Consider the following 144,179-nt stretch of genomic DNA (forward strand, 5'->3'; position numbering starts at 1 on the left):
ATAGTCCTTTCGAGAACACTCTCGTAAATAAAATATCATATAATCACAAATTCAAATTTCGAAGTCTGAAATCTGGATGAGCTTGATCGGTAAAGTAGTGCTTGCGCCCGAGGCGGAGTGTCGTGGGCTACCGGTGCGGTCAGCTCACGATCTGTCTACGGCCCCGGGCCGGCGTGCAATTTGCATCGGGCCACGCCCAGCGGCTTCCACACTCCATTATTCTGCATTGTTCCTTCCAGCGCCGCTTATCTTTGTAATTTTTAATACCATTTTGGATGTGGCTTTGAAAATGTTTGATTGTTTTATGAATTGAGTAGGTAATGTAAATGGAGCTAATAGACTAATCTATGTAAGTATTCTAAGGTATTAAATAACTTTTATGTTTACATAAACTTCGTCATGCTAGGTTACCATAGTTAGAAAACATAGAAATGTTAAATGCCTTACGCTGCGCCTCGTTTAAACGAGTTTCTAGGACGAAGTTCGGCGTTGCAAGCCATACCATACTTGCCTTCCCTAACCCGGAGAGGAATAATTGACGGAATCGCTAATGCGCGACGCGGCGAGTACATAGTATAAAACAAAGTCGCTTCCCGCTGTCTGTCTGTCTGTATGTCTGTCTGTATGCTTAGATCTTTAAAACTACGCAACGGATTTTGGTGCGGTTTTTTTTAATAGATAGAGTGATTCAAGAGGAAGGTTTATATATAATTTGTTAACCCGTGCGAGGCCGGGGCGGTCGCTAGTATAATATATAATAATGGATGTGAGAAACCTCCATGTCCATGACTCGTGGTGAGGTTTCGATGCTTAAGCACTGAGTTACCTCTGTTAGTGAGACAAAACAAACATCCATTTTATATATACGAGTATTATCCGGGATAAGTTCTTTCGATTTGATCTTTATAATTAGCTCTATAAATGAGACGAGTGTATCCTCTTGTCCTGACACTACATTTTAAATAATACTTTTGCTCAATTGTTTTCTGTGAATTTCATAGGTAAATAGTAAGGCGTTAATTGCTAAAGAAACGTTACAATTAAGTATGTTCTCATAAATTAGAATTGCATTATCATCTAAGACTATATATTCTCTCTTTGAAGCAATTTATAACAAGAATAGATGACATGAAATTAGCTAATTTATACAGATATTGTCTCACAACGATCTTACCATCATATGTACTCTACAAACACGAAGACTCGAATCTCCTTTTATGCAATGTTCTTGTTCCCGACTTAGGCTGTTGTAAGCTTATATTCAAACACGGCCCGCCACAGTCAAATAACATCAAGGTCGTGCTCAAGCTTCTTCCAACAATTATAACAAACTGGAACAAGAGCATGAGAATCGTAAGCGCAAAGACAAATTACATCGTGAGCCACGCCAACGGTAGCGCACGACGTAACTACATCTTCCAATATCCGCGCACATCTCGGTATATCTCGTTTATAATTCAAGCTTCTGTATCGAAGCTCGGGAGATTTTATTAGGTACAATAAAACCGCAGCCTCGTGCCACTCGCGATCCCCGAGGAAAACCTCTTATTTAGAGCAACTATTTGTTTGTAAGTAAAAGGATAATGTATCGGTGTGGTGCAAGATGTGTTCTAGTCTTAAGAGATCTAGTCTGTGTTTATATAATTATTAATTCTTTATTTTATAAGTTACTTACATACTATGTTACTACAAATAGTTTTGATAAGGCTTGTAAATATGTAATTACTAACAATTTTATGGATATGTATGTCTGAATTAAATAAATAAATTGAATTGAATTGAATATATCGATTTGCGGTTGAAAACAGAAGGTTAGGCTATTTATTACCTACCACATACAGCAGCTTATCATTATATATTACACTTACATACACTACTTAACCACGACTGAATTTAAAAATAATAATACCTAACCGAAGGTCTACGACATTTAAAGAATATTAATTACAAAATGGCAGTGCGTAGTCTGCAACTAACTAAAGGAACTCTGCTCTATAGTTAGATTTCAAGTATGTAGTACAGTCAGCTGCAGAGAAAAGGTACCACCCCGGCATACAAACTTCTATGCATGTACCACACACTTAAGTACCTACATAAACATACATTTGCATTATTTTTGACATAACCAATCAAATTTACGAATGACCGATACAAACGAACCTATGTAATATATTTATGTTTTCGTTTTTTTTGTAATTTGCCTGCCTGCCTCGTTTCATTTTGCAGTTGTATTAAAAACTTTATGCATATCGACATATGTGCTCAATCATATTCTAGTCACGCTTTTAACCACTACTTTATAATACCCTTAGTGCCTAAATAGTACATTAAAAAAAGCGTCAACGAATGCAAATAAAATAAAATTGCTCCAACTATTAGCAAGAAATTATTAAATAAGAAATAAGTTTTTAGATCTCAAATTTCTCATTTCACCGTCAACTGTAAATATGATATTAGAAATCGAACAAAAACTGAGGAAAGTTGCGGAAAAGCTGAACCGTTACAAGTGATTTCTTAGTAACAATGGGATGAGGTGGGAATATGGAGCAAAAACAGCGGTGTTATCTTATTGGAAAGATCGTCACGTAGTATATGAGACATTTGGTTTGGAGATTTGAACTATGAGAAATAACCTACGGATTGCTTACAAACTATAAATAATTACACTTTTGGGGTCGGCACAGCATGTGATTTTCTTTTATAGTTGTCTGCCGCCCATTATAAATATTATAATATCCTTTCGCTCATCTCCATCGATGTACTTGCCATCGTTATTGGGTGATTCTTATTCTTATGCATTTTTTGTGTAACACGTAAGAATAGCATGTATTTTTGTGAAAATAAGTAAACTCGATATCAATATACTTAGCAATTTACTTTTAGTTTTAGGTCAACCTAAATGTATTGTCCTAAGAGGTTTAAAAACATATTAAAAAAAATTACAAGTGCGAAATGTCACGGACCGTGTAGTGTCCCCCAGATTTTGTGATATTTGATTTTTTTTTTGAAAAAATATGAAGTGATTTTGCAATCATTTTTATCAAATATAAAACACTAATTCTTGTTCTACAACACTGTTTAAAAATTGTATGGATTTATAACGATTTTATATCATTTTAAACAACATACAATTTGTGATTAGTTTTCGCGTCACCACCGCGCGTGGTAATATAAACATACAGTACTCGGTAGAAAATTATCTTTACTACTGGCAGCCTTATTAAAGTTTTTTTAGAACAGCAACACTGTGTTGTTGTCAGGTTTACAAATGGCTGAAGAGAGAAGTTTTGTCGAAAATTATTTATTTGTGTTCATTTGAAAAAACGGTCAACCTTAACGCGTCACCGCCGTGTTAGAGTTTTAAAAGTAAGTAGCAGTTTCACGTTATTGTTTGTAACATAAGATATACCTCATACATTGCAGATTAAGCTAATTATTTAACATTTGCAAAATCAAAGGAAATGTTTATGTAATATCGAACATGTTCCAAATTATCACGACCGTGGCCTCAAAAATCTGTCACCGCCACGGACTTTTGAGTCCACGTTCGTGACATATAGACACGTGGTCGTGTCATTCTTAATTCGTTTGATTAATTTAGAGTCATATGCACTTTTCAGAAATGCATTTTTGTTAGCTACAGATCATTTGATATTATTGCCCGACTGCCAAAGCAAAAAAAATGTTTTTCGCTTGTATGTATGTATGATTTGTATCGAATTCTTTGTAACGCTCTACAGCCTTTATAGTTTGACGGATTTCAACGTCTGAGCTATCATTAGGTTTATTGTAGTCATAGGAGTGACTTAGGCTATGTTAAAATAACTATATAAATCAAAATAGCCGAGTTGGCCACCAAAATGCCGAAATGTCACGACTGAGGGACACTTTGTCACAACCGTGTTTATGTACTCATTTTATTTACCTTTTCTGAGGGTATTAAGCTTGACCATATGAATCAAAAAATTGATTTTTGTATGTACTTTTGATATATGTAATAATATGTAAAAAATAAAAACGTTTATGAAAAAATATTTTTTTTTGGACACAATTTAAGAATCACCCTATTACTTACGAAAATTACATAGTTGAAGTATCTCGTACTTACAATAATTTTTTTAAGCGCCAAACTATCAAAACTGTTGGAAACCTTATGAAAACAACTAAACCGGAGTTAACGAAGTGAACCGGGATTAATTTTCTCAGTGTTTGAGTTGGACGGACTAGCCGCGGGTGCTAGCCGATATAACTTGCCATATTCTAACTCAGGGGCTGCTCGTTTTAGGAGAATTCATTACCTCGATAAATTTTACTATATCCGGAATCCGGACCTATAAAGTTGCAGAAACCCCGACTAAGCATATTACGAAATGTTCACTATGTGTTGATAGGGCAAGGGTTAAATAAATTATGTATTCAATTGCAAGAATAATATAGTAAGATTTCATATATTGCATCTCACGCTATCACATACCTACTCGTAAAATTTGTATTAAGTATGTATCGATTTTAGATAAACTCTTGTAAGCAAGGAAGATAATTTAGTGAAAAACACCAAGCAAAAGAAGTTATGCATGTTTCTTGTGTAATAATTATGAATCAAGTTTGTTTCGTCATAGTTTTCTTTTATCCTGAATCAAATCGAAAAATATAGAAATGTAGATTATTATACATTTTCTGAGTAGATACATAGATGCTCTGAAATCACAACCTTAGCATGAGCTCCTATCCAACTTAGGAATATTTTAATTAATGAAATCATACCAATTATCATAGGTCATAACCTTCTGATATCGCTCCAAAAGATTTGCATTTCCTTTGGCGGCTGTCAGGGAATTGGAGCCAGCTAAATTTAGTACTGAAATGTAGGACACTCCAATAGACGTTGGCTGTAATTATAATATACAATCGCAAATATAAATGAACTAGGCATATCTTGGTGGTTTCTTACCTTCACTTTTATTAGGTACTTTTAGTTGGATATGTATTCTAACATGTTTCTAGGAAAAAACCTAATAAAATGCAACTTTTTAAAAAAGGTTGTGTTTTAAAATATGTCTTACGATCTTTCCATTACCATCGATTCCAAATACGAGTAGGTATCAAATGATTGTTCATAAAAAAAAATTTTCGCTTATTTTTCCTAATTCCCACAGAGACTAGCTATTAATTTCAATAAGGGTAATTGACAAGTTCTTTAACATTTAAGTTATTAAGTTTTATCAATATTTTTAGCGTTTGGATTAAAAACTGACAAAAAGTCCATAAAGTTCGTAGAACGTGAGCGTGCAGCGTGCACCGACAATACAACGGATGGACGGACGGACGGCGGCGGAATAACAATGCAGTCGCAATCAGTGCGGTTACGTTCCTCGGATTAATTAGCTTACTGAACAAAATTAAACTGCTTTAAAGAATCACAGAAGAAAATTAAATAAGTCATGCAGAACATGCAGTTAGTTATGCACTGCAATATTTAAATAAGAATATCCTAAATGAATCTAATAGTAATTAAAGGTCGGAATTAAAGCTACATGCTATAGATCAATACTGACAGAACTAAAAAATGGTATGATTTGTTTTTCGGGAACAGAAATAACAAATGTGAAAGGTAATTTCATAAATCTATGTGTAGGTTATTCAAGTATAAAACTTAACTTTTTTTTAATTTATACTTTTTTACTATTTAATTTTAGTTATTAGTGTATAATAAAATTAGGTAGAATAGGTAGGAAACAAAATTGTCACATAAGTAACCATGTGCTTACTTTAAAGTCTTTCAATAATAATTTTGTAACGAAACAAATAACAAAACTAGAAATTTAAGAATTAGAAATGAAAGCTTTGTCTAGTGCAGACATTTTACATTCATATTACTAAAAATACCAACTTGTTCCTACTAGTTAACTCTTACTTTTCGAAATCTGGCAATACTTCGACTTCTACACCTCAGTGCATAACACCATAATCTAAATGAGCGAAAACGGGGAAAGTAAAGACGGACCGCCGTAATTATCTGAATACTTCTCTCAAAATGGAGGATGTTTAAAATGAGGTAATTTGCAAAAACTCTTAGGGATTGGCAAAAAACAAGATTCTGAGTGAGAGAGATAAATTTCCTTGTAGATTGCGATCGGACGCATATGGTAAGCAGTTGGGGCCGGGCCGGTTGTTAAAATTTACAGTAGCATAACGAAAAAATGGGTGGTGTTTTATTATTTCGAAAGGGTTGGGATCAGATTTCATTGGATGTCAAAAATTTGCTAGGTACCTATTTAAACAACAACTTTGAAATTCAAATTTTATAATGCTTGTAATTGAGTAATATAGAATCAAAGTCAGCAACATTAACTTATTTACCTAGATGTTGTTGTGCTATTAATATAATACGAATTTGAAAAAACTTACAGTGCATATCGCGCGTAGGTATAAGTGCATGTGAGATGCTTTGCAAGTCGCGTTAGCTTCGTATAATAAAGAGTACTAGCGTCTGACTGAGTAAAGATTAAGTAAAAAAGAATTCAGCCATGAGACTCGAAAAAACGAAATGTCAAAAGAAGGTTAAGTGTCAAACACTTTTTAAAGATACACTAAGACAACAACCTAGTATTAACACCTGCTTAGCCCGTCATACGTATACTTATCGGCTCACCTACACAATATTTCAAACTTTTTAAAGCACTTTACACATCTTATAGAGCTGCTTCAGTCTGACGCAAACTCCAAGGAAGAGTAATGAACGCGAGTCCATTACTCATTACAGCGCGTGACTTGCTTGTGTGGCGTAGCTTTTATTTTAGTGCACTACTGTTTGAAATGATTTATCTTTTGAAACTTTATAGAAATCACTTGTAAGAATATTAAATGTTATCGTTCTGAAATTATTGTGAAATATAACTGCAATTAGAATTTTCACTGTGAAAGTGACCATAATTTTCACCGTCAAATTGACAATATTTTCACTGTGAAACTGAAAATAATTTTCAGTGTGAAACTCAAAATAATTTTCACTGTGAAAGTGAAAATAGTGAAATGTCTTTCTTTACACACAATGTATTCCATAACGACTGCTTCATTTTGTGAATTCGTGCAACATCACGTCCATCCATACCACACTGAAGACATGTGGCACTATAGTATATTTAATATTTTATCAATTATACTTAATGCACCTTTTATTTATCGCAAGCTGGGGACGACACCGATAGGAGATAAGACGAAAAAGCTGTTAAAAATTAAAACGACGGGAAGTAAAAGTGGCTGTGAAGTGGATATTAACTGTGTAAGTTCCATAACAATCATCTGGCATTCATCGAGTTTCAATAAATGTCTTCGAAATCTGGTCTACAATTTTTTACAGTTACTCTTGTATACTTATTTGGATACCTTTTTATTATATAGAGAGAGGCACAATAACATTTAGAGTTGTCGCCAAAGTGACACTTTTTATTATACAGTGTGGAAAGATAAGTCGGGCCCTGGAGGGAAACTACCTTAAATCCTTAAGCTGGCTCATTTTACTTAAAGGATACATTCCTTTATTTTTAAAAAGAAACATTCAAAGATTTTCTAAAACTCGCTTGCCTCGCTTGGGACTCGAACCGACTAAAAATTCCAAAAAATAAAAACTAGCAATTTTATTCTACTAGTCGATACAGTTAATGTTAATGATAACATTTCTCCAAGAAACATTAGGTCTTAAACTCGTCTGTCGTACAAAAAATCCATAAAATGTCATATTTAGTACTCAAGATTTTTTTAGACAAGCCAAATTGAAGAAAAAAAGAATAAATACTTTGAATGCAGTTTAGTTTCTTTTTAAAAATAAAGGAATGTCTCCTTTAAGTAAAATGAGCCAGCTTAAGCATTTAAGGTAGTTTCCCTCCAGGGCCCGACTTATCTTTCCACACTGTATACCCTATATTAATGGACTCACTCCGATAGAAACGCTGATTGGAGTTATATTCAATGAAAATATGTATAACAGCAACATTTAAAGAGATAATTATTACCAGCTAACTCAGTGAATGGAATCCCGATACGCCTATTGTCAAAATCTGTAACAAGACACCCTTTTAACGTTAAGTAGGTATCTTCGATGCATTATACAGATTGGAGCATTTCCCAAGAATACTTGAGAATCACAATAAGGTTATTTGTATGCTTGTTAACGGTACGCCTCCCAAACAGCTGTATAGGGCAGATCAGGGTTTCACATAAAAACGATATCCACCATAATGTTTCTCGTATTACCCCAGAGTGAGAGAAATCTTCAGCTCAGATAAACGATAAGGTAATAACAGAAGCTGATCCGATCTTTTGTGCTCTTTTGTTAAACGCGCAACACAATGCAGTTGTAAATTTTTGGGTTCTTAACTCCACAATTCCCGCCATTAATCTATGAGTCCGTTGGAAGTCGAGGCGGGTCGGCTTTTGTGTACCTGCCCTTGCAGCCCCTGACATGTGCGACGGGACAAAAACCCAGTCTTGTGCAATATTGTCCGCCCCGAGATCCCGAGATGATGTGGAAATAATGCGGAAGAATATAAAACGCAATATTCCGCTCGCGGAACGAAGCTCGCATTTCATCCAATTTCAAACGTCTCAGACGAGATTTTAATCTAAAAATCTTTTTCCAAGTTAGTTCCATCAATCCGGCCTGTCTTTAACTTTATTGTGGTTATTTTTAAAGATGTCACCCGCAATCTTGGTTTCAGTTTTTTCTGGCACGTCGTTTTGGCCCTTGACATGCTTTAACACTTAACGTGCGCTTTTTCTGTGCTTCGTTCATGTAGCCATATGCGTCATTAAAATCTTCTATGACTCCAAAAAGATCAAAAGTTATCTCGGTCCGAAGTGGTTCTCCCTGCGCCCCGGTGTCCTGTCTCCCCTCCCGCTCCGTTCCCTGTTCCCCTTTGGTTGGAGGCGGTTGCCGATTCAGTCGTGCCGCGACTTTGGTGCGCGTCGGGCGTCGAGCTTATTAGCACGTTCCTGACGTAACCGCAAATTTGTGAAAATAGTTTTCGTTAGTGTCATTTGCATACGTGAAGTGAAAACTTGTTTTTTCAATTTCGTAGCCGTGCGGTGTGGATACTATTCTAGTATTCGCGTATTATATTACTGGACTGTATTTAGTGGAAGTGACAGATTAATTTGTTTTGATAATTGTGTTGTGAACTCTGGATTTTGACTCTATGTTTTGAGTGGACCTGGGTTAATTTTTACCATTAATTTTGGTACGTATTAATTACATGCGCGGAAATAATTTACTTACCTACTCTAAAGTTGTATTTTATATTATGGAGAGAATATAGTTACATAAGCTAAAAAACACATTTATTAATAATTTAGGAGTAGTAATCTGTTATACACAGTAATAACCAAAAGCTTATCATTTTGGTTTAATTAGGTATATTCTAGAGAACTGACATTAATTAATAACATTAATTAAACAACTACTTTAACTTATTAACGGTAAATTGTTGTAGGTACGAGGAACCGAGTTTGTAACATTGTATTTTAATATACCTATACCGTAACTTATGACACATGTAATAACTTGTGACAAGTTCCTTCGTAGAGCAATTTTATTCTTATTTTAGTTTTTACATTTTAGTCCTGCCTATTTTGGTAGCCCAAGACGACGGGTACGGTTACGGGTTTTAAAAAATGTGTAAAAAATTTAAAATTTAATACTCAAATAATTTAACTAAAACAAAATGAGTTGTCTGAAAATGATTATCCTTAATATTTCATGCACACAGACAAAGTGTGTTAAAATTAAAAAAAAAACGGCCAAGTGCGAGTCGGACTCGCGTTCCAAGGGTTCCGTACATTAAGTCCGACTCACGCTTGACTGCACATTTCTAATAGGTTTTCGTATCATCTATAGGTAAAGAACTATTTTGTGTATTTTTTTCAAAATTTCAGACCCTGTAGTTTCGGAGATAAGGGGGGGTAGTCATTTTTTTGCCTATTTTCTTGAATAACTGCTAAACTATTTATCCTAAAATTATTAAAAAAAAAAATTTCAGATTCTTACAATGAGCTCTTTCATTTGATATATAACACGATATAGTTTGAAAAACTTTATTTTTTAATTTTCTCATTTACCCCCCAAAAATGGCCTCTATATTTAGGTACGGGACCCTAAAAATTGTCAACGTATTATTTTTTTGCTATTTTGTAAATACCAAGTAAATACACGGTGTTTTTTTTTTCAAAGTCCGTTAATTTCAAGGGTGCATTCGTGAGCATTAAAAAACACAACGTGTATAGTTTTACACTACCTATTCTTGATTTTGAAATGTCTCGGAAATATTTTGTTTATTTTGCCTGTAGCTATTTAATTGAAAATATTCGGTTTTGAAAATCCGACGATGTCCCTGAATAGTTAGACTGCAATAGGTAAGGGTGTAATCTACAAAACTAGCATAATATTATTTATTTTATTTTATTTTATTTTAGTCGTATGGCACAAGTACATAAAATATAGAAGATTATTATATTTATAGTATGTATTTTATAAATATGTGGTAGTTTATTTATATATTTTATTTATTTATGTAGTTTATAAGTATAATTTGCTTTTTTAATTCACTCAATTATTGATATATTTTCTCTATCTGCACCAATTGTATTAGGTAGGTATCTCTGTTTGGCCCTATTGTTGACTGGTAGAGAATGCCATTTGGCATTAAGTCCGCCATTTGTACATTGTTGTATATATTTTGTGCAATTAAGTTTAAATAAATAAATAATCTAGATGAAAAAGTAGGTACCTACTAGGCAATGAGGACTGAAGTTTTCAATTATTCAAAAACATATTAGAAAAACTAACCGGAGAAACATAATTACCTACTACCACGATAGCACCTACCAGATGCAATGTTTTCGTACGTATCTATTGGCTTTACTATCATTGAAAAATATACGAACAGTGTCAAGATATTTAGGAGCAAGTTGGTAGTTACCACAAATATCATGTCAATCACCTACAGGTAGATAGTTAGGCACCGATTGTTTAACTTGCTTGTAATAAAATATATTGATCATTCCTTTCAGTTATTTTTATCAGGATGCACATAAACTCAGTTATCTACTTATAAGTTTTGGGTGTTCTTTCTTTGCTTGTAACCGCGATGCATTTCTTCCGATAAAAGAGATTTATGACTCGTTACAGCTGTCACTGTGATATCATGGAGTCACGGAGTTATCATGTTTGGAGACAATACGTTTCTGGCCGGGTTCTGTACTTGTAGGTACCTACCTACATTTATGAAAATGTCTAAGTACACGAAACAATAGTCAAGTTTTATATTCCAATAGTTTTGTAATGACTAAATATAATATGTTTTATCAGATAGGCGTTTGGATTTTGTAAGTTTAAACGATGCTATTAGATGCTGTTAACCGATGTTTAATTCGAATTACATACTTATTTAGGTAGGTTAGATAGGTACAGTAAAACGGGGTGAAAAGAGACAAAACTGACATTAAACCTCGATAACGACGATAACATTTTATGCGAACTTAATGTTCCGGCCGTTTGTATTTTAGTTTTTTATGATTTTAGGTACTTCCATTTCATAACTTTAAAGATAAACACAGAAAATTAAGACATCCCACCTCACCCCGTAGTTGGGGTGAGGTGGGATTTCATACAAAGGTGATTTTGGAAAATTGTTGGATCGATTTTTTTTATTATGAATATTACTATAGCTCCATTTTAAATTGGAATACATTATTTTTGTAGCAGTAGCCTTAAAATCCCTTCTCACCCCCCTCTCAAACCTTCTCTCCCCATATAACCCACCTCTCCCCGCGAAACCTACTCACCCCGTTTTACGGTACACGAAACAATAGTCAGGTTTTATATTCCAATAGTTTTGTAATGACTGAATATAATATGCTTTATCAGATAGGCAATTGGATTTTGTAAGTTTAAACGATGCTATGCTGTGAACCGATGCTTAATTCGAATTACTTATTTAGATAGGTACCTAGAGATTATGGCTATGTCTCTTTGTTCGTTTTCTTTCAGCTACTGCTTAAAATAACGATGAGTTACACAATACAGGGTTAATTTAAAAATTATTATTATAGGTATATATCTCATACGTACAAAAAGTAACTTGAATGTAGTAAACCTTTAAAACATCGTTATAACCTGTCCGATTTTCTAAAATTGAGTTCGCCATAGTCTTAGTTAGGTACCTACTTCTACTTTGCTAGCAATGCTCCAGCAACGTCGGCACCCTGATTGCAGCAAATGCCGCATAAAGCAGTCGTTTCAATTGAATTTTTGAAAATACTGGTAATATTGTTGCAATAGTGGACAAATAAGTACATATTACAGTATTTTAGTTTTTCGGTAAATTATTTCATGTATGTAACATATTACATAATCGTTCAAACAAAAAACAAGGAAAAACGACACTCAAACTATGAATGGAACCCTTTTATATGTAGCCTTAAAAAGTTTTACGACTGGCGCAATGGTCTAGGCGGCACCAATTGTTATGGCGGAGACGAAATCTGATAAAAACACAACGACACAAAAGAGCCAAAACGTCTTAAGCGCTACACTTAATTCTGGTGACACGAAACCTGCCCCAAACGGTAAAGATGAACGGTGATCATAATGATGTAGATTATTCAGATTAACCTAAATGGTCGATTGCGTCATTTTTCTTTTCTAACATCAACAATTACTGTTCCCTCCGAAATAGGTTAATGTCATCTCCTATTACAGTATTTTGTCACGTGTCGATGACTAGAGAGATAAGGATTGTAACCAATTTAACTTTTGTAACCTCTGTCTCGACTGTCTCTTTGACGTGAGATCATAGATAAGTTTTCTGTCAAAGTTAATTGGTGTCCTTACCATCCTATAGGTTTTCAAAAACCTATTAATTATTTTACGTGTTTCGTTACTTTTTTCCACGTCACGTCAACCCATACAATATTGTAAGTATCTTCTTATTATATTTTCTTATGATCACTATCATTATTAGTTGTACATCAACCTGACCTTCAAATAAATAACTTATTACTTTCGAGTCGTGAATAGACAACTCAAAGAATATTTTTGAAATCCTTTTCCAATATCGCCTTGAGCATAATGATCAATAATAATTCTTTCATTAGTTATTAATGTTACACCTTTATTAAACAAACTACAAAAACCAACATGACCGGGCAAAAAAATAACTTACAAAGTTTCTTAATTAGTGTGCTATTATGTCCAATTTAGGATTTCTATGGGAAATGAAATGTCAGTCTGTCTGTTAAGCTTCTGCGCGTCATCGTCACGGTTGATGCGATATTGTTTTTTTGCGGTTCAGCCTTTCCTTTTAGATCTGTTAGCATTTCTTGTATCTAGTTTTTTTGTGAACAAATTCCCGGATTAAACATTTTTATTAAACCGTTAATGGTCTCATGGTAAAATTGTTATTTGTTTAGCGAAGAATAATTTAATTTCAACCGTCATTATGTTTCCAATATAGATCTCCTTTTAAAAAATCTCTTATACATATTACCCGCGATATCGTCACGAGCGCGCGTGAAAGACGTTAGGAAAATAGTATATATGTCGGCGGCCGATCGTAAGATCAGGCAGATCGTAATGTTCCTGTGTAATAATGTTTTGACGATAGTGACATTAAACCAATATATAGGTAGGATAGGTTCGTTAGGTTGCTTTAGATGCCCGAAGGGCAAACTGCCCAGAAATAGGAGCCCCGCGTAGCGGGGCTCCGTCGACTAAGGGAACGGGTCAAACATTTTCACATTTCACGATATGCCTAGGAATTTCACGATATGCCTGATCTTACGATCGGCCACCGACATATACAATTCGTCACTTATTCAGAAACCTGAAAGGCTTGTAAAGGTTGCAAGTTTGGCGACCGCACCCCCGGAATGCCGTAAATATTAGTTGATAAGCTTGTTTCACATAAATTATTGGTCCCTGAGGTATTTAACACAATTCATTTATCGCTATAAATTGCCCAATACCTGGCTTAATTACTTGAACAGTCGGTCAAGGTTATACCGAGCCCTAACCTATTAACTAGCAGATCGCTATAGGCCAGATAAAACGGTTTTCATGACATATACGACCTTAACTATAATTGGAATGCAGTAGAGAGCTCCACATTACCACAGGTAGTAAACCTTGGAAATAAAGCTCCTTTTTTAGTTTTAATACGTGTAAGTGTGGATCACGCGCGGAAAAAGTTACAATAGCCCTTTGCTAGTTGGCCAAGGTTTAGTATTAATCAATATGTGTATTAAGTACCTACATTGAATTGATATTACCTTACCATTGAATTGATATAACAGATTGCTTAAAAATCTAAGAAGATGAAGGGCAGAAGAGCAATTAAAATGCCATTATACGGAAAGAAAACAGTATATAAATATGTATGCATTGGTAAATTACGTTTATTACTACGAGTAGGATATGCAAAAGTACATTTTTATTTGTATAATAAAGGTCCAATCTAACTGTTTGATAGGAGGTGAGAATTTTCACTCTACATAAATTAGAAAAGCAAACTAGTTGGCATAGGTTCAGTTATATCTGACGAAGCTAGCAGAAAGCAGACTGCTGGACGAGGCGCATGCGTATTCGATTACAAGTCTTAAGATGTTACTGTCAACTGTCAAGGAGTGGCAGAATGCAAGATACAACGAGTTTGCATTTATGTTTAATCTGCATAAGCTTATAGATAAATACTTGTACCAATACGTACTTACTAACGGGTCTGTTTTTTATTTACACTGGCATGGGCTATTCTTGATTGCGATTAATTTTATCTCAAGCAAAAATTTAACCCAAACAATCTCAAATTTATTAATTCTGATAACACAATAAACCGTAAATGCACAATCGCAAAAATGATTAGGTATATTATTATTAATAAGTATATTGTACTAAGAGTGTGAAGCGCTGGTGGCCTAGCGGAAAGAGCGTGCGACTTCAATCCGGAGGTCGCGGGTTCGAACCCCGGCTCGTACCAATGAGTTTTTAGGAACTTATGTACGAAATATGATTTGATATTTACCAGTCGCTTTTCGGTGAAGGAAGACATCGTGAGGAAACCGGACTAATCCCAATACGGGCCTAGTTTACCCTCTGGGTTGGAAGGTCAGATGGCAGTCGCTTTCGTAAAAACTAGTGCCCACGCCAATTACTGGGATTAGTTGCCAAGCGGACCCCAGGCTCCCATGAGCCGTGGCAAAATGCCGGGACAACGCGAGGAAGATGATGATATTGTACTATGAGTCTATTCTGTTCCACTGCTGGGCAAATACCTGTCACTCTTCCAATTTATAAAAATGAATTTCCTTGCAAATACATATATGATATAACCGTTTATGCTTAAGGTGACAGTCCATTACCAACGACAGCTGCACTACTGTCAATTTTATTATGGAAATTGACAGTAACAGCGACGCGTTCAGTACCAGTAGTGCAGCTGCGGTCAGAAATGGAATGTTACCCTTATGAGTCACGAAAAGTCAATCTCTCAATATGCATAATCTCAAATTACGTTAATCGCCAAAGTTTAAGAACAAAACAAACTCTGAAGCCTAACAATGAAGTCAAACAGTATATTCGATCGAAGAGAAAACAGCCGAGTTTGCAAAACGAATTACTGTTTGTTTAACTATCATTACGTCATAAATTCAGTGTAAACGGAAAACATATGGAGTTATTTTATAATTAGGATTGCAAACAAGGGGTTTAACTCAATGTTTTGGTATGTGACATATATCTAGGTACTAGAACCAGTCTTAAAACTGAGGTATATGTAGGAAGTGTACATGGAAGCGTTCCTACTAAAAATCAATGAAAATGGCTGTAGGTCATTGGGCACTTAAAGTACTAAGTTTTGTTTGAGAAATTGTTGTCCATTGTCTACGCCTTGACAAACACTGAGTCCCAAGTCTTAAATACCTTGAACTTGTAGTGCCGTGAATATACAATGTATACATGTGAATAGGCAATGAAGAAAAGTCAGGGGGAGTTTGAAAGCATGAGAAATAATAATTATTAAATTTATCGATTAAATTTGTTCTACGGAGTCAAAGCTTCGATTTATAGATGATAGAGGTAACTAAAATACAACTATGATTACGTGTAATTCAAATACCTATTTATTTAAAAAACCAACACTCATTAATAATAATAAAAATCTCGTATTTACATGACCTGGTATTATAAATATAGGCTATATTCCATCAGCTTTTGAGTGTAATCGTCCCTTCGTTGCTCAAGTTTTTTTTTAGTTTCACAGCAACTTAATATGTTTTTTGAAGTTAAAAAGCCGTCTCAGACGACTCCAGCTGCAATCTAGATGCGTTGCATCAGGCGAAGACAAAAGCGGCTGGAATTTATCTGCTTGCTATCGCGCCGTCGCCGATCGTAAGTCTGCGGGACGCCTTATTGTGCCTTACGGGACTTTGGAAATAGAGGGAGCAGCCTTAGTCAAATTTAAAGAATTGACACGATACTCGCATTTTCCATAAAAGTGCAGTTGAGAGTGAGTGTAAAGGCTTCGTCACACAGGCGCGTTTTCCGGGCGGCGCGTGTGCGGGGCGCGAGCGTTTTATATGTAAAAGCGGCGCACCCCACTCACGCGCCGCCCGGAAAACGCGCCTGTGTGACAAAGCCTTAAATGTTACAAAGTTTTTTCGGTATTTGGCAAGTTTTCATCCAGAAATCAGCATGATGATGACGTGTACCTACAATGGGTATTATAAATTATAATTATTATGAAACGTAGAACTTCAGGAAATGCTCCAAGACCTGAGCAACGCAAGCCTTCAAGTTGGACTTCAAATGAATCGAACCAAGACTCAAGTGATGACCAACAGCAAGAACCGTACGGTTATGGTTGCGGTAGACGGGCAGACTAAACACTATGTTGACGAGTATATTTACTTGGGCCAGTTAGTCTCTTTCAGCAACAGGCAAGACAAAGAAATCGAGCGCCGTGTCGAAAACGCCTGGAAGAGCTACTGGTCCATGAAAGAGCTGATGAAGGGTAGCCTTCCATTGTCACTGAAGCGAAAACTCGTCGACATGTGTATCCTGCCCATCCTTACCTACGGTGCTCAAACATAGTCACTCACAGAAAGTCAGAAGTCCAAGTTGAAGGTTTGCCAACGGGCTATAGAGCGCAGCATTTTAGGCGTGAAGAGGACCGATCGTATCCGGAATACCACGCTGCGCGCAAAAACCCGTATTGCCGATGTCGGCGAGAAGACTGCTAGGCTCAAATGGGACTGGGCTGGTCACGTCTGCCGCATGCATCCAGACAGATGGGTTAGTGTAGCTACCAAGTGGATGCCAGAAGAAGAGCGCGGACGCGGCAGGCCCAGACGGAGATGGCGGGACGACCTAGACACCTTCCTCAGTAACTGGCCAGAGCAGGCGCTATGTCGAGAGTCGTGGAAGATAAGGGGAGAGGCCTTTGCCCAGCAGTGGGACACTATTATAGGCTAGCAAAAAAAAATTATGAAACGTCCCTGTCATCGTAAGGAATATGCTTTTAAATAGGAACGATTATATGCATCGCTGTACTTAATAACGGTTGCATGAACAACATGAGAGAGACCTTTTTTTTTTTACCAAAACCCTCATTTCAAGTGGAAGAAATTAAAATGGGAATATCTGAGAAAGGGGGTTAAAGTTTTTGTATGTTTCACTTATCATTTCATGAATGATGATTTATCACTCTGCATTATTTGAAATTATTTAGCATTTAAAACGTTAAAATTGTTGCTCAGTCAACAGTATAGCTTATACGGTAAAAGAAACCCCAATTCTTTTTGATGTATACTACTCTAAACTTTAACTAGGCATCGTAAGAACATTTTATTAACCTTTATACGTATGACTAGCGACCCGCCCCGGCTTCGTACGGGTTAACAAATAATACATAAACCTTCCTTCAAAATCCGTTGCGTAGTTTTAAAGATCTAAGCATACATACAGCTAGACAGATAGCGGGAAGCGACTTTGTTTTATACTATGTAGTGATGTGCCTAGTTCCACTTTAGTTCTCCCTTAACGTGTGTATATTTTAATCAATAAATCTCCACTGCTCCTGTATGCCGTGGCTGGTTACTTACAGCCACGAAGCTTTGTTTTATCTGAGATAAGGCAGCTTCCGCTCTTATCGGGGTGCTTACAAAGCTTCGTTGTTTAATGATCACTCATGTTACATCGACGTAAGTGATTGCATCGCTTTTGCGAGCTTTTACACGTTATTTCACGGTAATTGGAAAATATGTTTTAAAAGATGACTAAAAAACCATTGATTTAAAATATAACGGTATTAATCGTGCCAACAAGAGACTAATAATATATAATATGCTAAGTAGCGAGCGAGATACTAAAATAATAGGACGATATGTAACACTTACAAAGAATATGACCGGATTATTAATACAGCCATGTGATAAATAATAGTTTATTGGTGATAAAAACTAAATCTAACGAATGTGTTATTCCATCTTAAAAGAAATTGTCTTTAACCTAAAACAGACGTAATATCATACCTATTTCGAAACTAATACCACCGAAATTCGAAAATAACAAATCTTGAAATGCGCTTAAAGTTCGTAAACTAATTAAAGGAGATATCCTTTCAGAATTCCCACTAAAACTTATGCCACGTCCTACAAATAACCTTGAACAAACCCATTTCGAATGCATTAAAACGCGTTTAAAACGACCGTCCTATTTTGTTTATTTTTTGTTCAAACCCATTTATAACCCGTACCCTAAAGACGTATTAGTTACGGTCCCATGCCATACAAGCTCCATATGAAATGCCGTTAAAAGTCCCAACACCGTTTGACAAAAGAACAGACGAGGTGAACTCTTAGAGATAATTTCGTAGTTTTCTCATACATTGCTCGTTCGAGAAATCGTTTATGAAAATCAATGTGAGCATTCAGTAATGTAAATTCAAAATGGTTTTGGGTTTAGCTCATTGAAAGCTTAATAATAATATTATATCCGATGATATAAAGAAGAGGTCAGAATGTATAGACAAGTCAGAATACAACTACTTCGTACTATGAAAATGATTTATATACATTTTTATAACATAAACAAATAATTTATTTCAAATAGTTAGTAATTATAAAACATCATAATTCAATTAAAAAACAGAAACTTAACTAAAACTAAAATAATCTAAACTAAGCACTACAAAGTATGTGCAGAGCTATATATGTGCTTGGTCCGACTTTAGCATAACACCTGTAAAAAATATACGCAGTGCCATAGTTTATACAAAACTAAAGGTATTCCATATTTAAAATCCAGTAACAAAATAATGGAGGCATTCGTGCGGGCATGCTATCTCTCCATTCATTCGAGAACCATTTCCGAACTGGCGAATTGGAATAAAAAAAATACGGAATAAGACTGAGTAGTGGTGTGTAAAGTGGTGATAAATTTTCTTTGGATTGACGTAAAGGTGGTAAAAAAGCCACAAATATATTGCACTTCGCAAATTAGATTCTTAGGTAACTCAAAAACACAGTAACTTATACCTATACCTACAGCCTTTGTTAGGTAGTTGTTCATCGGTTTCTATTATAAGAAGACAGCCTTGGTCAACCATAAAACCTTTCGGAAACGTCTGTATAAAGCGGTAGAGGTACCGACATTTATTTCAAGAGTTATTAATTAGTTATCCAATCACTATCTAGGTACGTATTATCGGCGAAATCGTGCAATACGTTGTTTTTCAATAAAACAAACCCTACTAGTGCTTTATTAATCTTAGGACGACATTCCGAAACTAATCTACACTTGCTTCAACAAAACCTAACGGCCACTTCCACACATTAAACACACAAATATCAAATATTGGTCGTCCAACCCTTGATCAAATATTGGTCAGCTTTCCCGTGCTCAAACAGCGTTATTGTTTTAGGTGATGCGCGCGCGGTGAGATGGCGTGGAGGGGGATACTCCTCGTGCTATGGGTGGTCGGTGTCGCGGCTGACGGGAAACATGGTAAGTTTTTTTTTTCTTCTATATATTGCAACTCTATTAAGCAAAGCGGCTTAGGCCAGCAGGGAAAACATAGCGCGTTTGGACAAGCTAAAAAAAGAAAAATCTTGAACCGCTAGCGTGCTTTGTGAAGTTCGGAAATGTTTGGTTTTCCGCTACATACTCGAGTATTCGTTTCGCAATTTTCACTGTTAGTATTAGTTCACGTGGCCTGCCTACTATTCAATTGACAACTCTGAAATTGTGAACTGATTACTGATTAGTGACGTAAAATGTTTTATATAGAATACATCAAGAGTAGTACAAGCACGCTTGAGGAACGTACCTCATATTCATAACATAACTACCTATAGTTAATCCGTATTTGAATGTGCTAACTTTTAATTTACGTCTAATTATATAATTAATATGTATTCGTATTGAAGTACGTTAAAATTAGAAAGTTATAATTAATTTGTAATTTTAAGTTATATTAAATAATATTTCATTCAATCGTAGTAATTTCCTAATATCACTTAGTAAACGTCTGGTATTTTTGGAGTCAACTAAACCTGTGCTAGTTTAACGATGGTTCCTATGTGTTTTTCTAAGTCAAAACGACCTAAAGTGTAGTTAAATGTTAAAAATAACTTAAGTGGTCTTAAGCTCGATAAAAAAAGTTTTTAGAGCGTGCGAAAAAAAACCTTAAAGAATATAGACTTGGCACCTAATCTTGAATCAGATATCAACAAAAAGCTGTCGTCGGCTTTCAAACTGTTAGGGGGCTCCGATAAAAAGGTTAAGTAGGCATTGAGTAGGTAGCTCAGGTTCCGTCAGTGGATATGTTTGTTCCGTTATGTCACTCGTATGAAGTGGATAGGTACCTAAGGGTCATTAGAGATGCTCATAAGTTTGATTACTTGGATATATCGGTAGGTTTTAAACGATTACTTTTAGTTTCTCTCCGTTGCGCCATCAACAGCAGACATTTTCATTGGTTTATTGAACGCGTTTTCTTACTGATATGTTGCTATTTGTTGTGTTGCTAAAACGATAAAAATGAAAGTAATTTTTTCGGGTATCATACTAACACATTAAGATGCTAACTTTTCGGAGCGTACTTGTTTGATATTCAGTAGTCGATTTTGAGATGGTTGTTTTGTGGAACCCTAACGACATTGGAAAGGGCGATACAAGCACGAAGCAAAAAACCTTTCGTCACGAAAAGGGCTTCAACACGACGCCATCGCAATCAGAACGCCGCGGTAAAAAAATCTATTAACGTAACTGTTTAGTACGTGTACGGGCGAGAGAAATATACGGACGTTTGTACTAAGGCACCTCTTTATCGTTTATATAATGAGTTGTAATGGTACCTTTACGTTTACTAGGTATGTGTTGGTCAGTTGGTCATTACATGACGCTTTCTTGAGAATTTTAGACTGTTATAAGCATGGACCTAGAATATTACGGACGGACTGTCACCTAAGCCAGACTGGGACACTGCAATGGCGGACGGTTTGAATGTGTGCGTGTAGACAAGTGTTACCATGTAACACAAATTCTCCCCTAATGGTGAAACAATTATTTTTAATATCGTCCTTGTTTTCAAATAAAAAAATTAGGACAGTTTTACGTTAGACAATAAAAAAGGTGTGTACGTATCTGATTTTATAGGTCTTGAAAATGCGCAATATTGCACAATTACTTTGTGCAAACATTATTTTCAATACCTAATGATATTTAGCATCGTAATGAAATCAGTTCGTCATGTTTTTTTAATTTATACATTTAACTTGAAACATATCTGGTTTTCAACATTAAAATAATAATACATAACAAACAAACGTTAACTATCAAACATGCATGTAAGCGTCTAATCTCCTTAGTATCGGGAAATTACCATACCGATCTAGTTTGAAATGCACAATCAATAATTTAACCATTTACCTAAATGATCTCTTAATACATAATGATTTAATAAGAAGGGTATCAATTACCCTACTTTCGGGAAATTACCCTATTCATGTTACTGGTCACACTCCTGTTTTGCAGTTTGATAATTTATAAACAACAAATTATCGTGATTTTACGTACTAATTGATAAACTTAAGTATGAAAAGTTATTCCGTGACTTTTTTTCTTTCGATCGGTACAATTCTAGCAGGATTTAACTACGCATGCCGGCATATTTTATATTTTTAACCGACTTCTAAATCTAAAAGGAGGAGGTTATCAATTCGGTTGTATGTTTTTTTTTATTTTTTTTATTTTTTTTTTTATGTTTGTTACTCCATATCTCCGTCATTACTGGACCGATTTTGAAAATTCTTTTTTTGATTGTATGTATATGCATACAGATTGGTCCCGTTTTTGTCAAAACCCAGTTCTGATGATGGGATCCATGAGGAATCGAGGGAACTCCTCAAATCTTAAAGGCATACATATAGTGATTTTTGTGTTTTTATCAACAAATCAAGCATATACATTCAGAAACGTGACATTTGATGAAGTGGAACTGCTGATGATGATCAGAACAGAACTCTTCAACGACGCATAGTTCACGGTTGGCGATTTGTCCTCTTCGTTATGTTTGTTAAGCAAGTTAAGTTTTTAAGTCACATTTTTGTCAAGCTCGAGTTCTGATGATGGGATCCATGAGGAATCGAGGGAACTCCTCAAATCTTAAAGGTGTGCGTATAGAGATTTTTGTATTTTCATCAGAAAATCAAGCATTTTTATTAAAAACTGTCGCATTTGATGAAGTGGAACTGCTGATGATATCAGAACAGAACTCTTCAACGACCCATAGTTCACGTTTGGCGATTTGTCCTCTTCGTTATGTTTGTTAAGCAAGTTTAGTTTTTAAGCCACATTTCTGTCAAGCTCGAGTTCTGATGATGAGATCCATAAGGAATCGAGGGAACTCCTCAAATCTTAAAGGCATACATATAGTGATTGTTGTGTTTTAATCAACAAATCAAGCATATACATTTAAAATGTAACATTTGAGGAAGTGTAACTGCTGATGATGACCAGAACGAAACTCTTTAACGACGCATAGCTCGCGTTTGGCGATTTTTTCTTTTCGTTATGTTTGTTAAGCAAGTTAGGTTTTTAAGCCATATTTATGTCAAGCTCAAGTTCTGAACATGGGATCCATGAGAAATCGAGGGAACTCCTCAAATCTTAAAGGCACACGTATAGAATTTTCTGTATTTTCATCATAAAATAATACATTAACATTAAAAACTGTCGCATTTGATGAACTGGAACTGCTGATGATGATCAGAACAGAACTCTTCAACGACGCATAGTTACATGTTTGGTGATTTCGAATTTCGACTTTGACTTGGACTGCGACCCGGACTCGGATCCAGATCCGGACTCGTACCCGGATCCGGTTCGGACCCGGACCCGGACCTGGACTCGGATTCGGACTCGGACCTGGACTAGACCCGGACTCGGACCCGGACTCGGACACAGACCCGGACCTTGACCCGGAAAACCACTATGATACCTAAACTAAATAAACCACTATGATTACCTACCATAAAATGTAGGTATAAAGTATGATGAGGCCAAACCCCTCCCGCTCAAACCCCCGTACACCGCACCGCATGCGCCGTTAAGTGGGTTAGGTTAGGTTTGAACTGCTATCCTCACAGAACCGAACAAAAGTGGGTTAGGTTAGGTTAGAACTGCGAGCCTTACAGAAACGAAATGCTTCCTTTTCTACATAGCGCACCATCTACAAAAATCTTTCACCGGGCCGCATAGAAGTCGGTTTTTTTTTCTTAAAAATTATTCTTCGACATGTTTACTTCAATGACGTTTCGATTCGTCTGACGGCAAACTGGTGGATGTGGGCTGTCAATGTGTGTGTGTCACGCGTAAATACTATGAAACTGGTGGATGTTGGAATCACAGTTGTGTTGTAAGCGAAACTCTGTCCGTAATATTATAGGTTCATGGTTATAAGTTGCATTCCAAGTAACTAGCTATTCGAAAAAAGATTATTGGGTGCGTTTCTAATACGGCCATCCGTCGTATACGATTTGACTAGTACAGTTTTAAATATGCACAGCGTCCTGAAGGCCTAGCCAATACGACAATCGTTGATAGAAAACGCCAATCGATACTTAAATAATGTATGGAAATATTTATGTGATTTTTCGTGGCATCTGTCATCCTGATACATTTTTTTTCTTTTCGTTCGGCGTTTGTCATCTTGGCTAGTTGGTCTATTTGCAGAAAGCTTTAACTACTAGAGTTAGAACAAGAAAAATCTGCAGCGATTTTGATAGCCCACGCAGTGCAAGTGTTATTAATACGTCATAATTTCATAGAAGTTTGACGTTTAAAAAATGGTCTAATTCTAATTGAATTCATAAACTTCAGATATGTTACCTATGTGTGTGTGTCGTTGGGCCTCATCAGCTTATCGTCAGCGGACACATTCCATCATCTTGCTTGCTTGCTTGCTCGCTTGTTATAAATCTTATATTAGGTATATGACATTAAGTAGATTAAAACCTAATGGAGTATATTTTTGAGCAAGAAGTTTTAATGATGCACTACCTAAAAAATTCAACCATTCGTTGCACAAATTAACATTAAATTTATTAAACATTTCGCACAGTATTCTCATACTGACCGCAAAAAGAGGTAACATTATAAATTCATAATAAACAACGACGTCGTAAAGGGACTTTACCTTAACAAAAATGTCCTGCTGTTTATACATTACATTAACAAGGTGCAAAAAGCCCAGTTCTAAAATTACTGCCTTTGAGTTCCCGACAAATTCTCACCCCAGGAAAAACACAAAGACGGACTCGCCTACAAAAACACGTAACTCGATATAACCACGTTACCTTTGCAGTTGGAACACATCACAAGAATCCTATACGGTGCTTTATCTGAACAGATCCTCAGAGTCTGATATTGACTGAACATCAAATGATACTTAGATCGTTTCACAAATTAGTCACAACAGAGGATTCTGGTAACAGACAACGACGAGTCTGAATTTGAAGAATGAATAACGTTCACTGTAGAATAGCTTTTGTAGGGCATATGAGTCCTTATAGTCACGTACGGAATTTGCCCACCTGAATATTTAAGTTGGTGGTCGTACAAAGCATCGAGTGCCAGTCAAGAGGTTCCCAAACAAGATAATCCCTTTGTTGGGTTATAATGGCGTCTCGCGGGAGTCCTTTGCCATTATTTCTGTTTCATTCACGCGGGCAGCTGCCAAGTTTCCTATTTCTCCAATGGCAGTTCGATTTGTGCATTAGAAAAGATTTTGCACTTGTCGTTTTTTTAGTCTCGTGGTTGCTTAACGTCTATTAAATGTATTCCGCTATTTCTTTATAAGTATTTATCGAACGAATATCCAGAACAGAATAACTAGATATCCAGTTTTTGGTTTTTTAAACTTAACAAATGTGCATTACCAAGTATACCAACTCATTTTATGAATTAAGTCCATTCATAAATAGGGTATGCTGTTTTACAGCTGGGTGTACATATACCATAGATAAGATTTTAAAACATCTCTATTATTACTAATTACTAAACTATATAACATATACCTAAGCTATCAAATACAGTTCACAGTGCAATAAATGTAATCTATCTTATTGATGTAATTAAATTACATACTTAATTTATTCATACTTAAAAATTGCGCTAATGAGTTACACCTATCGTTTACGTTTCATAACATAGGTATTTGGTATTGTGAATTAAGAATTAAAAATAAAGGAAAGTTTATCTACTAAGATTTTCCTAAATGAGCAACCTGAGAGGCACAGCTCACACAGCATGATACTATTTTATTTATTTAACATTATAATTAAAAACTAGTTATTATGATTTAACTGTCCGTAGATTATTAAAAGTACCTTAATCTACATTCGTCAGACTGTTTCGATCGCAGTCTCGAGCACTGGTTCAATTTTTTTTATTTATATTTATATATGAACATTATCCTCATATTTCAAAATCTGTACTGCATTTGAAAGTCTTTCGCCAGAACCCACCACACCAATTTAATTAGAGCTCATCTTATTCATTTTTTGCTTCTCAAACTCAAGTTTTACTGGTAGCTTCAATCTTTTAAAGTGGCTAGTTACTTCATTAGCCGGGTATTCGTCGACCGCACGGGCTAACATGATAACAATTGCCGTTTCCTGGATTTACGCAGGGTAGTATTTACGATAATCCGATTTAAAACTTTTCTGTGGTAATATATCTAATAAGGGAGCTTTTTAAGTGAGGATATATTTTCTCTCCTCACCTCTTGCCACCTATAATTTTTCCGAAGTCTAAGCATAAATACATTTTCATGGGTTGAAAAGCTTTTTAGCTTACATAAAATTCATAGGCGTGGTCATAGTAAAACTTTGACACTATCTTTAATTTAGGACTCGTGGGTAAATGTTTTAAAAATTAATATGCCAGAATAAACCTTAGAATCTTAGATATTTTTAAAATCAAACATTTGAGAAATACACGAACCGCCTAACTACAGTTATGTGCCCAAGAACCTTAAAGTACAGGAAGCTGCAGAGTTAAGTGACCCCCCTGCAAACTATTTTCTATGCAGGGGGGTCACTTAACTCTGCAGCTTACTGTTATGTACATCTACCATGAATTCCGCCGTTCGGTTGGTGTCAATCCGAACATTGCTGCACGTTTTTGCTGACCACTTCAATCTGAAGACCGCGGGTACTTCTTTTCATACTTCATTAGCTTTCTTTTTGACGGTATCCTAACAGAGACGTTCGTAGATATAGAGTTACTCTTTGTTACAATGAAAGCTAGAAGTTTTTTTTTATTTACGAGGATCTACTAATACAGCTGGATGTTATTTTTTTATTTGCCTACCGAGGTAAAACCAGACAATGGACAAACAACACGAATAGTTGGCCTTAATGCCTGGCATAAGTCCGCCTTTTGTACTATAAGGTTTTTCTTTTTTGCAATAAAGATTAAATTAATTAATTAATATATAATTGGCCTTAAAAGCGTACGAGTTTTTCCCATCAAGTACCTACGCAACTCTAAACCAAATTATCCAACAACTAAATCAGCTTATGTCTAAATATAAACAAGAACAACTATTAAGCCCATCTAATCCACCAAATCGACATGTTTGAGAGCAACATTCAAAACTGACATAAAATATCCTTAAATAAACACCTTAATGTGCCATAAACTGCCTTAAGAGCGTTTAATCGTCCACCCACTAATGCAGTGGCGGGTCTAAGCGCGTATGCCCTTACATATCACGCACCATGTTGGTAACATAAAACTCAAATAAAGGTAGATAGTGAAAATAATGTAGACGTTAGAATAATTTCCATATAAATAAGTACTAAAACACAGGTATCTTTCCTTTCTTTTCCATAATAAATAAACTGTATGTTTATACGGTGTGTAAATATTTTAGATTTTCCGTCGCAATAAGGTATGATACACTGAAAATATTAATCATATTTTTTTCCCAATATCCTTGGGTCGCGTCGAACATTATGAACCGTGATTACCTTTTGTGTTGTTTTCGTGCTCCCTATATTTCGACGCAGTTACATGCATCTATCATGCAACAACACAAAAGGTATCCCGGTCGATATAAGTCTAGTGAAACTAACCGTGAAGCATTCAAAACTGTTATCCTTGGGTCGCTATTTTAAGTTAGATGAAAAAGAGGATGTTCGAATAGAGAATTCAAAATATAAATAGATAAAGTTATTAAAAACAACAACAACTTTAAATTATTACGACACAAGATTGATACATCAAATGAGATTAATGACCTTTTGTCTACCTCAATTTGGCCCGCACTATAGTTCAAGCTTTTAACTCCCCAAGTTAAGTGCATTTACGAGTAAGTGCATCAAGCAGTCTGAATGCACAGAACGTTTTATTGCATCTTCGTTGAACAGATTTATCAGAAATGTGTTTGTGATTTATTTATAACTCATTTCGAAAGGTATGAAAGTGCAAATTTTTAGATAAGTAACACTTTTTTTTGTTTTAAGACACATTAATAATATATTGTAATAGGATCAGCATAATGTGTATATAAAATAATGTAATTTAAAAAAATGGCATTGCTTATCGAACATTTCATGGTATACCTCTCGTGCTCGTCCATTACTAATTCGAAGTATCATTAAGTCTCCTAAAAAGCAATAAGAACACAGTTTGTACCATTTAATTTAAACCTATAAATTAGAATTTTGAAGACAAACATATCAACTTGGCATACTATAAAATTATCAACTTTCGAAACCAAACTTCAAGAGGAAATGGGTTTTCACACTTCCTCCAATCGGAAATCAAAATACATACTAACAACATGAACCACTTTACGAGCCCGTCGGTCGACTTCCAAACTTACCAATTTACGAAGCACATCCGATGAATCATCCTAAAAACTTGGCCTGCGCCCTGCCGTGCAAAACCTCTTATAAACTTCGAGTTTCAAACAGATGCGTCGATGCTCAATATCTGGTCAGTCAGTTCGGTTAGTAGAGACTTCGAAACTGTAATCGACTTAAATAGAAACGATCTTATGCTATTACAGATAGAGTTGTATTTTCTATAATGTTTAAATGCAATTGAACTCGACTGTACTTTTTATCATTGAACGGTTAAGGGTCACTTAGTGGGTGCATATGTTTTAGTGCACTGATAAGGAAGTGATGTAAGCGTATTAGATGTGTTTGAATAAGTGTGTTTTTATTATGACTACATATTATTACCGATGTTCCCCATTGTGCTGTTATATGTTTATCATATTCATTAATCAGATCGAATTCGAACTCATATACAGTAAAACCCGCTTAATACGATCACGTTTAATACGATTTCTCGCATAATACGCCATTTTACGACGGTCCCTGCAACTTTAGGCCTGTTTTCATACATTATTTCACGGTTAATACGACTCGCGTCCCGTTTAATACGCCATCTAAAATTATATATTACTTATCCGTCCCGTTACGCACCATCTGCACGTTTGTGTTTTTGACATAACCGTCGTATTGTTATGCAATACGCCGTTAGCCAACATTTTTTATGTGTTTATTACCTACAGTTTTTGGTTTTGTCTAATAAATTTTGTCGGGTCCTTATCGGCGTAAGAATGCGATGCCATCTGCTTGACCGTTATGGACCACGGAGTGCAAGCTATCGCTCTCAGATTTATTTGCAGGCAGTTATTAGTTACTTTACTCCACGACTTTCTACTTGAGCCTAATATCGTTAGTGTTCTTAGATTACCTGCCTAAACTTAGATTTCATTCGCTCATTATCACCGTTATTATAGTTTTTTTGTTCACGCTTAATACGATTTCTCATTTAAGACGCTCTTTTTGCTAGGTCCCCTCAGAATCGTCTTAAGCGGGTTCTACTGTAGTTTATTACTGTTATTAATGTTATTATGTAATGGTATTCCATTACATAATAACATTAATAACAGTACAATAATATAAGTCACTTACATATTGATTCTCATAATGCTACATGAGTAGTACGTACCTATTAATATTCTCACATTTGTGGCAAACTATGCATTATACAGTAACATGCTTAATCAATACGGAAGTCTAAAGAACATCGATGTTTTAATGGGTTAATCAACTGCTTGTCATTTGTTCCTATACGGTAAATTTTACTGGGTCACCATTTCTAATCATGCATTTACAGGAAAATTCATCAACCGTGCATCTTTCTAATTATAGACATAGTCGACTTAGTAGATGGCTTACATTCCTTAAACTATTTTTTATTTGTACTCTGTACACATTAAACCTGAGCGAGTCTAATAATGTGTCCTTTAAAAAGCGTTTAACATTACTTTGTACGCCAATGGCTCGTAACTTCTCCAGCAAAAACGACTACAATCCTAGCCCCGTCGTAAAGGACATTGATTAAGCACTATCTAGTACAAATGCACTAAATAGAATCGATTGGATTAATTATTCCAATGGCCGCCAGAATGACAGCGGTCCCTTTTAAAGCTAAGTACGGGATGTCACCAATTCAAGTTTGTTTTTAGAAGTAGTGATGTTACGTTTTAAAGTATTGACGGACGTGAATTTATAATAGCGTAACTTTTTTTTCTTTTAGAGTTAAAACACAGCCTATCCAAATAAAGAAGCCAGGCACTATTTCCGAAAAAAATCCCTCTCAGTTACAACTAATTAACTTATTATTTTGTCGCACAAAAATATAGTCACATCGTCACTCATGACTACTTGTCATATGTCAGTCATGACTACTAAGTCAAAGTACTTTTAAATTCTGTTTTGTTTTCATTCCTTACCTTCTTTTAATTAAGCACAGCAATTAATAGAAAAAATAGACCTATTATAATAAATAATGTTGAATAAAATATATTATTAATGGTAATTAATAATAAATTAATATGCTCTTCCTTCTCTACATAACTCGTTAAAGTATCGATATTAATCACAGCACTACTCATTAGTAGAATTCGGCCATTCATCAGACGAAACATACTTCACCTCTGTCGTGGCGATAAGGAATTTCTCCATTTACATTAATTTTGTTTAGCGCGTGGTATTTTAAACTAAGAAAATATTTTAGTTTAGAATTATTCAACTGTTTTTGTCGACTAAAATACCGATGTTTTCATTGGACGAAATATAGCCTGATGAGTTTTTAGCTGCTGTGATTGTTTGGACAAATGATGTAAGTGATTTGTTATGATTAGTTAATATTGTTATATTACGCTCAATGGCTGTAAAAATGATTAATTTGATATTAACAACAGAAAATAGTGTTTAAATAAGAGTAAGGCTTTTGTTTCAATTATCATTGTTCTATTGTGTCAAAATTCAAAATGACACAACAACTACGTAGGTACCTAATAATAAAGGGACTTAGCCTGCATACGGAAATACATATTATGTAAGTACCTCCTATATATGTTTGTCTGGGAATGCAATTTCTGTCTCTCTTACTCCGCGATGCCTCTTAGAAATGGATGGAGAATAAATTTGCCAAGTAGGCAACTTGGAATTTCATTAAGTTAAATCATGATTATTTTTTGATAAACCATCAAGTCGACTTTCTATTGAGATAAAGTGAGAGTAAAGTGCGATGCATGGGTACTGTACATGTAGGTGGTACCTGTAAGGTTACATGTAACTATTCTATTCCATACCTGTATACTGTCCCCATACATTTAAACCCATCCTGCACAATTCTATTAGCACTATAAATGCACAACATTCAACTACTTACAATTTACAAAAGAGTCGTGACATCGGTAGACACGTTTTGGCGTACAATACGTAACTATTTAACCAAAGAACGTATAGTAGCTAATACGTAAGAAATCTCTGCACTTACTGCATTTTAAATCTAACCACATAACAGTTTAATGAACGTTTTCTTTATTTAATGGCTGTTTGTTAAATTACGCAAAAGCTCCTTGGTCTCAGCTGGTGGTCTAATCTGTGGTCTATCCTCAACGTAGAATGAAGCGGTTAGAGGCAATTAGCGGTTTTATCGATTCAGTACGAAATCCCAAATTTAGCGTCGTCTCGATGTGATTTAAACCTCATTTTAGTATATGGTACCATCTTGTCATGTCAGCGGTTTTAAAAATAAGAAATAGCTAAAACAAATAAAGATTTGTTCTTACCACATTTTAGTATTAAGGGTATCATTGTCAATAACTTAGTTCATATATATTCAAATTCAGATAGACGAAATAAAACCAAATAATTGCGGCTTGGCAAGTTTAACGCGCGAACGCAACCGCATTTTAATTCAATTACAGCTGCAGGTAGTGGTATTTATTATTGTCATTATGTGGCGTCCAATTCAATATAGTATTTTATGCAACCGTTGTTTAAGAGAGGTGAAAAAAGGCGAGTGGCGTCTTTATTAACAATTTGAGGCAAAGCCGAAAATTGTTAATAAAGACGCCACGAGTATTTTTTGACTCGGTTAAACAACGTTGCATACAATACTTTTTCTACGACCAAGCACTTACTTTGAAATAGAATTTTAATTTTAACAAAATATTTTTCATGTCATCTAGTGGTCTTCTACCTACGGTATCTACCTATTTTAGTGAGTTCATGCTTCATCCATTTTAACTTGAAAGACACACTGTTTTTTAACACAAATGTTAAGTTTTTTTTCGACATCCACAATAACCACATTCAAGAAATAGCAAAGAATGGGGGTATTGATGAATGAAATGAATGAGAGAATTTATTAAATTAAAAAAAAAACATATCTATGGTTCATTTATTTGTCACAGATAACATTTAAAATAAGATTGGCAACAATATATTTCATACAATATTTTTAAGTGGTCATTACACGAAGTATCGAAAAAGAGACAAAAAGATACTGCGTGTATGCACAAATGCTTTTTTGAGGAATAGACTAAAGACTTATCTTGAAAACTATAAGGTAGGGTTTTAAAGATGTGTGCACGACCCTTTAAATGACAAATAAAAGTACGGGGGTAGAAAAAAACATTTATTTATCTCAATTGTGAAACAGTTCACTAAAGGTAGTACATAAATAAAACAAAATAAATACATATACCTAAGTTACTTTATACAAAATTAAATTTCATATATCATAGGATGCTTTACAAACTCTTTTGTTTTTAAGACACTGACCCACGATCTACAGGAAAATATATAAAAAAACTAAAAAGCTTTATTTAATTAAAGATGTATGTATATTTATTATACCTAAATATGTACCTATTTTGTCCATTGCCTACATATTGACGTAGATATCTGTCCAAATATACTAACAACTCTAACCGTGTGACTTTTCAAGCGTACAAAAACAAAAAACTACCTTTGTTTATCGGTCGTGACGACCGAAGCGTGATTGATACCGCGCCGAAAAAGGCCTCTAACGAAGCGTGTGCGCAGGCACTCATTACGGGAACACGACCTGAATTACGAAACAACGATACTGGTGTTAATTGAAGAAACTTTGGTACTCTTGCTCGGAATTCGGTTTGAATGAGCTTTGGAAGATGTTCTAGTTTTTTCAAGAGTAATGTTTAGGAATGTAGGTAGGTACTCATTACCAGTGATCGTTAATTTTCCAGCAATTTTGGTGCAGCATTGTTGGTTAAAAGCATCTGTATGCCCTATTCTAGGTGGAATAGATAATTCGGAATCAGAATCAGAATTTTATTGGTAAAAGTAACAGAATATTACATTATCAATTAGGGTTAATAACAGTAATATTAACCTTAACCAATCCTCTCCCTAGAAAAAGATTGAAGTAAATCCTTTATTTTTACTATGCTACACCAAAATTGCTGGAAAATTAAGGATCACTGCTCATTACTAACCATTGGTTGAAAGTTTCAAACGTAAAGCCGCTTTAGTTATATGTACCTACTGTTGTTGGAAGCAATTACAATCAAATACAAATTCAAGTACATGTGCGTGTACCTTTTATATACTTACTCGTATGTATTTATGTTTTTGCAGCTGGTTCTTTAAATTATTCGTACCTATTCTGTCTAGAAGAATCACAATCGAAAGTCATGTCACAAAAATAGAACTTATAGTTTAAATATTCACCTGTTTTGAATTACATTGAAAAGGCCAGTGCTTGAACCAGGACATTGACATTTCGCTCTTTAAAATTAATGACTTAATATTCAAATTTAATTTAAGTAACACCTCGTAGTAAACCAGTGAATATATCATTACTTACAAAACATGATGCATGATCAATCCTTAGGCGCCAGAATATAGAAGCTGACTGGTACGATTAGGTATCTATTGGCTTCTTCGAACAGGTGAACTTGCTTCCAGTTAGTGTAGCTATTACACTAGTAGCCGAAGGCCCTGCCGGCTACTATTCTCGGTTGCCGATTAAAGTCCCTTTTAAGGGCCCTAAAAAGCCCGAATAGCCTGACAAATTCGCGTCTCAACTAACTTTTCTCGTGAGTTTCTCCCCATCAAGTTTATTATTAGCGAGTTCTATCAAAATATTTCTAATCTCAATATTAAATTCAAAATTAAACTTGTCAGGTTCAAAAATCATTTGGACAGCGTGCTTGAGTCAATCAACAGCTAGCCCTTTATTTTGAATCAGAGTCAGCATTAATTAAAAAAATCTGTGATAACGCCCCGTTAGAATCGGAGGCGAGAAGCGATCAGACCTGTTGGTAATCAAAAGTTAAAACCAATTTAAGTTGACGTGCCGGTTGCACAATCAAGTGATTCTACAAACTTTTTTTAAGTCTTTAAAAACAAATGGATTTGAAAACTTTTAATTACATTTTACAGTTTAATAATGTTTTACGAGTTTTAATGAACCCGTTATGTAATACCGTTTTATGTAACACTAGATACTTGACCGGCCACGAACCTAATAGAGGAAACTTAAAATAAGGAAGGCTTTTAGTACAACAAAAATAAACCGAAATGGTATAATTGAGTACAAGTCAGTAGTTACCTAGGCTGAAAATTGAGAGATAATATCAGAGGTTCCTAATGACTCTGAGTTTATTATCAGCTGTCTTGACAAACAAACGTATTTGTGAAGCGGGCCCGGTCAAAATGCCATTGAATTTTAAAATAGAAAGCTAAAATTTAATTTCATTAAAAATAAAGGAAAATCCGAAAAGGAAACAACCCCACTAAAACGGAATTAGAAATAAGCCGAACGGAAGTGAAACTAATTAAGTTATCCACACTTTGCGTTATTTTCGTCTACAAACAGACGTACAAATGTCAACGGAAAAGTAACATACACTGATGTGCTGATAGCGATTTCTAAGCGAAATGCTCAGGGAAATAACTTCACGTCAATTAAATTGAAGCCCAAGCTTGTAAGGCTTAAGATTCAAATCTAGTTGGTGCGTGACCGCTTTGTAAAGTAGGGTGTATAGTATCCAAATATCTACGTTTCGCATGTAAATAGGAGTGAGCTGTGACACCAGGTGCGTAGAAATCGATGCCACAAGGGAGCGTGTTATTATGACAGTTGCCGTTTATATTGCTGATGTTGATTATAAATTAGGAACTGTAATTAGAACGCTATTAACTATTTGATACGGTTTCCCTGTGATCATTTGTCATCAGTTGGAGTTTAATATTCCTTTATAATCAGATAGGACTCATCATTTCATATGTGAATTGTGTATTTATTTGAACGTTTCTCACGGGAAATCTAATCATCAACAAATAAACATGCAATCAATGGCTTTTTTTAGGTTTAATTTACTATCTTACTCAATACTCAAAACTAAAAAAGGTTTAGACTTATGACGCTAAGGGCTAAAGAGTTTAGTTTAGGTAAAAAGTTGAGTCGCACACAAAAGTATAATCAAGAACTCCCTTGTTCCAGATGCTTCCAGCACGCCGAAGCCAGATGAAACTACAGCCGCGCCAACGCCACCCATTCCTCTACGCCCCGAATACGCCCACCCCGCTGGAGTCGAAGCATTAGACCCATATAACTCAGAAAAGAATCATCCACCTCCTCACCACAGAGACTACTTAGAAGAAGACTACGATGGCGAACCATATAAAGAGGACGATCACGACAAACGTGAAGAAGACGAACTACCTAGTTTGTCAGGAGACCATTTACTACAAAGCTCCACTGATGATCTCCCGATGTTTCTACTGGAACCATCACATTCATTCGTTGTCAGAAATAAACCAGCTACTTTAAGATGTCGGGCAGCGAATGCCCTCCAAGTGTACTTTAAGTGCAATGAAGTTCGGTCGGTTGCTAGCACGCAATTTGAGTTTGTGGATCCGCAAACTGGAGTCAGAATTGTCGAGGCGGAGTGCAATGTAACAAGAGATCAGTTAGAAGAGTATTTCGGAGATGATCGTTTTATTTGTACGTGCTACGCGTGGAGTAGCCGCGGGGATATCAAGAGTCAGCCTGCCGTTGTAGAATTGGCATGTAAGTATTTTTTAATCTGGGGGCACGGTAGTGCCCCCGCCAAGTCGAGCAAAACAAAGAGGCACTACGGCCGTACCATCCTTTTCTCGAAGCGATTCAGGCCATTTTAGACATCCTGTAATTTTGTGCTGGCTGAAGCTAGAACCCTGAATTTTCAGTGACATATAGGGCTTAACCTGCTTTAGATATAAACTCAAAAACATTAAATCTGAACTTGTAGTTTAGGAATTATTGTACGTCAAAGTTTCTTAGTTTCGACACTGATACACTCACTCACTCACTCGCTCACTCACTCACCGATCATCATACTCGATCTCATACTTCTAGCATACCCACAAGCTTCAAATTTTAAACATAAGTAGTTTTCAGCTTATAAAGCCATAGAAAACCTAAAAATATTATAATATCTGTCACGTTTTAAAGATCTAAGAACTGCATAAGTAAGTTTGTAATCCCATATAAATATATACATACTATTACAAAGTTACTATTGCAGTTCCTACAAATAGTAGGTAAAGAAAAGGTACACTACGATGTACGAAGTGAGTATGAAAAAAGATGTGTTTAGTTATGATATGTGTATACATAGTATGGGTATGAGTACCCGAAAAGAAGGACTGCCTACAAAAAGAGATGAGATCTCATCAAAAACATTACATGTAAAAAGGTGCAAGTCTCGCAATGCTTTTACTACAAAAAAGTTTTGAGATATAATGTGAAACCAAGTCGGTTATTTTATTCAGTGCCAGGGGGTGTTAAAACCGTATCAATGAGATATCTTTAATTTGTAATACATAATTATAATGACTTGGCAATCGCACATAATGCTTTACTCGTACCGTACTCGTAAATATGTGTAATGCTCAAACTGCAATTAGCGCTAGCGTTATGTTCAATTAGAATTATTTTTAATAGGTGACGATGATCCTTATGTCATTCCGTACGATGGCCAAGTCATTATACGTATTATAAATAAAAAATATCTTATTGATACGGTTTTAACACCCCCTGGCACTGATTAAAATAACCGACTTGGTAGTAAAAGCGTTGCGAGACTTGCACCTTTTTACATGTACGTAATGTTTTTGATGGGATAACATTTACCTAAACATATTCGCCTGCCTGTTCTGCCCTAAGCCTGTTGAACTCATCTACTGACTATGCTACGCTCGCAGCGCTACACTGTAGCCGATAACATAATTTTCCGGTTTGTAGCGAAAATGCTTGGTCGTGATTACCGCTGAATGAGTTACGGCCTGGCCATATGCCATACAGCGATCGGGCCTTTCGTTCCCACTTATGGTTTTCGCCTTAGCTGAAGTCAGTCGCACAATGTAATATCCAGGCCGTTAAGGTACCGGATTTTCGTTTACCTAAAAAAAATCAATCTTGTGAGACCAAACGTGTATTCCTACTTTCCTTCCCGTTATATTAATACTAAATAAAAGATTCGTCAATTAATCCCAAACGATAGTCACATTGATATGTTTACAACGACAATAAACACGTCGATGCAATCATAACGCAGCTTCTATATCCGGCCATGGCGCAACGTTTCATCAAAACTCATAATTTGAGAGTTTCCGCGACGCTTTTAGAACTAACCCGGTCAACGTTTGAACCCCGGTTTAGTAACGAAGTAGAAGATACTTTTTAACTTTCGTATTTATAGGACATGTTTTATTAAAATGACGAGCTGTCCCCATAGTACTTTTAATAAAACACAAATTTTATTTGCATGTAAGGGTAGAAGCAATTATGTATGTACGTTAAGATCAGCACATTCATTTTAATTCATTAATTATCAATTATAACTTTATGATGAAATTACTACCTAACAACATTTTGACTACAAAAACAGAAGGTTTATAATTTCTATGTCTACAAATTTAAATAAAGATAAAGGGCGAAACAGGGTACCTACAGGTGACGCATTTTTAAAATCCTAAGAATATATAATCCTCTTAAAACAAAGGCCCCTCAAAGGCAAACACATTTATTTACCAACCAGCAATAAATCAAAAAGAATTTGGTAAGACCCGTAATAATCAATTTGTATACCAATCATGGCAATCTACATCAAACTGTTGCTACATGACAAATTTCTTTGAGAGAGAATTGGACGTAGTTACAGGTAAAAGATCCAATCCACAAAAAGTTGAACAAAAGTTATGGCAGTTTAAAGTTTGAACCGGTATTCCTCTATACTGGTAGATATTTTTTATACTATGTGTTTGGATGAAAAACGAGCCAATTCGCCTTTTATATATTTATAGATACATTGTTCAGTTTCATGCAACATTTGTCGAGATATTTGACCAAATGTTGGTTGGATCCTTTTCATAAAAATACACTTTTCATAGACTCTCGTTTTTTTTTAAATTATGCAATAAGGATCCATTCAATAAAATTGGATAAAAATCATAAATATATTATTATTAAAAACAATTTAATTAATTATTATGTATTATTTTACCATAAAAAATGAAATTAGGTTTGCTAAACAGTATTAAACCTAATAATGATCACAAAATTTCTTAAAAATTACCTATTACCGTTTTAAATTTAGAGTTTATAATTTAAATAAGTCCGACTCACGCTTGACTGCACATTTCTAATAGGTTTTCCTGTCATCTATAGGTAAAGAACTATTTTGTGTATTTTTTTCAAAATTTTAGACCCAGTAGTTTCGGAGATAAGGGGGGGAATGGTCATTTATTGCCTATATTCTTGAAGAACTGCTAAACTATTAATCCTAAAATTATAAAAAAAATGTATTTGAGATCCTAACAATGAGCTCTTTCATTTGATATATAACACGATATAGTTTGAAAAACTTTATTTTTTAATTTTCTCATTTACCCCCCAAAAATGACCTCCATATTTAAAATTCATTTATTTACGTTACACATCCATCTTTGCGTCACAAACTTACATATGTGTGCCAAATTTAAACTTAATCGGTCCAGTAGTTGCGGAGAAAATAGGCTATGACAGACGGACGGACAGACAAACGAGTGATCCTATTAGGGTTCCGTTTTTTCCTTTTGAGGTACGGAACCCTAAAAAAAACATAATTACTGTCTCACGATTAAATTTATCAATGCGCAGCAACACTTTGACACGAACAGTGTTGCAAGTTACCAAAAAGAGAACAAATTACCAAAGTTTGTGACTTTTATAGCCATTTCCGTTAGTAGAAAAAAGCGGCAAATTTAAAAAACAGGCACGGAGCGTTATCGTCCCATAGAAAATTTGAATTTCGCACCTTTTTTACTGAGAAAGTTGTTTGACATACTATGTATAACTTGCTAAAAACGTAGGAGACGAATTCAAAATATATTTAATTATTTTTGCGTGTTTTATTATTTATAAATTATCAAAAACCTATTTTATTATTTTAGTGATAATTTAACAGTTATAGCTGGTCAAACAAATCTTGTCAATAGAAAAAGTCGCGAAATTCAAATTTTCTATGGGACGATAATCCTTCGCGCCTACATTTTTTTAAATTTGCCGCGTTTTACTACTGACACGATTTGCTTTACCAACTATAATACCGCGTTGGGTCGTTTTTATGTTTACCGTTAAATAAAAATTGTAAGTAGTGTCAATAAAAAAAAATGGTTTGGGTTGTTGCACATTTTTACAATTATTGCATATTGGTCCAAGCCAATACTTACAGTAAACAATTAGCAGTGAGGACTTGATCATAATAGTTAAAAATAATGCCATTAGAATTTAGAAAGGAATCTTAAAAATATAGCTGGTCAAAGTGGTCAAGCAAATCTTGTCAGTAGAAAAAGGCGGCAAATTAAAAAAAATGTAAAGTCAGAAAGTGTCATTTTAAACGTCAAACTTCTATGAAATTATGACGTATAAATAAACTTACACTGTGTGCGCTATCAAACGCGCTGCAGACTTTTCTTGGTGCAACTATAGACGCGAAGGGTTATCGTGCCATAGAAAATTTAAAATTCGCGTCTTTTTCTACTGACAAGATTTGCTTGATCAAGTATACCTACATGGATTGGCTTAAAGGAGTCGTATCCAGGCCATAATTGTTAAAAAAAATACTTGCATGGATCGTTTGTGCTGATCATTATCACACCAAAGTAGAATTGACAACAGCTCTTAACTTAGTGATCCAAGTGAGATGAATTCTTTTTGCTGTTTATATGAAGGATTTTAGTGTAGTAGATTTTATTTCTCAAAAGGATCCAAATGAATTGGATCATTTTCGTTAATAATATTAAGGATAAAAAGTGTGAATTACATTTTCTTAAAAATGATCCAAGCAGGTTGGATTTCTTTCGATAAAATAAATGTGGAGCAGTTCCCTAATTGATCGAATATAACTAAAAGGTTCCAAGAGAAATGGATACTTATTAGCGAATATATATTTTAACCCGTCCTACATGTGGGATGGTATCCCATGTTGATTAAAATATAAAAACGCAGTGTAAACTGGGCCTGTTTTTGCTGAATGAAAATAGACACCATAGAGACCTCTCTGGTATACTTAACTCATGTTTTGGTAATTTTGTGGATTGGATCTTTTACCTGTAACTACGTCCAATTATGACCTACAATATAATATGGGACAAAATGTTCTAACTAAACTAATCAGTATTTTCATGCTTAAAATGTGTACCATTTAAAAAATGCAAAGAATTATTAACTGCCTATCAATCAACTCTATGCAAAGAGGAAATATGCTAGTATTCAATTTTATTAACGTTATAACTAACATAGCTCCGGTAACATGATACGAAGTAGTTAAAGGTAATTCAAGGAAATATGACCTAAGCTTGTAGCGCAAATTAAACGATAAGCACGAAGTTAGCTTCTACTCGGCATCTCTCAACAAACACCATTCGTACTTTGACACCAATTACCCACAAAGATCCTAGGAACTTTTAAAATCTGCTAACTACCAATACTTCGATTGGATATAGATTTATAGAAAAATCGAATGACATGGTATTAATTCCGTTCATAATTTGTCCATGTAATTTTGTAGCTCGCTATACATTGGATATACCTACATTTAATACATACTCCATCAATTTGACCCTCGTGAATGACTATACCTATGCGTAGCTTCTGCCATCGTTTACCTATCTGTGAACACCTTCAAATTTCTGTCCTACAAAGACGTATGGCACCATTTATATTATTGTTCATAACTTCCATTAAGGCAGCCTCGATTTAATTCAATGCCCGGAGGTAAATCTTCTGTGCATATTAAATAAACGTCGGGTGCGCAGTTTGTTGGATTTATTGCTTCTTGGGCAACGCAAGCCACAGATGGAGGTAGAACCATCACTATAATATCAATGTGATGATTGGAGCTCTAAAAAAACATTTAACAATGTAACTTTTAGTTAAAAAGTTATTTTGAACTTTCAAAATTCTATATATAATTGCTGGAATACATACTGGTACAAAAGCTTTGTGTGAATCGTAATCGCGACAGTTAAATATATACACGTAAAAGGCACATATCACTAATGCGTTCTATTAAATAAATAAATATTATAGGACATTATTACACAAATTGACTAACCCCCACGGTAAGCTCAAGAAAGCTTGTGTTGTGGGTACTCAGACAACGACATATTTAATATACAAATACTTAAATACATAGAAAACAACCATGACTCAGGAACAAATATCTGTGCACATCACACAAATAAATGCCCTTACTGGGATTCGAACCCAGGACCGCGGCTTCACAGGCAGGGTCACTACCCACTAGGCCAGACCGGTCGTCGGTATTGGTAGGTAGGTAAGTAAAAGGTAAAAGTTAGTATATACGGATATCGCCTCATTATTTTTGAAGTAACCAAGCTACACCAAAAGAAGCCTTTAAAAGATTGAATAAAGTTTTAATTTACTTCTGACATGATTTTCATACCGAAGTGATGTCGCTGGCTTGATGCCAATGTGTAAAATCTGATTTTATTTGCTCTTTACACGATTAGAGCCATCACTATAATATCAATGTGATGATTGGAGCTCTAAAAAAACATTTAACAATGTAACTTTTAGTTAAAAAGTTATTTTGAACTTTCAAAATTCTATATATAATTGCTGGAATACATACTGGTACAAAAGCTTTGTGTGAATCGTAATCGCGACAGTTAAATATATACACGTAAAAGGCACATATCACTAATGCGTTCTATTAAATAAATAAATATTATAGGACATTATTACACAAATTGACTAACCCCCACGGTAAGCTCAAGAAAGCTTGTGTTGTGGGTACTCAGACAACGACATATTTAATATACAAATACTTAAATACATAGAAAACAACCATGACTCAGGAACAAATATCTGTGCACATCACACAAATAAATGCCCTTACTGGGATTCGAACCCAGGACCGCGGCTTCACAGGCAGGGTCACTACCCACTAGGCCAGACCGGTCGTCGGTATTGGTAGGTAGGTAAGTAAAAGGTAAAAGTTAGTATATACGGATATCGCCTCATTATTTTTGAAGTAACCAAGCTACACCAAAAGAAGCCTTTAAAAGATTGAATAAAGTTTTAATTTACTTCTGACATGATTTTCATACCGAAGTGATGTCGCTGGCTTGATGCCAATGTGTAAAATCTGATTTTATTTGCTCTTTACACGATTAGAGCACGTTATTCGATCAGTTGAACTGCATTTAAGACCCTAATAGGATTGGGCAATAAGCCCAGATCAATACCAATTCTACTGGTAACTTATGCAAAGTAATATCGTCGTAACATTGCTAAAGAGACATGAAACTTATTATGAGAGTATGAAGTTCCACAACTGTGAATTTAACAATCACACGAGTTGTCTGGACCCGGTATTGGACATTGTCAAATAGAAAGTAGGTACTCCAATTGCAAAGCTATAAACCAGCTAAAGAACCAAATATCAAATGTGAGTTGCGAAATATTACTACAAGAATATATATCACAATTGAAATGACAGTAAAGGTAATATAATTGAATTATAGGACAGGACTTATTGAGTATTACAAATACATACTATTGAATTAGTTGTATTTATGGTCAACGTCGGGGGTTACTTTTAAACTGATTTTCACCACAACGTGCCTTTTGATCCAAATTACTCTATTGTAGTATGTGTACCTTTCTGTTAGCTGACATGGTTGACGTTGCTACCGCAGCCACCACAATGCCTTAGAACTTTGCGGTATTAATCCGCAGTTCATAGTAACCTATATATCTGAATTAAGATAGTTGTGCGGTCGTCATTGATAGGTAATATAGGTATGCATTATAGGTAAACTAGCTACTAATTAATATTTGATAAACGAAGCCAAAATGTGTATACCTATATTTTAAATAAAGTTTACGATCTAGATTTTGCCGTTTTAACAGTACAGAGGGTTTTCCAAGTGATAACAGTAGAGACATTTAGTATTCAAAATTTAAAAGAAGCCTTTATTTAGCAAGCAAAACTGTCGAGTTAATAAACATTCCTTTGAAAGGCGTTAAGTTAAACAAAACTGGAAACAAACATCTAGTACAACTCATAAACGCCTAAATATAAACAGAAACGTTCACACTGTTCTAATTGCGAGAGAGTTCAAAACAATACCGCCGGTAAAATTACTTTAAACAATGGCAATTTCTCTTTATTAATTAAGAGCAAACTCGACATAATTAATTGGCAACATACGAGTGTATGTGATATTATAGTCTCAATTAACTTGAAAGCGATATTATTCAATACAGAGAAGTATTTACAACTCCTTGTTGCGTTGTATGTAATAATCTGGTGCTTTAACTGGAAGAAAACCTACTTTAACGGAACTACATAATTTAAAATGTTTGAAAGTAAGTTTTACAGTTCACTTCAGCTCACTTGGCAAGTTGGCAGTAAGGAATATGCTCTTAATAATAATAAAATCAACTAATTCACTCGACCAACAGTTCTAACACCCACAACCAACGCATGTACTGACTTTAATACAGGAGCTCTAAATCCTCAACTTGACAGTTTTAATTGTTCCCCCGCTTAAAATACACTCTCGAGCGACATTGCTATAAATGATAATACAATACGTGTTCCAAGTGACGCTTCTACGTCTCCTGTCTAAGATTTACGGCAATGTACGTAATGCATTACCTTTTTAATGGCTGAGTAAACGTGTTTAAATTTAAATTCGTTTAAGGAGTTAGTTAATAGTGGGCCTAATGTGGAGCTATTTAAGCAACAGCTGTTTGACTACTATTCATTTCTATTTAGTTTTCTAAATGACTGTTGTGATCTCGAAGATTTACCAATCCGGATGTACCTACGTAATTTCCTTTTAGTTCATTTACAGGTATTCTGATTGGAACATTTTAAAATTGAAAGGCAAATTGATTCCGAAATGGACATAACATATCAGAATCCCGACTATCATATATAAAATTTAAAATTAAGTAGGTAGGTACTATCCACACAATAAATCTATTTTATTATAACCTTTTCTAGAGATTTCTGAGTCCTTTGTTCCAGAATTTTGTGGCGGAAATGGAACGTAGTCCGTAATTTACGGCGCATGAACTCACAGGTTCAGACAAACTTATATTTGCTGTTGGGAACAGCGCCAGATCTGACAGTTCTCATGTAATTAGTGTGTGGAAAAGTTTCTTACAATTTTAGAGACCGGTAAATTTAAGTTTGGTTTAACCTTACACCTATCATTTACGGCTATCACCGGATAACTTAAAATTTAAAGGGAGGGAGAATTTATTTTAGAGTTCGTATAATACCTATTATTAAAAAAAAACTAAGGTGTTTTTTTTATAATAGACTAAATATAACACCTTTATTTTGTATTTTAAATAACATTTTTAGATTAAGTAAATGTTGTCGAACAAATGAAAAGATGCTAATAAGAATTTATCATGAATATCATGATCGCGCAACAAAGAACATGCAATATCAACAACAGTTCAGATTTCGTATACATTCCTACGATGGCTTACTATGCATGCAACTCTTTAGTCTTCCATATAAAGTGCCACTTCACACTTTATTGTTAATTTAACAATATAGTTTTAAGCTACCGTACCTCAACACTGTAGCCCAATCCCATGTAAAAGGACTTATAAGGTCAAGAAATGTAACTACACATACGTCTCTTTACACAACAGAAATAAATAGCAGCACAAGCTTAGTACTCGAGCGAGTAATGGAGCGTGTTCGCTCTAGATTTATGGTCCGCTCTACACAGTTCGCAGTATTCGTTTTGCAGCCGGCATTAGTTCTTATGAAACCGAGAGTGTCGTGATTTGTTATTGTAAGTTCCCGTGATATATTGGAGGAGTTTTGATTGAGAGTGTCGACATACCCTTACTGGTGAAAAATTGCTGGATAGAATTATTTACATAGACATTACCAGACATTATCGAAATACAATATTTTTAATACGAGCTTATTCAGAAAATTGCGATATAAACTAATTTTTGCCAACTTACGACATATTTGCAATGACATCAAATTGTAAAAATGTAAAATAGTCGCACGCTTCGGCTTTTATTTCTATTTTAAAGTTTTATAAATTAATTGACTTCTTTGTTGTCATTAAAGCTTGTCTCAAAATTGGTTTGACCAAGATGGTCACATTGTTTTCTTGCCTCAATAGCAACATTGTGACCGCTTTTGAATTGTTGTTGAATTGTTTAATGAAAGACAATTATCACCGACGACGGGAACGAAGTAATCGACCGGCTTGTTACGCTTTTTATTGAGATTGATGTGAGAAGAAATTCGGGGACGGCTCAATTTAGGGGACCAAGCGAAAATAAAATAGGTACCCAAAGTATGCTACCTATCTATATACATAATTATTTAAGAGAATTGATAAATATTTCATGCAATAAAAATAAATAAATTATAGTAAATAATTAAAAACAATTATAGGTACAAGAAAATAATGTTATTGTCAAGCAGTGTTAAGCTAGATTTAGACGAAGCCAGTGCTGGCTGCCAGTTTCACTGGCAATCAGCACTGGCTTGTTATTGGCCTCGTATACAGTTTTTCAAACATAAGCCAGAAGCCAGCGCTGCTGAGTGCTGGCTTGTCTGAGGGCTGGCGCCAGCGTTACTGGCTTTGTCTAACCTAGCTTTAGACTAGTATTGGTAGTCACAACGGCAAACAACTTACCCTAAAAACGTTAACAGAAAACTCAAATGTTGTTGTCAATAAAATTAGAGATCCGTATAGGCACGTTCATTTTGATACTTGCAAGGAGAGATTCCAGAGTATTTTATGTACCTATTAAAGGCCAGTCTATAAAACCCAGCTACAATAGCTCGTACAAACGAGCCATAGAGTTTCCTAGTATCAATATGAAACTGATACGAATTTACTACGGTAACATCATTAAATAGTATACAATTTCCACCTTAATCCATTGACGTGGACATTGGTTTACGACCGTTACTGTGCATAGTAAAGAAACCGGATTAGTGATTACACTATGAACCACCACTGTCGAGAACCTAAATACATATTTGTTTGTACCAAGTTAAGATTCATAGATAGCTCCACTCCGGTCTATTAAATGGTAACCTAACCCAGCCTAACCCAAAGACAGACAGTATCACGGCAATGCAGGTTAGAGTAAAGGAATAAACGTGGAATAATATCTTGATAGTTTAGTCCAAACCCTTATGTTGCATAACAAAACTGTCACTCCTTAAACAATTATCACATTACAGTGGCCAGTCCACGCGTGCGTGATAAATTGTAATTGACATGGGTTTTGTTTGTATGAGCTCATTCATTTTTAGGGTTCCGTACCTCAAAAGGAAAAAACGGAATCCTAATAGGATCACTCGTGCGTCTGTCCGTCCGTCTGTCACAGCCTATTTTCTCCGAAACTACTGGCCAATTAAGTTGAAATTTGGCACACACATGTAAGTTTGTGAACCAAAGATGGTCGTATAAATGATGAATTTTAAATATGGAGGCCATTTTTGGGGGGTAAATGAGAAAATTTAAAAATAAAGTTTTTCAAACTATATCGTGTCACATATCAAATGAAAGGAGATCATTGTAAGAATCTCAATTTTTTTTTTATAATTTTAGGATAAATAGTTTAGCAGTTATTCAAGAAAATAGGTAAAAAATGACCATTCCCCCCTTATCTCCGAAACTACTGGGTCTACAATTTTGAAAAAAATACACAAAATAGTTCTTTACCTATATAATATGACAGGAAAACCTATCAGAAATGTGCAGTCAAGCGTAAATCGGACTTAATGTACGGAACCCTTGGAACGCGAGTCCGACTCGCACTTGGCCGGTTTTTTGTATGAAGTTCGCATGCGGGTGTTACGCAACAATGGAATGTCGAATTAAAGAGAGAGATGGGAATTCGATGCCATTATTGTCCCGTTTAAGCCTTAATTTAACCACAAAAATGTTTAATTGAAATCAATTTCATTCAATGTATTTTTCTCAACTGATTCAGTTGTAACAAACACATATACCTAAATCACGATTAAAACTTATTTATCTGAGAATGCGATATTCATAATTAAATCCTAGTAGGTATCGTGGCATAAATACCTTCTGTAACATACCTGTTCGTGTAACTCATTCTTGTAAATGAAACATTCAAATTAGGTACCTACCTATTTTATTTATATTTATTTAGCTAGTTATTGAAACGAAACAATAACTAATATACCTACATGTTGATTTACACATATGTATAATAAACTCGGCCGAAACTGTTCCCTAAACAAATGTGCGTATGATAATATTTGAGGATGAGAAACATTAAATTTCCAAACATTCACAGTAATATTTATCATTGGCATCTATTATAGTTTGTCTATAGCAAATAAGTACAATAGTTAATAGAGAGTCGACACAAATAAGTAGGATAAACGGCAATTTGTGGACGCAAATAGACGCCATTTTTTCTTTTACAGATCTCAAGAAAGTGTTTACCATGTCACCATCACCAGTTTCGGTTGAAGCAGGTTCCTCGGTGTCCCTCCGCTGCGCCGCTCCGCAGGCCGCGCCCACCCCGCGAGTGTCGTGGCTAAAGCACGGGGCACCTCTTCAGCAGGATCATAACGTACTGATCTCTGCTGAGGGGAATCTGGTGATATCAAGGGCTACATTACAAGTAAGTCAAATACAAATTCAGTTCATTCGATTAACATATTTACTTATACCGATATTGATTTGGTTATAAAGACTGAAACCAAATCGGTGATACAATGTATTGCTGCAGAGATAATTGACCCCCCTGCAAACAAGTTTCTATGCAGGTTATCTCTTCAACTTACTGTTACATGATAAACTCTCAGATTAAGTTACTATTTTTAAGTACCGGCTTCACAATGGCATTAGATATGACTGTAGACAGTCAAGATTATTACGCGTTCAAATTTTTTTACCGGTCCATTAAATGATTGATAAAGCTACTTACTTCTTAATCTTGATAAAACCTTATCTTCCCTCGTAACTGTATAGATAATCCGTTATTTTGACCTTTAGTTTCAATGAGGACTTAAAAATTAATTTACAGTGATTGTATTGGGGACAAGAGCCTAAGGCGGGTATCCCGCCTAAAGCGGGTAGGGCGCTGTTTTGAAGCAGTATTAAGTGCGAATGTAAAAGTATTAGGCTAAAGCGAGAACCTGCTAGATCCACTCAACCTGCTAGAAACAATCTTATCGAATAATAAAAACGATATAATAATAAAAACGGATAGGCAGCCTTGATTGAGACGTTAATATGAATTTCACCCTTAAATTGCTAAAAACTGATAAAATAGGTCTAAAATTATATAATAACTTCAAAATAATTTTCTTACGACAAACAGACTCACAACTATTTAAAGTCTCAACACAAATCAATGAGAAAACAAGTTACATATAATTAAGAATTTTTTTATTTGTAAAATACAAGAATACTCGGTCGAAATGATAAATGTAAGGATAAATAACAATAGTTCCCGCTTGTCAGACATTTCGTGCACAATCCGCATAAAATTCCGCTGACAGACAACCGTGAGTAACATTTTTATTGAATACAAAAGTTTCGAGCGCGCCATTTTTATTGTTCACTAGTTTGGCAAAATTCAAATTGTAGAAATAAAACTGTGCTGTTAACTCGTTCCGTGAAATATTTTCAGAATACGGGTCATTATTGGATTTAAAGTAGAAATTGTTTATTTCGAATGTAAAATCGCTGTGCTGTGTGTGCCTAATTAGTTAACCATGTAATAAATTCTTGTATCGGGCTCAATTAGCCTTATCCGACACCAATTAGGTGGTACTTTTTGAAGTTATTGACGGTATAGTTATTGAGTTTAACTTAATCAATTTCCTGATATAAAACGTAGTACAAATAAGAATTTTACACCTACACGTTTCACCCTTTATCATTAAACACTGATTTGACTATAAAGACTGCAGTTTAACATAGGTCTTTTGTTTAAATTTATTCATAGATTATGACCATTTTAATAATTGAAAAATAATCAAAATGTATGCTGAACCATAGAGAAAAAAATACATAGAGTGCTCACTCCATACATCAGTTTTAGTACCAAAAAGACTATTAGCATCTAGCATCGAGTAGCGGAACTATCAGTACTGCTACTTGACAATAGATGTCGCCACCGACCGGAAAGTCTTATGCTGTTGAGATAAGACTTTCCGGTCAGTGCTACATCTATTGTCAAGTAGCAGTACTGATAGTTCCGCTACTCGATGCTAGATGTAGATACTGAAATTAATAGTCTGAACTGATGTATGGAGTGAGCACTCTATGTATTTTTTTCTCTATGGCTGAACAAAGATAATACGGCAGTATTGTTACTATTTACCATCATACATAGAATAAAAGCAAAAAACTTCGTGTAGATTTTGTAAAGGTTTAAATATTCTAGTTTTTTTTATATATTTTGCCCTCAGCAAAAATCTCTAGTTTGTTTTAAACCTACCTCTTTGATAGCATTGGTCATAGTAGGTATATGAGATCATACACTCTTAAAGTTTTGTTACTACAGTTTTGCTACAGTAATGTAGGTACGATTCAAATTGAGATGACGATGACGCAATTCTGTGTTGTTTTGTAACTATATGTCGGGCAGATTTGGTTCATAGAATGTAATGTTTGTATTCCTGTTTAAACTTACTCGGTATTATTAAATTCGCTTCCGTTAGATCTATAATAAACGGTTAGTAGAGTCTCTAAGCCAACTTAATATTTTACTTCTATTACTTTGTTATATTTGATCTACTTACAGTCTATTGAATGAAGAGTCAGCGTCTAATGGTTTATGCGCCAGGGTTTATTTAATTAAAAAGTTTATGAATAAGTGCAAGGTTTCGCGTTTTCTTTTATCAATTCTATCACACAAAAACCCCGTTTACACGTTTTTATCATTACGCATTAAGTAGCAGAAAAAGCAAAAACCAAACTTACGTCATATCGCTCTTTAAAAAAACTTTATAGTCATTAATACGTTTATAGCCTATAAATAATTATCGTTACAGCTTATTAAAACCGCAAAAAGTCGTATAACTTACACGTGTTTTATTTAGGTCATGAAAATTTTATACTTTTAAAGTTGAACCTTCGCGTATAATTAATAAAGTTGTATTTATTTTAATTTTGACACGTGACAAGTTTCCTGTGGTAAAGTATGTGACTTGATGGTTGAATCTACAATAATTCTGTTTACTATGTATTACTTACGACGAAATTGAGGGCTTATTAGACAGGACAGGTACTATTACAGTCAGCAATAAAAGTGTGTAACAAAACATAATTTTGACAGGACTTTGTATCGGAACAACATTGTGTTGTTATATTATTCCGTGAATTAATTTTGATTAGCGTAAATTTCTTCAACCATGAGGTTCAACTACAACAATCATCAACAAATTATCTCACTACATGCTTTACGGCTTTATAATTCAGCAAAGCAATTCACTAACGAGATAATGCCGCAGTGTTGCAACGTAATCACATAGCTTAGCTACAGCATGAATAAAATATCCCACCACTTTCATCAGGACTTTGAAAGACAACACCGCGCAGAGGAACGCAACAAAACGGCAGACGGAGACTTGTGTTGCAATTAATAAATGTCCGTGCCGCTCGACTAATTAGTTGGACTCACTTTGAAATAAACATGAAATAAACAAACGAATAAACACAGCGTAAACAAATAAAGTGCGAGTTGGTGACGATTGTTAACGCTAAGTCGGAGTTGGTTAATGTTGCACCGGTTGGGATTGATAGCAGAGTCCATTGCAAGTGAAGATGATTGTCATTTGCAATAAATACCCGACGATGATAAATTTCACAAGTTATTCATGTTTTTTTTAAAATATGATTGTTTTTGGATATGTTTGTTTTGATATTTAACCTAACGAAATATCTCAATGAAGATTATCAACCCAAGTATTATTTTCATGAAATATTCATTGTTATTGCACAGGAATTAGACTTTAAAATAAAGACCAAATGAAGAGTGACGCTTGCAAATACGACCAATGAAGATTGACTGCCAATTACTTTGCATGAAAACGATAAACGTGTTTAATGCTCTGAATTATGTTAACTGTTGCCATAAATTCATATGACAGATTTATACCACAATTTCCACAAAGAATTATTCTGTAGAAATTACACGCGACTAAATATAACTTTCGCTAGTTATTACAGTTAATGCAGCATGCAGTTTTCAGCAAGAACTTTATCATGTTAGAGGTTAATAATAAATGTACAACTGTACAGTTAGCTTCAGGTGAGGGTCAACTGTCTCTGCAGCTGACTGTACCTATCTAGTCGTTACATGTGTAGTAAAAGTTTAAGTGATAATTGTGATATTTAACTTAATAGTTTCCAAGAATTACTTGTTGGAACACCGTGGTCGTAAATAACAGTTTTACTAGCGTATCTAAAGGTCTAATAGCTTGAGATTTTACAGTAAGTGAAGGCCATTTCGCCTTATAGCTACCAATATAAAATAAACAAAAAGCTTGCAAATACTTAACAGCGCATCATCTCCTCTAAACATAAATGTCGTTTCATGTCCAAAATACAGGGTGGCGCATTTAGATAGGTCAGTATGGGAAAATCTGAAACTATAAGACATACGACGATCTCTTCTTAGGAACCATGTCATCGATTTTAGTAACAAGAAAAACTGCATTCATACATTTAAATTTTTTTTATGTAAAATGTATTGAAAAAAATGGTGGCCATTTCGAAAACATACTAAAATAAATTAAAGGATATGAAAACAATGCATTTTATTCATTTCAGACATCATGTTTCATAGTAACATTTACTGCTTAAGACCTACACAATCGATATCTAAATAGAAATAATTTTAGATTTTTTTTTTTCAAAACGTCCGGGTTCGATTCCCGAGCTGAGTACACATTTTTTTAAATGTATGAATGCAGTTTTTCTTGTTACTAAAATCGATGACATGGTTCCTAAGAAGAGATCGTCGAATGTCTTATAGTTTCAGATTTTCCCATACTGACCGATCTGAATGCGCCACCCTGTATATCCACCTAAACCCTAACCAGAACCACCCACGAACGACAGCACCGCAAATAATTCATTCCATCTCCGGTTTCCGTTGAACCGACTTGCTAATTAACAAACGCGTGCAGACATGGATAAATTGCAGGCGATGTCGCATTGTATGTAACGTTATATGAGTACGCAAAGGTGTCGGAAGTGCTCTTCTTAATTAATAAGTACACCGCTTACTTACTAAACCTCATCTGTGTATTTTGTATTGCTCTGTAATTTGAACTCTATATTTAATTCGAAAAGGTTGATTTTGCCATGATAATTCGTAAGCAAAATATAAGGTAGAGCAAATAAGTAAATAGTTAATATAATCACGCGTTGGTGGAATTAATGCTTGTCCTTTGTAATTTTAACACAGGTTTTGTCAGTTTCTGCGAAAAGGATTTTGCGCACTGAGTTTCTGTTTCAACATTTGTTCCTTCTAATTTTATCCGCATTGTTCTCTGTTTAAATTTTTCACTAAATATTAATTTATAGGTGACAGTCCATTTCCAACCGCAACTGCACTACTGTTCATTTTACTATGGAAATTGACAGTAACAGCGACGCGTTCAGTACCTGTAGTGCAGCTGCGGTCAGAAATGGAATGCTACCCTATATGTATTTTTGAAGTGAAAACTTCTTTAGCGGCGCTGTGCACTTTTTGAGGTGGGGAAAGAATGTTAAACTCGCGACAGATCACGTGACCGTAAGACGGTCATGTGACCGTAAGACGGACACGTGACCTGATCGAAAAAATGTTACAATGTCATTGAGTTTTTCGTTATCGATTTAAATGCCATCTAGTGAGTTTCCCTCTAACTGGTATTAATATAACTCGAGTACTAACAGTGATGTGCTTAGGGGTTTCAGGTAATGCGACGAAATAACGCTAGATGGCGTTAACCTCAATTATACAGACATTTTGCACTAGTCATTGAGTTTTCATTTCTGCCGGCACTCCCGGAGTGCAACCCATTGTTTTTTTTTTCATTGGTATATTATTAAGCTTACTAAATTAGCTATATTGTCAACAGGACATGGCAAACTACAGCTGCGTGGCCGAAAATATCGCGGGCAAAAGAATTTCGGAACCAGCACTCCTAACCGTCTACGGTAAGATTTTTTTTACATCCCTTGACACTCAAACTAAGCCCACATGGTGACACTTCAGTGCCCCATTCATTAAATTCAGAAGTCGAAATAGTAGCACATGTGAATGAGTGTAAGTGGCCACAAGAATAACAGTCGTTGGCAATATAATACGAGGTCTTTGTTTGGATAATAGGCGTTAATGTATTAATGAAATATTTAACAGGGTTGGGTGTATTCTTATTAAAATCGTTAGGTTTGAAGTTTATTTAGGTATATGAAATTAGTATCAAGAAAGGTAACGAATATTATAGTCCATATTCTGATGAAATGAGTGTTACAGGGAAATTCTTAGCAATAGGGTTACAAAATTAAGACATCGAATGTATATATTTAAAGATAGGGCAAAACAACTCTTAAGATGTTATACTACTTATAATGTTTACTCCTACACATTAAATTGAACCCTGCAAAGGTTCAGCAAAACATAAAACAGAATTCAATTCGTATCCACCGACATATCAAAGGATTAATAACAAAATTGCCCGCTAATTTTCCAACGATTTAATACGCTTTACCTAACAAGACATCGAACACGTTCTACACCTCACATAATTCATCAGACAACCATTTCCGATGGAGTTTAACGCTCATTTCACCCTCCTTGTACGTAATAACTATCTTTACTTCAGCGAGATCAAAAGGGCATGCGCCGTACAATTATTGCACTGATGCTTGCGCTGGCGCATGGGAGAGTCATTAGGGACGCGCCCACGCCATCTCGGAAATATGGCGCCTGGCTAACTGATTGCAATCAGCACCTCTGACTTTACACGTCCGAATCCTTGTTTTATATCATTAAGGCTAAAATTATTGGTCGTGTGCTATTTTGTGTGGTAATAACAGATATATCGTGCAACGTTGTAACGTCCCATCGCACTATAAAGACTAACATGCAAGTATAGAAGGCTACATATGTACGAGGGGTGTTCAAAATATTCTCGGTATGAGAATGAAAACAAACAAGTACGAAAAGTTTGATATTTTTATTTTTCAATATACTCCCCCCCTATGTTCATACACTTAAAAGATCGATCAATTATTTTTTTTAATCCCTCGTAAAAATATTTTTTATCTTTCGTGTAAAAATGCTCCTCCACTGCCGCCTTCAATGCTTCATCGTCAGAAAATTTATTTCCACGCAGATCCTTTTTAAGATTGGGGAGCAAAAAGAAGTCGCTGGGGGCTAAGTCCGGACTATACGGTGGGTGAGTAACAGTTTTAAACCCACATTCAACAATAGCTGCCTTGGCAATATGAGCAGTATGGACGGGGGCGTTGTCATGCAGAAGCAGAATACCTTTGGTTAACTTTCCTCGCCTCTTTTCTTTAATTACATCCTTTAATTGACGTAGAATGTTAGCGTAGTACTGTCCTGTGATATTTACACCTTTTTCTTTATAATCGACTAGCTGTTGCCCGCGACTTCGTACGCGTGGATTTGTATATTGGTGGTTATTTATTCTACATTAGCTTAGAACATTATGCAGCAAAATATTGCAGTAGGACGGTTAATCATTTGTTAATTATTAATATTATACAACGCATGAGACTTGTCTTTCACAACCTACGAAGTTTCTAGCCCCTAACTAAATAAAATTGTTCTCGACATAATCCCTCTCAAACCCCTTAGAAGATTTTCATGTCCTCTATTTACCTAACTACCTATTTACGAAGTTTGAAGTAAATAAAATTTGAACCCTATATAAACTTTCAACCCCTTTTAAACCATTTTAGGGGATGAATTTTAAAAAACGCTGAAATTACTTTTCTTGTATTCTAATAATATGCCTCTGTACAAAGATTCAAGCCCGTTCTCACAAAAATGTTTGAACTCCATACAAACTTTCAACCCCCTTTTCACCACCTTGAGATATAAATTTTCAAAAACGCTGAATTTATTTTTTTTCCGTTTTAAAATAATACCTTTTTATGAAGTTTCAAGTTCCTAGCTTAAAATAAAATTTGTACCCTGTACAAACTTTCAACCCCTTTTTAAACCTGTTAGGGGATGAATTTTACAAAACGCTGAAATTACTTGTATTGTCTTCTAATAATATCCACAAATACAAAGATTCAAGTCCCGCGCTCAAAAAAATTTTTGATATCCATACAAAATTTCAACCCCTTTCTCGTCACCTTAGGGGATGAATTTTCAAAAACGCTGAAATTAGTTTTCTTGTGTTTAAATTTAATATCTTTTTGCAAATTTTCAAGTTTCTACCTTAAAATAAAATTTGCACCCCAAGACGAACTTTTATGCCCTTTTTAAATCCCTTAGGGGTTGAATTTCCAAAAACGTTGCAATTACTTTATTTTGTAATCGGCTATTATGCCTTTCTAAGAAGTTTCAAAGCATTTGTTATGGATTCAAACTTTCAACCCCTTTTTAACCCTGTTTGGGGATGAATTTTACAAAACGCTGAAATTACTTTTCCTGTCTTTTAATAATATCCCCAAATACAAAGATTCAAGTCCCGCGTTCGAAAAAATGTTTGATATCCATACAAACTTTCAACCCCTTTTTTACCACCTTACGGGATGAATTTTCAAAAACGCAGAAATTAGTTTTCTTGTATTTTAATATTATATCTTTTTACGAACTTTCAAGTACCTAGCTTAAAATAAAATTTGAACCACATACAAACTTTCAACTTCTTTTTAACCCTGTTAGGGGATGAATTTTACAAAACGCTGAAATTACTTTTCCTGTCTTTTAATAATATCCCCAAATAAAAAGATTCAAGTTCCGCGCTCGAAAAAATGTTTGATATCCATACAAACTTTCAACCCTTTTTTCACCACCTTAGGGGATGAATTTTCAAAAACGCTGAAATTAGTTTTCTTGTATTTAAATTTAATATCTATTTGCAAAGTTTCAAGTTCCTAGCTTAAAATAAAATTTGCACCCCAAGACGAACTTTCATCCCCTTTTTAACCCCCTTAGGGGTTGAATTTCCAAAAACGTCGCAATTACTTTATTTTGTAATCGGCTATTATGCCTTTCTAAGAAGTTTCAAAGCATTTGTAATGGATTCAATCTTTCAACCCCTTTTTAACCCTGTTAGGGGATGAATTTTCAAAAACGCTGAAATTACTTTTCTTGTCTTATAATAATATCCCCATTTACAAAGTTTCAAGTCCCACACTCACAAAAATATTTGATCTCCATACAAACTTTCAACCCCTTTTTCACCACGTTGGGGGATGAATTTTCAAAAACGCTGAAATAAGTTTTCTTGTTTTTTAATATAATACATTTTTACAAAGTTTCAAATTCCTAGCTTAAAATAAAACTTGTACCCCATACAACCTTTCATCCCCTTTTTAACCCCCTTAGGGGTTGAATTTTTCAAAATCGCTTCTTATCTCTTGTACACTTTATAAATGCAACCTAGTGTGCAAATTTCAACTTTCTAGTTTTTGTAGTTTCGGCTCTGCGTTGATGAATCAGTCAGTCAGTCAGTCAGTCAGTCAGTCAGGACACTTGCATTTATATATATAGATTAGTAATACTCCTTCACAATCCCAAAATATCGTGGCCATGACCTTGCCAGCTGAAGGGATGACCTTGAACTTCTTGGGATGAGCTGAACCCTTAATGTGCCACTGCATGGACTCTTGTTTACTCTCTGGGTCATAATGATGAACCCAGGTTTCATCTCCAGTAACTATTCTTTGCAGCACCTCATCAGGATTTTCACCGCACAGGTCAATAAAATCGGAACAACAAGCTACACGCATGTCTTTTTGAAGCCGAGTCAGCATTCGCGGAACCCATCTTGCACTTACTTTTGACATATTAAGATGGTCATGTATAATATCATGTACGGTACCAATAGAGAGATTGGTTACTTGTGCTATAGATTTTACCTTCACTCGACCATCTTCCAATATAAGTTTTTCCACTTTATCAATATTTTCTTGTGAAGTAGCTACTACAGGCCGGCCAGGTCTAGGGTCATCTTCAATACTCTCCCTTCCGCGTTTAAACTCGCTTGACCACTTTTGAATGGTAGATAAAGAAGGAGCAGACTCACGGTAAACACAATCCATTTCCTCTTTTATGGTTTTTTGATTTTTACCCTGTTTTGTCAAGAATTTTATCACGCATCGATGTTCTAATTTAGTTAACATTGTCAATTCGTACATGATGTTCATGTTTGTTCAGCAATTGCAGAAAAACAAAAGACTATCTCGGTTCGAATTATACTTTTTTTTAATGTCAATGAATAAACCTTAGCGGCCAGTAACGAAAGAAATTTTAGAAGAGGTCGTAAGATATCAATACCGAGAATATTTTGAACGCCCCTCGTATATCTTAAATTATGCCTTCGAATTCATAGTAATGTCGCACCGCTTTATTTTATCTTTCGTTTTCATTAAGTAAAGAGAGTATAATATTTCCAAACTTGTTTTGTTGACAAAGATGAGTAAACTAAGAGTTTGCAAACTTTACTGTATGAACGATATCTTCGCGAATTAAGTATTTAGCCAGTTTCGCCATTACTCGACCATGATCAATAGCACTTCAGCTTCTAAATCCTATTGCGGTTTCGTCCTAGCTTAGGCAACCTTCGAAATCCGTCGGATTATAAACTGAACCTCAATTTCTCCGTGAAAACTTACCTATAACTTCGAAACATACATATATTTAAGATACTAATTGGAATAGTTATTCCCGCTATTTGGGGAGCAATTACGTTTATTAGAGGGACAGAGCTCCCTTTGTTACGTCTGTACTAACGTGTGAATTGGGCAATACACGTTGTCGCGTAATATACCAGTATACCTATTGTGTATGTGTGCCGTGAGGATTGTTATTTCCCTGGGTATGGAATCCGCAACTTCCTAACACGCAGAATATCCTGTTGGTTTTATTAAAACTTTTGTAGGCATTTCATCTCTAGTGTTTTGAATTTCGTTTGACCTGTTAACCCTGCACTAATAGACTATGCCAGCAATATTTGTATACTGTGGTTATCTTTAACTGCGTTTGAAAGGTAAGTTAATTTCTTGAGTAATTAAAATAAGTGAATCCATGCTTTCAAGCTGCGATCAAATGATCATGAGATACAATATGTATATTATATATTTGTGTGGCCTTATTTATTTCTAATTAATTTGCCCAAATTTTCATGATAACACAATTATTTGCTAATTACTAACACTATTAACTGGGTACTAAAATGCATTTATGTATGAATTCGACACTAGGTATTAGGTGTTTAACCCACATAATAACCAATAGAACAAAGAAACTCTTATAAGCATTACTAAAAATAAACTAACTACCTATGTACCTACAGGTATTGTTTTCTCGTTTAAGCCTGAAAGCAATTTCCCAAAAACCCATTCCACCGCTATTGCCTTACATATTACCTTTTATTACTGGTGGGCGTGCTGAACAATACTTACTTCACACTATTATTTAATAGTGGCCATGCGTGTTAGCGGTGTCACGCTGTCGTAGGAATTATCTTCTATCTCCCAGATAACATTCCTCTGAAGATGCTTCTTTGTGTTCAGGTGATAACTTAAAAACTTTAATGACGCGAGGAAATTTCTAATTCGGTACCGTTAGTTTATTAACATGTTGAAAATGTTATCGCTTTTGTCAAGCTTGAATCTTCTTTTATATGAGAATAATAAGTGATAGCTCAATAGCCGTCTTGGGTAATGGTGTTTTTGTGGACCCTAGACAGATATCATGAATATGAATTTCTAACGAAGTAGTTTCAGAGTTGTACATTGAGAAACTGCTATTCCCACTAATTTCAATTCACATGTTCATAAGTCATAACTCAAAACAACCGCCCATAATTACTAGCCTTTTCTAACTTAATTTAAACTTGTAGACAGCAGATTAATATTAACAGTACTTTAATAAGTTAATAACGGAGCCGAATTCTCTAAGGGCAATCAATTTTTATTGGGAATCCAACGCCAGAATGATTAACCACGGGTGGTCTGAAACAATTTGAATGAAAGCTGTTTCGATAAAATGCTAACCAAAGCAAATTAGGGAATTTTACTGATACGCCATTAAACTAAGTTTAGGGGAAATAAATAACCCATATGTTAACAGCAGGAGTTCATTACTTTTCAAGTATTAAGTATATAAAATAGAATAGAATATAATTTAGCAACTAGCGATCTAACTTGCTATTGGTTAAGGGTGGAAAATCATCAGTAATTTAAAAAACCAAGTTTCATATTTCAATATTTATGGATATAAAATTTGAACCACATTCTTGTACCTCCATTACCAACATTACAAAAAAGGGTTGCCGTGGAACTTGTATTCGGGACAATTTAAGCAACATATGGCGAAGAATACCGTTAAACGAATGAGCGTATTATAATGACGCTTCATTATAGTGAGTTTAGTGATGCATTTGTCGCTTCAAGAATAATGGCGTGAAGCACTTAGTGGGAGTAACAAAGAGTGTCGCATATTAAGTGAGAGCATAAGCGAAAATATGATAATATTATTTTGATGGATTTAAAATACGTATTTTACACCCAGTAAGTCTAAAGCGGTTACCCACATGCTGTAATTAAAATATAGTATATTTTGACCATTTCTCTTTTGACACCCTAAGAAGTAATAGTAGTAGTAGTAGTAGTAGTAAAATACTTTATTGTACAAAAAGAAACATAAAACATGAAAGAACACACATCATTAGTACAAAGGCGAACTTATCCCTTTCAGGGATCTCTTCCAGTTAACCCTTGAGCAATTTCTTAGAAATCCATCACCACTGGTATTACGTGAAACAATAGCACTTCTTTTACCGTTACCATTATTAGACGACAATTAGCTTATACTTTACTTGTACTGGGGCCGGATAGATTTGATCCTGACAACGTCTCTTATGTAAACTAGTATTTATTATGCATTTTGTACTACATTCTCTTAATAAAGTTATTTCTAAACCATTACTAGACACCTGATAAACATTTATTTTATTAATAATAACTGTTATACTCCTTATTTTAACTCGATAATCCCACAAAGACAAACTGAAGTGACCCTCCCAATTAGCGAACAACCGTGGTGGTCAACATCACCTATTCTCGAAATGAGGTTCTAGGAAGGCTGTCGCGGTTAGTTAGCCCACAACGACACGCAAACTCGCGTGCCCAAACCAGCATGCAACCGATTTGCGGAAAGAGATACCCGAGAACGGCTAGTTTTTAGGGTTCCGTACCCAAAGGGTAAAAATGGGACCCTATTACTAAGACTCCGCTGTCCGTCCGTCCGTCCGTCCGTCCGTCCGTCCGTCCGTCCGTCCGTCCGTCCGTCCGTCTGTCACCAGGCTGTATCTCACGAACCGTGATAGCTAGACAGTTGAAATTTTCACAGATAATGTATTTCTGTTGCCGCTATAACAACAAATACTAAAAACAGAATAAAATAGAGATTTAAGTGGGGCTCCCATACAACAAACGTGATTTTTGACCGAAGTTAGGCAACGTCGGGCGGGGTCAGTACTTGGATGGGTGACCGTTTTTTTGCTTGTTTTGCTCTATTTTTTGTTGATGGTGCGGAACCCTCCGTGCGCGAGTCCGACTCGCACTTGGCCGGTTTTCGTATTAGAAACGCTTTTGATTTTTTGGAGGGAAATCGCCCATTAAAAGGTTTCGCCTCGCATTGATGGAGATTAGATAGAAATATAGCTTCCGACTGATTAATGGTTGTAGAGCAAAAAAAGGAGTCCATTGTGATGATATATTTCGCTGGGAATTATTATCTTTAATAGACAAAATATAATCGCTTCGTTAATTTGCTAAGCGTAACGGTTATTTGGTCAGGGTTTCTTTTAAGAAAGAATCTATCGAACACATTTAATTTTATATTGAGAGACTTACTTACTATATTATATTTGTAGGTGCGCAATTTTCACAAAATTAATAATATGAGCATAGCAGAACACCACATCTGGCATAGCATTGTTGCTTATCTTCCATCCATCCATCAATTAACACATCTAAAGCGAGGCCCAAGTAAATTGTAATGATGGATTAAAAAACATTAGTTATAATGAAGTTGTTCTGCAACGTTTCAATGTCAAAAGGTTCAAACCCGGGGTACTGTTGTTCTTGAAATGTACGCGTAGCAACCTTCTACCAAGGAGACCCTCGCGATTTTCTATAATCCTTCGATGGGCACAGATCTTTTCCTCCCAACACAATACTTGGACGTGGTCAAAAAAAATAGGAACGGCCTTGTTTTAATAATGAGATCTAACCAAAGTTTTTTTCTACAGTGAACGGTGGCTGGAGTCCCTGGGGCCCCTGGACCCAGTGCCGCTGCAACGGGCGCGCCGCCGGCGGCCAGCGCCGGACCCGCAGTTGCACGGAGCCACACCCCCTGAATGGCGGCGCGCCGTGCCAAGGACAAGCAGTGCAGCGGACCCCGGACTGCATATCATGTCCGAGCGGTAAGTAGACAACGCAAAAATGTGTATCAAGTGCGTTATCTAGAAAATTAGGATAAAGTAGTAAATGCTGGAAAAACTGAACTTGAACCATGAACCCTAAATAAGATTATCAATATTTTAACTTTTTATAGTTACCAGCGTTTTTATCGCTTGTTACCAAGTCTGTCACGTTCTAACAAGTATGTAAGTGCGAAAGTGACGGGCATAGTGACAGACGATAAAAATGGAACCATGCTGCGCCCGCAGTATGTTAAGTCAACAGCAAATATTTTGCACTATGGTCCAAAAATATCTGATATGACTTATGTATGTCATTTTACTAGCTTTTACCAATACAAACCTTAAAAAATACAGTTAACTCATTAAAGTAGTTAGTGTCAAAGTTGCTTTAGTTCGCCTTGAGTGACAAACTTCCACTACATATACCGTAAACTTAATTAATGCAGGTTTACGTCAGTCCCAGGTAAGCTCAAGCTCAAGGTAAATTAAACTCCAACCACACTTAGACGACTAAACTTGTCACATCACCTGAAATTCTACAATTACCTACTAAATTTAATGTGTATCTTAATGCTGCCATTGAAGACGGATATATGGATCTACAAGCGTATGATAACTCACAACAATTATTGATCGGTAAGTACCTAAGTCGATAAACTAGAGTTCAAAAACGTGCGTGACATTTGATGACCCTGACGATTTAACTTTCCACTTTTATAGCCTCGTTTAAATTAAAACACTAGTTAAACAAAGACGCATCGAACAATAAAACAAAGGGCGCGTGCCTAAATCCTTTCATAAGGACCATTTTAGTCATATCTTGGATCTAAACTAAAAAAAAACCTTTTATTCCTACACATAAAGTCGAGTACTCAGTCCGGTCACATCAAAGGCTTAGTACTTCATAGCAGTTATACGAGGGCGACGAATTTTACCGCGTTTCTGACAAGTCGCATGCGGTAGTGTAGATTGACATGATGTTTTGAGGATGTTGGCATTATGGAGTCTTATGAGTCATAGTTCGCTCGTTTGATTATTCATGCTTTTATTATTTGAGATGATTAAATGTGTAACGGAAATGTCGAACACGAGTTGTGAGGATCCAATCAATTGAAAGACCCCTTTATTTGATTCGATTAATAAATAAATAACTTATCATGTTCTTTTACTTTCTATACTGATCAAACTGAAATATACATGATTAATTTATAAATGAGACATAGTAATGTGGTTAAACATTGGATTACTACTTAATCCGGATTCTTTTGTTTATAAATATGTAAACTCATCCTTGTGTTACGAAGTAATAAAATAGACCAACCGGGTAGACAATAAAATTCAATCAAGAGATGTTAAACTCCTACTCAGGATTATTGTTCAGTTAATTGGTTACACATGTCTGTTCCTCTTTGGCGGTCGTCACTGTAACCGTTTCAGTCTAACCATTTTATTAATGCACTTCACTTCAAAGAGTTGAATAATTATGATGAGCTGGAATTTTATTAAAGAATTTTATTTACTCATATGGAAGAGAGTTGTTCTTGTTAAGGAAATATTTCGAGTTTTTCATGCAACGTTTTAGTTACTTTTAAAACGGATTATATGAGGAAACTTGGAATGCGAGCATTGTTTGTATTACAGGCGCGACTTTTTATGCTTTGTAATTAGTACAGATTTTTTGGTTATTGAATTGAATTAGGTATGAGCATTAAACATAGAAGAAAGTGGCCAACGCAAAACCATTGTGGAGATTGTACATTGTACCTACATATTATTATCGACTTTTATTTTCTTGAAATGAAACTCAATATCAGTAGGTAGGTATTACTGTCACCTGCAAGTAATTCGTGACAAAACCAATTGTGAGAGATACGCAAATATGGGCTTCCTAAAAGAGAATATACTGGATTATATACGGGCAAATTTGTAACGTTGTCTCGTATATGAGCCGGCCCAGATGCGATTTGCAGATATTAAGGTATCATTACAATTTTTCATACGTTTTTATCCTCGCACATCTGCCACATTGTTTTAAATTTCCTCTCTGAAAGCATATGAAGCGATATTACATAATTTACCCGTTTTATCTCGTGAAACGTCTCCAAAACGACTTCCTACAAAATGCTTTCTTAAAATTCGTATGGACCCGTCAGTGGGACGCAATTACATACAATTTATTAACTTACTTCGAGCCATAAAAAGTTGTTAAAGTAAAAAATACGTTTTACAAAATGTGAAAGTCCTTCGCGTTGTTCCTCTAACGAACCTCGACTGATTTATGTGTGTGCGCATTAATTAATAAGAAATGTTACACACTGTTGTAGTTTAATATGCGTATGGTTCCACCCACACACGCAGGGAGTGAATAATTGGCGGGAGGAAGTCATGAGACTTAGCGGTTAGTGGTATAAATAATGCCAGGTATTTTAGGGAGCTATTTTTGATGTTAGTGATTACTTTCGACATATACGTCCGGTCTGACATTTAGATGTTTTTTATTTATGTCGTGTAGTTTTAAGTTCAACGTAGTCATGGAATACGTAAAAAAATAAGTTTTTTTTAGGTAGGTAAGTAACGAAATAGTTTTATCTGTTAAAACGAGAACAGTTGTTGAACTCGTACTTCTACATAGTATGTAGAAAACGTACATTTTCTCCCAAGATATAAGCAAATAACACTTTCTGTATTATAAAGAAAGAAATAGCTTCATTCAGCTCTGATTCACATATATACATACATATTGTGAACGATATCTTAATTTTTCAATACATAATAAGTAGAAAACGTACATTTTGTCCCAATATATAAGCAAATAACACTTTTTGTATTATAAATAAAGAAATAGCTTCATCCTGTGATTCACATACGTACTGTGAACGATATCTTAATTTTTACCAAAATTTCAATGTAAGTAAAAAAAGAAATAAAAAAAAAGAAAAGAAAGTATTTAAGCTAAATACCTATTTGAGTAGGTACACGTACTAACACAGTCATACTGTAATTGATACAAATATTTGTGGTCGTCATCTATATCAAACTACCGAATCAACTGAAACAAGTATGTATTTAGTTTGATATAGATGACGACCACAAATGTTTGTGGTGTGAGGACGCTGAATTTACCGAATCAACTGAAACAAGTATGTATTTAAATTCAGCGTCCTCACATCACCCACGGGAACCGATTGGCGCTAATCCCTAAAATGTTTAGACCAAACACTAACCCAGTATAAGCACCAGCGCTATTATTTCTTTTGAAAAAATAAATAAAGTGATTTATGCCCGACTCGTATGTAAGGGCAGTTACGGCGGGCTGATGTATTTTAATTTCAATTTATAGAGTCGATTGGCCGTGGGTATACGCTGTGAATTATTAGATATCCTATTAATAACGGCAAACGATGCGGTAATTGCTGCAGTGCTTGTGAATCAATACTGAATCTTATTTCTATTGTTGTAAGAATGAATTATAAATGAAATTGAACCGTTTGTAAAGCTTACTGTTTTGAGATGAAATCTACAATATTAGCCTTTAAATGTGTTTGTCTGTTCGGACGTTAAAACGTAGGCGATTGTTTATGGTTGATAGGTTTGTGACAATCGTTGAGTAGTCGATCTTATAAAAGATAATTGATTTGACGATTTCCGCAAGTTAAACAAATTAAATAGTGAAATAGAAGCAACGAACTGTTAACTAAGCAAATAACGAAAATACCTGTCCCGCCTTCTCACGTCCCGGCATTTTGCCATGAATGGCTCACCTTGGCAACCTCATCCCAAGAGCATACGCTATAGCGAGAGCATACGATAAGAGCTATACGAGAGCAACTGTCATCTGAATTTCCAGCCAAGGGTGTATAGCCAACATGCCAATCGTTTACGCTCCGTAGTAAACGAAACGTAACTGTCACTAAGTTAATATCGCACTAATATTGAAGAGTGATTGAGAGACACAAAGCGTTTCGTTATCATAGGGCAAGCGATTGTCACCTTGGCTAGGCAGGTGCCTAGCCAAGCCTTATTTCCTCTCGAGGTAGAGAGAAAATAAGGCCTTAATTATTGGGATTATTCCGATTTCCTCACGACGTCTTCCTTCTCCGGTAAATATAAAATAGCGCATTTGTAGAAAACAAATCACCAATGTCGTAGATCGCTAATTTTCATATATTCCACAGCGGGTCGCTGGGGCCCGTGGTCGGAGTGGTCGGTGTGCGGCACGGACTGCCAGCAGACGCGCCGCCGAGCGTGCGTCGGGGACACGCCTTGTTTGAACAGCGCGCACGTGCAGCACGCTGACTGCGTGGGAGACTACTGCGGAGTGCATGAGAGTGAGTAGTAGTAGTATAAGTTTATATGATTGAATCCAACTCTCAACGGTATTGGACTATTATCCAAATTTCACAATATGTCAAATCATACAAGTGTCTAAAACACACTAATATGGATGGAGAAAGTTCATCTCCAAGTGGAGTACTGTATCTAGAAGTAAGCATGCGTCGGGGACATTCCTCGTTCAAGCGCGCAATCGCAGCGTGCAGACGTTTGGGACTACCTGGGACTACTGGTAGTCCCAAACGTCGTATAGAGTAGCGCGGTAATACATGAATGGTTCACTGGATACCTAATACTAGTTGCAGTAGTTGGCGTGCAACAGGAATTGAAGACAGACTGTCGAATGAACCTTTTCTTTATTCAGCTATCAATATTGTTTTAAGCGAATCCAAAAGAGTAATAATATAGAAATTTATTGGTATAATTAGTGTTAGGTAGGTACTATAATTTTGCGAGAAACAATTATACAAGACTGTTACACCTTAAGATAAGATATACACACACTGTTACACCGTAATAAAATCGTAAAATACACTGTTCGTAAAAGCATAAATAATGTAAACGTTCAACACACCTGTCACATTAAAAGGAAGAAACCCATAAGAAAAGTAATTTAAATCATAGCGATAAAGGATGACATCTTAAAAGGGCGAAATATTAAAAAGTATACAGTAATTTATTATCTCGAAGAAAATAAATTTAAATCAACCACAATCATATAAAAATACCAACACCTAAATAATTAAAAAGCTGGACATTTTTATGTCACAGATGTATAAACATAACATTTATAAATAATGGCGGAGTCAACTGCCAAAATATTTTATCATCGCATTAAGACAAAAAATGAACATGGTGTTAAGAATTATAACTGTTACGATTTCGGATGCTAGGACATTACGAAACTATTCCACAAGGGGCATCTTAATTAAGCTATTTCTATGAAATGCACCAGCAGAGTTCCAACAACCAGATGCCATGCAACTAAAAATATACTTCCTTTTCCGCGCGAGATCATAACTATGAAATGTTACACGGACTGCTCGCTTTATAACAGGCTATCGGTTCTACCTGTAACCTACCAGTGTAAGATGACCTGCCCACCCTTCTTCCGATTCAAACTATCTTATATTCTTAGCCTCAGGTATAAAGAGAAGAACGGACCAGAGTATATTGGCCGCGTTAAAAGATTCGAAAGATACTAAAATCGGGTAGCCATGACCATCTGGGTCGTATCATATCGACTAAATATAGACGAGGGACTAAAATTTTATGGTGGTATTACGGAATGTTGACTTACAATTTCGAGTCTTAAAAGGTTGTTCTATAGCGTAATGGCTTAGTTATTGCTTTCCAAATGTTCAGTGAGCGTTTTGGTGATTATTCTGGGCTATTTATTTGCTTTACCGTGCCCTTCGTTTAAAATATTTTGTAACAGGAATATGTTTGTATAACATAAATATTTTTTTCCAACACCTAATATATTTTCAGCTCTATAATCAGTGAATTAAACGCTTGACATCTTAAAACCCTATATTTAAGTTAGAGTCTGTGCGGAAAGAGAAGAGTCGTAGAATGTATTGGGGGAATACATTTCACGACTCTTCTCTTTCCGCACAGACTCTATGCTATTTTTATTAACAGTTAATACATCTAAAACGCAATATGTAAAGAAGCAAAACCAAAGCAATAATAAAATTAGACATAAAAATAATGACTTTGATTTGTTGTCTGTCAACCAATAATCGAGGAAAAGATTAAAACACATTTAAAGGCATTACCATAATTGCGAAAGCTGCATTTCCCCCGGCAATCGCGATCCAATACCCAAATGGAAAATGATCAATCCTTATTTTGTTTATAATAGCAATAAATCATTTTCGTGGTCCCCGTTGACTCGATTTCAATTTCCTATGTCTGTTTATCGAGCATTTGATAAATAGCCCCAGGCAGCTTTGCCAGTTGTTTGGTTTGCTCAACAATTTCTTTCTCGTACCACGTTCGGTTTCACGCTAAATAAATCTGCAATCTCTGACATATTTGCTTATAAATTGGCTTTGGTTATCTCTTGTTTTAGATTGATTATTATTTATTGGGATCATCGCTCAGGGAATTGCGTTGAGGGCTGATGTTTCGTAAATTTTTACGCGGGTGTGCTGCGCTAAGGTTTTTGTTGATTACTAATTCGTGTTTGTTACGCATGGTTAGTTAATAAATGTAAAGGTTACTTTCTGATTAAGACTTCTGCAGCATTCCAGAAACGGGAAACTGTCAATATGCTTCATAAAGTAAGTGCCAGATTAGACGTTTTAATCGCAACAACAGCAACGTAATCTATCAAGGAAATTAACAAAGACATATGCCGTTGCACCAGCAACGCCGTAGCAGTACCGCTGATACATTTGAAATCCGAATGTAACCGTTAACTGAACTTTTGACTGCACTTTTATGACGGCTTTAAAGAACTCATAAAAGTCTACCGCTAAAAGTATGCGGGTAAAGCTACTTAAGTAAACATTCGTAAGGCATTCCATTTATAAATAGCAACGTAATTTCCCGATCACAAAACGGAGCACGTACTCCTTATCGGCCTGAAAATTCCTCAAACCATCAAACCCAAAACCATTACTTAGAACTGATTCAAGCCTCGCAGAGAATGTGGACCATCAGTAAATTACCCACATGAAAGGTGAGACTTGAATGCGGGGAACGCGAGGACCATTCATTCGTACCGACGCCGCTACTTCATTAGCCTAATTGCTGGCGTATAAAGGGGAAATGGTTGAATTTTATAGCAGCTTTTCATCTTTTGTTGCCTAAACATTGGAGTGTTAATTCAGCGCTAAGGCGAAGCGAATTACGTTGGGGAAGTGTTGAAGTGTCTGGGAAATAGGGTTAGTTTTTGTTTGTACCACTTTGAATAAAGAATGCTTGCATTGAACAGAGTCTGATGAATCATTGGCATCAAGTCTGAATTTTATACTTATTATTTTGATGTACTTGACTAGGTAATATGTTTTTAAATCTGACTTAATATTAATACTGTCAGAAGCAATCTAAGTAAAACCCAAACATTGAAGCCTAACTATGATGTATACATCAGACTTAGTTTTTCAGGTTTATAACAGTTTGAAATACCCTCGAATATACCTTTGATATTAAAGGTGACAGTGCATTTCCAACCGCAGCTGCACTACTGTTCATTTTACTATGGAAATTGACAGTAACACCGACGCGTTCAGTACCAGTTAGTGCAGCTGCGGTCAGAAATGGAATGTTACCCTAAACGTTACTTTTCAGATGAATGTTAACCAGTTCAATGTTTAATGCGTATTTTTTCCTGAAACAGGTACCTACCTGTTACCTACCATAAAACCACCCAGATCGAACCTAAAAGCATATACTTAATTACGTATGGAACTTTTGGACCATAGTTGTCACATTGGACGATACCTAGTCGGGTGTCCAAAGAAACGCTATACCTGCAATAGGTACATAATATTATTATATTCAACGTAACTAAACGCCTTTAACAATGAATGAATTAACATTCGTCCCGAACAAAACGATAATAAATTCGAACAATGGAAATAACATAAGAGTTATTGCTAATTTAGATCCATTGCTGATACGGAGATAATTGACGTACATGGCTCGGCCGGCCGTATCTAGGGCATACTTCGTTAAGCTTCGGTTACGTCGTAACTTGCTGTAATAGAAGTAAGATTAATTGAACTGAATTTATGAAAGCCTTTGAAACGTGAAACTACACTGGGTTTTATATCATTAATATTTCTTGAATGTATAAAGGAATAAACGCACAACTCTGTTGATAACGGTCGTTGATTCGTATTTACTGTACTATTTAGTGAAATGCATAGTACTGTCATTGTATATGTTACAAAACAACAAATTTTATAACGATTGGTAGGTAGGGTGTATTTGTACTTACCGTCATGGCGCACGCATGATTTGATATCAATCAATCTGAAACATAAACAACTCCCAAGTCCCATACGGTTTAATGCCAACCAAAGTTTGAAACGTGATAAATCATTCGCTACCTCATTGCGGACGTCAGTCCCTAAACCGCGTAAAACGTTGCGGAATTAATTTACGATTCGTTCAAACGCTTATCGGATTAACGTCGAAATTTGTACGCAGTGTAAACATTTGTCAGTGCCAGCCGTACATTCGGAACTGCAGTGAGATTGCAGATACAAAATCCAATCGAAATTTACAAACCCTTGTCGCTTTACCCATAACGCGGCAGGAGGCCTTGCAGAATTAAATACGTTGACGAAAACAAGTACGCAAACGTAGCTCTAAAAGCTTAGGTACTAAAGGTGATAGCGGCGTGGTGCGTTTGAAGGGGCGTCTGGATGCAAGTCGAGCTCGCCCGCTGCGTTCTCTCGACGAGATCACAACAAATCATTCACGGGGCCCACCTCCGGTAATGATAGCTACATACTCACATATTGGTTTTGGTATGATCGATACAAGACTGACTTTCGTCGCGGTTATTCATGTGGAAAAATAATGAACTAACAGGACGTGTTGATGTAATGACACGATGTTTTGGTTTGAGGCTGCTGACGTGACGAGACAAAAATAAAAGAATGAGAAAAGGGAACATTGAAGCGTGTTGCGATTCATTAAAATCTTTGATGGGTATTTTGACATTCGACATTATATAAATCCTCTTGCAAATCCTAAGATTTGGTAGGTACACCATTCCATAGAGCCCCGTAGACTGCGGTGGCTACTTAACATCAGGCGGTCCGCTTGCTTGTTTACCACCGTTGTGGTATTTAAAAAACTATCCTCTCCTACCTACCTTCCCATCCATTAATTTGTAGCACAGGCATCCATTAATTCGTAATATAATTACTTAAAAATACATAACACGAAATATGTTGCTGTTTGTTTTGGATTATGATAATATTGATAACCACTTCTGTGTCCTCATTTAAATTGAAAAGCGAAAAAACTGCCATAACATAATTGGCTATTTCAATCCTATTGCCCTTCCATATCAAAATAATCAACTTATCACCTTTTTAACATCAAATTGCATTTTAAAATGGTTCAAATTATAACGAACTGCAAACGCCCTACACAGCCAGGTGCAAAAAGTTCCCCTTTGCAACTTCGCTTAGTTTGTTCTTTATGTAACCAGTCAAGTGGTACCTTTCAAAGGCTTTGAATTACAGTCTGTTGGAACTTGTCTGCACGGAGTTGAATAGTTGCGCAGTTTTGATATGTTTCTGTTCAAGAATGTAGACAAAAGAATGTACTGTTTAGACGCTGCTTTCCTTTTTAAAACAATGATAATGGTGTAATACGGCGAATTTTCACAATATCGCTTATTCAATCCGAATTACGAGTACTTCTCTGTAAAAATAATGAAACATAGGTATTTTATACAATATGTTTGAAGAAACTATGCATAGTGAGTACCATAAAAAGAAAAAGCCAAGCTAAAACTGAAAATGCAAAAATTCAATACACTCAACAAATGCATACGACCAATAAGACGCAAGGTAAAGAGCTAAGCTATGCTCATAAAATTAGCAAGTGCCTATAAAAAGCAACTATGTGGAACACACCGTCGCCTCGTTTTTAATTACTCTGGCAACATTCGAGATCGTTATCGAGTTATCGAGCGATGGCTTTATTCTGACTTCCTTGTATTTATAGTCCAAGCAATTAGCACCCCTTTTGCCTTGACAATAGAATATAAAATTTGAAGTAGCAAGTGCCAGGGATATAAGACCTTATGAAATTAGCAACTAGTATCGCGGCAATGTTGGAGATAATTCTTTAGGGTAAAAGTTTAAAACTCATTTAATATCAGGGATCTTCAAAAAGTGTTTATTTGGCCTTATTTTTAAAACCGTAAAATGCTTCACTCTTTTTTCCTTTCAAAGAGTAGCTTATTGAAATAAAACAGTAATTATAATTTAGCTTGTTAGGAACCCTTTGACGCTTCTATTAACTGTCACTGTCTCCCACGTGTCCAAAAAACACTTCATAAAAAGCATCCCTTCATTTTAAAAGACCTGGTCCTTTCACGGCAGCAAATTACACAAAAAATACTCGTTAAAACGAACTGCCGCGAGCCCAATCGTAAACTTGGAGACGCGATGACATAAATAATATTAAGGCATGCTGCCAGAAACTTGTACGGTTCCATTCCGACGCTTGAAAACAAATTTACATCTACAAACACGAAAATTATCTTTCCTTCCACATCGTCAAAATTTATATTGACACTCCAAAACTTTACGCGCATTTCTATATTTGTCAAACTAGGATCAAGCATATTATTGTGGCTCATTTTATAGATTTCAAGAAACCTTTATATCCCTTTTTTAAATCATCAACATCATGGTTCCCTCACTTAATAAAAGTTTGCGAGACAGAAAATGGGAGCTAAAACTTACTTTGTAATTTATTACGCTTTGTTTGGATGTTGAAAACGTCTTCAAATGGCCGAGGGAAACGTCGGTGGTTGTGAAATGAGCTGTAAATCAAAACGCTGGAATAGGATAGGACAAATGTTTTGAGTGAGTGGTAGCAACAATAATATTGAGTCGTTTACATTATTACAGAGTGCTGCCGCGCTATTTAGTGAATGTTTACATAGAAACATGTTTTCAGAAATTTCTTATTTGAATATCCTTCTACTCATTAGACTACCAATTCGTGTATACAGCTCGAAATAACTCTTTTATGAAAACTCCAAACTTTTTCGATTATCATTAAAAGTCTTATATCGACCGGAATATGAACCGTGATTACCTTTTGTATTGTTTTTGAGCCCGGTCGATATAAGTCTAGTGAAACTAACCGTGAATCATTCAAAACTGTCATCATTAAAAGTGTTGGTGTTTTATAGAATTTGTAAAATCTGCATGTAAAAAGAACCAAGCCGCTAACACGTCCGTTCCAGACATTCTTGGCACCCGTCCTTTTATTTCCCTGTCCCGTTTTGTCCCCAGTTGCGGCGCACAGTGACGTGCCGCTGTACATCGGCATTGCAGTGGCCGTGGTCGTGTTCCTGGCCGGCGCGGCTGTGGTATACAAACTGCTGCAGAAGAAAACGAGAGACCATTCACTGTATACTATGACTAGGACAGGTGAGGATTTATAGTCTATCAAGCTGGATATGTCGGTAGCAATGTAAAGCAACTAAAGTATGGCATCCCTAGGAAACGAACAAAATGCAGCAATGTACATCGAAAAACGATTAAAAATAAACAAAACAGTTCCACAGATAAGATATAAATGACACGCGATTTTCGAACAATTCAAACGTATAATGTTGCTAACCCGTGATTTTTCATGCCGCCTTTTCTACTGACAAGATTTGCTTGACCCAGTATAGGTAGGTATGTATTGTGCTTGTTTCAATTATCGGCTATAACTCCGTCAGTGTTGAAATGTGGTCCAGTTGAAAACAAAGGTGTAATTCATTTGTATGGAAATTATAAGCTAATATCGTAATTGTTTGCATTGTTCGCTTATTTGTACACAATTCAAATTATTGCCTCTTACTGCAGTGTTTCATATTATGAGTAGGTACGTATGGATGTCTGTTTACTTATACCATTACGAACATTTAACGTTAACCCCCAAGTCCACATTTGGTTAAGTAGCTACGTCTTAGTGGCAACAAGCCCATGTGAACCTATGTTTTTTCATGCAAATTTCAATACTTCATTATCAAGTTTTGGAATATAAGTAGCTCAAGTAAACAAAAACAAGCTACATTAATACCGCAGAACATCATTACCGACAAGAGCCTACATCATAATGAATCAATTTACAAATAAGTCTGTACCTACGTAGTGAGTTTACTTTTTGGACTTTAATGCAGTGTTCTATTTTTAAAACATCATAAATAAAAGCGACTGCGTTTATGCACTCATGAATAGCATTATTTATTATTAGTATCGGATTCGTAAGCAAAAAAACATGAGCAGAATATTGAATGCCTATAAATATTTACCTCAGGCGGTGATGGCATTAAAATGTTCTTTGCACTAAGTCATGATACCAACGTAACTTATGTTGAAAAGTGAATAAAGTAGTGCCTATAAAATTTCCTACCATTATAACAATAATTAGGTATCAACAAAATCCTTCGAATACCATAACAATCGTATATTTGTGAGAAACATCCTTGTCATTAATGTAATGATTTCTTCACTGAACAGATTTCCAACCAGAAATGTACCCAACAGTAGAGAAACAGTCCCTGTCCCTGGCCCCTGACCTGATGCAGCACCGGCCACCTAGATACGAGCACCCCCAGGCCGACACGAGGGCCGAACACCATTACGATGTCCCACATCTAACTAACAGGTAAACCATAGTTCTAATTAGAAAGTTAGCACAGTTTTTTATTGCTCCGAACTATGTTCAATTTAATCTTTGACCAAAAAATTTTTTTACAAAGTTAAAATTATTTTTTAGAGCTGGGAAAGCGAATTCTACTTCATATTTTTATTTTATTAATCTTATAAACGGACGTATAATTTAAAATAAATACATTAAAAATTTCACTAAGTTACAGCGAGCTGCAACAATGTATGGACACATTACAAATGAAATTAAGTAATTCATGAATTGGTCATACACTTATGCAGCTCGGTGTATACTAGAAAATGAAGATACTGAAACATATAGGACAGGAACTATAATTATACAATAAAAAACAGTTTTACAACTTACATGTAACTTCTACAGCTACGCTTCTCCAGTCGACCACCAGATAACCCCGTGCGCGTCGTCCAAGGGTCAGAGCGAAGACTACGACAGCAAACCGTACAGCGAATCAGAGCATTCCGTTTCCAGTTGTTTCACTAGTTGTAAGTATCCTGAACCAAATAGCGCACTAATGTCAATGAATTTAAAACATAAGAAAAAATTACGGTAATAAATCTTTGAATTTCCAGAAAAATTTCGTTGAACTGTACTGTATCTAAGTTACCGAATAGTTCATTCTTAACATTCTCCTAGAAAAGATAGTCATCCAAGGAAGAAAAGTAGTGTGCTTCCCTTATAAAATACCTTGAATGCCTCCTGCCTTGCAAAACTGCACATTCCAGTACTACAAAATTTAAAGAGCCGTATTTTCATCATAACAGCCTTAAACTAAAAAGCACTCTCTAAAATTCCTGTCTTATATTCAAATTTCTTTCTAGCGGGGTCTATGTACGATGCAGCGAACGAATCAGTGACGTTACAACTAGCGGAACTCGTGTCGAACTCGCCTACCTCTCAATCGTTGTCCGTGTCGAGTTCAGGATCGAGATTGGCCTTGCCAGCTGCCGGAGTAGCGCTCTCGGTTCCTGAGAATGCCCTTAGTAGGGGCCGGAGGGAGCAAATGTATGTGGCAGTCGTGAGGGACGATAGATACAGGCCGAGACTCGGTAAAGGTGAGTACGAATATTGCATTTCGAATAAATCTGTAAAATTGTATGAAAAAGTGAACATAGTTTAAAGTCATCAATGTCATCATTTATTGCGTGGTTATTTTGTAACATAAAATGTTCAATTCCAATAGAGTTTGCTTAATAACTTTTAAGACATTTATTAAATCATTTTTGTTAGTTGCAATAAACTTGCCTTGGATTTTGCACATTTTGATTTCACATCGTGTACTAAAAAAAACAAATGGCATTTTATAAATAACTTCAGTGCCTGAAGCATAATTTAAACAACAATCTCAGGTATACTGAAGACAGCACATTAAAGTTCACCATCTCGTTCTAAAACCCAATATTAGAACAGGAGGCGTAGAAAATACTGTAATTATTGTTAGTGTCTATCCCATTCGTAGTCTCACAGTTAATTCTGCCCCGCAGGTATCACGCAACTGAGTCCAGTAGTTAAGTGCGGACCTCCGCGGCTGCAATTAAACAAGCCGGTCGTCCTTCAGATTCCGCACTGCGCTAGCCTCAAGCACGGCTTCTGGAACCTCGCCCTCTATGCCATAGACCACAACAACAAGACAGACAACGCCCAACCCCAATGGAAGAAAGTCGTCGGTCTCGGACAGGAGACCATAAACACCCCAGTGTTCACGCAACTTGACAACGACAAGATATACTTAGTGACAGACATGCTGTCAACTTTCGTGTTAGTAGGAGAAAGTTTTAATGGCAAGGCGGTCAAAGCTTTGCAGTTAGCTCTTTATGCTCCCGCAGCGCCTAATGAAAGTTGTTCGGAGTATAGTATAAGATTGTACGTTTTTGAGGACACTCCTTCTGCACCATACTATTGTCAGGAGCAAGAGAAGAAGTTAGGAGGTGTACTTCTTGAAAGAACTAAGACACTTCTATTCCAAGACGGCGGCTCCAACCTTTGTTTAAATTTAGAACACGTTAGTCCTGGCTGGAAAGCCAAACCAGGTATTGGCTATCAAGAAATACCATTCAACCATGTCTGGAGCTCTAATTACAACGCCCTACACTGCAGTTTTGTACTAGAAAGAACTCACGATTGCGACTCTATAGACTTTAGCATTTCTGCATGTCAAAGGACCAACCCATCTTATAAACAAACATTCCGAATATCTCTTGAAGACATGAGAAGTCGGTCGCCGCGCGGTCGTTCGCCCCGCGCTGAGTCGCAGCGCAGTTTCAACATAACTGAAAATCTTTTAGAGGCTCGTATGTGCAGAAGCGAGGACGGTGATGCTAAAAGAAACGTCACAGTTAGCGAGGCGGGAGTTAACGAATGCTCTAGCGAAGGCCCATTCAAATTGAGCGCGAGGGTTAAACGACAACTATGTGCTATACTAGACCCACCAAACGCTCGTGGCAACGACTGGCGGGCCTTAGCCGCAAGGCTCGGGGTAGATCGTTACACGACGTGGTTCGCCACGAAGAGTTCTCCGACGGAGACAATTTTGGAGCTATGGGAATGTCGAGAACGGGGTCCCGGAGCGACAGCCGCCCTTGCCGCCGCCTTACGACAGATGGAACGACACGACGCCGCCGATATGCTACAAGGGAGACCCTCCTGGTTATGAATTCATTAAAGGAAAGTCGATAGCTTGGTGTAAACTTGAGTGACAAAGACATTTAGGGAACTTACTACAGAAGCAGTGCTGGTTATAAATGGTGTTTTTTGTAGTTTCAGTGCTAAAGCTCGTTTAGATCGTTAGTTCGTATACTGCGTTGTACATTAGAATGAACAAGAGGATTTATATGGATGACATGTTGGTAATTTACTGAGTAGTTTAAACGTTATGTTAGTGGAAATAGTCTTGGCCTTGGCCTAAGTTTGTAAATCGTGGTAGTATATTTTGTATAGACCATTATTACGCTGTAAGATAAGCGAGGAAAATAAATTATATTAATATAGTAGCAATAATAGTGCCTATGAAATCTTTTAAAGAAACACTGCCAACCCCAGATTGGCATTTGTTATTTTTTACTCTTAAGTGTTTGGTGTTTATTGTATTGGAAATTATTTATGGCCAAGTTTGTTTACTTTGCTTTTTGTTTTAGACGCTTGAGTATTCAAAATGTGCCAAATCTCAGATGCCACAGCACTTTGGCAGTTTTAAACTTAACGCAACTTATCAGAGCTTACTGTTGTTGAATAAAAATAGCTTAGCGTCCTATTAAATACTACAAAGACTTAAGCAGATTGCATTTACTATCTACTTAAAATTGTATCTCACTGTACTTTATACTTATCGAATCTTAAGGCTGATGAAGTCATTCGTCACTGTAAAATGAACTTAAGAGCTATTAGCTTTCGGTCTACTTTATAATGGAAAATCTTAGATCATCCCTTTCTGTATATAAGTAATAGATTGTACATAGTTCATGTATCGCGGTCATACGGTAGTGAAATAACCATGGTTTTGTAAATTGGATACATGCCACAAGTAGACTATATTATTATATTTTTCTTAAAGTGATGACTATTAAAATAAATGGATCTGTGATACTTAAAATAATATGAAATAAATTATGTTTAACTGTGCACTCTACTCGTTTTTTTCTAAAATAGCATTCCTTTTATCCCTAGTCAGTATATGGATACCTATCGAATATACAGAGAGTTTTCAATATGGTAAGATTGGTAACTAAGTAATTATGTAATACTAAACTTACCTATTCAATAATGGAACCAAACCAACCTCGAAAGCGCAAATAAATGGGCTGCCTTATGGATAACTTCGAGATCTACTTAGCCAAAATGTATGAAGCTTTATTGTTTCGTCGCTATTTCGGAGTTTAATTTATTGTTAATGTAGTTTGGTATGATTTGTACTTCTTATTTGTATTTCTGAAATTTTGCGACGCCACAGCTAATACGATTCGTTAGCAGTTAGCTCATTTATTAGGTAGGCCTCACTAAGGCACCTCAACAATCGTAATACTAAGTCTAAGAGACCGTAGCAAAGTTTAACCTTTTCCTTATAGCCAGATAAATTTCTTTCAAGAAATGCATAAAATATACAGAAGCCTAGTTCCCAACAAAGGCATTCTAGTCTAAATAATTTAAAATAAAAGAATATTTCACTATTACTCAAAGGCAATTCTGGACTGACAGGCGAGAAACGCGTTAAATAAATTACTGTTCAACAATAAGGTTGGATGTAAATAAGGTAAAGTTTTTGTGTCGGTTGAAATGTGAGCAGGTGCAAGCACGCTTTATGACGGGCTGATGCTTCACACGTCACGGTGTTCCCGGGTGCGTGGGCGGAGTGACGGCGAGAACAGTAAGTCAACAGTCAAACGAGAATTTAACGTAAGTATTAAGGGGCCCACTGATTAACAGTCCGCCGGACGGTATCGGCCTGTCAGTTAGAACAAAATTTTGACAGTTCCGAACAACTGACAGACCGATACCGTCCGGCGGACTGTTAAGAGCCAACAGGAGCTAAGATTTAAATATTTTAGGTAAATATACCCGTCTCGCTAACGGAAGCGGCTCCTAAAACTAGTGCGATAAGGACAAGGCGAAAAATATCAAAAATCGAGGTTTCGTACTCGACTGTTTCCTCCTCCAAAACTTAACCAATCGTAACCAAATTCGGAAATCTAAATGATTATGACATTATCTGTGTCGGACCGTTTTGCTTTTTTGACTAATTGATGTCAGTTTTGAATAGCACGCCTCTCATTGCGGCATAGTCAATTAGGCCATTTTGACCATTTTTGAAGGGCTCTAGCGCCTTAAAAAACAAAAATATCAAAAAAATCAAAACGGTCCGACACAGATATTGACAATATTAATCTGTGTTGAAAAAATTATTGCTCTAGCTTCAAAACCCACGGAGGAAACAGTCGAGTACGTTTGTATGGAGAAATGACCACTCCTGTTGGCTCTTAATCAGTGGGCCCCTTTAGTAGTGGAGTCAGATCTTCGGGAGTTTGGCCTTAGTAAAAACTGGCGTGAATCCGCGCATGACCGGGTAAAACGGCGTGCTCCTGTATTGGAGGCCAAGACTCATTTTGGGTCATCGCGCCAAACTAGTCAGTTAGTTATTTTTATATTATATTATAAGAATCTTATAAGTCTGCACGTATTCAGAAACGTATAATTAGAATAATATTATCTTAATGCATCGCGACTGGACTAGTCACAAGCGGATAAAAACAATTTGTACCTATCACATTAGACGCTCGTACCTGTGTTAGAATTGCGTACCTAAATCTAATATTAGATTTCTCTGAGGTTTCCTACTAAACGATTACGTTTTTAATGAGAATCATTAAAATTAATTACTAGGTAACACAAAAATAAATGTTATTGCTTACAACACCGAACGCAAAAACTCATAATATATTGGTAGTAAATATTAATTTTAATTACATTCTATACCCAAGTTAGTTGTAGAGGTGCGGCAACCGCCGCCGCTTCCGCTAACAGTGGCTCCACCCTCAGCCACTACATTTCGGGCATACATTTAAATACATTATAACGCCATTTCGGCTAGAAGGGCTATAAATAGACAGGTGCAGTAATAAAATAAAAAAAATAACCAACCGCTACTGTCAGCTTTTGGGGCTCAAATTATGTGTAATGCCAATGGATTTTTGTTAAAAAATATCCAAGTACCTATATTGAATTTCCATTTAGGAATGGGTTGTGGCAACGTTAAGAGGCTGGTATCGATTTTAGTCGCAAAAATGTAAAAATGATAGATTTAGTCGATGAAATTGTGCACCTTTTTTACGTAATAGAAATAACAAGTACTGGTATCTATTAGCACGTCTTCTTATCTCGCATTTGTACAGATCATTTTTTTTTAAACTGACTCACTAAATTAGTAATGATTTTTTTTCTGACGGACGTTTAGGTAAACGCGCGTAAAGCACTGATTTAGTCGATCTTATTTGTAAATTTCGTAAAGTTTGGATTGCTAAAAATGGTAATGTTGTATTACACATATCCTGTACTCCAACTTGCATAGACTACATTTTTGTTATATGATATTGAACAAGAGTAAATGAAAGTTAGACGAAATCAATTTTCATCAGAAATTACCTCAAAACAAGTGAACATTTTTCGTGAAAATCGACTTAATTTCAACGTAGTTTTGATACTTAAATAATTATTTCCTGAAACTGTTCTTATACATCATTTTTTATAATTTTTAACTATATTTTTTTGATGAATTTTTAAAAACTGCCCCTTCTCTGACGCACGCTCGGGACCTTATTATTAAAAGGCAAGATGAGAAGACGTGTTAATAGAAACCAATACTTGTTATTTAGATATTGCGTAACAAAAGGAATACAATTTCAACGACTAAATCTATCAGTTTTACATTTTGGCTCTAAAATCGTTAACGGAGCCTTAAGGATGGCGTTACAAACTAAACGTTTTGATTAGATGATGCAAATTGTACACAAGTTCGAAATTGTATTGCTAAGATCTTGTTATTTGTAGGACCTATCTAATAATTTTAGTTGTTTAACAGTTTTTCGCGCCACATCAAATACAATATCAATATCTATTTGGCAAAGATATAAAAATAATATGCTGCCTACTCGACTACTCGTATGATGTTAGAACCAACGGCAAGGGCCCTATACCGTTTATATTTTATTTATTAACCCCACATCGCTTATTTTGGACTTTCACAATTTTTCACGACAAACTTGTGATTTTAGGTCAATTCCCTACAGGTCTGGTTTAGTTATAAACACAATTCAACATTCCACACTTTGCACTATTGGCACTCTAATCTAAACCCCCCGTTCACGCTGGCTAAAACGCAAACTATAACTATTTATTATTATTGTGTTAATAAGTGCTAACAACGCTGAACGTAAAACCACGCCTTAAACAATACTCTATTATTCTAAAAGAGCGTATGTCTATAGAAATTCTGGAAGACTTACGCTCATTAAGAAACTATAATAGTAAAACTAAAAGTCGTTTTCCGGGATTAATACTCAACTTGCCTAATAAATATTAGCGTTACCAATTAGTAACAATATTTATCGCTAATAATTTTATTTATACATATGTGAAATAGTAGGATAGCACAGAATGCAACGTGCTAATGCGGATCATCTTTAAGTAGTTCCGCAAGAATTCGGAAGACCTGGATGACTGTCTTCATTCGAAAGCCGGGATTACACATGTTTGTTTTGTATAATTAAGAAGGCATAGTAAACCCGTACCTTAGCTAATTACATCGCAAACCGCACCCCTTAAACTTACCCTCAACTACTCACTGGCTTCTTAAAGACGCCCTACAACTGAAAGACGAGGGTAGAATTTACGTTACCTGATATTTATACTAAGGTATAAATACCTTATACTTGTTTTTCTGATTCTTTAGCAATGCTGCATCAACACAAATAGTAGTATAATATATAGATAGCATCAGCACCAATATTTGTTGCTTAAAAAAATTCAAAGATAAAGTGGGCAAAAAGTAAATATACTTTTCTATCGTTTTATTTGTAGCCAAATAGAAAACGGAGAAGCTTTTTGTAGAAACCTATTAAGTATACCTTAATAACAGTGACTAACATGTTTCAAAAATATGTCGCGAAAGGATAGGTAGGAATTAAAGCTATGCTGTTTTCTTAAGTTATAAGGTAGAGTCCGATTAGTACGACTTCGCATATAACAACCAACCGCTTATAGCGACGTAAGTATAAGCACTTGTTTGGTTTTAGTATGAGCTACTATGAAAGTACAACCGTTTATTACGACTCCGCTTATAACGACCGACCGCTTTTAACGACGGAAATTGACACAAAATCCGTCCGTCAAATCCGGTTACAACGACGAGCGACGTAATTTTTACAAATAAATTGTTGGTAAGAAGCTTACTCCGTCCCGCGCACCCAGCTCCCCTCCCCCCTTTGCCTATACGCAGCATGATGAAAAACTGTGACTTTTCGTAATCTTGCAAACTAAATAAAACCCAATTCTCATTATTCAATTGAGCTTAAACTTCACATACATAATTATGTAAGTTGGGTGGCAATGCAATATTTTGGTACCTTCGAGCTGGAGGTGGCCATAGGAACTATTTGATAAAACAACGCATCCTAATTGAGTTTGGGTTTGTAAGAATTGTCTCAATTGAGTATAGGTTGCTTAATTGTTGAAACAAAAGTAAACAGTCCGCGATAAAGGTTTGAGTCAAAATTGACATGTTTGACAAAAAACTTACTTATTTTTTGATTGTCGATGTACGATTGTCACCTTGATTAGATCCCTAAAATTACGACTTTTTATTTTACGGGATTCGAGTAATTTGCGGATGATGAGTGAGTACGCGAACCTACAAAAGTGGCTTCTTCTAAACGCACAAGTCTCTGCATTTAAGACAAAGTGTTGTAATACTAACATAAATGAATATTTTAATTAAAATGTTTTTTTTTCGTTGATTGTCGCATAAGTATTAATAAATACAAAATGATGTCATTATTTTGATAAAAAAATATATTAAAATTGGCAGTTCGTTTAGTGCGACGTCCGGTTAGTACGACGTAATATCAGCGGTCCCATGGGCGTCGTTATAACCGGACTCTACTGTACCTAAATACTTGTTGTTTTAGAACTATCAAGTATTAATACTCAATTTTCACCTAGAGGGTCTGAAATGTCGGTAATCAATCGAAAAGGGCGAACAACAAAGGGGTTTGGAAGGGTGCCAATCCATCAGCGTGGGTCACTGTCCTGTGTCCTTTCACCGAGGGTTTTGGCGTATATTAATTTTAGTATCGAATGCCATAGGTCATAAGATACTTCGTAGGGTGCGATAAGGTTTCGTAAGTAACAAGTATAATATTTCATGTTGTCGATATTACATTTTTGATAAATAGACACGTGCGAGTTCAAATGTCACAGGTCGTGAGGAAATCACTTTAAGGTTAGTCTGAAGCCGCTTTTAATTCCTAAGCCTGTTTACGATTTAATTAAATGTATGTCCCTATTTGAAATGGAAAAGATGAATTTAATTTATAAGTTATCAGTCATCTTGTAAGCAAGTCTATCTGTAGCATTTATACGTACTATTGACAGAAAAGGCCACTGAAACTACTACATTCCATAGGGATACCTAAATAATTGTTTCCACGTGGATCATGTTTTTTACCAGAAAAACTATTATATTTTTAACGAGTTTTGCAAGTAGTGACTTCGCTTCGACTTTCGCATCATCATTATTATAGGTACCTAAAGAATAATAAACGCTAATAGTATAGTGTTAATACAATATCGGCCTCTGCTTTGTCTGTTACGATTGGAAACAAAGATGTTGGTCCAAGGATGGATTACTTTTATATTTATGTGACAATAACGGCAATTTTCTGGTATGTACACTTATTTAAAAAAGTTATAAAAGTTTCGAAGTTTATATTTGTAAATTAAAAAAGTAACCCGCAGTTATAATTGAGATTCTGTGAGTTACGATTGCTGTAGGTATACCTATTATTAATTTTCTGGTCACCTCCACCGTAACAAAAGGCTGAAATTCCAAATTCAATATCTCGCAACTCAAGCAAACCCACGCGTGTTGAAGCCTAATTGTGGGCAAATCCTTGAAACGACTCATCCGAATGGCGTAAGGGCAGTTTAATGGCAAAGACAAACTGTCGCGAGGTGGCTCGGGTCAGAGCAGGAACGATATTATCAAATGTCGCGCCGGTGGCCGGTCGTGACTTACCTTACGCGCCAGTGAGGCGTAAGCAACGGACTGATGGACAATTTTCCTGAACAACGCGGTTTAATTTGCGTTTCTCTGTGTGCGGAAAACCTACAATGGTACTTGTAAGTTGTACTTCGCTGTATGTGCGCAAATACGGCTCTGATCATTTCATGTTTTTGGAAACAAGAAAACACGAATTAAAATTATACGAATACCGAGAAGTGAATAGGCATGGCATAGGCAGACAGTGTTTTTTCTATTTGCGTATTAGTAATACGAAAAAAGCTGCCGCAAATAAAAAAATACTGTCTGGGAAATGTACTGACTGGTAACAGTAATAAGGTTTTGCTGTTACCATTTGTATCGACCGTTGCTCATTTTATTTTATAGGTCTACCTCAGGCGGTTGAATAAGAAATTGGTGGCTGAATTTTGGGATTAAAACTATTTATTAATTATATTTTTACTTATTTAACATAATACAAATCAGCTTGCCTTCAACCAGTCCTTAGCAGACCATAATAACTTTTTACCTACCGCTTTGCCTTAGTTAATCAGTAGACCTATAGTTAAGCGATAGAAAAATGAGATACCTATTGAAAATGACATATTCACTAATTTTATTAATTAACCATGATATTTATACAATATAATACAATACAAATCCTCTTTATTGCACAACCTCAAAAAACATTTACACGAGACACACATAATACATGAAGAGAGAACCAGACGCGGTCTTATCGCTGAAGCGCGATCTCTTCCAGACATAGAGATCCCACCAAAAACATTTTCATGTAAAATGTTGCCAAGACGAAACCATAAGGCTCGCACTGACAAAAAGTTATCAGATATCTTGTAGAGCCAAGCTTCTAACTCTACAGGCCCTACCTTCACAGACTCTACACCTTAGTCCAAATATGTGGCTTGGCCGTTTCGTCACATGGGCGTAAGGTGAAATATGTATTCACTATTCATTATTTGTTATTATATAAAATAGTTCTTGTAAGTTGTTTATGACAATCTTCTGATTTAAAGGGTTGCGGGTGATTTACTATTAAAAATCCTGAAATACGTACTTGGGGGGCATCTTTTATATACAATCTGCTTTTTTACTGATTCCCCATACAAACTTCAATCCCCTTTTTCCCCTAACGCCTTTTTCCACCCCTTTTCACCCTTACGGGGTGATTTTGGGGTTGAAACTATTTTATATCCTTCCCCATAACAATAACTATCTACATACCAAATTTCAACTAAATCGGTTCCGCGGTTATCGATTTCCCATACAAAATTCCACCCCCCTTTTGACCCCCTTACGGGCTAATAATTTCAAGTTTTTGATTTTTTTTGTTGTTTGTGGACTAATACTATCTCACATACCAAATTTCAGCTTCCTAGGACTTCAGGAAGTACCCTAGAGGTTTTGATGATCAACAGTGAGTGAATGAGTCAGTGACGAAATCGGGGTTTTCTAGACATTAATAAAATCCAAAGTATAAGAGCTATGCAATTGAAATTTTTTATGCTTAATAAGTCCACTATTTACATCATATCCCGAGAGTTTTGTTTATCTGGTATAATCCAAACCCAAGTTAAGAGGGTTCAAAAAAACGACGAAGCGCTTCGAGAAAAGGTAGGTAGTGCCCTTGCGCTTCGCTTTGCTCGTCTTGGCGGGGGCACGGTAGTGCCCCCAGATATTATTAGTATTCTTTTATTAATCAGAAGAAATCCTTAAAGACGATTTTATGCTCGATTGATTAGACAATAATAAAACGCGTTCTTTCATCTCCAGTAGGTAGGTATTTGACAGTTTTTTGTTGTGAATTATAAGGTCTTGAAAATGTTTTTGCACGCTTGCTTCTTCTTCCTTAAGCCAAATTTGAAATCGCACTGGACAAAGGAGTGGGCGAAGCGGGAATGATGCGAATGGCTGTACAATTGTTTAATTTAAGGATTATCTTGAGTCAATGGTCGGGCTTTAATGAGGACGATCCCGATCTCCGGGTCATTAGGTTCTTATAAATCATCAACAGTTGTCTGAAAAACTTCTGGTTGAACACAATGTGACAGTAAGATGGAGCTCAATAGTTATTATTGGTACTAAAAACAGCTTCGATTAAAAATATTGTGACAGTAAATATTATATTCTGGGATTTGGTTGTATATGTAGGCTACGTAATGAATGGTACTGGCAATGGCCAATCATTGGCACTTATTTAAATCTACAACGATTGTTACGTAACGTATAAGTATTTGTACAGTCGGCCAAAAATGTAGTCTACCACCCTACGGTTGAGGTTCGTTTGAACGTCATGAGACAACAAGGTCGTTTTAATATTATGTCAGTGACAATTGTCAACCTTAGCGATCGTTAGATCTCGCAGAAACTTTTGTCAAAACTGGTAGACCACTTTCTTGGCCCACTATACATAAATAACTCTTACATAAGACACAAAAAAACAGTACCTATAAATTTATCAATAATCGTAAGATATTCATACATAGACATTAATTTGTAAATAAAATTGTAGAACGACCTGAACGACTCATAATGCCATACGAATAAATAAATAGTACGATTGAACGCGCGTCCTAAACCGTTCAATCTGAGCAATGTATTACAAAACCGCGACGTCAAGTCAACTAGAGCGTTCCAACATCCTAATTTATAATCCAATGTCAACGTCTCCCTGCTCCTTTTGTGCCATATTTCGTTCAAACTCTGCAAATAGCAGTGCGCATAAGTTATGTGTCAGAGCCGAGTCTGTGAAATTGCATCGCGGAGTTGCAAGCAAAAAGGTGTCCGTGATATTAAGTTCTATGGACATTGCTTAGGATTGCACTGTATAAATTACATGTATAATGGTGTAAGATGTACCTTATCTGTATCAAAGAAACCAGCAGTACAGTTTTGGATCTTGGCTTTTAAAAATGTATGCGCGCAAATAAGTTCTTTTTTAATCCAGTGATTAATTACATTGACATATTTTTAATTATTAGTAAACTAACAAACAGGAACATGTTAAGAAATCGCTCATTTGCATCCCATTTCTTACATAAACATTCAACGCTAAATCAAAACGTCCATCCTTCGTCTAAACCCTTTTTTGTGTCCCTAATCTTGTGTACTTCTATAGATAAAATACCACGTTCAGTCTATTCTCTTGTAATTTATCAAAGTACAGATCTAATCAGATGTATGTATAGATAAGAGGCCACCAACGAAGCCTTCTATCGTTTATTGCTACGATTTCTTTGTATTTAATGCGCCTGCGCCTACTAATAAAGATTTAGAAAATTTCTTATACGTAGGTACGTACGCACGAATATCAACGACTCGAACTCTGCAGTATAAGATTAACAATATAAGTTCAGTAAACATTTACAAAGCTACTAAGCTATAGGTACTATAGAATAGTAAGAATAGACAATAGGTGATGATAAGGTTTTCTTTATGCCCATGATTATGCCATTAAATTTCAAGATAGAGTACGCCACTAACAAACTAAGAATAAGGTCAATTTCACGATGCATGGAAGTTAACCTAATTTGCCAAAACAACTTATATCATTACGCTACTCGTAATAGGTACGAGTATATCAAATTATTTGTATATCGCCATTCGAGCCACGTTTTCCCGTAACGAGGATATCATATTAACTGGAGCGCAAACGAACCTAGTTAGTGTAAGTTATTTAGTGATATCAAAGGGTAGGTACTTTCATCTTCTTGGCCAAAAAAATTGCTAGAAACAGGGCCCAAACATGATATGCCGTTGACGCAACAATGACGACACGCTATACAGGATTAAGTCAGTGTAGGTATACGGGTAATTTGTTTATGTCTGACCATACTCTGAGGGTTGAATATGCAGGTCGTACGGAATTTTTTTTCCTATGGGTCCAACCCCGAAATCACCAAAAAAAAATGCTCTTCAATAGAAAACATTGACATATTATGATTCACCTAAATGTATGACACAACAGATTTTTTGTGCGTTTTCGGGGTTAGCCTCATAGTAAAAGTAGTTCAATATGATCTACATATTCACCCCTTAAAGTATGGTCAGACATAACAAAATCACATGATTACAATTAGTATTTTCGTAATAATTAATAGTTTATCAACCTCTTAACCGATATCAATACTTGCAATAATCAGTATAGAAAGTCTATCTTATTGTCACTCAACTAATCACCAGATTGTATAAATACTGTTCGTATTTAATACTTAATTAACGTGACATGAATTGGAAATAGTAGTGTAGTTGATTACACTGGTAAATTAAATATACCTAAATGAGTGAGATTCTTTCTTTATTTATCGACCCTTTATCTGTTGTCACTCCATTGAGGTATATATAGGGTTGCCAGATCGAAAGCCGCTATTATTGGGAAAAAATATAAATTTTTCGGGATTTTGGGCCTTAAGTCGGGAAAAAAACCTATCAAATTAAATTAATTGTATTAAAAACAACGATATTTTACATTATTGGCACTGCGTCAGCTGCTCTGCCCAATCTCGCCACGCGCGCTGACGGGCTCGACGCGGGTCGCTTGCTCGCTCGACGACAGTTCGGAACTTGAAATGATTGTTTTATAACGTGAAGCTGTTTTTCGGGACAATTTTCACTTCGTCGGGAATCGGGAACACATGCTAAAAATCGGGAGAATCCCGCCGAATCCCGACCATCTGGCAACCCTAGGTATATATATATATTATTGCTCGAACCTTACTAATTCTTCATTATGCATTAAACCCATCAGCATAAAATATATGAAATCTGTTAAATGACATGAAAACGGTACACACAGGACACAGCCGAAGGAATACCACTTCATCACACAAACTATTTTTATTATTATAAAGATAGGGTAAGGTTGGTTGTTGTGGTTGTTGGTTGTAAGTTTCAATTTACTTAAAACCAACTAAGTTTATGTGTAGGTAAGTTTACGCGTTACTAAGTTATTTTATAAATATTATGTAAAAATTATTATTCTTTCACACTTTTAGTCATAAACATGCATATGTATATGGAGCGATGGAAGATAGGACCGATGTTCTTCTACGAGAGTAATGGTTTATTTTATTTATATCTATCTAATACCTTTAAACGAGCAATTCTTGTTTATTTATATATATATTTCGGGGATCTCGGAAACGGCTCTAACGATTTCGATGAAATTTGCTATATGGGGGTTTTCGGGGTAGCTAGGTCTTATCTCTGGGAAAACGCGCATTTTCGAGTCTTTATATGTTTTCCGAGCGAAGCTCGGTCACCCAGATATTAATAATAAATATGACAATAAGTCATACAAAGCAATAACTACCTAACAATAATCTTTGAAAATATGAAACTATGCAGTTTTCTGTGAAAAAGGTCTGATTTAAAATTTCATTTTGATTTCAAAAAAATATTTGAAATTATTAGGTACCTATTAGTTATTAAACTTATTAACTATACCCATATCTATATCTCGGGATTATATTTGGTTCCCGTTAGTAATAAGTTTCCCGTAACACTCATATTGAACAATGCTTTCCCTACGATTATACAAATCAAATACACTTTACAAACAAACCCCGTTTGTATGGCAGCCTGTACAGGTCAAGTTTATTTTAAAAGGACTGCTCCGATAATTTTGGTTTTATTATGACGAGGGTCGTTGATTTGTGGCGCCATCTCGCGGACCGACACTGAGATATATCCTGGGAACGATTGGTTGTATAGATTAGGGTAAGTAATTTGACTCTGAGAAATTAGTAGCTTTTGGTTTCTTGCTTTTTAATACTAGTAAGGTATTTGTTAAAAGGATTGGAGCTTGTTATAATTTATTATCCAGTTTCTTAATATTGTCGACGATTGCTAGGTATTATGTAGGATTTTTATCTATTTACATTAAGTGCTTTTGTGTGATAACATTTTAAAGAAAGTATTAGGTATGCGGGTAGCTAAATGTCTACCTATTTGACCATAACCTCCTAAGGCCCAACGAAAAATTGAGTATGTAGTCAGTACGGCCCGTAGTCCTACCAGTAGTACTATTGTTTTATACTCATTCAGACCCAAGTACTTAAAAGACTTTTTTTAATGTTATTGTACTTATACAGCACCTTGTACAGCACTTTGATTTTTTTTACGAACTTGTTAAAGGGCTCACAGACAAAACAAAACAGTCCTTTAGAAGTTCGTACACGCCAATTTCGATAAGTGCAAAATTTGAAAACAAAATGATGGGTTTTCTATTAAGTCATACTGGTAGGACCGTGGTACGCTATGACTACACAATTGTTGTAGGAGCTGGGTCTGAATAAGAAAGTTAATAAGTACTATGGGTAGGACTTTGGGCCTTAGGAGGATAATGCCGTAATATTTATGTATTTCTGTTGCCGCTATAACAACAAATACTAAAAAGTACAGAACCCTCGGTGGGCGAATCCGACTTGCACTTGTTCGGTTTTTTTAACTTTCGTCAAACTCGAGGGACTTTCTTTAGCAACGTTTTTCTGTAACACCTTGCATAATATGTTAATTAAAAAAAATATGATTCACTAAGGTAAGTATAAGTGTTTCTCAGAACCTGCAACACTTTTAATAAGAAAGTCGATGTCCTTATTAGCAGGTCGTAAGTCCATCTTAAGCTACGGCCCGCTGACTCACTGTGATCCGTTTAGCTGATAGCGATATTGAGTCGGAGCGGGCAATTCCCGCTTATACCTATGCTAGATCGTTCTGGCTAGAATTGGCCCTAGAAATTACATTATCTTTAATAGCAACATGAAATAGAACATGCCTATAAAAATGAAATTGTAAGTACAGTACCTATTTTGAATATCTACATTAAATTTTAACATCGTAACAGATGAAGTAAAATGAATGAGGAAGGGAGAGAAAAAAGAAGGAATAAAAAAATAACTGAAACAAAAGTGACGAGTTGGCTAACTCTATGTTTAAAGTCCAGTGACACCTTTTCTACCCCCAGCCCTCACATCGGTCTTGAGCCATCTTAGAAGTCTCTTTTGTGCGGGGCATTTTATGGGGGTCACCGTCTGCTGTAAATAAAAAAGCATACCATTTTATAAGGTAGGTGTCATACATTACATACATAAAAGCCTTAGATCATTTTAAGTAGATACCATCAACTCTGAATAGTCCTTACTCCCTGGCGGGTGCTGTCTCTGCGTGCTTCCCAAGACGCGGGCAAGGACAGCATCCGCTTGGTGTACCCCCTACATTTAATCAAAGTGTCAAAAGGCCATGTTGGGTTCGGCTCTGCGCTCCCAAATCCCCGAAACATCATTGTTCCTAGATGGGTAAAGACATACACAAAAATGTATGGAAAAATATTTACAAACAACATATACATACTTAAAACAAAATAGTTATGTTTGATTTATAATATTATCTACCCTTTGCAAAGTTCTAGTCCAACAAGTGTCTTAAGTATAAAATATTAACATAGTAAATGACACTAAGCAGGATTTTATCGACACTTGTTTGACAGACAAATAAACTATTACAACCAAGAAACTTGTCCAACAACAAGTAAGAGTTGTTATCCCTCCCAGTACTTAATGTTTATATCTTTTAATCCAAACGTGTCATTACCATTTCCCATAAATAAATAGTGCAATAAAAATGGACCGTATAATTAAAACTAGATTTATGTTAATCGAAGACGTTATTGCCGTAATAAATAATATCGTATCGCCTCAAATGGTATTGTTGGGATAAATTGGACGATGATGTATAAATTTTTATTGTTTTTCGCTTAATGGAGTTGTTCGGTGGCAGTAAAGGATAATTAAAAATAGTTAGGTAGACTAAAACAAAACGCAATGTTTATGGCGCAGTTAAAATAAAATATATTTTTCAGTACATATGGGGCTACTTTTCCGCACTAGTGCGTAAAATAGCACTTTTCGTGCGATGTCGAAACTTTAAAGTGCCATATGTACTGTAAAACGTTGTTCGATACACGTGCGAATAGGTAATTCGCAACTCGTGTCGATTTAAAACACTCCCTTCGGTCGTGTTTTAATTTATCGCCACTCGTTTCGAATTTCCTCTTTTTCGCACTTGTATCGAAAATAGCTATTTTCATCTACCTATACAACCTACGGAACTAATAAAATTGTTTTAAGTAGGTACTACTTTTCTTTGAAAGAAAAGAAAATGTTAAGATCGTGTCTATACCAGAAGGTTAAGGAGTTGGCAGAGGATGAGTTGGAGATTGCTCCACCGACAAGAGCACAGCTCTTAAATAAGAAGAAGGAGAAGGTACTTACTACTAAGCATAAATCATCAACTTAAAAGTTTTTTGCCAAATATGTCATGTTTAATACAAGCTTTTATAGCTGACTGTACTTTTCTTTCCACATGCAACTAAAACATATCGAGACAATTCTAACAACTCCCAACACAATTAGGTTGCGTTGTTTTACGTACAGAGTCTCACGTGTTATCACGAGTAATTTTTGTAAGATATATTAAAATTAAAATAATAATGTATTATTTAACGATCTGACTAGTATTTGGTAAGTATGCGCAATTGCGCAACAAGTTGTCAAGGCACACCGATCTCAGAGCATGAATAGGGAGACCTAATATCTCCGAAATATTTTTTTGTTAAAAAAGATATGTAGCGAGGTTTTATGTCAATAGCGCAATAAAGACTGACTACTAATTACCATTTTAATAAACATACATACCTACTTATAGCTGATGAAGCAAAACATATGTTATCCTCATTTACACTTTAGATATTTATTTTCTCTCATTTGGTTTAAAGTTTCACTTATTCAAATTGTGACATTATTTTTAGTTGCGGGTGGTACTGACATGTTTCGTTTCAACAGTGTCACTTTTCTCAATAAACATCGTTATTTCGGAAATGGACTTACTTGGCAACACCATAACAGTCTTAAACATGTATTAAATTGCAAATTAAGTTTAAAGATATCTTGATATTTCGTTACCAAACAGACCTTACTCGTATGTCGTGCAAGTTTTAAATGACGTTGTTAGGTAAAAATTAATTTCCTGTAATAAAGTTAATAATTTATATTTTTAAAAGGTTGTTAAGTAGGCAAGTATTTTTTTTATTAGCTTGCTAACTTGTTGATCGTTAGTAAGTACTACAAAGCTGCAAATTAGCTACGAAGCTAACAGTAGCGCGAAGATATCTACTCCTTTTTGTTCCTATTATGCCCATAGTAGGTATCTATGAAAATCACAGTTTCAAGTCTTTCTATTGTGACAGACGGGCAACTTCGGAACCTTATAAATAAAATAATGAGCATGGCCCGAAAATTTTGAAAAGTCTTTTATTTAAGGCACCGTGGGTTCAGGATCTTTTCTCATTCTCACTGAGCGTACACGTGAGCTGGCTGTGTGATGTGCGTGCCCGGGATCGGCCTCAAAATAAAGGCTAATTAATATTTGGTGTGATCTAAAAAAGCCCTATGATTTTCCAAATATGCGCTGGTAGAACCTACTGGACTTTAACAAAGAGAGACCTCTTTCTTGGGTTTCAAAATTATACTTGTATGTTTTAACGATAAATAAACGCATTAAAAAGTAATCAATAATTTGAAATCACTAAAGAACGTATTTACCGACTCAATAGCCTCGAAGACATGCAAACTCGTAGGCGGCATCTGGCTTTCTAAGGGGCCATAAAGGTAATAAAGGCCTTAATACGCCGCAAATAAAATGTTGACAGAACACAATCGAGAAATAAGGCGATTGCGTCGAAAATCTCCGCTTGAGATAAGTGGATAAGATATTGGAATAGCATAGTGATGTCACCAGTGGTCCAATCGCGGCCATTCAACGTTAACCGCTATTAACGCAGAATAGTACCTAAGTATATGTATTTACATGAATGTAATCTGCCCTAGTAGCACGGTCGCATTTTTATCGTTTATCACCATGCCTGTCACGTTCTAACAAGTATGTAAGTGCGAAAGTGACGGGCATAGTGATAGTCGATAAAAATGGAACCGTGCTGAGCCCGCTGATCGCGACTGTAACATGATACCGACAGCAAAGCTTTATAATCAACAGCAAGAAGTTGAGAGCGACATCGTCGCGTCTACTCTGCAGCTGATGTAATGGTACTTTACATTAAAACAATTAATTTTAAATATAAATTAAGAAAACATTTCATATAATTTTTTTTTTGTTCAATAAACTAAACTTAGGAATTTTGAAAAATTAGGGGCTTCTAAGGAGGTTAAAAAGGGGATGAATAATTTGAATGTGGAATAAGACTTATTTTAAGATAGGAAGTTGAAACATTATAAAAAAGAATTTTATTAAAATACAAAAAAATACCCCCGAAGGGTATGAAAGTTTGTATCGGGAACACAAAAGGTTTTAAATAAGACACTTAAATATTCGTCTAAAGATGCTTTACCTATTAGAAAATAAGAAAATTAATTTCAGCATTTAAAAAAATATCCCATAATTGTTTAAAGTTAAGTCTTGTGCGCTCAAACTCAAAGTTAAGTCTTTTTTTCAGTGACGGACTTGAAACTTCATAGAAAGACATTGTGATATACAAATATTACGTGTTTTCAATTACTTAACCCAACTGCTATTTCAACCGACTTTAAAAAAGTCAACACGTAACTAGTTTCTTTAGTCTTAAGTATAAGCAAGCTATTAAAAACAACAGTTTTCTAGTTCAAACGGTTTGGTTTGTGGTGAGCGTTGATTTAAGTCGACTCATTGACAGAAATCTTCAGAAGTTCAGAGTCAGAAGTCAGGACATTCATATTCATGTACATATAATTATAGATAAACAGACACTCTGTATGTTTTAAATATGTTATGAAGAAACGTTATTTACCTCAAGCAAGGTATTTATAATGAATATATATAATATATTCATAGTATTCATAATATTCAATACAATTACTTTTATCTTATATGTATTTTGATCTGGAATTAAGTACCTATTACACTAATTGCGCGGGCACATAACCAATAGGTAATTTATAATCATAAGTACTTAAAAAGATTGGAATACTTCGCGTGTGTTCATAATCCTACACGATTACTATGTAGTGTGTAGGTACGTGAAACTTTATTTAGGCAATAAAAAAGTAATTATTGCCTTTTTTAAAGATAAAACCCTTATTAGTTTAATGGTTTTATACCAACTAGGTTGATTGCAACTAGGTTCGAAGATAATATTTTGATGTTCTTAACATTACCTAATGTATCTTGCGTTACAGAAAACGATATGAGCTGTAAAAGCGCCAAAGGCAACCAAAGTAACTAACTAAGGCAGAGTCAAAATAAAAGTAATTTACGACCACTATCCGACTCTTTAACAAGTACATTTATAAAGTCCGTAAGGGCAATCGTACTCGTGTGGAAGCCTTTATTGCGAATAAAATGTGCGTTTAAAGCGTTTAATGAGCGTGTTTGGTGCGATGACGCGGCGATACCGTGTGGCGGCGATACCGTGTGGCGACGCCCTAATGGCTTGTGTTAAGAGAGGGCTTCCGTCTAATGTTCTGTGTTCATTATACGTATACGGCGTGGTAAGGATAGTAATCGGGGATGAAACTGCAATATGTTGCACAAAAGGGTAGAAAAGGATAACAAGTTCCTATATACCCCCGACAACTCGACACATCACCACCAATTTAGATATGTATAGGTAGTACTCGCCTACATACATAGTGTTATAATACTCATACAAAGGTTCTGTAGCCTTTTAATCTCATTGTGAGCAACGCCATCGGTGTCACAGCTAAGTAAGTTGTAAGCTTTCGTCCGTAGCTTCCACTACTCTTCCTAGTTATCTAATGTGATACTTACAACGAACGGCCTCTTTATCAAATAATGCGAAGTCAGCCCACGCAGAGACCCAGAGAATTCCAGGCATTAATTTTCGGCAGTCGATGTTTATTTTCGGTATGGAGAAATATGAGGAGGTTCATAATTAAAGTCGGAAAAAAGTGAAGAACTGGATAAAGTATATAAAAAAATGCACTCATAAGAAATGTCGGAGTTCATTCATTCAGTCTACAAACAGCATTTATTCATACTTATGTAGGCACTTCGCTTTCGAAAAACAACAAAGGAAAATATCACGGATAAGTTTATGAACATATTTCTATCGTTAAAAGTCCAAATTAATGACGTCACCAAAAAAAATATCCACTCGATATTCCAAACCACGACGGCCGGGTCCAGAAAATTAATTAATATTTTAATTAATTATTGATGGAACTTGGGAAACGCATGAGAGACATTTTAATAGGCTGCCTATTGGAAACCTGTTGAGGGAATGGCGCGTAAAATATTTTCAGGGAATCGAATAATTCAATAGAATACCTAACTTGAAAATCGAAAAACCACATTTCTTAATGTTTTTACCGTTGAATCAACATGACAGTTATAAAGCTGTATAATGCAAAATATTATCGATAAATCTATTACTCCTGTAATTATGAAAATCAACAACAGAAACTAAATACAAAACGCGAATAGGTACAAGACACTTCGACTAATTTTAGCTTAGAAATGGGGGAAAATGTAATGGTGTCTGGCTACAAATAGGAGATTTTTAAGGCTCAGGTGCGATCAGTTCAAAGGAGAATTATTCGATTTGTTATAAAAATTAGAGTTTTCAAGAATATAATGAAAAGGTTTCGTAAAAGGTTTACCGTCTCCCAATTTGTCACATTGTTAATAATATTATTATATTATTTTTCAACGTTGAAATTACACCGTGACACAATCAGTCGACATCTCAATCTCTGGACTAAATAAAAGTCGGACGATAAATCACAGCCCTGTAATTACTTGCCGGGGTTCATTAATAATGCATAATTCGATCAAACGTGTGTCGGCGCTGAGAGGCGTTCACACAGGTAATAAACTTATATTTGATGTTGTAACACACATTATGGCTGAAAGGCATATTGAGGTGTGGGATGGGTCCCAAACCGCAATTGAAGACTGCCATGTTGAATTATCTCCTTAATGATATTTGATAAAATGATCGTAATTACAGATAAATCCCCCTCGCTTTCATAAGCACGTGTGTGCATGAAAGCAGATGTTTTAACAACGTTGTTAAGCGCATCCATAATACGTTTTCTGCAATCAGTATTTGCAAGACAATTCATGTATCCACATTATTTTTTTCCGGGTAGGTACCTACTGTACTTAAGTCAAACTGAAAGTTGCTATAACCTACCTACCTATACCCACCTACCTGTACCCCGTACCCCTTGATAACCTACCTGTACTTACGTATATATGTAATATTTGTTTAATAAATAATTCCTGTTCTTAACTCTTTCTAACAATGCGTAAAATTTACGATAGGATCAGCCTGAAAAGTAAGTAAAGGGCCCATTTTTCGTCAGACAGTTTTTGTGCCTATAAAAATTTAGACTCTCAGGTTTTTTTATGGCGTTTGTGTGGTATATTCAGAGCTATGTTCAGTTTCAGTGTACAATTTCAACATTCTAAAACTAACACCATAGTTGTCTAATATTATACAGTGCTCATTTTCATCCACTAACCGATGCACAGCGATATAAAAATGCAAATACATAAGTACCTGAATTCTCAAGAACGACGGCTGTTGATAAATTAGTTATTATTCCTTAAAAATACATTAACATTTCACTCAGTCAACACACTCCTTTAGGTACGTATCAAGCCCATACGTGCATGTTCTGCGGCTCATGTTATTCTCTAAATTAAAACCACCTTCGTACGCATAATTGACTCAATAAATACTCGCCTTTACTACGGTTACAAGAACTTTACTCGAATAAGTATGTACAAAGGGGCCCACTGATTAACAGTCCACCGGACAACATCGGCCTGTCAGTTAGAATAAAAAGTTGACAGTTCCGAACAACTGACAGGCCGATATCGTCCGGTGGACTGGTAATCAGTGGGCTCCATAAGTGCACTATCAATGACATACTTACATTGTTTGTACCTATTTGAAAATAAACTAAATTTTGACTAGTAGTAGTCAGTAGTAGTAACATTTATTTTTTAGTTTTATTTATTTTATAAAAATTAATATTACGAGTCGTGACACTGCTAGTTTCGAATTTAAACTGTATGTCGTTAACATTAAAGTAATTTTACGTTCTAACTTTAACTCACGTATTTTAGTCACTAGCGCGACATGTTTCGAAGAGCCTAGATCTCCAGTTTCAAGCACTAAGTAACAGCCCGAGCGCCGCGTATTACAGTCAGCAGCAGAAGTTGCTAAGCGGGCCGGGTGTTCAAAATTATCTTGACGCGACTGTATTGTTAAGAGAATAAGAGCGTGTCAAGGTAATTTTAAACACCTCGGCCGCATAGCAACTTCTGCTGCTGACTGTACTGTCGCTTGCTGCGCAAAGTCGCCAAAACATGTCGCGCGAGGGACTAAGATACGTGAGTTAAACCATAAAATTAGTTTACTGCTAGTTTCATTACTTATTAATTTCCAAAGAAGATATATTTTTATTCTTTAATATCTCTGCACTCGAATCTGTAATTGAAAATCATTTTATGTAAAAATGAAGATGAAATTAATACGAGTCAAATCTTTAACGTGAAAATTCATTCAACCGAGAAAATACCAATATTTTTTTCGGTGAAATCGGCTATCGATAAAGGCGGTAGAATCATGTAGCGGAATATCTCTTGGAGTTATTTCCCCAGGTATTTGATAACTCGGCAAACGACAAAGCTATTATAAAAATCCGACTCGACAGAAACTCTCCTGAATCTCACTCGCTTTGAATTGAGAAAATTTTATCCGGTCAAACGAGCGGTACAAAAGGTTCGAAAATTGATTCGCATTTAAAATGTAAATTCGGTTAACTTTTGAACACGGAGCCTTCGTGATGTTCGTTCGTCCTTTTTTATTTGCAAGAAAACAATAGAGACGCAAGTTGTTGATTTTATCTAATAAGTCGCGATTCATAGCGGGTTTTTGTTATTATGCTCGTACAGTTTCGTAATACGTGACTTGGAATATATTAACTTTTATTGTTTGGGTTTTATACGTAGAATATTATTGTTTGCTATGTTTGAACAATTTAATCATAAACATTGTAGTATTAAATTGTGTGTTAGTGTATTATTAAAGCAACATTTATTCAGCAACGTTATACACTTCACATGTACATACATTATACACTTTCCTATATTATGTCCCACTACAAGAAACCAGGCCTCCTCTGAAAAGAAACTTAAGTAACTGCCACATCCTCGTAGGGCCAAAGTTTTTACAAAACAAATAAAATTGCATTTGTTTTTTATAATCCGTTCTTCGAAAAATCCTTTCTAGGCTATGGCTATATACATTGCCTATAATATGTCGGTAACTTTACATATCTACCATGAATTAGAACTTATTATAGAAAAAAATAAGCATAGACCTTCGCAGAAAAATAAGTAGATAAGTACGTATATTCAATATTTATTTGTAACTTCTAAGAAACATATATTATGTTTTCCAATATTCTAAATACACGAGTTCCTGTTTAAGAATTTAGTAGTACTAAACAGAACCTATCGTTTAGGCACAGGACTTGTCCTGACATTCAATTTGTAACTTACCTGCAGAATTTTTCTTAAGCAATGTAACAATTTATTTTAAGTCCTTTTTAGGGTTCCGTACCCAAAGGGTAAAAACGGGACCCTATTACTAAGACTCCACTGTCTGTCCGTCCGTCCGTCCGTCACCAGGCTGTATCTCACAAACCGTGATAGCTAGACAGTTGAAATTTTCATAGATGATGTATTTCTGTTGCCGCTATAACAACAAATACTAAAAACAGAATAAAATAAAGATTTAAGTGGGGCTCCCATACAACAAACGTGATTTTTGACCGAAGTTAAGCAACGTCGAGCGGGGTCAGTACTTGGATGGGTGACCGTTTTTATGCTTGTTGTTTTTGCTTGTTTTGCTCTATTTTTTGTTGATGGTGCGGAACCCTCCGTGCGTGAGTCCGACTCGCACTTGGCCGGTTTTTTAAAACAACTTGCATACAAAAATTGACCTCATTTAGCAGAATAGATTGTCGCGACGCCAAAATGAATGTTTTTGACGCGTATTCATGTTCATTAGTTACATTGTGATGCTCGAACGCGTGCACTTTTTGTTTCGATGCATAAATTTACGAGCTCTCCAAACTGCAACGTGATTTGCAAACAAAATGGAAATGTATTGACATTGTAATCAAAACTCGTAGGTACCACTCAATTTTACGCTAAAAGTTGTTCTCGATCCAATTACATACAACACAACAACAATTTTTAAATACCTAACACACTTTTGTATGTTATTTTTTATAAAATATATGTCAGTGGCAAATAAACGTTAAATACGACGCGCTAGGTGGTAAGCGAACACTCATAATCGTAACGGCATTTTTTCTACAATATGCGCATTTCCGTCTCTTTAATAGTAAGTACTTATGTACCAAAATACCCTTTTTTTGTATTCACAGCTTTAGTGACTATAATAATAAAGGTTTTTGTTGTCAGAAATACAAGTTAGTACCTCAGTAGGTACATGTGTTTCTCCGTATCTAAGGTGTAGTATTGAAATACATTTTTTTACAAAGGGAATTTTTGCATCTCTTTGCATTCTAAAAAGTACAATTGGCCACAGGCTAAAAACGTAGATTCTAAAATATGTTAAAACCATTAAATATATTAAAAATGTAAAGATATAACAGCTCATTTACAGAAGCCTTTGACATTATACAGAAGCTCACTCCTTCCACAGTGGGAGTAATCCCCTAAATATTGAAGCCACTAAATCTGAAAAACTTCGCCCTCCTCATATTTCCGTATTGCCGCAACGCGGATCCGTTTACACTTATCTACTTCTCTGATTAATTGTTTTTTTATCTTTAATTAAATAGGTTTATGTATTGTATAGTTTATTATGTTTGTACTTATATTGTTTTTATGGTTAATGACTTAATAAATTTATTAGATGCAATACATATTTCTGTCCTTATTTACTAACAAATTAAAGCGAAAAGCATACCACTGATCTTGTTGCGAAACTTGATTTACAGAAACTGTAAAGAAAACTACTATGGACAATATGATAAAACAAGTTCAAACAATTGATTTAAATTACTCTAATGACCTCATAGTTATTTTTTTACTTATGTGTTAAAATCGACATAAATTAATAGTACTGTTGCCATCACAATATATCATCTAAAAGCCACAAAATAGGTGGACCGTCCATAGAAATCCCGCGTTGTTATCTTTAAGACTAATAAAATGTATAATTTATCAATTGTAAGCCAAATTCTCTCAGGGATGCTTTGCCACCACCAAACCATTTCTGATCACGGTTAGCTTGTAATACCTAATGTAAGAATTTGGTACATTGACCCGCCCGTTCCTATCACTTTCGCACGCGCGTAATTATATTGTTGTCCCGCCCATGATGCCGGCGGTTAATGACACTGTGCGCGCGAGACAGAAATAATTATGCGACGCTAAGTGTAAGGCCTGAGTGGACGCTCGAAGCGGAGCGTTCGGCGGGGCGTGCAGCGTGGCGTCGGGCTCGCAAGTAATTTGAGCAGCGTGCACTAAGGCCGCTCCTATACGCTTGCATTTGTTTAACATGCACGCCGCACGCCCCGCCCCGCTGCACGCCCAACTCGAGCGTCCACTCAGGCCTTAGACTAGCGTTCTTACTTTTGCAGCAAACACTGCCAATCGTGTCGTATCCGCAACGTATTATAAAAACCGTTTATAGGTACTCACATTTGCATAAAGCCGTCCTCTCAACGCTGGCCCTCTTATTAAATTTCTCATGACCTCTCGCAGGCTTCTGCGGTTAAAATACGACCGCAAACTTTATTTTCATTTACTGTGGATTTTATGTGAACCAGTTATGGTCGACGTAATAACTTGAAGTTTTCAGTAGTTTTAATACGTTTAGTCCGACAATATTTTGAAATTATGCATTATTTTACTTTCGCTATTTTATTGCCTTCTTTTACTTTATTCAATACTAATATAGCTTTAAATAAGTGTTGGCGTCCTATTTAATAAAAATACCGCGTGAATCAAATTATTAAAATGCTACTTCAAATTTAACTTTTTCATACTGATCTCTGTAAAATTTATATTGTGAATATCACGATTAAAAACAAAAATAACACAATCGCTGTTCCGATTTTTACACCTACAATATTTACTTACCTACCTACCTAAATCTTTAAATCACTTATTACAAATAGCACCTCATCTTACAAGAATAATATAAAATAAAATAACCCTTAAAACGGGAATGAAAGCTACATCAACATTGAAGGTTATTTCGGAGTCAAGACCAGAGGTCAGGGCCGCAGGTAGGCCCGGGATTATGGGGACTTGGTAATGTTCTACTTAATTGTAGACCTTTTGTCCTTACATACCATGTATCCTCATTGCTCGTTATTTTGTTATTACAGAACCAGTGTAACTGTGATCTCGAGATCCATAAGAATTGCATTTAAGCGGAAAGCGCGCATTATTTACTATTTCACCTACACGGTTAGCTCGCCTGAAATTGCTAAGCGATAAGCATAATCCCAATTTTGGGATCCCCGAGGATCCGGATTAGGCTACGGGTTCTAGTAAAGGATAATTTATTTTCTTTTTATTTTAACGTATTTTACATGTTGGTAAAATGTACCTGAAATGAACTTTCACAAACAGATGGCGTCTTCGGAACAATAGAATTCCAATAAGTTCCAGTTTTCCTGAAACAATATTTTCTTGAACGTTGCTTTGTTATTATTTATTTCTGGGAGAATTTCTACGATTTAAAGAACTTTAATTCAATTTATACCGAATTCTAAGGAGTGAAGGTAACTACCTACCCATTCACCGATACTTGTCTTCTAAAACTGATTGGGGTGGTACTTTATCACGAAATTCTGCACTTTAAGTAGTTAAGGCCAAGCTTACGAATCATATATTATGTAAACATAGGCGTGAAGGTTTAACACACACTATATTTTGTAGCATAGCTTCTTATATTTTAGAACAATGTACCTAAATCTCGAGATCTACTTTTGAGTATTATCAAAAATGTAAAAAAAAACGTTTATTCAGAAATCTTGCTTACAACTAATTACATAATATATTCTTCTGCCAAACCACAGAGTGGTTTGTTGGCAGACAAGGCTCCTTTATGTTTATGCAAGCTAGGTAGTTGACAGGTAACTTAAACTTAGGTATCTACTTAACCCTTTACCGCATGCGCAGTCCTATATAGCAACTATTAAAGTTCATTTTTAAACAAATACTTTTTATTTATGACATGAAGTAAGGGGTTAACTCTATATTCTTAGCGTACAGTAAAAAAAATTAAATAGAAAAACCGGCCAAGTGCGAGTCGGACTCGCGTTCTAAGGGTTCCGTCCATTAAGTCCAACTCCCGCTTGACTGCACATTTGCACGGACCTACCTATGTGCATTTTTTGTCAGACATATCCTAAGAACTAAATATGTTAATTTTATCACAATTATAATAACTCTACTGGCGAAAGTGTTCCCAACATCTTTATTTATATGAATTTAAAAGTGGAAAAATTACTCTCTTGGGTGAGACTTGAACTCACGGCGTCTGGAGTTCAAGTGTCACCCAAGACAGTATTTTTTCCAATTTTTAATTTATTCTGAGCATAATAGCATCGGTCGCAGACATTTCTGCTTCTTAAAAAAATAATTAAATTGTATGTGTATATATATCAAGTCCAGAAGTAATTTATTAATGTTATCTACAACCAGAGCCCGTACCATGAGTCACTGACAGTGTCAAAACTGACATATACGCTATCCAGAACGTAATTTACTTTCTATAATACATCTCGTTCGCACTAATATGCGAGTACGAGCGAGATGCATAGAAAGTAAATTACGTTCTCGATGGCGTTTATGTCAGTGCCAAACTGATGGTAGCCTTACAGAAGCATAACAACTTATCAGAAATCATCTAAACATACTTAAAAATCCTAAAAGCTGCTTACTGCTCTTACAATGCAGGTACGCCGTGAGACACAAAACATTTTTTTAAGAGGGTTATTTAAGAGGGTTATAAAAGAAAAATGTTTGATAAGTTTACTATTATATATAGTAGGATAACTGGGCCATTCACAGGTTTTTTTTTTTCTAGAGCAAATCCCCAGACTTTTAATTCTGTAGAGGAGTTTCGTAAAAAAAAGTGTAAAGATTTTTTATGAATTATGAATTTATCGTATTTTTTGTATGGGTGAGTGAAAATTTAGTCACAGAAATGAATTCCTTATCCTCGAATTACACGAAAAAGACACCAAACTTGATATAGTTGCTAGATGTATGCAGATATAAAATTTAGAGTGAGGCGCGCCGGAGGCATTTCCCCCCATTTTTGAGTTACTCACAATGAGCTCTTTCATTTGAATTGTAACAAGATATAGTTTGAAAAACTTAATTTTTTAAGTTTCCCATTTACACCCCAAAAGTGGCTCCCATGTTTAAAATTCATTTGTTTGCGTTACATGGTCGTCTTTGAGTCACAAACTTGCATATGTGTACCAATTTTCACCTTAATTGGTCCAGTAGTTTCGGAGAAAACATAAAAAAAAAAAGCGGCCAAGTGCGAGTCGGACTCGCCCATGAAGGGTTCCGTATTTAGGCGATTTATGACGTATAAAAAAAAACTACTTACTAGATCTCGTTCAAACCAATTTTCGGTGGAAGTTTACATGGTAATGTATATCATATATTTTTTTTAGTTTTATCATTCTCTTATTTTAGAAGTTACAGGGGGGGGGGACACACATTTTACCACTTTGGAAGTGTCTCTCGCGCAAACTATTCAGTTTAGAAAAAAATGATATTAGAAACCTCAATATCATTTTTGAAGACCTATCCATAGATACCCCACACGTATGGGTTTGATAAAAAAAATTTTTTTGAGTTTCAGTTCGAAGTATGGGGAACCCCAAAAATTTATTGTTTTTTTTTCTATTTTTGTGTGAAAATCTTAATGCGGTTCACAGAATACATCTACTTACCAAGTTTCATTCAACAGTATAGTTCTTATAGTTTTGGAGAAAAGTGGCTGTGACATACGGACGGACAGACAGACGGACAGACAGACGGACAGACAGACAGACAGACAGACATGACGAATCTATAAGGGTTCCGTTTTTTGCCATTTGGCTACGGAACCCTAAAAAAACCCGTAGGGGTAGGGTCAAAGACTAAGTAATTAAGTACGACTCACGCTTGACTGCACATTTCTAATAGGTTTTCCTGTCATCTATAGGTAAAGAACTATTTTGTGTATTTTTTTCAAAATTTTAGACCCAATAGTTTCGGAGATAAGGGGGGGGAATGGTCATTTTTTGCCTATTTTCTTGAATAACCGCTAAACTATTTATTTTAAAATTATAAAAAAAATATATTTGAGATTCTTACAATGAGCCCTTTCATTTGATATGTAACACGATATAGTTAGAAAAACTTTATTTTTTAATTTTCTCATTTACCCCCCAAAAATGGCCTCCATATTTAAAATTCATTTATTTACGTTACACGTCCATCTTTGGGTCACAAACTTACATATGTGTACCAAATTTCAACTTAATTGATCCAGTAGTTTCGGAGAAAATAGGCTGTGACAGACGGACGGACGGACAGACAGACAGACAGACAGACGAGTGATCCTATTAGGGTTCCGTTTTTTCCTTTTGAGGTACGGAACCCTAAAAAATGTAACGTATTATTGACTTTGTATTTTGTTTTTTGTTTAATAAAAAATTGCTTAGTTTCTTTTTAAATTACTATTATTTGCATAACATGTACACTATTACTACCTGTGTATGCTTATAAAAGATAGATACTAATAGAATAGATAGGTGAACGGAAACGAAACAATTCATTTCTTCATTTGTACATATTGGCTCATGAAACACCTACATATATGTTATGTATGCCTTTTATCCTTTAGGGGTATAGTTAAATATATTATCGCATTGTATCTACCGAACGAGGTTTGCAAGTTACAGCTGTATGAAAGACGTACGGAACTATTCTTGCTCCCTCTAAGTCGGATGCCGAACGGCGCTTTTGTGATAAAATTAATTGCATTTCCCCCTATGCATCGTGCAGTGCACGCACACATATTGGTTTTGTCTGTCCTGAAATGGAAGGCTTTTTGGGTTTTATTTTTAACATTGACAGGCACTGGATGAAAATAAATATAGCATATAGTTAGTATTTATTTCTATCATATAACCATTCGTTTTTTTTTTCTTTCGGTATAAAGTTAAATAGATAGAATAATTATCATTTTGAAGTTAAAATATTGCAACACTTTAAATGGGTTTTTACGTACGGTACGGTATATAGGTATACATATATCGGCCTAGTCCCACAGTAAGCTTAATAAGACTTGTGTTATGGGTAGGTACTAGACGACTCTGTCATTCTTGTGTAAGATTGTTCAATATTTGTTTATTTAAAAGCAAAATTATTTTTATTGTGTATTTCCTACATAGTAAAATATAGAGATAAGTGAACAATTGTATGACATCAATAAAAGACAGTTGATCAAGTCTGTACAAGCGTACGAAAACTCCTAACAATGCTATTTTTCCGAGGAGCATTCTATTGCGGAAGTTCCATCTATTTGCCGTTATCCTGTAACTAACAGTTAGCAGGATTAGAGTCGGAGCTAATAAAACTATTGTGTCCTATGATTGCTATTTGAGAGCGGATTCAATTGGAAACGCCTGGAGCTAAGCACTGGAAATGTTTTTAAACCGTAACGTGAAAAACCTTGTTTTTGAAAACTAAATTTATCAGTGGCAATATCAGGATAAAGCGCCTGTACACTATTATAATCTGTTTTTACACAAAGTGCGAATGTGCAGCAATTATCAAGTATGATATTAGGTACCGGTATTATTATCAATTAAGAACTATGAATGTTACGATTAGGTTAAAGATGATATACTTATGTTTATCTTTCTATGTCCTTTCAGGCATAATAACTGAATAAAAATATCACCAAAACTAATATTGGTCCATGATTAATTCTGAAAAACTATATCTCGCTGTTTTGGTCTATCTGTACAAGCATTGCGAACTACTATTAATATCCAATATTAACACTCATAACGCCGCAATCGTTTAGACTATAAATATGACATATCTAGATTAGCATGTGTTTTCTACCTTCAAACATTTGCCATTCCGATATCCTTATCACACAGAGGTATAAAGCTTGTTTTTTGTACAAACCGAGACTACAAAAATTCGTTCGGAATAGTAGCAGATGTTGTAATAGACCCCATATTTCGCCGCTATACTTACTCAACCTCGTATCTGCAACACTCATTTGATGACAAAAACACCCGTATTCCGAATGAAAGAAAAGCGACATTTCCAAATGATTGTTGCAGATATGAGGTTGAGTAAGTATAGCAACGATTTGGAGGGCACTCGAGAATTGATTACGACGTAAGCTGGTAAGCGGATTTCTTTTTTTTTATAGTTTTCCTTTTAAGCCCGAGGGATACTTAAAGATTCATTACTATACTTATGCTGCGGTGATTTTGTGTTTAGTATTAAAAAAATTAGTATTGTTTAAGTCTATTTATTTCTCAATCATATTCTTCTTAAATTCTACCAACTGATTACTCGTAGGTATTCATTTAATTTTTGAAGAAGATTTTATGCTAGCGTAGATGTATAAAAAGAAGCTTTGTTTTTAATACCTACAGTGATATTTTTGATGAGAAGTAATAAATGTGATACATTGTTTGCTAGTTTTAAACTTATTATAGCATTTGATTCTTTTAACAAGTACCTCAGAACTTAAATTTAGTTATACCTAAAGTAAAACAACTTATTGTACGCCGTATTTTGTTTTGAAAGCTGGTAAAGAATCTGAAATACTGTTAAGTGTCAATATAAATGTTAACAAAATTCAAATTAAAAAAAAACACCGGATTGCACTCCGGGAGTGCCGGCAGAAGTGAAAACTCAATGACTAGTGCAAAATGTCTGTATAATTGAGGTTAACGCCATCTAGCGTTATTTCGTCGCATTACTTGAAATCCCTAAGCACATAACTGTTAGTACTCGAGTTATATTAATACGTTAGAGCGAAACTCACTAGATGGCATTTAAATCAATACAGAAAAACTCAATGACATTGTTCGATCAGGTCACGTGATCTGTCGCGAGTTTAAAAAAATTTCCCCACCTCAAAAAGTCCTCAACGCCGCTAAAGAAGTTTTCACTTCAAAAACTTCTTGTTCTATTACAGCACAGTCAATAGTTGTTATCACTAAAACTTGTTACCATGTGTAACTATCAACTTGCTTAATGCGGCAATAATGTGCGTGTCAATAATGTACAGATGTTCTTACAAACCGCATTTTGACGGGTTCGAGTGTTTCACCGGATGTTACATTACTACTAAACCACAATGTAAACACACGCGCGTACCTCTGTTACAACACTATATCCGCTTACAGTTAATCACTATTCGTTTACCATTACTTGATATCAAAGAAATATTTTACATATTAGGAGAAATGTCTACTTAACTTATGTTATCAGGTTTATGGATATAAATTATTTACATAAAATATTGTAACGGATATGTCGCATTTTGAGTGAATTTGTTGACAATGTGACTTAAAACAACCACTCATTTAATTTTGTAGCACAACATGTGAAGTGATCTTGAGTCTCCATTTAGCCTAAAGTTAACTGACGGGAGTGATGGAAAATATATTTTTGTGGCCATGTTTTTACCTGCGCAGGAATAACAACAATGAAACATGATAAAAGATTTTTCATTACAATAAACATGTACAGACAACAACAGCAAGAACAGAAGAGAACAATAAGTGTGCATCACGAAATGGACCCAACTCAGCATAATGACTATAAAGCCAGCGCTGGTCTTCCGTAGGGCCCATTCGGTGATGCCACGACAGATAACAGATAAAGATACATATTAAAACATTGCAAAAGATACACAGAAGAAGAAAACAAAAAACACACAAACAAAAGAAGAAGAAAACAGAGAATACAAAAAATTATACAGGAAAACAAATTAAGAATACCAACAAAACAAAAAGAAAAGAGAAAACAGACAAAAATTTATAATAGACGTAAAATTATGAACGCGACCATACCATGCGTCAACGCTTGCCTGCAGCTGCTAGCGCCAGCGGCGACTTGCGAAACTAAAACATGACACCTTTAATTATGCCTGTATACGTGTGTATGTGTACTGCCTTAACCACGAGACGTGAAAATATAAGACGATTTTATTCAACACTACCTACAATACTCCAAGGCTAGGCAAACTGGCAAAAAAGGGTTAAGGTTATATAATTTGGTTATCGCTAGAGTACAAATATTTTTTCTACTCCAGTCCAATTCTATCATTTTATAAAGTGTGGTTATCAGGTATAAAGGAAATGGCAATATTTACTTTAAGGTGGAATGAATAAACATGCCCCGTTTATTGACCAACAAGATAGTGTATCGAGAATACGCAAATAATCGAATGGCGATCGACTTGCTGTGTAAGTACTTACATACTTACTTCAAAATGTCGTGAAAGTTATAAAGACCGGGCTCAGCACGGTTCCATTTTTATCGACTATCACTATGCCCGTCACTTTCGCACTTACATACTTGTTAGAACGTGACAGGCATGGTGACAAACAATAAAAATGCGACCGTGCTACTAGGGCAGATATATTCGCATCAAACAGATATCTTAAACAGTTGTTATTAAGTATTATTTAAATGTGACGCCATGTGACGCAATCAGCGATATGCATAACTCTATAAGATAAATATACAGTCCATCTCCGAAACGGATGTAGCACGGGTGCCAATTCGCCACGCGCTATGAACAGCAGGCACCTTGCCGTATTCGTTAAGAAATTAAGCATTTATGGAACAAAGTACGCTTTATCATCTTTTTAGTCCTTTGTTCCGCTTTTGTTATTTTTGAATAAATGTTCGTGCTGCTTTATTCATTTGGGCATAAAAAAGGATGCTCATTTAGAGTTTAAAAGTATAATCTGCCTTGCCTGCAGTATTTGTTCCGATTGAATTAAATACGGTTAAACCTTATACAATGATGTGTGATGATCCGTTGAATGATATTGCAAAAATATACTCACAAGTAAATCTTTACTCAGTTAGGTCAACATCTAAAGTAGGTAGAAACAAAAGTTAATATTTTAAAACTTTAAAAAATGTCCCACGTGTCCCGAAAAGCCGAGACAGTTGACGTGTATACCGGGCATCCCTTTTAGAATTCAGGATTGAAAATATTTTACAAACTCCTGTCTGAACTTTGGCTACCGAAAAACCAAGTTTTATGACTAGTCGTCACAACCGCTATCACTTTCGTTTTAAGGCTGGCTTTCGTTTGATTGGATACAAAATTAAACTTAGATAAACAAACTTTTGGTGAATAGTTGCGTTTGCCATACGTCGTTGAAATACGGATTAATTTCGTATAAATAAGAAGTAAAGTATCGTGCTTAGTCGAGGGTAGTGTTTATAAATAAATCCGATATTCAGTTGTTTATATTTTGTTATTTTTACTCGTGTTTGATGTGACACGTGAAATTGTTTTGTTTGAATTGGAAAATAAATTGTGTTTATAAATATTCATTTATGTATAAAGTTTTATTAATATGTTTAATACTATTACAGACTAATACAAACATAACTGTAATAAAACAGAAATTATAGTAAAAATGTTTCAATACCTATGTGTAGAAGATACTTATTAAGTTCTTAGGGTAGACATACTTATTAAGTTCCGCGAACATTAAATAGCACCACTGTGCCTTGCAACGCATTCACCCCCCGTACAACCTGCACCTTAAAGGTATTTCCTGTAATCCCGCAAATCCCAATTAATTCCTTTAAGTGACGCCCGTTTAATCTGACCTGACGCGTTTAATGCGAACTTAATTAACTTTTATTAATGAGCGCGGCTAAGTTACGAATTAAAGGAATTAATTCGGTTTAAAATTAACTGAGGCTCTCTGGGTATCTCGGCTAGAATCGTTTAATTAGTGTCTCGCTAAGAGACATTTTTATGGAAAACTGAAAAAATATTTAATACTTAGTGCGTTTTAGCTCCATAGAATAACTGACAACAATGAATAACAGCTTATTTATTACAAGAACCGGAATTACAAGATATTATACGTATACAACAAAAATTGTAACTAAACATTTATATAGCATTGATATAGCATTCGAAAATTAGACAGACGGGCTTCACACCATTTTAGCATAGGTATAAAATAGACCGTACGTTCTTAAAGTTAGAGTGAGGCAGGCAAAAACTGTAGCATGTACAGTCACCTGCAATAATATGTTAGTCTTCGAAGGCCGCAAAATTCTGTGACACGCTCTTATGGCTCTACAAATAAGTTCGTATCAGATACTTTTGCGGCCTTCGTTGTGTAACATATTATTGCAGGTGACTGTACAAATGATTGATGATTAATTCTTTAGGCTTTACAAATATGTAAAAATATTTTCTATGCATTATTTTTTAAGTACCTACCTGCATAGTTAGAGATTGCCTGTAAGAGACGCAAATGTTAAAATACGACAACAAAATAAATATATATAATTGCTCAGTGTACCATAGTCTTGAAGCCTCTTTCAATACGTTGAGCATAAAAAACTTAATTCACATACATAATATTCTTGGCGCATTTCAAAGAATGAATTCCAATGGAAAAAATCGGGATCCACGTTACAGTCAAAGAGAAACGACGTGACGGGTACATACTCGTAAGTCTCGTAACGTATTTATTTCAATGGTATGTACATACTGTAAAATATGTACTGTCATAACTGGGAACAGCGAAGTCAGTTTAGTTAACTGAAATAGGAGAACTGACAGGACCAGAAAGCTATCGACGATAAACGACAACCAAATAATATTGTCTTCATAATGTTGATAATAATAAGTATATGTTAATGTATCTAAACAATGTTTGACAACCTGAACTAATAAGAAAAATTGATACACGAGTTCTTTTTATAGTCTAGTATAGTTACAATGAATGAATATCACTTTTCTTCGATATACTATACAAAATTAACTCTATTAAGTAATTGTAGCTCATCTTGCTTGAGATATTGAGGTAGGTATAAAAATAGAAGGAACTATAAATTTTATTGTTTTGCTGTGCCCTTAGCTTATCTTGTGACCATTTAATCGCCTTATTTAATCCTGATTAAATTAAATATGCTGTCTTGACGAGATCACACCGTCACATATTCATCAAGGTTGTTGTAAGTACCGATTTGTTGTAAGTACCGATATTTCAAATCAAAATTAAATTTGAATAACCCAAACTACTCACAATAATTTTTAAGAAAAAAAAACCGACTTCTATGCGGCCCGGTGAAAGATTATTGTAGATGGTGCGCTATGTAGAAAAGGAAGCATTTCGTTTCTGTAAGGCTCGCAGTTCTAACCTAACCTAACCCACTTTTGTTCGGTTCTGTGAGGATAGCAGTTCAAACCTAACCTAACCCACTTAACGGCGCATGCGGTGCGGTGTACGGGGGTTTGAGCGGGAGGGGTTTGGCCTCATCATACTTTATACCTACATTTTATGGTAGGTAATCATAGTGGTTTATTTAGTTTAGGTATCATAGTGGTTTTCCGGGTCAAGGTCCGGGTCTGTGTCCGAGTCCGGGTCCGAGTCCGGGTCTAGTCCAGGTCCGAGTCCGAATCCGAGTCCAGGTCCGGGTCCGGGTCCGAACCGGATCCGGGTACGAGTCCGGATCTGGATCCGAGTCCGGGTCCCAGTCCAAGTCAAAGTCGAAATTCGAAATCAGCAAACATGTAACTATGCGTCGTTGAAGAGTTCTGTTCTGATCATCATCAGCAGTTCCAGTTCATCAAATGCGACAGTTTTTAATGTTAATGTATTATTTTATGATGAAAATACAGAAAATTCTATACGTGTGCCTTTAAGATTTGAGGAGTTCCCTCGATTTCTCATGGATCCCATGTTCAGAACTTGAGCTTGACATAAATATGGCTTAAAAACCTAACTTGCTTAACAAACATAACGAAAAGAAAAAATCGCCAAACGCGAGCTATGCGTCGTTAAAGAGTTTCGTTCTGGTCATCATCAGCAGTTACACTTCCTCAAATGTTACATTTTAAATGTATATGCTTGATTTGTTGATTAAAACACAACAATCACTATATGTATGCCTTTAAGATTTGAGGAGTTCCCTCGATTCCTTATGGATCTCATCATCAGAACTCGAGCTTGACAGAAATGTGGCTTAAAAACTAAACTTGCTTAACAAACATAACGAAGAGGACAAATCGCCAAACGTGAACTATGGGTCGTTGAAGAGTTCTGTTCTGATATCATCAGCAGTTCCACTTCATCAAATGCGACAGTTTTTAATAAAAATGCTTGATTTTCTGATGAAAATACAAAAATCTCTATACGCACACCTTTAAGATTTGAGGAGTTCCCTCGATTCCTCATGGATCCCATCATCAGAACTCGAGCTTGACAAAAATGTGACTTAAAAACTTAACTTGCTTAACAAACATAACGAAGAGGACAAATCGCCAAACGTGAACTATGCGTCGTTGAAGAGTTCTGTTCTGATCATCATCAGCAGTTCCACTTCATCAAATGTCACGTTTCTGAATGTATATGCTTGATTTGTTGATAAAAACACAAAAATCACTATATGTATGCCTTTAAGATTTGAGGAGTTCCCTCGATTCCTCATGGATCCCATCATCAGAACTGGGTTTTGACAAAAACGGGACCAATCTGTATGCATATACATACAATCAAAAAAAGAATTTTCAAAATCGGTCCAGTAATGACGGAGATATGGAGTAACAAACATAAAAAAAATAAATAAAAAAAATAAAAAAAAACATACAACAGAATTGATAACCTCCTCCTTTTAGATTTGGAAGTCGGTTAAAAAGACAGCATACCACGAGGCATATGAGTCATATATAAAAGAAAACCCCATAGAAAAAAGTATACCAAGTGCAAGTATTTTTTCTCTCTTGGTAGACGAGGTTACAAAACATACAATTTTCTACTATAAAACCAGTGATTCCTCTCTGTCATGATAACGTTATGGCCATACATACTGGCACGCTTTGACTGTGACACGCATTGTTAGCCAAGTTGCCGGCTTCGGAATCCGCTACAAGCGCGAGTTCAGCGGAAATTCTTTGTTATTTTTATACGAGCAATTTTCACGTAGGCCGGAAACGTGGAAATGACAAGCGGAAACAGATTCGTTTGTGTTGTTATTTCTAGAAATATTCAAGACTCTTATTGCCTCTTAGTAAGATACTAAGGATATATTTAGTTTGATAAAGCCACATAACATCTGCAATAAGGAATTGGATTAGATTGGCACAAGACCAAGAAATGTTTGTTTTTGTTTTGTACTTGCATGATATGAGGATAGAAATCTCTTTGCAACTTTAAAACGAATAATCTGTGTTAATACCCACAAAAAAGTTCAATTATAATACAGCTACGCGGTTATGGACTTATTTTTTTGCTCACTTGCCAATAACAATATTATGTGGTTGGTGGCTTGGAAGAAGGCTGACTCAGGGGCTTTTATATACATCGGAGAAAATCTCACTTGGCATATTTATTAGCTGTAGAAAATGTATGTGTACAGAAACTAATATAATATAGTACTAGGTGCTGTGACTCAGAGCTACTGTGTACCTATCGCGAGAATATCTTGAGGGTCCGTGAATTTTGTTATTCAACAGTATATAGAACAGAGGTCTAGCTCTTTTCTTATCACACAACATATTTAATAGGATAGTAACTATAGAATTGTGCAAAATTTAAAACTAAGTGCATTAATAAACAACTGCAGTGCAGCGTTCACGGTACAAATGCTGATAAGTCTGATAACATAACCAATTACAATTTGATTCTTTATTTTTCTAGACATTGTCTACCAGAGTTTCGCAATAAGTACCTGTTTGAATACAATTAGCATTTTTGAATCTTGAAATGACCCTTTGTAAAGCATTATAATATTTTGGCAACCCTACGAGGTAATTTACTAAGGTTTAGATATAGGTTATTCAGCATACACGCAATACTGCTTTTGTATCTTACAATACCAGGCTATATACAAGGAACCCTAATGGAAACCCACCTCTACTATCGCATTTGGTAGCCGCAGTAAACAAACGCAACACTGTGCGCGCGCGCCGAGATAAAGGAGAATAAATCTGTGATCGGAAGCACGGGACTTACATTTTACATTTGATAGAGGAATAAACGTAGGTATAAAATAGGTATTATACGGTTATGGTTCCAATAAGTATGAAATGCAAGCTTAAAAGCAAACATTTTGCAAAAATAAATGCATACTTATACGGAAATATTCCACGTATAAGTCAGTGATCTGACAAGGAAACAAACTCCGCGATCAGCCACTCCAGTAGATTTATACCTACACTTAAAAGCATTTAACCACTAGCTAATTGATTATGACATTAAAATTTAATGGTTAATGTTACATTTCATAAACCGGACGCATAATTATGACAAACCAAACGTTAACCAACCAGGCGAAGCCGCAGTATCCGCAGTATCTAGCTCGCTCGACACGAGTGTTAATCCAAAACCCTATTAGTTTTATCGCTCACCGCTATCATGGTTCATGCTTGACTGACCGCACGTCATCCGATTTTGCCTCTATGCCGACAGAAAATATTTTATTGTCATATTTTGGCTCGGGGCTAAGATAAACTTAGATATAGTGACGGGGAACTACAGTGTTGTTTTAAAGCAACGAGAAAGGTGCGGCAAAAAAAGTAGGTAAATATATATCAGTTTGACACTGCTAGGACTGCCTAACCACTCATGACTTAAAAGCCCCACGTCTTCGTGCCGTTACTAGTTAGACTAACTAGTTTCTACATCCTATCTGCCAAATAAATGCAATACAATATACTAATAAAAGACACCTTTTAACTATCGATAGCACAATCTTGCGCATTTACTATTAACGGCGACCGTATTTTACCGGGTAACTCCATTATCGGAGCATCACTGCAAATGGATTATACGTGTCCGGGTTATCCGGGTAATGAATCCGGTTATAGCCTAAAATAACTGGAATCAGATTGTATTTTTTAGGCAGTAGGTAATAAAACGGGGGCAATGGTTTTGCATATCGTGTTCTATTTCTTGCCTTTCTGTGATATCACCAACGCAGCATTGTGTGAGAACGTTGTTGACAAGTTAAAAATCAGCAAATAAATTATTTTATGGACCTACGGTCAGTATCAAGTAGATACTGACGGCCAAAGTGGCCAAATATGTATAGTACCTAACAGTCACTTTTACCCTAGAAATAAAAACGTATTCCGATATCAATTTGTCAGTCAGTAAGAACCAGGAAATCTATACTCGTCCTTTTCTTTTGGGTATACTAGTACTAGTGTAAGACAAATGTAGTATGATTATCTCTTGTCTGTGTTTGAAATGAGACATCCCTTTGACAAACTATATTTGGCGTTTTGGCCGTCACTATCTATTTTATTCTGACCGTTGCATTTGCATATTTGTAGCCCGAAAAAGTATCTAACAGCTTTAAAAGGATCTAAAATTGTAACTCTCAAAGAAATAACATAACTATCCATCGTGTATTGCCTCGGACTGCTGATGGCTCGGTCTGCCTCGCGAGGCTCGCCTCAGTGTCTCCGAGCTAAACCGCGAGGCCAGGCTCGCGAGCCACACATCCGAAGCTGCCTCGCGAGCGCGTGCGCTTGGTGGAGACGCGACTTTAAACAAACGTTTTTTTACTCCATTCTCGTTATCTAAGTACTTATTATAAGGAAGGGCAAGTTGTCAATGGTAAACGTGCGAACGGAACATGCGAAAAATAAACACTTTTCACTTTTGACTGGTAATATTTTTGTAACCGAAAGAATTTAATAATTTCGAACACAAATCCGCGTTTCAAGGTATTTCGAAGCCGGAAATATCGGCAACAACTTGCGTGTTCCGAACACGGTGCCGGAAATAAGCCGCACAAATCCGGTCGTCACGTTGCAACGCGTCGTTTTGTCTGATATACGGTCGGAAATGTTTGCAAAACAAAAAAATGGATTAATTAAAATTGATAGAAAATAAAACTATTTTTAACCTATAGATTACGCCCACAAGATACAATTTTAAGTACCCCCAACACAGGCAAAATTTCTAAATAGGTATCTATCTTATCTGGGCGAGGTTTTGCTAAAACTCTACTTTTATTACGGGTTAGCGAGTATTAAATTGTACATACAATCGAAATGCATTTAAATTTTGCTTTTTATTAGATCGTATCAAAACCACTTAATGTATTTTATAAAGTGTGTCCGATGAAATAGGCAACCGTATGCGCCGTTGAGTTCTCAACACTCGCTCGGCCTAGTCCAATAACACGGAAAATTCGGGCAGCTGCGCGGCGCGTGCCCAGTGCGTGTAACCACTTAGTTCCACGTTCTACAAAGCTCACGAGAGTCTCTTACTGTTTTAGATTCTGAGGGCGCGTTCACACTAGGTTGTCTGTCGCCTTCGGTCGTGGAACTCGTGGAGCATAATTATTGCGTCCAGACTTATCTTTTCCCTTTCTAATAGCTGCCGCCGCGCTAATCTAGCTGTCAAAATATTAGATATTTAGAATCATACCACAACAACTACATGGTGATCAGCGCCTTTTAGCAAGACTGCCTCATTGACACCTCGTATAGGTAATATTGTCTTTCATGTCTTTAGCTTAACAACGTGTACCTAAGGTAAATAGTTTAGTAGTATTTGACAACCTAATCACAATAGTTGACGGTTTGTTATGGAAGGTTATGACTTATGATTATGAATATTAGGATGGTGTCAAGCATTTAGATTATTTACCTATGTTAATTTTGATTTGTTTACCTAAATATTTCTGAAGTGTTCAAAGCCGTTTCTTCTGGAGATTGAACATTACAAGCAGTTCAGGCAGTTATTATTAAGTGTCACGGACATAAACGATTTCTGAGATTTATTTCTAAAGCTTTCTCTTGTATTCTAATGGTGTTGTTTATTTAGTCTTTTGTTCTTATATTTCAACCAGTTCCTACGTACATATTCATATTTTCAATGGGTATTCTGAGCCAAGTTCCTGTTTGACTTGGTCATCGTACAAAAGCTGCGGAAAGCGTGTCAAATCGTAGTGGCTATTTACGCAGCGTCTAACGTTCCATCGTTGACAGAATTTATTGACCATTCATAAGCCTTATTGTAACGAAATAAGGTCCTCCAATAGTGATTTAAGTGTTTTGTTGAATTTAAGTACAGACTTCAATTTACTAATACAATACTAACGTCCATCATAAGCTTTCATTTCATGATTTAACGAACCTAGTTGAATGTACATATTAGTGCCTGTCTAGACTCAAAAGATTCTAAAGGTAGGTATTAATGTAGTGTTAGAAAATCCATAAAAAGTTTTATGCTAGTTAATGGCTTAGAAATATTTGACTATACTCATTAGAAATTGCCTAGAAATACATGTTTTGCTTTCTTTGTCTAGAAATATGTGAACTTTACTTTATACATACATGTGTACATAACTTTATCAGGCATTTTTGTTATTGGTTACGGTAACATACATCATACATCAGGTACGTTACCTATGTTTGTTTCATGACTCGCGCCTGTTGTGAGTTGAACCACTTTCCTGATTGCTACACGAATATTCAAACTGCGACCGCTCCTAAGTAATAGTTCTAGAATAGCGGAGTGGCTACACGGCCAGAATAAAATATACAAGGAGTGTGCTTTATCAAGAATACTACAGTACCAGCCATAAGGCTCAGAAAATACACCGCCAATGTAGTACAATTCAGGTTGAACAAAAACATGTCGAATTTGCACATACAATTTCAAAGACACGTTTTAGAATACGGTGCTTATAAAAAATCAGTAAATGTTAACTTAATTTGTTCTGCACACAAGCGTGCGAACATACATAACACGCTATAGGTACTTATAATGTAGAATTACAGATCAAATTATATTATACCAGTCATGTTTCATAATTCTGAATACTCTCCTTGGATTACGGTCGCAGTATGAATGTCGTAGCTTCAAAAATTCTTACGCATTCCTTCTAAAATGACAAAATTACTTTTTAAAATCCTCGCTTTACTTTAATATAAGTGCTTTGGATATAATAAAAGTCAAGTTTGTTTCACAGGAAGTTATAATAAGTTTCATTTTAATAAAGTATCCACGCCATTCAAAAAACATAAAAACTGCTATAAAATTCAAGAGCAAGTTGTTTGTTTAGTTTATGCACATAAAACATAATATGAACTTGCTTAAACACTTAAAGACAGCCTATCACGGGTTTCTTTAATTTCAATTTCGGTACCTAAGACATTTTTTTCGATATATGTTTATCTTATTCTTGAAATTCGTTATGTTACTCTAACAGAAATCTAAAATATGTACCTAAATAAAAATATGTTGCATTATAAGGTACCTATAGATTATAAATTCCCTCGTTATAATTTGTATATTAATATAAATTACAAGATAAATTACAAAATAAAACCTAAAGTTGCCTGGGGCATCGTCCTCAGGGCGCTTGATGCGTTTCCCCGCTGTAAATTATTCTAGACAAATTCTTGATACATATCAACAAGATTAAAATTTTACCTAAGTACCTATTTTTAGGTAGGAATCGGATATATTTTCATGAATTTCGTTTCATAAACATCAAATTGACTCTGTCGATACCAATCATTGAAAAAATATATGTGAAAGCAGAGTTGGAAGTGTAAAATAAATAGCTAGTCACAGGTTAACATAGTTCATTGACGCCAAACAATAGCATCTGTCGCTAGCATGAAATTTTTATTATCTTTTTTTTTTAACTTTATACGGTTTCTGCAATCGATATGCGGAGTGCTGCCAGTGTCGAGTTACCGGTTAGCGAGTAAAATATTTGACACTGGTCACAGGTGTGCCGTGACCAATTAGAAAAAAAAAGTGTAGGTACTAAAATGAATATGCGAGTACACGGGATAAATTGAAGCGATATATTTATAAGCGGAAGCATATTTAGATCTTCAAAATGTATAATATTTAAAAAAAAAAGCGGCCAAGTGCGAGTCGGACTCGCCCATGAAGGGTTCCGTATTTAGGCGATTTATGACGTATTAAAAAAAAACTACTTGCTAGATCTCGTTCAAACCAATTTTCGGTGGAAGTTTACATGGTAATGTACATCATACATTTTTTTTAGTTTTATCATTCTCTTATTTTAGAAGTTAGGGGGGGGGGGACACACATTTTACCACTTTGGAAGTGTCTCTCGCGCAAACTATTCAGTTTAGAAAAAAATGATATTAGGAACCTCAATATCATTTTTGAAGACCTATCCATAGATACCCCACACGTATGGGTTTGATGAAAAAAAAAATTTTGAGTTTCAGTTCGAAGTATGGGGAACCCCAAAAATTAATTGTTTTTTTTCTATTTTTGTGTGAAAATCTTAATGCGGTTCACAGAATACATCTACTTACCAAGTTTCAACAGTATAGTTCTTATAGTTTCGGAGAAAAGTGGCTGTGACATACGGACGGACAGACAGACGGACAGACAGACGGACAGACAGACATGACGAATCTATAAGGGTTCCGTTTTTTGCCATTTGGCTACGGAACCCTAACTAGATCTTAATTTGAAAAGTTTACCTACAGCACAGCTCGATCACACCAGTATGTACAAAATGCATTGCGAGTAATGTACCTAAGATGATACAAAAAATATTTTCAAGCTCTCCCTTTACCTAGTCTGATAACCTTCTGTCAAAAACTATAATTTTATAAGTTCATTGAAAAAATGTTTATAAACCATTTCGCAAACTATAGGCTTCTGGTGCCTTTACAAGAAGTGCCTTAAGATTTTTTTATCAAATCGCTATTCGCTTATCTGGGGGCACGGTAGTGCCCCCGCCAAGTCGAGCGCGAAGCAAACACTGCCGTACCATCCTTTACTGGAACCATTTCGCCGCATTTTCAGGCCCCTATTTGAGAACCTCTGCATAAGACCAGAACGCAGAAATTTTCGTCATCCAGTAAGGTATACTATACTTAAAATCCAAAATTTCAAGTCTGTAGGTCATTTAGTTCCGAAGTTAAGCGAAAGCAAAGTTTCGCATTTATGACACTCACTCACTCACTCATGATCATCAGAATAGAACTAGTACTTCCCATAAACTCATACCCATACTATGTATACACATATCATAACTAAACATATCTTCATTCATACTCACATCGTACATCGCACCTTTACTTTACCTACTATTTGCAGGAACTGCAACAATAACTTTGTAATATCATATATTTATATGGGATTACAAACTTACTTATGCAGTTCTTAGATCTTTAAAACGTGACTGATATTGCAATATTTGTAGGTTTTCCCTTTATGTGGCCATTAAACCCTAACTCTGTACCAAATTTCAGCTCTCTGAGTTTATGGGAAGTACTAATTCTATTCTGATGATCATGAGTGAATGAATGAGTGTCATAAATGCGAAACTTTGCTTTCACTTAACTTCGGAACTAAATGACCTACAGACTTGAAATTTTGGATTTTAAGTATGTGCTTATACCTTACTGGATGACGAAAATTTCTGCGTTCTGGTCTTATCCAGAGGTTTTCAAATAGGGGCCTGAAAATGCGGCGAAATGGTTCCAGTAAAGGATGGTACGGCAGTGTTTGCTTCGCGCTCGACTTGGCGGTGGCACTGCCGTGCCCCCAGATAATGACTGGCCAACCATCGCACGGCTGCATAATGTCAAAAGGATCATCGTCACCTATTAAAAATAATTCTAATTGAACATAACACTAGCGCTAATTGCAGTTTGAGCATTACACATATTTACGAGTACGGTACGAGTAAAGCATTATGTGCGATTGCCAAGTCATTATATGTATTACAAATTAAAGATATCTTATTGATACGGTTTTAACACCCCCTGGCACTGATTAAAATAACCGAGTTGGTTTCACATTACATCTCAAAACTTTTTTGTAGTAAAAGCGTTGCGAGACTTGCACCTTTTTACATGTAATGTTTTTGATCGGATCGCTTTTACAGAAAATATACCTACGTTTTTACGAGAAGATTATTCTTTGGAAAGCTATCGTGTTACTATAGCGTAATTTTCACGAATGAAATTAATACTCTATGTTTTTGGTTTACGATGAATATTTTAGTATTTTTACAAAATGATTCACAAACATTTTCATGCAGCAGAAAAATATTCATACTTTTCTAGGCACTAACAATACACATGTATGAAGTAGGTACCTACTAATTAAAAGTCCTCTCACAACTTTCCCATGAATTAATACATTAGCTGCGTAGATATCCCATAGATTTCTTACCTGCAATTAATAACACCCTTGCAATAAAACGAGTAACAAAAAAATTGGACCCCGCCACGAGCCGGGCGGTTAAAAGGTTAAAAGATTAAAAAGGGTTTAACCGGTTTAAATCAATGATAGGGATGTGTAACAATGCAGGCTGACCGCGGTCCCGTAACGTTTATTGGAAAAGTTTGTGTACACTGTGTGGTGCGAGTTAAGAAAGAATGCCCGAGCGTTTTTTACCAATATTCCAACAATAGTCAAGCTAAATAAAATATGAGGCATAAAATACAGAAAACGCTTTTACATGATTTCTTAACTTCGCATTGATCCAGGAACCAACCTAAGGTCGTAACGTATTAAAAATAAGGACGACTAAATAGCCGTCACTTAGACAATAGTGTTTTCTTTTTAATTTTATTCAGTGGTACCTACCAACAATGAGATTCGTTGAATAAAATCATGCTTTATACCTCTCGCGTCGAATGTCTCTACGACAGTTAATTTTTAGGGTTCCGTAGCCAAATGGCAAAAAACGGAACCCTTATAGATTCGTCATGTCTGTCTGTCCGTCTGTCTGTCCGTCTGTCTGTCCGTCCGTATGTCACAGCCACTTTTCTCCGAAACTATAAGAACTATACTGTTGAAACTTGGTAAGTAGATGTATTCTGTGAACCGCATTAAGATTTTCACACAAAAATAGAAAAAAAACAATTAATTTTTGGGGTTCCCCATACTTCGAACTGAAACTCAAAATTTTTTTTTTCATCAAACCCATACGTGTGGGGTATCTATGGATAGGTCTTCAAAAATGATATTGAGGTTCCTAATATCATTTTTTTCTAAACTGAATAGTTTGCGCGAGAGACACTTCCAAAGTGGTAAAATGTGTGTCCCCCCCCCCCCCCTAACTTCTAAAATAAGAGAATGATAAAACTAAAAAAAATGTATGATGTACATTACCATGTAAACTTCCACCGAAAATTGGTTTGAACGAGATCTAGCAAGTAGTTTTTTTTTAATACGTCATAAATCGCCTAAATACGGAACCCTTCATGGGCGAGTCCGACTCGCACTTGGCCGCTTTTTTAGCTGGAGTAGCTGTCAATAAAAAACACGTTAAAAGCATATTTCTTCAATTATTTTTAAAGTAGGTAAGCCCAGCGAAAAGATACTTGAAGGAACTTTCATGGGGACCATCATTCGACGCAAGAGGCACATAGAATTCATTATCATCATCACAATGGTAAATTACAAAACGGAATATATTTCCCATTAAAACTAAATATGTAAAGTTAATCTGAAATCTACCTATGTTACCTAAAGGGTCGCATCTATTACAAACCACTTAATACAGTGATACAATTATTCCGTACTCAAGTACGTAGACAGTCGGAACCCGGAACGAGCTAATTTTGTATGTAAGCATAAAAACATCCCGCTACCTTCCATACCTTGCGCCCCAGAGACACGCAAGGAATGTCCTAAGTCCGCATATATTTGTACCTACCTGCACACTTGTGCAATTTAAACTTATTGTTCAACCGCTAATCGTTTACATACCTCTCGCTTTGTGTTTCACCGCTACCTTTTGGCCAAGACACGGGTATTTGGATTCCGGCTGTTATTTAATCGTAAACGAATTTGATCGTTTATGGTCTCTACCCATTACGCCTTATCATACTATGAACTTATCCACGATCCATATTAACGATGATTCAAATACTTGATATTCCGTGTCAAGGTCAGGCGGAGCATAGAGAAAAAAATACATAGATTGCTCACTCCATACATCAGTTTTAGTACCAAAAAGACTATTAGCATCTAGCATCGAGTAGCGGAACTATCAGTACTGCTACATCTATTGTCAAGTAGCAGATGGCTGATAGTTCCGCTACTCTATGCTAGATGTAGACACTGAAATTAATAGTCTAACTGATGTATGGAGTAAGCACTCTTGTCTTACTATATTTCTCTATGGGCGGAGTAACAGAAACATATTTAATTTTTCTCTGGGGCACCCCGCACCCGTATACGGAGAAACCGTATGAGAAAAAGTCCTTTTACGTAAGTAGGTATCTTATTTACGCATTAGCTTTATTTTTAGTAGTATCAATTAATTTCGTTTTTAATATCTTTAAGTATCTCTCATTGTTAATTTTCTCTACAAGTGTAGTTTCTAATATTTTCTTATTATACATATAGGGTAAATTATTTAAAGGACTGTGTTAATAATTCATATCAAGACGACGTAAAATTTATTAAGTATTAAGGATTTTCTAATATGCTATATTAACTACGTGTCCTTACGTACGTGTTACGTGCGTGCGTTACGTGTTACGTGTCGTGTATGTACTTGAACTGAGTCTTCAGATACTTAGATACAGGTAGATATGTGAAGTAGGAGGCATTCCAATCTTTTTTAGGGTTCCGTACCCAAAGGGTAAAAACGGGACCCTATTACTAAGACTCCGCTGTTCGTCCGTCCGTCCGTCCGTCCGTCACCAGGCTGTATCTCACGAACCGTGATAGCTAGACAGTTGAAATTTTCACAGATGATGTATTTCTGTTGCCGCTATAACAACAAATACTAAACAGAATAAAATAAAGATTTAAGTGGGGCTCCCATACAACAAACGTGATTTTTGACCGAAGTTAAGCAACGTCGGGCGAGGTCACGTACTTGGATGGGTGACCGTTTTTTTTTGCTTGTTTTGCTCTATTTTTTGTTGATGGTGCGGAACCCTCCGTGCGCGAGTCCGACTCGCAGTTGGCCGGTTTTTTTTTCATAATGATCGATTCACAAAAACACACTGCTCCATACTCCACAGTCTTGCATCACAAAATCTCCCCGTGCTTAATGAAACGTTTTACTCTTCACTTTAAATTTAACGTTATGCTAATGCACGGTGTTACACAGTTCCTTAGTTGGAAACCTGCCAAATGGTTCTCAAAGTGATGTTATTTTTTAGAACGATATTAAAGAGATTAAACTTTGTTTTAATATGTTGATTTAAACTAACACTATTCTCACTCATACTTTATAACTACCACGGGACTTGATAATCGCGTAAGACTTACGTTTATTTATGGCCTGACGTTTCGAACGTAATGTGACGTTTGTTTGAATACTTTTTTGTGCGAATAGTCCAATAACTCTTTATTTGAGATGGAGGAGATAGATGATGATACCCGTTTGGATATTTTATTTCCATATTTTACAATAATTTTTGATTACCTAGTTAGTAGGGTTTGCAATCCGGATCCGAAATGTATGAAATTATCCGGATCTGGATCCGGATCCGCGGATATTCCCATACATTTCGGATCCGCCTTGCAAACCCTACTAGTTAGATAAATAGTAAAAATCATTATAGGTAGGGTTTGCAATCCGGATCCGAAATGTATGTAATTATCCGGATCAGATCCGGATCCGCGGATTTCCCATACATTTCAGATCCGTCGTGCAAACCCTAATTAGAGTCTGTGTGGAAAGAGAAGAATCGTGGAATGTATCGGGCCCCATACATTCCACGACTCTTCTCTTTCCGCGCAGACTATAAGATAAGTTGCATGACGGTTTAACCATTAAACTTAAAAAATATTTTTTTACACTATTTGAAACAGGATTTAAAAAAAAGTTAGAGCATTCGTAGCATACTATTACATTTATAGCCTGCCTTGGATCATTTAGGGATATAAAAACATCATTGTCAACAAATAAATGGTATCATTTATGTATCGTTCGCCTTAATAAACCCATTTTAGCAAGAACTTCTGAAATCAATTAAAAATTAATTAAATGCTCTTGTTAGCCTAGTTTGGCTCATCGAGTATTCTTGGCAAACGGCGTGCCTATGTTTCCTACGTCCCGAAGGCTATAATCGAAGTAATACCGTGAGGAAAACTATTTTATTCACTTTTAGCGAAATAACACGTCTGAAATATGTTTTCAACACTAAAACCAAATTGAGAAAGTTTGAATAACAATTAAAACTTCCATGAATGTATTTCATATTAAATATATTTAAAACGGGTCACTCACGTATATTTAATATGTTTCATAACCTTACGAAAGTTACGTTCGGCATAAACGCCGTGTAAAATTTGCGAAATATGGTCATCATCATCATCATCATCCTGGCGTCAATCCCAGCTGTGCCCCCGCGCGGGGCGCGAGGACCCGGGGTCCGCCTTCCGACTCCTTCGTGTCCACTTTGCCCGATCTTCGGCGTCCCTGGTGGTGAGTCCGTTGGCACGCATGTCCTCCTTAACGACATCAAGCCATCGCTTCCTGGGCCGGCCTTTTCTTCCCGTACCGGGAGGAGGCGGCATGGCCAGGCATTTGTTACCCACGTAACTTGCCGGTCTGCGCGAAATATGGTGCTGTAACTTAATAAACGTAATACGGTTTTTAATATATTTAATACGTTGAGAACGTATTTATTAAAAAGTGTGATTTAAAAGGAAATTTCACCAGCCTCCTACTGTTTTATTTTATTTTCAATAAATTCATCGTGTGGTAAATTTTAATAGGCTTGAAAGCTTTGCAGTGCATTTCGGTTGGGACAGTTTTGTGCAAGGTATGAATTGTATTCTTAAAGTAACACAATTCTGTTGGGTCAGTGCACGATTTCAGTGTCACAGTCACGATATATTTTACGCCACAAAGGGTTGAAAGAGCACTCCAAAACATTATCCAAACCCGTTGTAAGATTGTAAAATACCCAAATAAATCAAACAAAAACCCGAAAAACACACTCTAACTAGGTACTTTCTACATATTTGTCATCGGAATAGCGTGACCGTACACTTGGGGACAACAAAACTGCTATTCTGGCACGTAATGGCGTCGCTAGTCCGAGTAATGGAGCAAGCGAGCGCCGGGCGTGTGTTTTACAGCTGCGATTCCGTGTGTTCACACTTTTTATTGGCGCAGGGTGTACAGTAGATTATGTTGATGGAGTTTTGAGTGGGCGATAGTGTTATGGTTTATTTTAGTATTTTATTGTTATTAAATGTCCGTCCCAGCGTCCGAGCATTAAATTGATAGATAAGTACATATTGCAAAAAATATTGACGTGTCTTTTTATTGAAAAACATTTTCGAAAAATAAGCCACGGCAAATATGGAACAATTATCAATCATATGCGATTATTTACATCATTTTGCTTTCATGAGTAATAGTTACTGATTTTAAAGAATGTTTTTCAATTAAAAGACACGTTAAGATCGCGTAGTCTTTTTAAAATGCTAAAAAAACGAAACGAACTATAGGGTTACACAAGATTTTTGAAGTGAAAACTTCTTTAGCGGCGCTGGGCACTTTTTGAGGTGGGGAAAAAATGATAAACTCGAGACAGCGTAAGGCGATCACGTGACCGTAAGGGGCATAAGGCGATCACGTGACCGTAAGGGGCATAAGGCGATCACGTGACCGTAAGGGGCGTAAGGTTTTACCGCTCATAATTTAGATGGCATTTAAATCAATAAAGAAAAACTCAATGTTATTTGACATTTATGTTGCGGACTCCTTTTCAAGACTCTTTACCTATGTTCAAATAATTTGACGTTGTCATGGCAGTATGTAAATAAACATGTCAATGAAAAAGTGTAATCTTATTTGAGAATGATAATAATATATAATAAATAAATAGAATACCTCCGCTAAACGTATGTATCGTATTACCGGGCGTCGGTAACATAATGAGGTGAGTTTTCACTTCTATCGGCACTCCCGGAGTGCAACCGTTATTGCTTGTTTTATTATCAACACAGGTAGGTATTTCTAAAATATTTAATAAATCTTTCAACAGACGCGTTATTTTATTAACTTCAAACAACACTCAAAGGCATGCCATCCCATCGCACCATAGGCGGTGGTAGCACGACGAAAAGCCTTTTATTTCGCAAGAATGCGCTGAGCTCGCGGGGACAAAATGTGCTCAGTGCACGCTACAATACCTCCATATAAGAACACTAAAAGATTAAAACGCACAGACTAAAATACATTCTCATAAGGAGTGCAGCAAAGTTGTAGATTCCAAAACGCTCTCAAAGGAAATTTTATATACTATAAAGGCAAAATGTATGAGGATTTGGTTAAGAAAACACTCGAAATTTCTTAACGCGTGCTTATTTTATAAGCGACGTGATCCTGGAGCGTAACACAGCTTTGCTTTTAGTTAATAATCTTACGAAAGTTACGTTTGGCATAGACGCCGTGTAAAATTTGCGAAATATGGTGCTGTAACGTAATTCGTTTTAGGCTCTGACAGGCTACCAAATTTGGAAGAAAAACGACGAGTACTGAAAACAAACTTGCATGGCGATAATCTAAATGTATTAAAAATATGTATAAATCATGCAACGCCTCCCCAATTCCTAATAGAAGGTAGAACCAAAATATACTCGTACCTCCTGTGAAAATAAAAACTGCTAAAATTTATCAGGAACATAATTTTGCCATGTCGCGTTGCACCTACCAATTACTAAACAGCCAGTGTCGGCAATTTGAATAGCGGGCGAGGCAAATTTTAGGTCAGTATTGTAGAAAAATGGGAAACTATTTTAGCTACACTTTATTTCAAGCTTTAATTTAACTTCGCTTTTTGAATATTATAAATTTTACTGTATTTGGTTTTCTAACTTTCCATGAAAAAAATGTTTATAGGAATTTATAGAACAGTTTACTGTAAGCACAGAACACTAATTAATCTATTACCATCATGTACCTAATCGAAAAATTGCAACTAGTTAACATCACTTTAATTCAAATGGACCGAGACGAAACTCATGAAGTGCTTTAAGATCGAAATTAAATTTCTAACAATTTCGAACTGCAAAAGGCTTTGAGAGGAACAAAAGCGTTCTCGCATCAATCACTCCAGCACCATTGTGTGAGGCGTCTGTACTGAACTTTCCGAGCCCTTTGAAAGTAATAAATCGATGTTACCGAGAAATTGTAACTTCATCTGGAAGATTTCCAAGCATGAACGATTTTTTGAAGTATCTAATTAGTTTTTAGTTTAGCTGTTGATTGAAATTGAAATAAAGTTTGAAGTTGAAAGCTTTCAGAAGTGCCTCTTGGGATAATCTTGGCTCTTATTTTCGTCTTACTTTAAATCGTTATTGCCCTTTACCTGACTACGGCTGACGACGACACTGACGTTGGCTGATTTCGAAACTCACCCGTAATTCAATCATATTAGAGTCCATTTTTGGGATTGGACATTAGGAACTTTTCGGAATTACCCTAATACGACTTATATAGATTATGTAGATCAACTAGTTTTATTGAGTAATTATTCTGTAAAATAAACGTCAAGATAACTGCATTTCATGAGTTACGGCTTGGTAATATGTAATTTACCTGGTTTGAACCCCTAGTTAGGTATTAACGATCACCTTAAAATTAAAGCATAGCCCCATAGGAAGTGAACGCATTTAGATAAGAGAAATGTTAATTTATTATTCACACGCCATTAAATTTGCCGTAACCGCTGCCGAGGTTCATGGAAGTGCATGGTAATGTCTTCCCAGAAGGTACCTATTCCGGAGTTATGGGTTTGCGGTATTGGTTACTTGTAGTTCATAACGTAACGTATAATTGTATGTGTACTATAATCATTATTTCGTTAAGAATTTCATTACACACATTCTGTTTTCAACTTATTTTATTTAATATTTAACAATTGGTCCAAATTGTTGTCTTAGAAGTATACTGTATGTATGTTCATTGTTTAAGTTGCTAGTTGATATCTTCGGAATTAAGTGAGCTTTGTCAAACTACTAAATGGTAAGTAACAGTATTGCATAATATCCCTAAAACACCATAAATTGGCAATACCTTGTATTAAACTCTGAACAAAATAGTTACTTAACTTTTGTCCAAAAATTTAAAAAAATCACGGATGAAATAATCAGAAAGGAAATGTTTTTATTATTCTTTACAAGAAGAATGTATTCGATTTCCAAAACAAAACCTTCTAATCTAAAACAACGGTGTGTTTTACCGGCTTGCGAGTTATCGGAGTGTTTTCCTTAAATTTAGGGTTCCGTACGTGCCCCGCCGGCGAGTTACGAGCCAAGTTCACGGGACTGTTTAAACACGGAGTTGTGACATGGGACCCCAGACCCATAGGCGAGGGGGACACGATTCGTAAGTACTTTAGTAAGTAACATGTACACCTTACTATTGATATCAGTTAAGTATTTAAAATACCTGTCTTGAAACCCACTGGAAAGTAACAAAAAGACTAACAAAAGTTACAAGACAGTGCAAAATATCCAAGACTCAAGAACATAAGCCGATATTGCCGCCCTTACGCTCACAATGGAAACCCATTCGGGCCTATTCTTGTAATCGTGACATAATACTACAAACGTGTGTAAAGTCAGCTAACTTCTGTCGTTAGTTGTGATTTGTCGGCACCCGTTCCTTCTTAATTGTTTGACCTGCTTGTTACTAGTCAGATCTCTATCGGAGGGCGAGTAATATGGAAATGGGGAAAATTCATGAGCTCAGCTTATCGCACAGGGTACATTACTTAGCTAGAATGTTCAAGGTCTTAGATTCGCTCATTATAAGCTTAGTTTCAAAGGTACTCGTATATATAAATGAGGTAAAATGTTTAGTTAAAATGTTTATTTACCTTCCTAAATATCATCGTAAGTGTATTATTATTGTTACAATTTTGAAATCAGGTTTGTCGTGCATAAGTATTTCACTGAAATATAAGAGTAGGAATGGTATAGTCGAGTCCTTATTATCTAACGTGTCATGCGTCACTCTCGTGAAATATTATGTTAGAATATAATGGAAACGCTAAAAGCGCGACCAATGTAGTCCCGCTAGAACGTACTCTTAAAACCTACAGAAATTAATATTTTTAATGTCAGGGCATTTTAACTTAAACATAAAAACCACCAAATAAATCATCGGCAAAATCAGCTCAAATTAAACCAACTTTCAATAAAGAGGCCGAAGGTTTAACAACTTATAAATTTCAAAGGGCGGGTATCCTGTAAAGGAAACAAAGTGGTCCATAAATTTGAAATAATACCACCTTTTACTGTAGGGCCGGCTAGTGTTGTGCCGATGCTGGGACTTGTTTACGTATACATAAGAATTACATATGACACGTTATAATAAAAATAATTAGAAAAACTAGGTTTCTGGCTTCTAAGTATGTTAATATACAAACTACATATATTTATAGAAGCGCGTGTACTCGTATCGACTGAACAATTTATGATTTTGGGAATATGTAGTTTAATACATCAGGCCATGCCATAAGATATTCAGACCAAGTTATACGCTTTCTACTAATACCTACACGAAAGCAGGTCGTATCGGTTTTTATACTGCTTAAACGTAAAACAAACTTCATACCTAATATGTATTACTTTAATACATTTTCCATATAGGTACCTATCTAAACTGAACTTACCTTTCAATGCCCATCTCTAGACGAAACCGCGACCGCTTGATACGAATTCAGGTCAAACGTAAATAAATTTAGTTGGCTTTGCCCATTTTAAGCACAGTTTTGTTTAGGAATTTTCTCCAAATACCTATTGTAGCCTTGCGGTCTGTTTGATACGGTGGTGCTTAAACTTTTTGTTTCGTCCCGGTAGATATTTGGTTTGGTTAGTAATAAAGGAAATTGGAATACCAAATGGATGTACCTATTGTTTACGCTACTCTTTGATTTAAGCACTTATCTCCATATAGGGGTTTCTTTTGAAGAGCACTCTTTGTGTGGCCATTAGGAGCAGAAATGAATAAAAGTGTATCAACATAAATAGCGATTACGTTAACCAAGGTGGGAACCGCAAACATCGAAATTAAATTATGGCACTTGGCCATTTAATTTATCCTACTTATTCTGGTCTTACTGAAATAAAAATACTATTACTTTGGTGACTTTTAAAAGACAGTGCGTGATGTTGTGATCATAGAATAATTTTAACTACTTAAGAAAAGGTGACGAAGTCAATGGTTAATTCAGCAATGTCATAGGAAAATGATAGAACAGATAAAGTAGACATCTAAGTACGACTAAATAAGGTATATGGTGATTAATAGCGATGTATCAAATATCACAATAGAATGCGAAATAAATATGTTTATTGTTTACATTTTAGGTACTTGAGTAAGTTTTAGGAAAGGAAAGTAATTTTTTAAATCCCTGAACTTTAAACAGACAAACCTATTTTTATAAATTTTATTTGGATACTCGCTAATATAAAATTATCAAGATAGTTAATTATTGTGGCATTCATTATAACTTTATAACATAAAATATACCGAGGAACGCGTTAATAACGCAAATTTTCAAACAACATCAAATTTCCTCTTCACTATGAAATATAATCATTTTTCTGGTAAATCTCTGCCTAGAAGGGTAAGATTTAGCTTGTCATCAAGCAACGTTGCAGTTTCCAGTTACCCCTACCATATAGTTAAGTAATAAAACAGGATAAGTATTTAAAACAAGGAAATGTATACTATATTGTATTTGATTACCGCTCTAGTTACTCGTGCAATAATGAATATTATAGTTGACTAAACGGTATCGAAATGAATATTATAGTTGACTAAACTGTATCGAAATTAATATTATAGTTGAGTTGGGGTCCCATAGTGCAAAAAGTATGCGATTTCATTTTGGTATACGAAGCCTTAATTCAAAATAGTTTTTTCTACTCATCGACTGCAATGCTTGAATTAAGGCTTCGTATACAGCCTTAATTGCAAGTCAAGCATTGCAGTCGACGAGTAGAAAAAACTATTTTGACGGTTCATATCTCGTATAAATAATTTAAAATACATCCCGACGTTTCAAAATCTTTACAGCATTCGTGGTCAACGGGAGACTAAGGGAACATATTGTATATTGACCTCACTCAAACTTACAATGAGCAAAACGACCCACCCAACAATAGTTCAGTATGAATGCAAAATAGGTTCATAAAGCTAACATTATACATTACACTACTTTACTTTACTTTGATAATGTTAACTACCATTATTTATGTTGGCTAATTTCTTCTTAATCATTTCTACATTCTTCAAAAACGAATCAGAAAGTTGCATTTTATCCACAAGAGCGGCAAAGTAATTTGATTCACGTTTTGATTTATTTTCCAAATGTTGACTGGTGGAGTTGAAGGAGTTTAAGTGATGATTTACAACGATAAATGTGGCATTCATTAGGATTATGTTTTACAGTTAGTATTTGCCTCGCGCTGATGTAGTTAGTGAGAAAAATTGTGGTTCACTCACTTGCAAAGTTTGTTTAAACCTCGTGCCTTGAAAACCCCTCGCAAGGTTCCACTTTTAGAACCACTCGCTACGCCCATGGTTAAATTTTGGAAATTTTCACTTGCTCTGGTATCAATATTAGCACGAGGAGTTAAACAACAATTTTTCCCCGTTGTAAAACTATTTTGATCTTCCGTGAGTTTCAAGTGACATTCGTGGGAGTTCCATCGCTACGAGCACCGTAATCCCCCGCCAGCAAGCGGCGGCCGGGAACTCATTAACAGCCACATAAAAAGGTTTTATTACATAATATTTTTTATTCTGAAACTGTTAAATATAGATTCCGGGCACCGCTGCAAATTTAAAATAAAGAGGCATTAAGCATTTGCAATTTGAATGTGCGAAGACAAGACAATTTCGTGTCTTTTCAAAAAGAATGTTAATTAGTACGTACCTATTTATCACTCAAATGTATATTTTATGGAAAATGTACTTCGACGTACGTTTGCCATAGATTGTTGTTAAACGTGACTATACCTATAAAAAAGTAAAACACAAGGTTACAAGAAGAAAATAAATTTTCATTATAAAATAAAAATATTGGCATATAAATAAATAAAACAAATAACATTAAAACCATATATAAACTGAATAAATGAAAACTAAACTGAAATTAAATAAAACTACTTAAAAGTTAAACTAATATAGAAAAAATACCCACCGTTTCCATACCAGCCGTTTGTATTTTATTTAATTTAAAATTTCAAGATCTTACAGTTGTTTAAACACTAGGTTCGTATAAGCCAAGTCGAACGCCTCATTTACCAGAATAGGTACTTCCACCAACAGCTTGTGCCTGTTCGAAAATCAAACGCGTAAAAAGGAATTACGTTTCTCAACGAGTTTAATCAAGGCGATTGAGAGACCCTAATTAATCCCAGTCTGTACGTTTGATTAAAAATAAATCGTTTTGTCTATGCTCATCCAAACTCTGCTGGATTATCAAGCTCACTTGAAAAATATAGACGAAAAATGATGATTAAAGCTGATGCCTACCTATAATTACGTACCGCTTATCTGAGTTCTTTTTTAATTTGCGTCTTTTTGGCATTACCTCAGAGGAATATCAGATCGAAATATTGACCTATCTTCAAAGAATTTATATCTAATGGGTAAATCGTATCTACTTCGGAACTTCGTGGAGGCTTATTTATGTTTATATTGTATTTAAACATAGGTTTAAAGATAATTTTGTTCTTATTATTACACATTATTATTTACTTTGACCATTGTCTGTAGGTATGTAATCAAAGCTTGCAAGCTAAATTAGAAATAGTCGTTAGTAGCATATTACATAGTCACATTATTAATTTTATTGTACTTACTAACATGTAGCTGTAATGTATTATGGTTCTAACAATATTGTAGGTATGGAATTTTTAATATTCTGAATTAAAGGTATTTTATTTTATTTTTTTATTTTTTATTATCTGTATGTAATCAAAGCTTGCAAGCTAAATTAGACCTACTTTCTATTATTTGATTGAACTTGAACCTTACATACTTTAGTAAGTTGGATGACAATACAATATTACGGTATCATTGAGCTGATCTGATGGTGGAGACCGGAGGTGGTCATAGGAACTGTGTGATTAAATAACGCCTAACTTTTTTGTTTTTAGATTGTTACAATTACAATTGTTTCGAAGAGCATTACTTAGTTGACCGAAGAAAGAAACGTACAGTCAACAGCTTGTAACATAAATGTTTTTTTACATAAAACTTGTTCATGTTAAACTATTGTATGACAAATTAAACCTTAAAAATAAAATTATCCAACTGACAACACTAAAGAAGTAGACATATTTTTAATGTTGACTATACATACGAGTAGGTAAAACTCTAGGATGCCACTCGCATTGTAACAAGTAACTTCGTATGGCTTTGAAATAAAGTAGCATTCATTCTTTATTCCGGTTTTATGCCGCGATCAAAATTTGATGGCCGGATTGTAAAGAAACGTGCTACCATCTAACATTACGTAGGGACATCATGTTAGTGAACAACTGCAGACTGGTGCAGACCGATTGAAACTTTAACCAACGCTCTTAAGGTTGGAAATGAGTTTAATAATAATGTTATCATAATTTTTTCCTTCTCAAATAGTGTTAGCTTAAGTTTTAATACATAAAGTTTTAAACAAAATGCAAACTCCTATGAATCATCAGAATGTTCTCAGTTCTCACCTATTGTTTAGTACTATATACAACTACTTTCAAGACAATGTAAAAAGGTCAATTTATGTGGAAGTCAAGTGTTGATTTTGAAGTTGATTACGTTTGTAAATGTTTTTTTTATGATATAGGAGGCAATCGAGCAGACGGATCACCTGATGGTAAGCGATTACCGCCGGCCTTTAAGATGGGAGTACGCTCGTTTCTTGAAGGTGTGAAGGTCGTATCGGTCCGGAAATACCGCAGGCGACAGTTTATTCCACAGTTTAGCTATGCGAGGCAGGAAGTTTCTGGAGAAACGCACAGTTGAGGACTGCCAACCATCTAAGTGGTGAAGATGATAACGTTGTCGCGTAGGTAGGTGTTTTACCACGACTACGCTTTTTTAACTTCACGATAAACTGAATAAAATGTAGGTATGTACTATAAAAACAGGGTATTTAACAGATAAGTAATTATATTTTAGCTAACACATTCATTGTCTGTGCCTGTGAGGGCTGTAAGTGATATGTTAACATGTTTGGAACGTACATGCATACTTACACCAACTCCCTGCTAAACTCTTAGAGTAAATACGAGTAGTTTACTATCATAGCCGTAAGTTGTTTAGCAAAGCATGAATAAAACATGCTCCATACAAAATTCCAAGCATCACAAGTTCGCAGAATGTCGCAGTGTGAAGCCCACAGTATATTGTACAAGTTTTCTATTAAAGTTGTTGGCCTAGTTTACACTGCGTCTTGCTTCTCAATTCACAGCATTTTTCATGATGGCCGTGAGCTGGGGTCTAAAATAACATGAACTTAAAATCCATATCATCTCTACGTAATCAGAGATCATAGTTATACCGGCTCTTTGAGGCAATGCACGCAGTAAGTATTGTGAACAACTATCCTTGGATGCGTTTTGTATGTGTGCAATTCTATGTCCCAATTTAAGCTTAGAGACGTGCACAGCTTGTATACTTATAAGCAAATTTACAAGCGGTGGCCGGGTGGTCTAGTGGTAAGGGCGTTAGCCATGTAAGCTGAAGACGCGGGTTCGATTTCCGCTTCGGCAACCGGTGGACTTGGTCAATTTTTCATTAGTGTATGATATCTATTTCAGTATAAGTATAAGCAAATCTATTTTTGTTTATCTATCTAATTCCCTTTAAACGAGCAATTCTTGTTTATTTATATATATATATATATATATATATTTCGGGGATCTCGGAAACGGCTCTAACGATTTCGATGAAATTTGCTATATGGGGGTTATAGAAATAGAAGCTTGTAATGCTATAACAAGACGAAAAGTGAAACACGAGAATATACTAATACTGTCAGACAGTAAATCAGTACTACAAGCGCTAGGCAGTGACAAACTAACTTCAGAACTTATACTGGAATGTCATCGAAGACTTACTGAGGTGAGCAAGGAAGGCAACAAAGTAACAATCCAATGGATAAAGGGGCATAGTGGATCAAGAGGAAACGATGCAGCGGATGAACTGGCCAGGAAAGGCTCAGAGACACCGGCATACGGACCCGAGCCCATTATACCCCTTCCAATATCCTACATACACAACCAACTAGACCTACATCACAGACAACTGCACAATAAGTACTGGAATGAAATGGACACATGCAGGCAGACTAAAGATATTTTACCGGAACTGAACTACAAGCTCACCAAAATACTACTGAAAACACCTAGGCAACAACTACGTAAAATAATAGGACTTATCACAGGACATAACACACTAAACAAACACCTACACAATATGGGTAAAACGGACAGCCCCTTGTGCAGAGCATGCATGGAAGAAGAGGAAACAACAAAACACATACTCCTAGACTGCAAACAGGTAGAAACATACAGGAACAAATACCTAGGAACTCCGAGCACACTGAAAGAGGCAGTCAGCAACCTGAAAACACTGCTAGGTTTCATGGAGGAGCTGGGGTGGTTAGAGTAGCGCTACCTCGTTTCACGCAAAATAGGCACAATGGTTGTCGATTTGCGGAAAATGCCCAGAAACACTAACTAACTAACTAACTATATGGGGGTTTTCGGGGGCGTAAAATCGATCTAGCTAGGTCTTATCTCTGGGAAAACGCGCATTTTCGAGTTTTTATATGTTTTCCGAGCGAAGCTCGGTCACCCAGATATTATTACTTACTTGATATTGCAATAAAAGCTTTATCTCTAACTGTGAATCTTAGGTACTTTATTAATCCAACTAGGAAGGTTCCCAAACTAGCAAGAAGCAGTAAAGGATCTATCATCAAATCTTTTACTTATTCCTTAATAAATTCCTCACAACGTGATTAAATTACAAGCATACCCCTAATTGTATTTAATATATACATTATATTAACAGGCTAAAATATAATAGCGACCCTCACCCTTAAGATATAACTCACTAAGGAGCTTACCAAAAAGGACGGCAATTTACGAGAAATCTTATAAAGTAACACGAAAACTAATTTGTAAGGACGTATATACAACGAAATAAGGCTACGGCACTAAAACTTGAGAACACATGTACCTATGAACACCTGGGCTAACATAGAGGTGCTGTTGTAAATATAAATTAGAATGCTTATGACGCAGGTTTTAAGGACTTTATTTCAGTGACGTAGGTTGAGGAAAAACGCAAACGTAAAGTTGTTGAAGATGCTACGTAAGTCTTGAGCCTGTGACACACTGTTAAGGGGACAAGATTACAAGGACAATTTTGAGAATACATTCAGTATTTTAAGTTACTTTGGTCAACGCAATCTGTATCATATTATATTTACAGTATGGCCATTTTATTTAAAGTTGTCCCCTACACTTTTTTTTTTCAAAATTGGGATGATTTATGTTATTTCTACTCAGAATCATGAGCTCTTTTGATCCTAGAAGGAGAAAAAAAGTATCACAAATAAAAAAAAAGTATAGGGGACAACTTTAAATAAAATGGCCCAGTAACTTGGACGACTTACCCACTTTACTATAAGGCTTACTCAGTTTACTCTCTCTAGACTAAATTCGTATAATTTGATGCACGTTTGCTTTGAGTTTCTAAGCAGTCACTCTTCGCTTAGTATTATTTCTTCGTACAAACCCCTTTTTTAATTGCATTGCCAATGCCATTGTTATTAGAACCGTTTATTTTACTTAATGAGTGAGTATTTTTAAATTCCTCAGAGTTGTTTCCATATAATTTTAGACTTGTTATTATCCAACAGAAGAGTTAAAATCGGTGACGATCCGATCTTTGAAAGCTACCCATCCTCTGAGCTCATATGTGGTGCACGGTACGCCTAATTTGGGTTTACGAGGCCAACTAAGGACGAACCAAGCAACGTCCGGACTATGCGGGAAACGACCATGAAAGAGTAAACAGTTTTGTTTATGTCTTAGAGAATGGTGGTAGCCTAGTATGTAGTTCCAGCCCTAGTAGCACGGTCGCATTTTTATCGTTTATCACCATGCCTGTCACGTTCTAACAAGTATGTAAGTGCGAAAGTGACGGGCATAGTGATAGTCGATAAAAATGGAACCGTGCTGAGCCCGCAGGAAACGTAGGGTATCTAAGTAAGTAGGTACTTTTTGTACGGTTAAATTATAGGCTAGAGATAACTATCACGCCCTATATATGTATTCGAGGTTCTTAAAATAAATTAGATTATGTAAATAAAAAATCAAGGTCCAAAACCGAAAAGCACTGCTACATTGCTTTAGACCGTATGCTGGTTTTACTTAGTAATAAATCTAACTTACATATATTCAAGAGAAATATTAAATTTTCGTTGCGATTAAAATGTTTATTGGCAATTATACGACATACGTTCGAGATCTAAGAAATATCCTATATCTGTCCTGTCCTATATTTTTGACAAGCACCACCCTGCACACATCTGCGTAGAAGTCGTTAAATTACTACTAAACAACATAAAAACATCATAATATAAACATACAATTACCTACACATTTATAATATAGGCAGCTACCTAACTTATAACAGTTATAACCTATTTACTAACACCCTTACCTACTCATAGACGCGCTACAAGCCTCAATTAATTAATTTTTCTTCTTTTTCCCTTTCTTACATATGTACAGTCCAAATGGCAGATCAAGACAAGCGATTCTAATTCAGTCTTCTAGCTCGTTTATGAATAAAGCAATAGAAGCAATCTGGTAACGACACGTATAGTCAGCGACCAACACATTGTTTAACCTCCCAATGTGTCTTTCTCCAGGTAAATGCTCTAGTTAGCGGTCTCGGGCTATACCACCGCGGGAAATTACAACCGCGCTCGTTTCCTGCCTTTGCCGTGTGACTAAGAGCATAATGTGTAAAAAAAACCATGGCGTCTTTTACTTGCAAGTATTAGGTAGCTAAGACTATACAGTATAAGAGTATACATTGGATTATTATATGCTCTAAATTTGATTTTGAATAAACAAGACTTCTCTTTCAAACTTTCATTGCTCAAAAACAAACATTATTTAAATATTTCAGCTCTGAATCTATAAATTTATACTTTTTGTTTAAGTTAAGGTTTCAAAATTAAGTAAGTATAAGTAGGTACAAAGTTATTCAAACTCAACTCTTACTTAAGCGAAAAAGCTTAAAACTCAATTTTTTGCACTCAAACCTCAAGTTAAGGAATGACTTTTAGTTTTCATAACTCTTGTAAATTCTTCAACTTTTAGTAATAAAGAACGTTTACTTTACTTATTAATTAAAGTTTTAAGTGTTTGATGAATACTTAAGGAACTAAAACTTTATTAAGGTACTTAGTCTGACGATGTAAAACGGTATTTTAACTCTAAAATGTTTGCTTATAACTTCAAAGAAAGAATAGAATAGAAACATACCTAATACCTAATTTGAGGCCATTGAATACCTGATAGTATTTTAAAATTGTTATAGGTATAATAAACGATAAGTCATCATATGTCAATCTTGTTCTTATACGGTTCGAACGTTCTTTCGTCTTTTTGTTGCAAGATCGAAAGCTTCATCATAATTTAATTATCTATGTTAAATGTAACATGCTTGATAAAAGAATAATTAATCGGGGATCAGATTTTTACCTATAAACTAATATAGTATGTATGTATATGTAATATACACTCGAACATACCTGCTGTAACGCCCTTGTTAAAAATCATGAAATGCATAAATTGTTGTAATAATTAACAAATGAATACTTAGGTACTTATTTTGACCAAATGTATAGTAATACTCACTAGCCCGATTAGGTATTATACTGCATTTTACACAAAAACAAACAAAGCAATTTAGAAACACAAATGACATATAAAAACCATTAATTTATCTCCGAAGACAGCGTGTTCACCCTACACGTCAGCGCGTCCTGGGAAAATGACAGTGACAAGCCTTGTCACCCTCGCGTAGCTTGATGAATTGCGGACAGAGCGGGTTACGAAAAATAATTATAACCAGTGATCGGCACAGACTGTACTACACCGCGGTTTTCCGAGTAGAACATTTATTCAAAAACTCTTAAAAAAACTTATTTATAATAACTCAATAGAATTACTTTTTCGAATAAGATTGTGGCATTTTTAAGTCATGTCCATTCATGTCCATATTAAGATTTTTGTTCGAAATCCCGCGGTCCGTGCCAATGACTAGTTATAACACTTATAACTAAATACATATCTAGTGGTATATAGGAAAATAATATACATAGTACATATATTAAAGCATGTATGTGTGCTATTTTTTTTTAGTTCCCAATTATATTATAAAAAAGTTTACCAAGAAAACGAAGGTTATCAATAGGTAATACATTTTCCGAACTCCTTTTCAATAAACGAAACCGGAATATTTTATTTCATTAACCGCTAATATTTAAATTTAAAGCATTGTACTAATATTAAGTAAATAAATAACTACTAAAGAAAAGCTGGAACAAAATAGATAAAGTGGGTTTACGTGTCTTAGTAAAATTCTATCAATACGAGAAAACACATATTAAACCTTATTGCTTCATTATCACAGTTGTAATTAGTTTGAACTACTCTTGACAATAAGGCAGCTACAAGTTTATTCTACTTGAGTCGCGCTACTTTGTCCCTTGTCATTTCTCAACGTCTCATTTAAAATAAGTCTTGTGCAATTACAAGACGCTAAGTTCTCTATTAACATGCAAATTGGTTGCAACAGAAATTCTGAAATATTTCGCGAAATAAGGGCTTTGAAGTTAATTAACATAGCGAGATATAGTTACATGATATGTTATATGATTTTGCAATTGAAAACATTTGAATTTTGATATTACCTACTGAGAAATAAACTACTGAGTTTCCTAGAATACAGCTTCTAATAATGATGATTGGCGTTTTAACAACAATGAAAATAAAGAACACAAGTAAAAGCTGTACTGAAAATGTAATGTAAAAGTGCCCAAGTCCGGTGGCCGAGATGAAACATAGCCTACCTGCTTTAAGCTACTCTCCTCTATATTTTATCTCATAACACAACATCGCTATTCCTCTTACAGTTTAACTATTAAAGTATAATGTTTCAGTCTCCTCCCTCATTAAAACTCGGTATAATTAATATCGCTCATTTGTACATTCAAAGCAAGTCTTCATTTCAACCAGGTAAGCGATAAGATCGCTTAGATCGTTTCGATTTTCTAAACGACGACTTCTAATTACATCTCCATTGAGTCTATTGTCAAGTTTCGTTGCTGCATTTAAAATTGTTTGTGCTGGTGTGATAAGTTGTGTGACAAGTCACAGGCGATAATGTAGTTGAGCCAATTATTAAAAAAAAAAGTTTTTTTTTAACTTTATGCGGCATTAAATGACCTGTTATTTCATTATTTAACCTACACCTAGGTATCCCTTTTTGTGAAATTTGTATTTTTATTGTTTGTATACATATTCAACTGAATAGACTTATTAATTATAAATATAAGAAATGTATAAAAAAAATTGATTTAGCACTTTCATTAAAATTAAAGTAACAACAAATATAATTTATTCTAAGCCATAACTTACAGATTAACATACTCGTACAAAATTATATGGAGTAAAACTAAATTAATTAATTCGTGTCAAACTCGTGTCTCTTAATTTTATTATAAGCTTGAGTTTGTCGTAGATAAGTAAATCTCGCACGCACCTACAACACGTAGGTACCTACACAACATAAATAGGTACACGAATTTTGATGCTCATTTCACTTTCATATAAAATCTATAAGTGTGTGAATGATTTATATCACTCGACTCGGCTTTTAATTTGCGCCACTCTTTAAATGCCATTTAATTTAACGCGTGTTTCAAGTGCTGCTAATAAATCCATCCTACCTACTTGATAATATTGTCGGGTTTTGTACGTGAAATTAATTCGAAATCTTTCCTGTAAATGTCAGTTAATTAAGTCTCGTGCGTGTCGAGATTTTTCGCCATAGCGTGTTCACTGTTTATTAAACATTATAATTGATTTTAATTACTTTTACATACTAATGACAGGCAA

General features: G+C 35.5%; 2 protein-coding genes across 4 annotated transcripts; both read left to right on the plus strand.

The window, feature by feature from the left end:
* The first annotated feature begins 8,932 nt into the window (after positions 1-8,932).
* On the plus strand, positions 8,933-78,505 carry LOC134650179 (netrin receptor UNC5C-like). Of its 3 annotated transcripts, XM_063505076.1 has the most exons (13): positions 8,933-9,236; positions 19,968-20,050; positions 35,420-35,989; positions 47,940-48,139; positions 53,601-53,679; positions 61,989-62,162; positions 62,748-62,798; positions 66,338-66,490; positions 73,499-73,636; positions 74,717-74,864; positions 75,249-75,370; positions 75,707-75,940; positions 76,370-78,505. In XM_063505076.1, the coding sequence occupies exons 2-13, from the start codon at positions 19,987-19,989 to the stop codon at positions 77,536-77,538; spliced, it is 3,102 nt and encodes a 1,033-aa protein (XP_063361146.1). In that variant the 5' UTR covers positions 8,933-9,236; positions 19,968-19,986; the 3' UTR covers positions 77,539-78,505. The 3 variants fall into 3 exon arrangements, with proteins under 3 accessions (XP_063361146.1, XP_063361148.1, XP_063361147.1); XM_063505078.1 differs by lacking the exon at positions 62,748-62,798; XM_063505077.1 differs by lacking the exon at positions 8,933-9,236 and having other exon boundaries at positions 19,954-20,050.
* LOC134650431 (uncharacterized) lies at positions 16,808-17,137 on the plus strand. Its single transcript, XM_063505386.1, has one exon. It carries the CDS (start codon positions 16,808-16,810, stop codon positions 17,135-17,137), a length of 330 nt encoding a protein of 109 aa, XP_063361456.1.
* Positions 78,506-144,179: the final 65,674 nt, after the last annotated feature.

This window comes from Cydia amplana, chromosome 8 (assembly GCF_948474715.1).
Source record: "Cydia amplana chromosome 8, ilCydAmpl1.1, whole genome shotgun sequence".
Classification (NCBI taxonomy): Eukaryota; Metazoa; Arthropoda; class Insecta; order Lepidoptera; family Tortricidae; genus Cydia; species Cydia amplana.

Bases quoted from the DNA above. Each gene is read 5' to 3' on its own strand.
- LOC134650179 (XM_063505076.1), top strand. From the start codon at position 19,987: ATGGCGTGGAGGGGGATACTCCTCGTGCTATGGGTGGTCGGTGTCGCG. The intron at 66,491-73,498 runs GTGAGTAGTAGT...TTTTGTCCCCAG, and splicing joins CTACTGCGGAGTGCATGAGA to TTGCGGCGCACAGTGACGTG. The intron at 75,941-76,369 runs GTGAGTACGAAT...TCTGCCCCGCAG, and splicing joins CAGGCCGAGACTCGGTAAAG to GTATCACGCAACTGAGTCCA.
- LOC134650431 (XM_063505386.1), top strand. From the start codon at position 16,808: ATGCTCCAAGACCTGAGCAACGCAAGCCTTCAAGTTGGACTTCAAATG.